Source organism: Chelonus insularis, unplaced genomic scaffold (genome assembly GCF_013357705.1).
Source record: "Chelonus insularis isolate UGA/USDA-ARS -01 unplaced genomic scaffold, ASM1335770v1 contig_272_pilon, whole genome shotgun sequence".
In the NCBI taxonomy this organism is placed as follows: domain Eukaryota; kingdom Metazoa; phylum Arthropoda; class Insecta; order Hymenoptera; family Braconidae; genus Chelonus; species Chelonus insularis.
In genome coordinates this window covers 12,844-145,459 of record NW_023276459.1, presented here as the reverse complement: position 1 = coordinate 145,459, position 132,616 = coordinate 12,844, and the positions used below count along the sequence as shown (strand labels likewise).

The window sequence follows — 132,616 nt, the reverse complement described above, 5'->3', positions numbered from 1 at the left end:
TTATATACTTGTGGACAAGGATACTTGTGTAGTGGTTGAGAAGTTTCCAACCCATATATATATATATATATATACACAGTACATAGATTACATACGCATAAATACAATAGTGATTCAACCTTATCGTTTTATTAAAAGTTCCAACTTCCATGATAGGCCATTATACTAGTGTTTTTTATTTCCTCTTTTTGCATATTATAGTAACGGCCATTTGACAATTCTCACGGACCGTTTCATGTCGTAATAAATATTTAAACAACTTTGGTCCGTAAACTTTCAATACTTAAATATCAATTCAAGAGGAATGGCGAGATATAAAAAATGATTAATTTCAAATGCGTCATTTGATTTACCAGCCAAATCGAATAGACTAATGGGAATTCCTCAAGTGTATTATGCAGGTACAGAATACAGTAGACACACTGAGAATGTGAGTTAACATACGTACATAGACAAATATTGTCCATGAATGTGTCGGCTCGTGAGTCATGTTCATATGAGTCAGACAATATCAAGTCTGTCCTTAGGTCGTTGAATGAAAGTCAGCCCGTAATGCATACCTGTGGTAGATTGTTGGCAGAATTCGATTCATCATTATATTTCCTGAAGAATTGCTGTCCAGTTCAACATGAGACTCATATAATATAATAGACCATGAGGACTAGATAGACTTTAGAAAAGAATGTCCTAAATAAAAAAATATCTAACTCGACACTTAGAGAATGAATTTTTTTTCACTGTCAATTTTTCTTAGAATTTTTTGGTCTATTTTCTATAGATTGAAAAAGTAAGTAAAGTCGGTCAACACCGACAAAAAAAATATTATGCTCTATTTTATTTTACAAAAGATTTTTTTATGTGCTCCAATATGGATATTCACGTAAAATGATGTATTCTTCAAAATATTTGTTTATGGCAGTGATAATAAATCGCTGACAGATGATTCTTGATTTCATCTGGATTTATTGGAAATCAATGGATAAATGAAAGTCATTGAATTCAATGAAAATAAAAATTCTTCATATATACAAAAGGATCTTGAGCTCAGAAATTTCATAAACTTTTATAGTCAAGAAGTATAATAAGTTAAAATCTTCATACTCAACCTTTTGTCAGCCACCGAAGTCTAGTAAATATTGAACTTTGACAAGTATTGGAACATGTTCAAAGGGTTAGTGAAGTCTATGCAACTTAATTTTTCTTAAATAAAGTCTTCAAAGAAGAAGGTTCAAGTGAAGCAGCTCGAAACAATTCGATTGTCTTTGTTAAAATGTTCTGCAATAAAGTTTTTCATTATAATAGTAAAGTTTCTCTACTTCTTAAGTTTAAGAAGTCTACAATGTGGAACAATATAAAGCTACTCAGCTTTAAATGATCCAGGTATGCAGAGAAATAAAAAATCTCTTAATTTTCAAGGAAAAGTTTTAATGTAATTAATTCCAAAATTACTGAAAAAAATTTAAATAATTTATTTTCTCAGCAAATTTATTCAATGAAAAATCCTTTTGCCAGAAATGAAATTATTCTAAACAGCAAAAAATTTTAAATTCTTCTGCAGATAATAAAGAATAAAAAGAAATAAATATAATAATATAGGAATAAATATGTTACTCATAGAGAATGATAAAAACAGGTTTATCTAAAATCCCACACAATACAATATCTCATGTGTTTTTGAATACAATTGAAAATTGCCTATAAATAATTAGAAATATTTACTCTGACATATAACATCGAATTAAAAACAATATAATCTGGAGTAGGATAAATCACATGATAAAGATGGGAATATGTATAATATATATCAGTGACAAATCGTGTGGGAGTTTTGATAAACTTTGGACTCTTATTTCACTTGTAGCGGCTCTTTTGATCCGCCGCTGAGCTGAGTTTCGGCTAAATTCTAAACACGCGACCTATAGTTCGCCATCCGCGACACCATAAACATGTCAGATTAGTATGTAAACAAATCGTATACATAATGCATGCCGTTGCTCGTCGTAATGCCGCCGAACTTCCAGAGCAAACGTATCTCCCTCGGGAGTAAATTCTATATCTCTTTCTCTTTGGCCTCTCTGTTTCATTCGCTTCACCACTCGAGTTTCCATTGGTGCGAGACACGGATACGGCATTATTATTCATATCAAGAACCCGCCGGCGCTGTATAAAAAGTCTGTGGAGATACATGCGGCTCCGCGGAACTCATCAGAAATTTCCCGTCGCGGACTTTAAGTAAATTCAATTTCTATGCCATTCGAGACCACATCCGTTCCAAATTTATCATTAAAATCTACCATTTGTGTCGGTTAAATATTTTATTGATAAAAAATAACCATTCGAGTCTTCATATAATTGATAATGCTGTAGAAACCCTTCATTTCACGTCGTATAATAAAATTGAAAAGTGGTAACGCTGGTACTGCACCGAGTTTAATACTCAGTGTTTTCAGCCAATGATACTTTAGCTTGTCAATTATGCTCATACGTGCTGTTTTCATTAATCTCACTGCATCTCTCGTCTTCCAAGTAACACAAGACAATTTATAGTAATTAATTTCAATTAATAAATAATAAATGATTCAAAATCAAATCTCCATACTGTTGACATCCTGGATTTTTATGAAAAAATTTAATTTCTTCATTTTTATCGTTATATTCTGACAGAAATTGCGGCAAGATTATGCAAAATAATTTCCTTTATTCAATAAAAAAGAATTTCAGAAAAAAAAATTAATCTCTTTTGTCCATCCTTAATCTATTGACCTCACAAGCATTTCCGTCGTGAATCCTTGAGATTATTGAAGAAAAAACAAAAGAATTCGTAAGTTCCTAGAGAAAGTATTCCTGCTTTCTCGTAGAAGGGTCGAAAGTCGAGAAAAGCCAGCTTCGTATGATCCAGGCGACCTTGGATGCTTTGAAAGACCATCAAAAAGTGAATTTTTCACATAAATATTATATTTTGGAAAAAATATTTACCCTCTAAACCGCAATATTCCATTATTTTTATTATTATATTATTATATTTAATATTTTTTTCTACACCATACATCAACGGGTTGTAAATTGAAGAAGCAATAAAGAGAGAATAATGATGAATAAAGCAATTGAAGATGAGTGAGACAGAGTTATTAGTTAACTAAAGCTGTGAGAAAAGGAAGGAAATAGAAACAGTAAGCAGGAGGTCGCGTGGGCTTCACACACCACGTTCGCATACACAAGTCACGAATCCAACATACTAATGAATCTTCGCTCTCTCTGTCTATCTGCATCAACGTCGTCCATGAGCCCTGGACTTCGTTACTGAATGCAAAAGGTGTAGCCCGCGCGTGGGTCATCGGACACCGCGCGAGTCTCCAGTGTATAATGTTCATACGACAGCCGACAGACTTGGATATGGTTAGGATATACACTCGGCTTCTTTATTTCTCTCCCTTTTGCCATCTTTCTTGTTCTTTTATCTTTTTTTTCTCCTTTTTCGTTACTTGACACAATCGTCAGTGCACACGTACTGTCTCTCCGAGTACATTCTGACGAATACGATAACACTTGGTGACGATGTCATTAAACTTTTCAAGGGAATATAATTTAAACTTTCTCACTTCTTGGAAATTGATTAATTATTCTTCTGTCATCATAGCACAAGCAACCATGTAATTGTGATCTGTAAATTATTCAACTTATTGAATTAAGTATTAATTACAGAGAACAAAAAAAGTTCACTTCGAATAATAATTTTTATTTGTATTTCTAATTAGAAAAAATTACTACACGCAAATGGATTTTTAAATTAAGAATTTCGCCTGACATTCATTATTTTTATATAATTCTTTTGCTCATGGTTAATTAGAAAAATCGCTGATGATGATTTTTTAATGATACGAATGAGTCTGCCGACGACTCATAAATACAAAAATGACATTAATATAATCTAGTTGACATCATCTTCTGAAACACAGAGCTGGCCTTCATTACAGGTATCCTTTATTTAAATTTATGATCATTTTATAATAATATAGGTACCAGTAGATTGATCATTATAAGATGTCGAATAAGATCATACATTCTTAAATTATTTTTACAACCGCATGCATAATGAATACCTATTAAACGATGACCACATTTTCCCAATATTATTTACATACCACCATTCAAGCATCAATTACATGATTAAAAGAAAAAAAAAAGACGAAGCATTTACACGAGCAAACACGGTGTGTATAAAGTTACTTTTTTAAGGATAATTTCATTTTAGACATTATTTGACGATATATCTCGTTGACGTAAAACATAAAGTATAGTCGATTAAGACAAGCAGAATTTTATTTAGGTGTCGGCTCCAGGCGCGAAGGTACTTCTAGGATAGAAGAAAAACTGCAAATTCGCGTGCACCACGAATATTTTATCCGTTTATACATCCGTGCCATGAGCAAGCGTTGCCTGGAATACAAGTAGACGAGTGCAAAAGAAAGAAAGACATGAAAAATAAGTAACGTAGACATTCAGAGGGTAGTCACCCTGAGCTTTGCTATTCTTTTTGGTCAAATCTCAACCATTACTATAGGTAGTCGTTCTATACATGTAGGTTTATGCAGCAGAATAAATATAAAAAATAATAAATTTATTACATCTGACATCGAATACGTTTGTCCCGTTTGTAAACATTCGACGAGAAAATAAGTGATTGCCTGTCCTTCCTTCTCTTTTGAATGTCTCAAGTTTCCACAGGTTCTCTGGAAGTTGCAGAAACGCGTGCGACTATTTTTCACATAGCACAGACGATTCTCAAAGATCATTTTTCACTTGGCACCGCAAAACCAAGTCACCCTCTGCAACTTTGTGGACCGGTGAATGGCCTGAGTTTTGCTTATTCTGCCATCTCTTTTTACTTTTAGCATTTCACCCACTTTTTATCTTTTACTTTCGCGAGGTATGTCAATGCACGATACTCTCCTATACAGAAACATCGGTTGTTTCTCCTTCTAGACAGATGTGTCACGAATGTCCATAAAAATATGACTCTTTCGATACTTCTTTTTTTAGCAAACTTTATAGAATTTCGGGTTTATTTATAATATTAGGCAGTAAATTTCGGAGTTACTTTCGTCTGGTGATTGAGTTTGGAGCACATATTGATTTTTATTGGAGTAAAAATGTTTTCTAGAGTTTCTATTCTAGAGGAGTGGAATTGTTAGCATAATTGACAGCTGAGTTATAATATTTGAAAAAATTGGATGAGATGAGGGTCTTAGAAAGTAGCTAGAGTAAATTCAAGAAAAATAAAAGTGAACGTAGCTTGATTTTTTTTATAAATTGTGATCAATATTGTATCGGCTATTTTTGTCGAAATTTAAACGGTAGTTAATTAGTAAATTTATTTTTAAATATTAGATAAAATTTAGTTCTAAAATTTCCAGTAGTTGGGATAAGATGAAAAGTCTATAAATTTTACGACAAAAAATTATCTACGATAATCTACAAACAGATAACAATTAGTTGAAACCAAGACCAGTGAGTCATAGTTTAATGAAGCTGCCCTTTATTTTTAATGTTTTGCTATTTTCTTATCAGTAAACCTGGCTCCAATCATTTGACCTGTATACATAATAAAAGATAAGCAAATAAGTAAATATTGAAATAAATTTTTCTTCTCAACTTATTCAGCTCCAATCTACCAATTAACTGAAGTAAGCCAACAAAATTATTTATTCCAAGAAATAAAAAAAAATTTGTCTTCATTTCAATGGAAATAATGCATTTTCTACTTCAGAAGAAACTTCAATTCTACTTTTTCATCACAAAAATTAAATATTTTTGCATAAAAGATAAGCAAGCAATTCCAGCACTGTTACAAAGAATCATCCAGTATTAAAAAAAAAAAATAATAATAATTCTAATAAAATCTCTTTGTATTGCGAAAAAATGAATAGGAAAAAATCTTCATTAAAATCTCGAGTATCCAATAAAAGTAATTTTTTCCGTGCAATTTATCTTTAGCATGAAATATATTTGACTACAAAGATGACAATTACACTAGGTCTACAAAAGTTTCCCAATGAGTCTTGTGGTTAACGGGGTATAATGTTTTTTTTTTCTCTCGCGGTCGTTGAATGACGCGATGCCACGCACGCAAAATGACAGTGCAGAAAAATAAAATGGTCTCGGAACGTTTACAGTCAAGAGGGCCACGGGGGTCTCTCATACACGAGAACAGCAGCACCCTTCCGTCAAACGTGACTTGCCTACCAAGAAGAACTCTCTGAAATCGTTCGCACGGCATGAGCATATAATTTTTTTCCTGCTTACGATTTATCGCGCGCGTAGGTTTTTAAACAATCGTCGTTGGATCCAAGGTATATAAACACATGCAAGATGCACGAATAAATACCATGGCAATATCTTACGAACGTATACATAATGTGACATAAACAAATTTGACGTGATCTCATTAACCACTATCACTATATAATATCATTAGCATATTTTCATTGTAGCAACTGATATCATCACTAACTGGAAATATATTCAAAGCCACCTTCATCTCGTGAGTATTCCTTACATTAATCAAAATGAGTATAATCGTGCTAGACTGGTGGAATGTAGTGTACAAATTTGCCGAGCGCATTCTTATTTTAAATTCCATAAGAATGAGTAAGGATCATCATCAGAGCTCAGAACACTCGTCATTCGTTTGATTCTCAGACCTTGCCGCACATTGCGAACACATCTAGGTGTCTTTATGATTGATTTTATCATCACGTCACTCTTTCATTATCATTAAGACATTCTTACTTCTTTGTTAGTTCATTTTGATTTTAATCGTATTATCTATTTCAGATACTGTGTATCCAGTCATCGTTTAGAAATTTTTACTGCTACTTTTTGTTTTGAAATCAGGGTACAGATAAGCGGAAAATTATAACTGTAACACATTTGTTAAAAATAGCTTAGCAAATATTGGTTTTTTTGTTCTGGCCTCTTTGGGAATGATAAATGCTTACTTAATTACTCATTCGAAATTATTTTTTTTTTCTCCACATAAAAATTAATTTTAGATAAAAAATATTCAAATGTACGTTACGTTAGGAAACGGTTTCAATAAAAATCTTTGCTGTATAGAATTTTATGGTAGTCTATAAGATTCTAGGAAATCGTCCAGGTGTGACACTTGAAAAAAACGTTGTTAAATCATCTCGATTGGTTCTCAGTCAATTTCTTAAGGGAATCAAAATTAAAGACTGAATTCTGTTCATGTTCCAGATAGTCTTTAGAAATATGTCGATACATGAGTGTTTGAATATAATAAATATTTTTCCTATGATAGTATCTCCAGCACGACTGGATGGATTTTGATTTGAAACCCTGATACATGTGCGCACGTATCGTAATATGTATTCAGGTCTTCAAGAAAATTCGGTAGATTTATACGAAATAAAAATTTGTTTCATTCAATGTATTCCATACTTAAAATATTTTCAGATAAAGCTTCCATTCTATGCATAACAATGTGACTTTTAATTAGTTACACTTGAAAACTACTTTTTTTACTGCTCACTTAAGAATTAGTGATTTTTTTTGTTTTGAAATAAAATAACTTTATCGAAATAAGAAAAAAAAAATTTGTTTCATTTATAAATAATGAAATCACCTCTATTATTATTTTTAATTACTATCAGTTTTATATTTGCAGCCAATCCCTTCTGTAAATTCCTTAGATAATCAATTAGTCACTTCTATTAATAAACTCCAATTATTTAAAAAATGAGATTGATAAAAAATTAATTAATCCATTAATTCAGAAAACTGCTATTGTATTTTTTTAAATTTAATACAAAAATCATGTTTCTCATTAATGATAGTAAATAAGAATTTAGTAATAAAATATAAATAATGAGGGCGTTCACCTTTCCATTACACTCAAGACAAGTAGTTCTATAAGTTCGACCCCCACGAGTCAGACGTCTAGTGCGATTATAAAAAAATAAATTTATTTTTATTAACAATAAACAAGTTTTTATTTGCATTTAAATACATTTTTGGAACATTTATGTTGACGTGTATACATTTGATGGGATCTTTTTGCAATGAAAATAAAAAATATTTTCAAAAGCTCCAAAGTAAATTTTCTGGTTTTGGTTGAGGTATAATCCAGTTTACGAGATATTGGACAAAGGTTGAGCGAACGCAGAGCGATTTTAGATGCAGGGAAATAATGATTCGTTTTACGTATGTATCGGAACGACCCATCTTCGTCCTTTACATACGATTTTGTCGAGGATGGCGAACCGAGCGTGCTCCCAGTGTGAATGCAGCGTGTTATACTCTTTCCATCTCTTACTTTTATTCTTCTCCTCGTACTTACTTACTTCTGTTACGTTCCAGGTTGTTGAATTGCACTCGCTTGACTCGGGTTTTCATTTTAATGGCCTTCTTCATTTTTTTTCCTTCCGCCAACCAGCGTTAAATTCCTAACGATGAATCACATCACGCGACGCGATATGCAAAAATGAAAATAGGTCGACAGTAGAGTAAATGATGTATAAAAACATATAAACACATATAAATGTTTATACACTTCATCTTTCACTATTTAGAGTCTATTATGAGTCACTTGATTGATAAGAAATAAAATATGTAAGCATTCAAAATCAAGGGAATTTGATTCCTAATAAAATTGATAATAAATTGTGATTGAACACGTTTATAAATTTTAAGATGCTTTTGGTATACTGAAGAAGAAGTAACAAGATTAATATCTAAAATAATTCAGCACTCATATTTCAATGGTAAATTCGTGATTTTGCATTAATTTTTATGATAGAAATTTTTTTCCCTTTATCACAATTCTTTTCATACCTATCTTCGCTTAGTATTATTCTGAATGGCGATCTCTATCACAGGCAAATAATAAAGAAACATTTAGAATACAATTAAAATTACACGATGTCTCGGTGTAATTCCATTCATAATGAAAAGCAAGGTGATGAGATGAATCTACATATTTTTTTTCACATTATATTTGATCCGAGTAAACAAAATGAGACTGGAGACTGCAAGATTATCATATTGTTGTGGTGAAAAATAAAATAAAAACAAATAAATGAATTTATGAAAATAAATGCTAGGATTACCATTATATTGTGTTGTTAACAACACAATTTTATATTTTTGACTTTCTATGGTTCCTCTCAACGTTCACTAGTGAATTTGGCCAATTTTTTACGTCCTCAGTATATTTTCAAGAGCTAGAAATTGCCATGAAGAAATGGGAATTGTTATGAGTTGAATGTGCCTTTCTCAATTAAAGAGACCCTCGAATTACTTGCGGAAGTCGTGAGACCTTTACTACTTCTCTCAATGTTACCAAGAAATTCATTGAATTAATATGCTCATGTAAAAACACAAGTACTTGACATTGTATCGGTAATTGCCATTTTTTTTAATTACATTGTTGTAAAAAACTCTTGAATACTCGTAGGACATTACATAATAACTAAGAGCAATTATTATTCACTTCTTGTTATGATGAATTTTTTTTTTATTAATCATTATTAAAACATAAAAGCTTGAATATCGATGGGAGTTTTTTATTTGTATTGGAAAATGGTTTGAAATATTCATATAGAATAGTAGTAAATATTTTAAAAACAATCCGAGAGTGCAGAAGTGTATCAAGTTGATCTATTGGTAAAACTTGTTTCAAGATAAAATTGAACGAGCATATTTGTGATGAATTCACAATATTTAAATTTTGATCCTGCTTAAAAAATAGCCACAAAGCCGATTGAATATTATGTTGGGCATTATTAAACCTAACGGTGCCTAAACTTATAGACCACACCTACGATCAGTTTGATGAACTAAACATATCCGCGTTCCCCAAATTAACATTTCAGATGAGCAATGTGGACGATGCATACTAAAATAATTACAGTTAATTTATGGATATTGCATGTGCAGTGCAACGAGATTTTTTTTTCGTTCGATTACGATCGGTCGTTTGTTTGAGGGAGGATTTCAAGAGAGATGAATAAAGTATACATGATGGTAGCATATCTATGTCGATCAGCAAAAATATCTCGATGCACCGCCGTGACCCCGTAAAAATTGTGCACACCGACGAGCGCAAGTTAAGTGTACCGTTTCACAGTAAATGCGCATTACATTTCCGGGGCTCTTGCTGTGCACGATCTGAAAACAGTGGAGGTGGTCCTACTCCATCACGAGGAGACTAATTTTCATGACATTCATCAATCCACTGGGACCAGGATGCATGAATATTTATGCTTATTTCATATTGTATAGCGAAAAGGGCCTCCTTCCTCAATTTGTTCGCATGGTATTCCACTTCCTGAGGTATCATAATTCACTAATTTCATCCAAAAATGCATGACATCCGCCCACGATACAATTGAAGAAATCTTTTGGCGCATCTGAGTAACGGTAACTTCTTGAATTCAGTCACGTTATTATAAAAGAATATTTTTTTTATATCTCTTGTATATAAATAATATTACTTCAAACCTTCTCATGCATTACAAATGTAAAATGAAGTGATAATTATACTTATTAACGAATTCGAAATGAGATTAAAATCATTATTCTACTCATATGCATGAAGAAAGTTGATTGTTTCTGTATTTTTCTGTGTACTCAAATTATCATGACTCAAAGATCTTTATAATAAACAACTATTCAAATTCACTCCAGCTTTATTAGATATTTAATTACATTATTTGCTTTTTTATTTAAATTCAAATAAAATTTGTATATTTTTATCATCGACGAGACATCTGTCAGGTAGTAACGAAATATAGTATTTTTTATTTATTCGTTACCGATCAATTTTTTTTTTGTTGATATTATCGACTGTTGTATACATTCTGATGTACCGACGGCAAATGCGACTGTTGTTAAAATAGAACTTTTTCGAAGCTTCGTCCATTGACTTACAGAGAGCGTATTTTTGTCAATCAATTGCTTCACGCAGCAACAATCAGATGATGTCTATTTTTTATCATGTTATCTCACAAATATTGATTTGTCTACATAGAAGTCACGTGGGAATATTTATTCATATCAATATACACAGCTGAATAAAAATTTTTATATGGTCTCATGATTAGTAAGAAAGATATATTCAATTTCATCAGTTATTACTGCTTAATAAAATAGTATAATTTAGGTTCATTATTTTGTAGTGTAAATGTTTTTATTGTATTAATAATCCATAATAACAGTACCTACCAAATTTGATGTTTTGTTGATTTATAATCTTAATTAATAATAATAATAATGATGTTCATGATTACATCAGTTACCTAGCAATAATCAATTAATTGTGATAAACAATAAACTAATACAATTATTCGATACATTTACAAAATAAATCATTTGATTATTCTATAATCTAATTCTTGAATTAATTACACGATTTGTACTAAAGAGGAGAATATTCTGCAATAATTGTTATACCATGTTAATTTATAAAAGCATGCCATCTTCAAGGTAAACATCTATGTTTCATTATGTATTAAATATTTAATGTAAGCTTTTCAATAATACAGCATTTTCCGATCTATTTAGGTAAAGTTTCCACTGATAATTCATTGCAAAATGAAAATAAACGTCAATCCAACAATTAAATTTAACTCAATAGTCATGAGAATCTCCATGTACGTAAATTTGGAAGTTTTCTTTTTATTTCCATTTTTAGCATGGTGAGTTTTTTGAAAGCAACAGCTATATGTCTCTTGTAGCCGTGATCGTCTAGTGGTTAGGACCCTACGTTGTGGCCGTAGTAACCCAGGTTCGAATCCTGGTCACGGCAATGTTGTAAACATTGTCACGGTAGAGACTTTTTTTTTATCTTTTACCCTCATAGTTTTATCCCCTCAACAAATTTGTATTTTTTTTTTATCATAATTCAGATAAAATATCTCAATTTGATCTAGTGCCAGAAATTTTTATTTTGGAACATAATTCTAATTGGACTCCTATAAGAATGTATACCAGCATAGGATTCGATAAATACTGGTACTGGAGGTATGAGAAGTATATTAACATGATTGTTGATAAATTGTATCATACAATTATTAAAAGGAAATATTTTCAATTAAAATGAAGTTAAAAATATATTATTGATATTTTGTAGCATGACGTCAATAACTCAATAGTTTATGATAGTCAAAGAATTTTATCTCTTCCGTCATGCTCCAACTCCCATAAGTAATTACAGCGTAACCGATTCTTAAAAATTCTCTTTGTTAGATAAAAAAAATATCAAAAAAAGATTTTTAACTCAATAAACTGATCCAGATCACCAATTTTAATTTCAATCTAGGAACTTACTCTAATAATTACTGATATTTTTAAAAACTAATCCAAATTAAAATTATCTGATGATTTAATCTGATGGTTATTAAATTGTATTTATATCAATCGTTCTTGTAATATATTATAAGAACAATATTTTGAAGTTATTAATAATTTATTAATTCAAATTAAATTTAAATTTTTTCAGATAAATATTTATTTCGTACAAATGATTCATCAGCAACGAGGTTTCTTCAATCCATCATTTTATTTTGACCTACAAAGACCAGGAATGAATGTTTAGTGTTGTCGGACATGAATTTATACCGTACTTATTCTCCACCGTACACATTCATTTACTCTACACTCTCCGGCGTCATTGAATCATGATTCCCAGTGGGCGAGGACTCCAATACGCGTAAAACTGAACGGCCTACTCTCCTCCTGGATGTCGTCACGGTTTCTCCAACCATATATGGCAACCACTGCATCCGCAGGACTCGTTTGCTGGTCCCAAATTTCGCGATCAATTGAAAGTAATATAAAAACAGCATGAACGTACCCGTAATGTATTTAAGTATTTAAAAAAACACGTTCATTTTAGTAACAAATTATCTTTCATCAATTTAAAGAGAAAATTATCAAGAGAAATGAGAATGTTAATGATAAATAATAGTCTAATTGTCGTCGTGAGTCTTTTATCATGATTAGTAGCTGTCTGGAAGTCTCATTGTAGATTTTAAAGTCTTAGTACATACATAAACTTCATGTTTCGCCATGCGTGGGTTTCTGTGGAGCAAAAAAAACACAGTTGGTGCGAGTCTGACTTCATCGCCGTAAATGGTACTCACTGAGAATGTCTGACGTCATTTCAATGACAGTAAACCATGTAGTTATATATTTATTAGTAATAATAGTATTTATTTTCACCAAAAGAAATGAATTATTGTAGTATTTTATATTTTTCAAGGTTAAAATGTCCGTAGGGCATTCACTTCTTAGGTTGTTGGCCTGAGTCTTCATGAAGCGTATCAAAGTGCTGGTTTAACTGTAAAGATGCGTTAAGGAACGTGCTAAGAATCCTCTAGAAATTGGAATATTCAAACAATTTTTACAAGTTAAGCAAATTATGAATAGTAAATAATATATTTAATAAATAAAGTATTATTCTAAATAAGAATTCTTTATGAAGAATATATTTTCACTGAGATAAAAGGTTCGTTGGACGCAAATTATGCACACGCCTTTTTACTATTTTTAGATACTGTCTCGACGCAGCGGAAATAAGAAGGATATTCGTTTATTTCATTTTCTAAAGGTATTCTAGGTGTTATAAGGATTCTAAATTTGTGTGATATATGTTAAATAAAATTCAATTATATCTTTTTATTAAATAAAACCTCTAGTTATTAATAGAACGGGAATGTGGTATTATTTGTTTTTTATCTTTTCAATAAATTAAGAAATTCAGCAGAAATGTTCGTGCTTAATTCAATTTGTCAATTTTAAAAGCGTGATGTGAGCACTTAAATCAAACAGCAGTTTTTACTAATAAGAATGAGATCGATAGAAGAAAGGAAAGTGGGGAAACCGAGGCTATAAAGTATTGCCATCATGTCTGGCTACATCAGAACGCTGAGAACGTTTCGAGGAGCTTCATTGCCTGCTTCATCTTAACGTAATCTTTTGCTTTTTTGAGGAATTCAATTTTCCATTAAGAATTTACATTTTGTACCTGTGATTAAAAAACGATAATCTATTCAAGATGGTAAGTTTTATAAATTAATTCTTTAAATTAATAAAACCCTTCTACTTTTTGTTTGAAATAAGTACTTTTTTAATTATCGTACCATAAATCTGTGATGGTAATAACTGCACTGTTTATGACTTTAATATATCTTTCAACTATAAATCTTTCATTTTGTCCTCATTTTTACTCATTTTTATAGATCAGAAACTGTAATAAAATTTTATTTCTAGCGTGAATGTATCTCAGTCCACGTTGGTCAAGCTGGAGTCCAGATTGGTAATGCTTGCTGGGAACTCTATTGTTTAGAACATGGAATCCAACCTGATGGCCAAATGCCATCAGATAAATTGCTAGGAGGTGGAGACGACAGTTTCAACACCTTTTTTAGTGAAACTGGAGCAGGGAAACATGTTCCAAGAGCTGTATTTGTTGACTTGGAACCAACCGTCGTGGGTAAGTTTAACTTTAGCCGGCAGTATATAACGCCATAAATGAATTTGGTGATGAAAAAACATTTGATAAAATAAATTTAATGCTACAGTTTTCATTATTATATGTATTTTTACACTGATAACTTTATTATTTTATGTACTAGATAAACAAGTCTTGAAAGAATGTTTTAAGTTCTCTACTAAAATTTTTATTTTTTAAACTGAGATTTAACTTGACTCACTATATGGTTAACTGAGCGTAATAAATTTCAAGGTTACAATGGATGTAAAAACTATATTAAATTTTTTTGAAATGCAAATAGTATTGTTGAAAAGACAATACCGTGCACAAAAGAATCATTAATATTTATTTTCCAAATGTTTATTATTAAATTTTAACTAAATAAATGAACATTAGTTAATTCTTAATTTTTATTTAGATGAAGTCCGTACTGGAACTTACCGGCAACTATTTCATCCTGAACAACTAATCACTGGCAAAGAGGACGCTGCGAATAATTATGCTCGAGGTCATTACACAATTGGAAAAGAAATAGTTGACCTAGTACTCGATCGAATTCGTAAACTTGCTGACCAATGTACTGGACTTCAAGGATTTTTAATCTTTCACTCCTTCGGAGGAGGCACTGGCTCTGGATTTACTTCTCTTCTTATGGAACGACTTTCTGTCGACTATGGAAAGAAATCTAAATTAGAATTCGCTATTTATCCAGCTCCTCAAGTATCAACTGCCGTTGTTGAACCTTACAACTCAATTCTAACAACACATACAACTCTGGAGCATTCAGATTGTGCTTTTATGGTGGACAATGAAGCTATTTATGACATCTGCCGTAGAAATTTAGATATAGAACGTCCAACATACACTAATCTAAACAGACTAATTGGCCAAATTGTATCTTCAATCACGGCATCTCTACGTTTTGACGGAGCATTAAATGTTGATCTTACTGAGTTCCAAACTAACTTGGTACCCTATCCACGTATTCATTTCCCTCTGGTCACTTACGCTCCAGTCATATCTGCTGAAAAGGCTTATCATGAGCAGCTTTCAGTAGCAGAGATTACAAATGCTTGCTTTGAGCCAGCTAATCAGATGGTCAAATGCGATCCACGTCGGGGAAAGTACATGGCTTGTTGTATGTTATACAGAGGAGACGTTGTACCTAAAGATGTCAATGCAGCTATTGCTACTATTAAGACTAAACGTACAATCCAATTTGTTGACTGGTGTCCAACTGGATTCAAAGTCGGAATCAATTATCAACCACCAACTGTTGTTCCTGGAGGTGATCTTGCTAAAGTTCAACGTGCAGTTTGCATGTTATCCAATACCACTGCCATTGCTGAAGCTTGGGCTCGTCTTGATCATAAATTCGATCTTATGTATGCCAAACGTGCCTTTGTTCATTGGTATGTAGGTGAGGGTATGGAAGAAGGAGAGTTTTCTGAAGCTCGAGAGGATCTTGCTGCTCTTGAAAAGGATTATGAAGAAGTTGGAACTGATTCAGTTGAAGGAGAAGACCAAGGTGCTGAAGAATATTAAAGAAAAAAAAGAATCTGAGAAATGTTATTGATTTTTGATATTTTTTGATTGATACTTTTTCTATATTGAAATACTTCTCAGAATTTGAATAAAAAAATTTCAATACTCGTGTATAATGCATTTATTAACCCTTGAAATATTAGAAATCATTGATATTTAATAATTTTGTTTTTATATTGAAATTAAAAAGTTTTCGTTAATTTTATAAAAGACATACTTTCTCTTTGTTGGCTGAAGTTTTTATACACTTTGGTATTTGTGAGGTAGTAAATTTCCTTTATTTATTCCTCTGACTTTCCTTGCTAATTTAAGGTGAAATTTTATTCTTCGTGGAAAAACAAGGTGTAGGAAGAATAACAAAGAACATTTACTGTACATTTAAATTTTTAAATATCTATCCACTTTTACTTAAAGGTTGGTATATTCAGCTATCAATTTTAGCTATTGATAAGAGCCCCCTCGAGACTATGCGATAAACTTGGTGTAAGTGTCATGCTGAATATCATCAAAATTTGTACAGAAGTTTTTGAGTAAGGTGTGTGATAAGGATTAAGGAAGCGATAAATTTCAAACTTTCAAGAATAAAGATATTACTTTTTTACATGTTTTGCTCCTAAGGCATAATCATTGGAGAAAATCATTTTCATATTCTAAAGTTAATTGTCTGCCTAACCCATAGCAATTTATTTCATGAAAAAATTACATACAATGAAAGAATAATTGTTTGGCTTAAGGTGATCGCAGACCCAAGAAGTCACGTTTTTCTGAATAAGATATATTGAATGAATAAAAATGATAATAGCCAATATTTCATAATTACACTTACGTTTGGGAGAAGGAAGAGCAAGTGCAACAATTATATAAATAATTGTCAATATAATCATTAATTTACAAACTGATATGTAACTTTTGTAAACGTGTCTTCACTTTTAACTTTTTACTCAATGTAAAAACAACAATAAACTTTGCTTACCTGCTCTCTTTTGTTTATAAATTAAAACTTTATAGACAAATATTTAAATTATTCATGAGTCAAGTGTAGTCTTCAATTAAGGGACTATTATCTATGAACTACTTTAACATACATGGAGAAAAATAATTAACTTAATTACTGTTATTGGGTAGTACGACAGATATTCAGAAGTAACCAATTACTATGTAACGAAATTGATGCAATGTTATAACATTAATATTTTTTTATTTGTTACATCAATCCAAATATTTATTTTATATTAACATTATATGGGTTAAAGACAGAAAAGAGTTACTAAAAGAGGGCTTTTTTTATGAATAAAATTTCAGTTTTTCTTAATGAAAAATATAACAATTTCGAATGATATAAATTAATAACTAAATTCTTACTAACTACTTTTATCTAATTATAAATATTAATAACACTTAAATAGTGTACTTACTCTTGTTGATTAGGATAGCAAATGCATGAGTTACTCAAATAACTGCTACCACGAAAAATAATATTATTTTGGAGGATGACATTTTAAGAATAAATTTAGGTAAATTTTATCAACTTAAATTCATTTATACAACTTTTGAGATCAATAGAGATAAAGTTAATGTACTTTTTATGATTCGTTATACATCAAATTTGGTCTCGCATTGTTATTATATATCATTAAATAACTATTATTATCATTGGACTTCAATACAGTTTAACGCAATAATAACTATGCTATTATGCATTACATCCAGCTACGCATTATATTTACTCTAGTTTGACTTAGATGATACTCAAATACTTACTTTTGTAGATTAATTGAAACAAATGCATGATGCTGAAATAACTTTAATCATAACAATTGGTTGATTGATCAATAAGTAGAACAAAATAGAAATCATTTAAATTCATGCATTTTTTTTTATTTCAGAACGTTCGTATGTCTTTATTAATTACTATCAAAATTAAATATATGTGTTTATATATGCATATTATTTTGAAGATTTTTTAAAATATCAATCATAATAGGTACTATAATTAGCAGAGAGATATACTTCATGTAGTAGATATTTTTCAATTAAAGGCTTCAGTAAGTTAGAAGATAATTTATGTAGATGGTATTGCTATATACACACTTTAATAACGGAAACAAACATTACAATGACAATAATAATAAGAATAATAATAATAATATTATTATAAATATAATATGCAATAATAGAATTATCAATCGTAATGTAAACACTAGAAATTTTGTTCCTTCTTTCTCACATTTTGTTTTACTTTTTTATTGTGTTTAAATTTTTATTTTTTTCATTTAGAAAGAATCGTATATTTCGTTTTCTTTTATTTATCTTTCCATTTGTTAGTATTTATCAAGAATTATTATTATTGGCGATTGCATATTTGTGGCTTCGCGTTTCTACCATATGATGTACTCTATTTTCCGAGATAATCTTCTAATGAAGAAATAAGAAATGATTTTTATGGTAGTCACGTGATATTTTTAGCTTTCTTCTTTTTGCAATCACACAAATTATGTGAAGAGAGGAAGAAATGCGAGCCACGAGAGAGTTCATTGAACATTCACTGGCTGTTTTTATTTTTTCATTAGTTATTAATCATTATACTTTTTTTTCTTTACCTTACAATAATAAATATTATATAGTGCAATATCTAAAAAAATTTGTCTTTTTATGCATCTTACACATTCAAATACACTGTACTCGAAATTTACAATATTATTGCCCTTACAAACATTAAATCACTATCGAGCGGTAGTAATCCGTGATTTTTTTAATCTAAGTGTTTTATTTAGTTATTCCATCTCTCTCGTAAATCTCCGTCAGCGTTATTCTCATTCTTTATTAATTATTATTTCACTTAATTGCGTTATTTAGTCATTCTTGCGAATAAGTTAACACTAAGAGAACGTATGAATGCATATTATCAGAAAAAATGTACTTGTGAATCTCTTAATCATATTTTTTTTTCATTATCTTGATCCCGTTTAGAAGTCGGGTAAATAGCCCGCGTGTTTGTTAAATGTAATTAATATTTGTTAAAATAATTTTCTGAGATTATTATTCACTCCACGATCTTGGCGATAATTAAAAAAATGATTAATTAATTTCTACATTTTTTACCTCACATAAATGATGAATTAATAGTGATTATATATACAATTATTTGAATAAATATTCTACAAAAAAACATTATAGGTAAAGTTTATTGGTAGATTAGTCACATTAAAAAAAAGTAAGAATATAATTAATTGCCAGCAGTTCTAATATCATTATTTGAAGCTCGATAAACCTACAAATTATTTATTAAGTTATTTATCCCATTCATTTCATAGTTCTTTTTTTATATCAAGATTAAAAATTTGTTTTTATGTTCTTGACTCACAACATCTACAATAATTTTCACTTTTAAATATTATCGAGCACAACACGATTGAACGAATCACTAAATTATTCTGTTGAAACAAAAAGCAATAAAAAAAAATTCATAAATAATCTCATGATAAATGTGGGTTATTAAAATAAGATTATAAATATAGTAAATAAACAAATATTTATAATGAAAAAGAAGACGATATTTCTGTTGTCCTCACTATTTATTCTTCAATAGAGAAGAATGTTGAGCAAATAATAATTGAAGAAAAAAGCACTGGAAATGTTTGCATTTCAAGTTATATTGAAAGGTAAATTTTCTGAAAGTGCTTATTTTCTCATGGCAACTAATTAACAACATATTATCTAAAGTGAAGATACAATCAATTATAAATAGACAACAATTGTAATATTTGCTCTTAAAAGAAACTTTTCCTCTCTCCTTTTCTATGTTATCTTTATCTTGTCTGTCTTAGTATTATTATTAATTGCACATCGGCGCAAATACAAAATATATCATGATTTTATAATAATGATTCGTTCGAGGATGTTGGACCCCGAGTATTTTTTAGAAGTTGTTCTTGTAACTTTTTGTATTATTTTTTCCTTACGCATTATTCATTATTATTCTTCTTTCCTACCTTTATTTAAGTTCATTTCATTCTACATTTATCACAATTTATTTTTTATGTTTTTTGTTTTAGATAATTTATTATTACAAATTTTTTTTATTAATTTCATTCATTTTTTTTTTGCTTTCATAAAGATGGCTAATGCATGAATTAGATTAGAAGACAGTTTTTAGTGGGTTTAGATTTTCTGATTTAAAGTACTGGAAATTCAAGGGAACACAGAAAATATGCTAGATAAATATTTGCTGTTCTTTTGGTTGTTTAAATTGAATTATTATAGTCGCAGTAGCATTTCTCGTGGTAATTACAGTCAACAGATGACCGAAGAAATCACTAGTAGATTTCTATAAGAATAATTAAATAAACATATTTTTCTCCATGATTGAAAAGAAAATATTGTCTATCATAAAAAAATTCTAACAATTTGTCAAAATAGTTGGATATGTAAACGTATCTTTTTTCATCATTATTTAAATTTATACGAACATTTATATTAATTAATTAAAACAGAATAAAAAAAATTTAATTAAAAAAAGCTTAGATATGTTCACGACAATTACATGTAGATTTAATGAACTTTGTATTGTATATTTTTCTAAATAACATAAGCACTCTTTCACGCCAGCCGAATAATCACGTTTACATTTTATTTGTAAGCCTTTTCTATCAACAATATAATCATGATTTTATAAAGCTGTGTACTTATTTTCTTGATTAATTATTGTTATACTTGTTATACATATTTATCATTAAACTTTTCATTATTACTCATTATAAATTATCTGCTTAATTATTATAGTAATGATAATTATTATATGATAATCATACCTATGCTTATACCTGCAAAAAATTCTCACTTTTTAATCTTCCGTACAATTTTTTTTTCATGCGCCTACCACCCTCTTTAATTCTTTCTTTCGAAGTTTTATGTTATTTAATATTACATAAGTCATTCACTCATACATCCATTTAATGTATAATTTTTTCATTTGTCCACGATTAATACATGGCTTTTACTCGCTTTGTTTTTACATAAATATTGCGTTTACGAGACAATTTTACAAAAAATCTTTTACCCTGAAATAATGTACTTTTTTTTAGCCATACAACACGGCGATATATTTGGAATTTAAACGCGGTACGTGACAATACTAAACTCAATTCAAACTTTATTTATTTCTATTACAGAGCATTTTATTTATAATAAGTCACTAGAATCATTTTTTCCATTTATTCTTCTTATAATTATTATTATTATTATTACGAAGAGAAAATGTTCAAAGTAAATTCGATAACTTTTTTTCTACAACTGAACTTTGAGTTCAGTAGCAAGTTTTCTTATTTTTATTCTTTTTTCAAGATTTACTTTATTCTTTTTTTTAAGATTATTTTTTTTCTTCTCATATCAATGTAAAATATGATTTTTATTCACTTTTTTTTACATTAACGCATAAGTTTATGACCCTGTTTTATAAAGGCTTCATAACGTAAGTGCTTTGGCCAAAGGAGAGAAATATAAGAAAGAATAGCATAAAAGAAAGAAAGAGTACGAGAGATGCAGAAGAATAATAATCCATTTGCAGTAATTTTTATTCAATTAAAAATTTTTCTATCTTGAATCAAAGTGTCAAATAGATAAAAGTTATTAAAAAATTTGATGATTGAAACAAACAATAAATTTTAATCAGTTCGAAAACTATTGAAGATTAATCCATGAATAATCCGCTTTAGGTCTTTGAATCGAGTGCTTCGTTATCACAAACTCACAGGAGAACTTTTGCTTATAGTCTGATGAGTGTATAGAAACTCAGATAGATTGTGTTATCTTTGCTTACCAGCGATTATACAAGACAATAGAAAGGTGACTACTTCATGCAATGGACAATAATAGAGATGGGCTGTTTTAAAACAACTTTTCAAATCGATCAAGTTAGTAGAACAAAGTCAAAGGAATATTTCTACAATAGACAAAGACCAATTCGTTATGTTGATAAATCAAATATTATTGTTTAATATTTTTTTTCATTAACATAATAAAATGTATAAAAAAGCTGTAAAAAAACATTGAACTTGAATTGAAGAAATGAATTAAAAGTAGAATACCCTTTAGAATTATTATTACGGCTGCATTCGATTAATTTCCAAAGTTTGCATGAATTTTATTCAAACACTGTTTCAATTGGAGGAAACAAGACTTTGGCACGTCGCTTGGCACATTTTTTTGAGCCCGCGGTTAACACTGCTTTATTATTATTTTTTATCCATCTCATTTCTTTAATCCATTACTCATTTTCCTCTTAGTATGCTCGATTTTTTATTATTCTTCTCTTTGACATACCAGATCCATGTTAATATTTTAATACCCTCCTAAAGCAGTAATTCCATGAAAAAGAAAAATGATATAATGCTGGTATACAGCGTAAAATTTATTATTTTTTAATCTCACTGTTACTTTAATGGTATACTTTAATTGTCTTTTCTTTCAAGTTTTAATTATTTTTTCGCTTTACTCCAGGTCACAATAGATCGCACGACACTACCCGATATTCTGTGAAAACTAGTTATTTTTCAGTAGATTGCCATCCATTAGAAAGAAAATTGAAACACTGACAACGTCGAAAAATGACAATTAATTTCACAAAGTCGTTTAATTCAGTCGTTATGAAATTATTTAACAATAATTAAAATTTACAACACTTTATTTTTTTAAAATTATTCAACTTTTCTAACAATTAGAACAGCTAATAAATTGTTTATAAATTAAAATCACGAAACCCTGACACTATCCAATAAAAAATGAGACCCTGTCCTATTTATTCGTGCCTAATTTATCTTAAATTTTTCTCATCATTCCACGCTTTTTTTTTAGTAACTCATTACATTACAAAAAAAATTTAAATATGACATTTTTTTTTCGGCACCTCTCGAATATTTGCGATTAAGTACTATCACCGTGGCACACGCGAAGCGTAGAATACATTATTATTATGTATTGTTTGTATATTTTTAAAATTATTGTTACTTGTTATTATAATTATTAATTTGTTTAGATTGTTTTTTTATTAATTATAGTTGATAATGATAACATACGACTTAGCATGGCTAATTTAAAACGAGACACGATCGACGACGCGTGGGATTAAATAACTATTTTAATTATTTTATTTTCATTTTGCTTCATTACAGTCGGTAAGAATATAATAGCGATTCTCAGTGATGGGAAAAGTTGTTATATTATATTGGTATGTAAATCTTGTCATATGTTTAACCAGATATGCTTTTAAGATACAATTTTCATTGGCTATTGAATTTTAATCTTTTGTCTATTTTTCTTTTATTAAATTTAACAAAAAAATCCATTGGATTTTCAGCGACAATGCCCTTTATTATTTTCATCAAATTACGTACAATAAATACGTAAAAAAAGTTGTGGATGAATTTATTTATTCAAAGATTAATTGAATCAATAGCCAATATTACAGAGTCATATAATTTTAAATTATTTAGATTTTATTAAATAAGTAATTCGGAATTACCATTTATGCACTCTACCTTTTAAAAGCCTTGCATGTTTAGTTTCATTCACAGTTTCAAAATTCGCCCTTAACTACTTACTAAAGAACCAATTCTAATCACAGCAATATTTATTGTTGATATACACACTCATGTAGCGTCTCTCACTAATTAGTTATTTTTTGTTATTTTTTTTCTTTTTTAAATAATTATCTCGCTGCATTTACCCATTTTATATCGGTAGAGGCTGATATTACATTTTCAATCGCATTTATAATTTTTGAATTTACATTAGTACAATTAAGAAAGAATATACGCGCTTTGAAATCCTATGAAAATATAGAAGAGTTAAAAAAAGATATTTTATCTTTGTATTTTTTCAAGAAGACGATAGTAGTTAACAGGAGAACAAAAAATTTTGGAAGAAAATGAATCTTTATGATGAAATACTCGCCTCAGTGATTGATTTGAATATTGAAATTTTATTCCATTCATTAGCATGAATTTAATTCAAGAGATTCTTATCATAACAATATGTTAATTAACAACAATTGAATGAAAAATAACTAATTAAATAAATAAATAATAAATAAATAAACAATTGATAATTTGCATCAATTTAAATTCATTATAATAAATTACTTATATGACACATTATTATATTTTTTTTCCCCTCCCCCCTCATTTCTTATATTTTGTAGAAAAATATAAATAACGAAAACAATATTACAACAAATATTTACAACAACACGAATAATTATCATTATATACAATCGCTCTCTTTTTCTCGCTCTTTGGTCTTTTGTAATAAGAAATAACAATAATTAAAAATTTTCCTTTTGAAGGCCTAAAAAATCACAGAATTTTTTAATTGATTTTAAAATACGTAATCAATTTTTCTTTTTTTCACTGAGACGAGTATTTTATTCAAAATCGAAGAAATTTTAGTAAGGAAGCTCTGATAATACTTTCTGATTATTTGTATCATTTTTTCTGTAATTTTCTAAAATTATTATATTTACTTTTTTTTTTACCTTGGCACGTTATTGTAAGTAATCGAGCATAATTTTTTTGTATTTATAAAGGATATGTATTTCTAGGATGTCTGCACGCTTGAAAGCTAATCGCTCGGATATGGATACGCGTAAACACTATAAAAATGAATCACTAAATTGCTTATCTTTATCAAGAATATCAGTCGCGTTTAAATACATAATAATTATATATTGATATCGTGATCAATATCACTTTAATTTAAAAAACACATTTATTTATAAGAAAATAATTATTAAAAAGTCAAAAAAAAAATTTTTTTTTAAATCACGGAGGGGGGATTTAATAATTTTATAATCAATAAATGACGTTTTCTAATCGGATAGAACCGCACTTTGAACTCTTATTTTCCATATAGCGCTATCTTTACTAATTAATTTTATTTCTTTATCGTATAATAAATATATAATTCATATGTATATATAATATATATAATATATTATTATTTTATATTCCATGTAATAATTTATTTGTTTTATCAACAAATGCGTCGCACTTTACGTTAACTTTGGATTATAGCTGATTAAAAAAAAAAATTATCGATTAATTTGCATAATTATTATTATCATTATCAGTGCTACAATATATCATTATTATTTTTATAATCCTTCTCATTTTTTAACTAAAAGTGCACGTCAAGTACAACGCGTTGTTCTCCGGTAATTCACGAGTTTTTATAGTGACTAAATACATTTTTTTTATGAGTCATAATCTCGTTTTATACCAGAGAAACGTCTCGGCATTTTACTTATCTCTTTTTTTCTCTAACATTTCTATTTTTTTCGCTTTTATTATCCACCCCTCCTTCCGCTATTATTTACGTTGAATAAATAATTTTGTATCCAGTTCGCATGCAAAAGCTACGCTGCTACATTTAATTACCACCACAGTAATTGATTAATCAATTACTTTGCCATCTTATTAATATTATTATACGCTTTCTCTCCTACTTCCTTATACTTTTTACCGAGTCTATTACTTTTTACATGGTTTATAATTTATCCGAGACGTGTGAACTAGAGTCATAGAGAGAAAAAAATCAAGATGGAAAGGTAAGTCGAAGTAAAAGCGTCATTACGCCGAGAATAGTTCTATTACTTTCAAGAACTCTCGGTCAACCCTGTCTGTCCGAATTGTTTGTTCTTCTTGACACTTATTCATACCCATCCTTATCTTCACTTATTTAACTCTCATTTCGTTCACTCGTCTCACCCAATCTTTCAATCGCAGACAATGTAGAAAATACCAACGTCTAAGTATTTTCATTCATTAATTATATTATAATTATAATAATAATTATTCTTTCACCTCATTTTACTATCCCATTTTTTTAATATAAAAATGAAAACTAACGTATCTTTGGCTTGTTCCCTTTACCAATCGGCAGCAGCTTCAGCTGCGATGTCCATAAATTGTTTTTTTTTACATTTAATTTAATAATTAAGTTTTTTTTTTATATATGTACGCGTTACCTCTTAATTTCTTCTGTTTTTTCCTGTACAATTTCGGTGCCCAGGTCCGTGTTATTTTTGTTTGTCGTTCAGCCTTCATGAGAAGTGAACGACATGTGTATCCAATAAACGTGTGTACAATAAAGTGTTGATTTGTTTGTGTAGCGTTAATGTCTTTTCTGAAGACTGTCGATTAAGCACATTGGTTAAACAGAGATTTAAAACCCATCTCGAAAATGTTACTGACAGCTTCTTTATCTTCTATTTTTTCGGCTTCTACACGTTGTGAAGATTTTCGTATATCGATAGTTCTTTACGTCTCTCCTCCAATCCATATCATCCCACGTTTCTTTCCGCCTGAAGTTAAATTAAATCTCTGATTTTAGTGAATCGGAGACTTGACGATATGATTCGGAGCAATGTAGTGATACGCGGGAATTGGCATTCCTGAAGTCTCTATCGATATCCTGAAACAAAATTTATTTTATTATCAGTTCTGATTGCAAGCCAGTCAGTTTTACACAAAGAAAAAAATTCTACCAGTCGCGAGAAGGTTCATTCCTCTGTGAAAAAATACTAAATATATTTCATTATATAAAATTAATATAAAAAAATATTTCAAAGCCAAATTTTAAAAATTTTCTTATCTAATTAATTCTTCTTTTAAATAAAATAAATTGATATAAGAAAACAAAATTTAGATTGTAGCTTAATATCTTTTCTACATTATTTTATTTTTAAAAATATATTATTTTTCCATGAGGATTAAATATTGTATCACAAAATTTTTTATAAATATTTATCGTTAATAAAATATTACATTGACATTAATTTGTTGTAATGTACATCGACTCTACAGTTGTTCAAAGTTGTAACTTATTGAACATGATTGCAGGTAATAAACAATAGGAAATTTGAAGGAAAAAGAAAAGGTCTGTAGAGTCGATACTGGTAGACATATACAAGACAATATATTACATAAATGAAGAGTAGTTATAGGAAAATAATTTATACAAATATTTTGATAGATAATATTGAAGTAAACAAAAAGGTTGAAGTAAAAAACGGTTAAAAGGGACAAGTAGATTAAGAGGACTACGGAGGAGTGGATGGTGCTTACCGAAAATGGGCAGGAGCCTGGGTCATAGTTGGTTGAATGGATACATCCTTTCTATATCTCTCTTATAAAATTTCTTTTTTCTCTCTCTCGCTCACTTTTAAAAAATTCTCCACCAAGTTTTGTGATTCAAAAACGTACTATCGTATTTTTTACATCCTTACAGCCGTGTTAAATGAACTATAATTATGAAGAAAAAAATATAAAACGAAGGGTAATGCTCTGGAAAATAAAAAAATTTAACCAAACGTTCGCTCAATGTGAAATATCCACGCTCACAATGAATTTCAATAAGATAAATTAAAGTAAGAAAAAAATATAAATTAAAAAATAACATGTATACAAATTAAAAAAATTTTTAACGAATATGTCAAGGTAGACCAAAGTAACAGAGTATGAAACCTTAATGAGTTTCTTTTATTTTGTATTAAACACGCCTAGATTTATTCAACAAAGTGATACAAGTTAGCCAAGTGTTTGATAAGCACACAATGTGTACCATCTTTTTCACCTATTTTATTTTTATGTTATTTTAAAGAAGTAAATTCTTGTTTATTTAAGACTTAGTTCTAAAAAAAAGACTGATGAATATTTTATCAGAATAATCATTACTTCAATCTACTGAATTCATCTTTAAGTAAAATTCTATTAAATATATTTGTTTATTTTTCCTTGTCATTTGTCATTTTCAATTAACTTCATTTTATAAATCGATCTAAAAAATTTGATAAATAAACGTTTTTATTTTAACGGTGTTTGCTTTCTTTAATGAATCAGAACATCCATAAACTAAGGTTGAGCACGCAATTAATTATCGATTAGAGTTCGAGAGATTTTCCTCATATACAGTTTACATTACAAACTGAAAATTTTTTAAAATATTTTTCATAAAAATAATTTTGATCAAATAAACATTTTTTAAATCAAAAACAAAATTCTCTCTTACCCTTATTTACCTAAAATCTGTGCTTTATTATGAAAAACGGTGTAGTTTGAAATTTTTCTTAAATGTGTCAAATGTTTGCATAAAAAAATGCATATATCCAGGCTCTATTTTTTTTAATTATGACACTATACATACTTTATATATAAGCTTAGATGTATATCAACTTAAATCTTAATTAATATAACACTCACCAACGTCACATAAGTAAAGGCGTCTCTGTTGTGTAATGATATAAGCTCGCCAATTTCCACTTCCGGTGGCGGACTTTTCGCGAGTTTAATCTTGAGCATTTAACTCTATTAGAATTTAAACCACATATTCACATGTTTCATTTTGTGGTTTTATTTTTTTTTATACATTATAATTCAGTTCAAACTAGATTATTAAGATAAACATGATTACAATACACTTTACTTCTGTATGAATAAATTATTCAATTGGTATACGATTCATCAAAAAATTATCGAAAAAATCCGCCACCTTTTGCGATTTATTATGTGTTTTAGCATTATTTTATATTCGATTAATTATTAATTACATGACTGTTTATTGAAAATACACGATCCAAAATTAGTTAATTTATTCTCACTTCATTTCTTTGTTATCTGTTTCTATGTTCTTCAAGTTTCTCTCACTTTTTCACTCGCGACTTATGACAAAAAAATGATTTTTCTCGTATCCTTATGCGATTTAATCCAAAGCAAAGACGTACAATAGTTAACAAAAATTCTTCGCGATTTATGATGCCTCTATATATCTAGATACAGACTTGTTTTCTCACTACTGTCGTATTTTATAGAGATAATAACAATTATTGAATTTTCTTTTTCTTGTGTACGTAGGTAAATATTACAATATAATCCATAGTAATGATAATAAGAATATGTAAAAAAACATTTCTCCTCTTACGATCTCGCGCTCTGAGCTTCTCTATTATCCAGAATTATAACAAAAAAAGATATAAAAAAATGTACTATAACATATAGTACTACAAAGCTTCTCAAGTCGTCGTATAAAGTCAAAAAACGAACATAATTTATAAAGAAATAATACAAAACATCACTAGATTTAAGCTAGTTCACACGATACAGTCCCATACTAATCCACCAACAGTATCCATCATAATTATATCAGAAACATTCGCAAAAATCTATAAAAATGATTTACATTTTTATATATATAAAAAAAAAGATCTAGAAGAAACTCAGAGTACGTTTCATTCTGATTTTGTTTGTCTCTTAAGATCTAAGTCTGCAATGATTCTATCATCATTGTTATGAAATTATTATTATCATCATTTATCATCATCATCATTCTTATCATCATCATCACCTCAAATCCCTCACAAAAGCGTGCGTCTCAAACAACAATCGCACTCGCTCAATAAGGGTTGTACTTGGTCCTCTCCGATTTGAATTTCCCGCTCTCAGTAGGTCCAGGAGTTCCAGGACTTCGTAGACGAGGTGTGAAGGTCTTGTGAGAACGATGCACACCAGTTGTCTGGACAGGTAGAGTTGCAGCAGCTGCACCAGCAGCGCCGCCGAGTAATTCCGTCAACCCACCAAGGGCAGTCAAGCTAGATAGGGCGTTGAGGGCTCCTGGCTTGCTTAGCAGCTGAGCCAAGGGGATTGCGCTGGCCAAGGGAGAGGCAGTGGTAGTAGTGGTAGAAGGGGAAGCACTGGCCCCGGATGCCCCGGGAGTGGTGCCGCTGCCAGGGGTTTGGGTATTTTGGGCCTCTAGGTTAGCTTTCTGCAGTTCGACACTGGGGAAAAGACACAAATGTAAAAAGGTGAGGGTGGGAACATATTTTTGCGTTTCATTTCTTATACGTCGAGATTGAAAATAATGAAATGAGAACGGGTAATGAATTATATAATTAAGAGACAAAAAATTAAAGAAATTATATAAGAATATTATGGAAGAGTGCTTTTGTAAACTCGACTGTCAGAGTATACTTGATTTTGTCTTGGTTCAAGCAAAACGATATCCGTAATTTAATTAAAATTTTTTTTCGTTTTTTTCGGAAATACAGTTCAGGAAGTAATACTGTGAAGGTCGAGACTACAAAGTGTGAGTAATCCACAGCGCAATAAGACCAGGCTGTTGATAGTAATTGGAGGCCTCTTAGTGCGCGATGGCGTTAAAAAAGGAAATGCCTCGCCGATTGCATTGAGCTAAGCGAAGACACAGTGTGTACTCAACTATAATTAATTAATACGCAGATGTGTATATTTAATGTTAAGTAAAATGATTATTCATCTATAAAGAAGCATTAAAAGTAACAACTGTGTCCTCGTTAAACTCTAAATGATGATTAAAATTTAAAATAATTATCACGCAAAATGTGCACTCTGCTAACATGAATGATTTATTAGCGGTTGATATTAATAGTTTTTGTTAATTAATTGTCAATTAATTATTTTTATAATTTATTTGCATAAAGCAGAGTGCAAATCATGCGACTAAAGTGCAATTGTTTAATTAAATTTTAAAAAATTATGAATATGTAAATACGATATAAATAACATGAAAAATTTTGGCGAGACAAATTTATCAAGGATTAATGATAAACTGTGTAATTTTTTTTTTTCTACGGATTGGTCATTCCGTAAAATTATTTTGCAGTGGTTTAATGTCAGTGACAATCTGGAATAAAATATATTTAATAGATTATAAAAATGTATGAAAAAAAAAAAAAATTGAGAAATAAAATAACTGAAAAAAACCAAAGCAATGAAGAACTGCCAGAATAAAAAAATATTCAAAAACGTATATGAACTTTGATATTCATGAACACAATTTTTTTTGCTTTAAATTACGATGAGGTTAAAATGTGGCCAATAAATCAAATGCTGTGCAAAATCTTGTTAATTAATGCTTGAAGCGTTGATTAATACACAATTTTTATCCTCTTGAATTTTTTTTAATCCTTTGTGAGTCGCGAAACTGGAAAATTTGTGAGTCAATCAGTTGCGTCATGAGAAGCTGTTTTAATATAAAAATTATAAAAAAAAAAAAAGTTTTGCGATGCAAGAAAATGAACCCGAGGAAATTAGTTTAATCAATGTCAAAATATTTTTATTATGTCAATTTAGTTAACTAAAATAACGCGACATGACTGCAGCTGATCGGTATTCAACAATAGAAGATAAACATAACACAGTAAAGCGTTAAATAAAAAAAAAAAAATATCAACAAAAGTTCGTATAATATTACAAAAGCATTAAAAGCCTCTTGGACGGGAAACACCTTTGAGGATAAAGGAGTCTCTGTAAAAAAAATCAAAGTCCGTATTTTATAACTAAAGGAAACAGGATTTTGTAATACATCATCGCTAGTTGGTAAAAAAGAATAGTTATTACAATCTCATTTCTTTAAAATAGAATTTCTTTTACGGCTAAAACAATAAGGAGAGCCAGCGGCAATGGGAACAAATATTGAGAAAGAACGGAGTTGATTTTCTGCAGGATCTCAAGGTACTGGACCTGGAAAACAGGACCTGGAAACAAAGGATTATGAATTTCGTATTCATCCTCTTCTTTCTCTCCTTGGAGCACCATTGAAGTGGACATGACGAGACCCATCTTTTCGTTTACATTTGCAGCTGGATCTTTTTCTTATGCCATCAAAAAAAGAGGAAAAAATTTCTTCCTTCCTCTTTTGAATCCTACCCTTATGTCTAAGTTCTCACCTGCTCAATTCTCCTCTTTACATCGTGTACGTCACAATGATTGAGTAAAATGGATTTTTTTATTCAGAATGTTAAATTTAAATATTTTTTATCCTCAACATTTACCTTGTAAACTTTTGAATAATATCGATATTTAACATCTTTTATGTTACTGGTGAATTTTTTAAAAATAAATTTCGTGTATTAATGCAATAAAAAAGTACAATAGAACATTGTGAATACTTAAATTGCATCAATGCTATTATTCAAAAAGGTTTTGAATTTGATTTTTATTGATATTTGGATGTCAAAAGTAGTCATACTAAAGAACGTTATGAAATGAAACTTATTATATTAGGAATGTTATTGGGTTTGGATTTTATCATTCCATTTTATAAAACTGCAAATATGGAAATTTTATGTGTGATAAAATCTTTATGCATTGTGTGATTTTGGTGTATAAAAATATTTTCAAGATTTTCTCGAACGTTTCTCATGGTTTTGAAAAGCTTTAGATATGGTTATATGAGATGTGATAGTAGAAGTGGCGACTCTAGTATAGTAGAGATCAGAGAGTAACCTAGAAACACGATTTCAAGTACTCTCAACTGGATATTAGATGCTCCAGAATCATGGAATCCAGATTTCTGTAGATCTCTTGACTTCTTGGTTGGATGTCTTGAGGACTCAGATAATGATTCATTGGATAGGATGCTTTTACCATTGACCAATTCTTATCTTTCACAAAATGCAAATTGTTTGATGGAGCTAAAGTAAATGTAATCCATCTCAACTCTAATCATCATGACGTGACACGAAACTTCCATCAAGAACTTGATTTTCTGTTTCGTCTTTTACTTTACGTGTTATTCTTAACAAGCTTGAATTATTCGACACTGATATATTTAAATTAACTTGTAAATAAACAAAATGTTGAGACTAATTAAGACGAATCAGATATTTCCAAGTGTTTGCAAATTTTTGTACGCTTTTTAATTTGTTTTTTTCATCTTTTTTTTTCATAGAAGTAAAATCGTATCTTGGTACTTATACGTCTACATCCCACCATATTGCTTCACAGAACACGTTTGCCTCAGTCGCCGAGTATGAATGCACAATGAGAAATGATAAGAGGAGTTACAGATAAAAATATATATGCATATACATCTATTATATATACGAAGTGAAATTCAACCATGAAAATTCCTTGATATGACATTAATATAAACTTTTTATACTCGTTTTTGTTTGTCAAGTATCACATGCAAATTTCCTCTGATATTTTTTTTCTAAACAATTCAAAAGTCAAAATACTATATACATTTACATCTTAGTCAAATAACTTTGACAGTTTATCACGATTGACTGCATCAACACGTTTTCTTTTACAGTACATGAGCAAGAAGTTTGTGCTTTTGAGGGTGCATAATATATAATTCTCCATGTTCAACCCTCTTTGATATGTAATATATATGTTTAATGCTTAAATGAAAATTCTAACACTGAAACTTGTACACCTGTGGATCGAATAAAAAAACAATCAGTTATCGTCTAACAACTGATGCAATATTTTCATTTATATTTACGTTGGTATTTTGTAAGTTTTAATTTAAAAAATAACTACAAAAATGTTGATAATAATCAGAATGTAAACTAATTCAATAATCTATTACTGGAAAGTATATGAAAACATAAAAAAATTGTTATATGCACGAAAAATATTTGTTTTTAATTAACATTCTCACTCTATTGCCATAAGAGTGAAATTACAAATGGAATAATTAAGATTCTGGAAAGCAGACTTTGAAGGTTTAGCTTTTGAAAATATTTCAGCAATAATTTTCTTTGTTTTACATCAAGTAAAATCAACATAATTTGTACGTATGATATTTGCCCTAAAATGAATAATTTGGATCCTACTGTAACTTCAAAAGAGCAAATGTAAATGTATATAGTAAATTAACATAAAACATAATCATGTAAAACATCAAAGAGTTGCAAAAATGCCAACTATTTTCTATAAATAGTGCATTTTATTGGCGTTATTAACTGAGAGGAAATCTGCAGAATAATTTATTCCCTTTCATAGGGCTTTAGTTAATTATCTATCGAGCCGATCCCTTCCATTAAACTCACCTCATATTGATGAGATACTGCGCGAGTGCAACTGAATCTGGATTTCCAGTGATTGTGATCGTCCGATCTGTAGCTCCACCCTCTCTCTCCTCACAGTTACTGATCCTGATCATCGCTCCAGAGATTTGACGAATTTCAGCGATTTTCGTTCCCCCTTTGCCGATTATGCAGCCGATCAATTCATTTGGCACAGTCATTTCATGTGTCTGATTATTAGCTGCTGGCTGTTGTCTGTTAGTGTGATTCGTACGCAGCTGACTTCCGGCCAAAGCTGCCAGAGCTGAAAGTTTGTACATAACTTATATTAAGTATTGTGCGTAAGTATGTAGTCGATGCCAATTTTGTTACTTACCAGCCGGATTTAATCCTCCAGTATTAGCAGGAGCTGCTAGCCCTCCCAAACCAAGGGCTGCAAGACCAGCCAGTGGATTACTTCCAAGTTTTCCCATCTGAAACAGCGACGAGTAAACCTACTTTTAAAATAAATTTAAGTGTCTTTTACTTCCTGTTTCTAAACTCATTAATTGGGAATGGAGAACAACTGGCAAAACATCAATGCGGAGAACAAATTCTTTTCATTTCTTTATCAATATTCTTATTTCTTTTATTACGAAAAATTGCTCTTTTGTATTCGTCTAATAGAAAGCTTGGATATATTTTGTATCGATTGTCAATAGAATGCAAACTATCTAGTTGAATTATTTAAAATATTCATAAATTAAATAAATTAATATGAAGGTAGTAAATCATGATTTTAGTTTGTGACTTATTCTGGAGAATATTTAGAGAAGAATTTAATTTGATTGAAATTATTTTTAAATGTTTACCAACTAATAATTGACATACGTCAGCAAATATTTAACGTTGCTTAAGAGTTTCAAAATAAACATGCAATTATTCATTATTAGTGAACGTCAATTTGTTAAAAAAAAATTAGACTGAATTGATTGGTTATACAGACGCGTTCAACATTTTATTCAATTTAAATCAACTTTTTTACTGAAAATAAATTCTTCTCTCACTGTCACAATCAAATTAGCGGAAAATTGGATACTATATACATATCAAGATAGAGAGATCATGATTTTTTCAAATAACAAAAGTTGAATTTTTTCTTGTTTCTATCAGAGTTGAATTTATTTTTTTCCTTTATTTTATTTCAATATAAACGTTTTTTCCTTCCTTTTTTTTATTCGAAGACTTTTAAGACGTGCGAAAAAAGATCACGAACGATAGAAACCGACGCCGAGATTTCATTCAAGCTATTCCCTCCGGTACGACTTTCCTCTTTTATCTCTACTTTGGTTTTTAAATATTTGTAAAGGAGGAAAAAATGTTTTTCTCTTTTGACTTGAGAACGCGACGGAATGATATAAAATGACAAAATGAAAGATTAAAGAGGCGTGGAATTTTGATCTACTGCTAGATATTTCATTTCCAAACGAAGAATATACATTTTTTTTTTATTTATCTTTTGAATATTAAAGTTCAACTTAAAATAAAAAGAAATGAATATATCAAAATGTAGTAAAACCCCGGAGAAAATTAACTAGAATAATAACAATAACAACAAATAAATATTTCTCCGAATGATTTGCCATATTTCTCACTCATCTCTGTGCGAAAACTCTAGTCTAATTTTACCAACAATACATTAACGATCTAATTTGTGTACATTTCTCACTGTCCACTGTATATAATAAACTTATTTTTACATATAAAATATCTTCTTATTGTTAAAATAAAAAAAAAAACATGAACATTTTAAGGGCAGCCCACCCTCGCGCAAACTCTTGCTAAAAAACTTTTTTATTATTTTTATCAAAAAATTTTCTTTTGTCAAGTGCTGAATAAGCCATGCTGTTTATTTCATCTAACGAGAGCCACTAAAGAGTAGTAATGCCCAAGTGTCACTGCGAAAAGGAATGATACGATACAGAAAATAAAAGTTGAAATAAAAGAAGTAGTACTCGAAAAACTTGAGAGAATAAATTTTTCATTAAAGAAAATTCAACTTTAAAGTTGATGTCACAAGTGTCTTAGAGTATTTTAATATCTAATAATTGGATTATGAAGGAAGTTTTATTTTGTTAGAAATCAAAGTTTTTCCGGCGAAATAAAAATCGAAGAAAATAAATAAAAGATTTAAGCGATTTCGAAGCGGTTTTTACATTGAGAGACAATTTTCAATTAAACTAATTACTTTTTTCAAAAAATTTTTTCATTAACTTGGCGTAGTCTCTTCTAATCAATCACATCTTTTTTGACAATTTTTTCTCTCAATGTAAAAAAAAAAAAGGTGATAGAAACTAAAAGATCCTAATATTTTTTCATTCTCATGCATCCTTGGACAGTTTACAATTCCAGAATCAGTTGATAATTTTCATCTACCATCAGCAATAGAAATTTCTTTCGAGAATAGAACAAGATTATAGTTGATTTGTTGAGTATCCTACAATTTTTCTACCACTGTCACATGCATTCTTTGTTAAAAAAATTATAGAAAATTTTCAATAAAAAATAAAAATGAACAAAAATAATTGTATAAATAGGCGCATTTGTTGACAATAAAACTTGAAGAATAATATAAAAAGAATTCAATTCACAATTCCATTGCGCTTCACAAGTCAAATTCAGACTGTAAATAGGACGAAAAACCAAGAGAGTATATTTACCCCTGCGTCATTGGACGTCTGGGTCGTACAAAAAGCGTCGCTAATTAGCAAATAACTATTCAACGTTACTCGTGAGCCGATAGCGACGTAATTATATTTGGCCACGAACTCATCCAATCTCCCGGGCAATTTTATGTGCACACGAAAGTGCAATTGAACTTTCGCGAACGGAAGAAATAATGAATGATTAAAAAGAAAAAAATTAAATTGTATTTTTTATTTATTTTTTGTTTTTCACCATAACGACACATCGAGATAAATTGAATTTTGTCGGAATAAAAGAAACAATAAAATAAAGACAATCAAAAGTAATCAAATCATGCACTTGAACATTTATTCCAAGCAAAACACTTGCAGAAAAGAAATAACATTCAAGAAGCCATTTAGTATCCATGCTAAAATGAAAATAAAATTAATCTTCAAAAGATTCTTGTAGAACTGGATTCTTCATCGTTTGACTTTAAAAAAAATGATAAATTTAATCATTTTTACATTAAAAAAATTTTACAATCCAAGTTCACAAGTACGTTTGAAGATAAAAGGATGTTAAAGCCTTTCAAAGTCCTCTTTAAAAAAAATTTGAAATAATTTTTAAAAAAGAGAACTTATTAAGCTTTGAAAAATTCAAGCGGCAAGCCAGGAGTATTAGCGTCTGTCTGCAGTTTTGCAAGGCACATGGAAAGTAATAATAGTGGGTGTAGGTGAAATAGTATGTACGTTCTGACAGGAAGAAAAATGGATTAAATGGTTATATTTATCTAGGAACATTCAGGTACACGCCGGGAATATGTTCTACTGAATGGACACGGTGGCAGGAGTCATGGAAATTCAAGTGTCAAGCAAAACCCGCCTCGTGACATTTTATCATTTCAAAGTATAAGTAGTTATCCAACTCTGCATTGATAAGACGTTGATTAAATGCATACGACAAAGAAGTCATCAATTACAATACCTTTCCATTGCTTCCTTTAACTTATTCAACTCCATTTGCAAATAAAACTGTTCATTTTTTTATTACATTGCTCTTTGTTGAAGCTCATATTAATTCACATTAGTTAGGATTTAGACACGAAAAAAAGATTAATGAAAAATTTGAATGTAATGAACTACTAATGGCAAAAAAAATAAGAGTTTTTAATTAAAGACTTGATAAAATTTTAGACATAATTAAAAATATCTACCAGCTTGGAAAAATGTATTTTAGATTCGACATATTTTATTTTTGTAGAATAATTAAAAAATATGTATACCTCGTCACTTGAGTCAATTTTTCTGTTCAATGAATATATCCCAAATTTTTTAATTGCATAGTTGGTTATCGAAACATGAATTTACTTTTTGTTAATTGACTTGGACTATGAATAAACCAGTAACAGTAGAACTGAGTAAAAATCAGTGTGTATCCGAATAATTATAGTTTATAGAATAACACAGATCTACCAAGTTTCGATTATCCATTTCATTTTTTACAGATTAATTATCATTCCAAGTATGTTTTCAAGTGATGTGTGTGTGTGTGGATATGAATTAATTGAATAAATCCGTTCATCATTTGTTGAAAAACATTTTCCCATCATTATCATTATTCTCCTTTCCCTTAAATATGACTGATCTAATGTAAGGGTAAATCTAAAAAATAGAACATCAGTGAATTTGTGCTGAGCTTCAACGTGAAGTAAAAAATTGGCTTGATTCCACCACCGTGCCGGGTGAATTAGCAAAGGTGAGTCTGGTAGTCGTGTCATAAGCGGGAGTTCTTACCAGGGAGTATCAGTCTTCGGTGACTAAGATCTAAGTGGAGCTTAGTCAATGTCTCATGTGGATGAGTTGGAGAACGGAACACTGGGTTGAAAGTGGGGCTGGGGTTGAGTAAGGGGTGACGGGGGTTGGATTGGATCACGAAAAACAAAAGACTTACGGCGTCTGCCACGAGTGCGGGCGGGAGGGCTGCCTGCAAGTGTCCACTCTTCAGCAGGGGGTCGGCGAGGCCTGCCACGCTGGCGTGTAAGGAGCTCGGGTGTAGCGGATGATGGGGTCCGGTGAGGTGGGCCGGGAGTAGCGGATGACCGTGTGAAGCAAAAGGTGAGGAAGGGTGGGCAGCCGCGAATGGCGATGCGGTAAGAGTTTGGGTGTTCAGCGAGGGTTGGGCAGGCCCGGCAGCGGATGCCGGCAATGGCAATACTGTACTTACGTCCGAGTGGGCGGGCACCGCGTAATTACCCTGGATGGTGTAAGCTTGGCCACCAGCCAGGATCACTGGCCCACCAACTTGGGGTTTAGGGCGATAAGGGATCGTGGCACCTTTGGGAGGGGACTGAAACAGACAAAAAACAAACAGTCGCGCGTATTCGTGCGCATTATTAGTGCTATATTTTTTACGTCACTCTAATGTGACGTCTTTACTTAAATACTTCATTGTTTAGATATCATCTATCTCAAAGATCTGTTGATCTTGTGCCAACTACGAGGATAAATTGAGTTGTTTTTCTAACAAGTATAAAAACTAAAGTTTTGACATTTATTTTCATCATATTCATTTACTAAATATAATACTTATTCAATAGTATATTTTTGCTGTTTATTACTATATTTATAAAACTTTTTCATAAATTTAAACTTTACAAAAGCATTTATTTTATTTTTATTATATAAAAGGTTTAAATTATTAAATTTTGAAAACCTTTTAATCTACCCTTGTATGAAATTTATTATGTCAGTGAATCATAATTATCAACTCCTATTTTGATCAACGGACCTTTGACCTTTTACCATAATCTTCCATGAGGATTGAATAGTGTTATCACTCATAATAGACTATGATAAAATTATAAAATTATTTCCATATGAAGAATTCTGTTATCGACATTTTTATTTTTTCTTCAATTATTTTAGTTAATCAAAAGCTCTTTGAATTTTCATTCAATATCTCTCTAACAAAAAAAATTTAATTAACAGTATTACTTTATCTCATAAAAACTACTTTAAATGATATAAATATACAAATAATAAATTTAAATCGTGAAACAACAATAATCAACCATCTGTTTATTTAAATAAAGGTCAGAGAGATTGAAGAAAACGTCATGAATTGGTTGCTAAGATACTGCTGATAACAAATTCTTCACCTTACGTATATTTATCCAACGTTTCTTGAGATGTAGATCACAAATTGAACGAAAAAAAATTCGTCGAAACGTCATGCTACGTATGAATCTTATTACCTATTCCTTATTCTCATCTCACCTCTAGCATGACACAGCAGATATGATATATGCACTGAGTAATAGACTCGCTGGTGCCAGAGATAGTGACTGTACGTTCTGTCGAGCTTGGCAACATCTCTGAAGCAACTTGAATCAGTGCACCGGTAACTTCTCTAATTTCTTTGATCTTAGATCCGCCCTTGCCAATTAGTGATCCGCACTGAGACGCAGGTACGATGAGTCTCAGAGTGATTGGAGTCCTAGGAGTTCCACCGCCACCACCTGCACCTCCGCTCTGAACATCGTGAAATTGCGAGCACCATTCCTCGAATTTCTTGCATATCAAAGTAAAAGCTTTGAAGATAGAATTAGTTGGTCCAGTTACAGTTACAATTCGCTCTGGACAAGAACCATCCGATATGTTTATCTTTGCTCCAGACTAAAATAAAAAATTAGTTCATTAATAGTAAATTTATTATTTGTTATAATTAAAGTTGTGATTTATTTAAAATGTTTTTCATTACTTACTTCTTCACGGAACCTCGTGACAATCTCGCCTTTCTTCCCAATAATACTTCCTACTTCCTGAAAAATGAAAAATTAAATTAATATCTTTGAAAGAATGTTTTTTAATTTAAAATTATAAAACGTTGATATTTTGTGTATGTGTAATTATTGAAGTCAAAAGTCACATCAACGAACATGTTACAAAGAGAACAAAAAGTCATATTCAGTTTGTAGTATTGAGAGTTGAATTTGTGAAAATATGGAAGTTATTTTAAAAATCAATTTTGCACTTCGATCAATAGAAGTTTTAGTTATCAGTTTATAAATTAAATGTAAAAATAATATCTGACAATTTGAAAGCTTTGAATATTTGAAATTATTTAAAACCAATACAGTTCAAATAAAAATATTTTTTTGTGTTATTTCCAATTGCAAAAAGAAAAATAATAATTGAAATTTTCAATTAAAAATACGTTCCAAATTGAAATTGATATTAAACAATTGTACAAAAAGGATTGTAACAATTATAAAGTGAGGAATCTGATCTATAATGAAAATAACAAAAATTTGTTCAAAGCCAGGTCATTGTAGTTAAGCTTTGACCCCAGCAATTCATGTCAGCTTAAGTTTTTAAGTAAAACAAACTATAAAAGAAGATGCAAATAGAGAATGAGAAAAGAGAGTTAAGAAGCATCAAGTATGTGCTCTACCTCTAAACTTAGAAAGCACCTAGACCACGTGGGCACCGCGCAAATACCAACGTCTTCTCATTTTCTAACATTAAAGTGTCGCATGGAGTAAAAGAACATGCATATGGCGTTCACTCAGCATCTTGAAAATCAGATCAAGGTCTTACAAGCGACTAAGTCTCATTTTATAATGGTTATTTCACTGAAATTTAAAATCTTGTCGAGACGACAGTGAGAATTATCCATTCAATTGATAGTTTGATGCTAATTCCACAATTTCTGATAGGAATATCAAGGTAAATCCACTTGACTATCAATGCAAATTGCCTCTTCAATTACTAATAGCAATGCTTAGCAGACTTGATCTCCAATTAGATTCACAATAATGAAAATAGACTTCTTTTCATACCAAATCGACTTTTCTCTTCTTACCGTAATGCTATGATGATAGAAAAATTTTCAGGAAATAATATAGAACGTTCAAATGAAAAAAAGCTTTTTATTGAATACAATGGTCTATGAATATTATCACCAAAATATTCCATTCCTGATGCAATTACTCGACCGTTTGATGTTAAATGGATTTATGAAAACGTTCATTCACCTCGTAAAGTGCTCGAGCATTTTGCAGTGAATTTAACAACAGTGAGATCGTAAATCATCTGGATATAAGTCAAAGCTCCTTGGAGTGGAATAATAAGAGTTTAATTCAAATTTGTTTTAAGAAAATTGTTTACAAAATATTTACATCATTGAATGCGGTTATTAATTGATTAAAGACAGAGTTAAATTATTTTATATTAAAATGTAAGATAATTATGAGAGACTTTCTACTCTACTCCAAGTTTTTCTCAAGCGTTACTTTTTAAGATGTAAATCAATAAGATTAAAAAGATTACAAAGTTTTTTTACCAGATTTAAATGAATGAATGTTAAATTTACTTTAAATAGAATGATTTTCTAAAGTATTTCGATTTACTGTAATTGTAATTTAGTAGTTTAGAAAAGTACTACATCTTACAAAAAAACGAAAGGTAATTTTCTGCTAAAGATATTGGTTACTAAAAATATCTAGAATATCGACATTTGCAATGTAAAATGGAGACAGTGTACTTTAGGAAGAATTTAAAATTTTATGAGAGTCAAGAGTCCATTCCAAGGACTAAACTTGACTCACGTTACTATCCTATTCTCAGGATTGTCTGAACGAAGGAAAAGCCATGACGATTTAGAGAACGAATATAGCTGGAACATGAAGAAGATTTGGAGTGGGAAGGCTTGGAAAGGTGCCAATTATTGGAGTAACTGCATCTCTGCTTCTGAGAAATTCACATGTGACGAGAGGAGGATAAAAAAGTAAAGAATGGAAATACAAAAATAAAATGTGATTACTAATGTAGAAACAAGGAAATTAATTGTTTATTTCAAGTATTCATTTTATTGACTCATTGGTTTTTTTTCCAACGTGTCTGATATCCCAAGTAATTAACGGATATATCTCCTTGGAAATGTAAGGATGAAATTTCTTGCTTGGCTTGTGCTCTTGGCAACAATCCAGTCAACTGGAATCTACTAGACTTCTCATAGACATTTTTCCTTTTTTGATTCTTAAAGATATACTGAATCAGAACAAAGACTGAACAGAAGTAACTACGAGAATAGAGGAAATAAAACGATATCGATGGAATTCATGAAAGTGCAGAAGATACTTTGCATATTGATGTCTCTTCAAGGTAATCGATAGACTTGGAATCGTTCAAGATTGTAAGCAATTGTCAGGTTGAATTGTAGCTCTCAAGTGAATATCAACCTGCTCCTTTGCATAGAAATCTTCAAATTCCAGTAAATTTACAACATACTGAAGAGACAGACAGATTGATCTACAAGTAGACGATTCCTCTAATTTAGTTTCTTCAAGTATCACCGAAAATTAATGCACTTCATGCCCGATAAAATCGTCTGCCAGTTGGCAACCAGTAAACACCTCAACGAGATCATACTCAGGTCGCTAAGAAGATTTAATGATAGCTGGATATCTCTCATTTTCTCAAACTCATAACGTCACACCAGTTGTCCCGAGATGGAAGAACGAGTAGTCGCTAGTTATATGAGTGCAGGGGACATTCCAACTTTTTTCTCATTACTCTTCATGCTTCTACGTCATTCCAACTTGGATGAAGCATCTGCAAGTTGCTCAGCAAAAAAATAAAATTACTCCATTTGTGGTTTTATTAAGTTTCAAATTAGTTAGAAACCTGAAATCACTCTAAATTCGATCATCATTCAGCCATACTGATTTGTTAATGAAATACATGGTTTTATATTTTTAAATTGGAAGCTCTTCATTTCCAATGTTGCCAAAAGATGTTCAGACGATGATACTTGATGTAATACAATAGAATTGTAGGTTCTCCAAGTCAGTCTAGTGAAGATCTGGCTGTAAGACTTGGCAATACTCCAGTCTACTGCCAAGCACAGAGAAACCAAGAGCTGATGGCAAAAAATTGGGGCTTGTGCATCAGCCGGAAAAATGCCACGAAGCAGACTATTAATCGGGCCATCGATTATTCACAAAATATGTAGGAAAATGCAGAAAGAAAAAAATATACGAGCAGAAAAGAAGAAGCTAAAGTTTAGGAACTCCAATATGAGTTGTAGGCTAAATTTTTGCTCATCTGGGTTGTTTTAGAACAAAGGACAAAGTATTAAATGATCCAGGTCAGTAATAAACTAGTTCTTTCAACTTCCTTTGTAGTCATTTCACGTAAAAAGATCACAAATGAGCTTGTTAGTAATACTTTTATCACTCTATCTAATCCTATTTTTAATTTCATTTTTTCTTATAATTGTTATCACATTAAGTATTATTAATGTCATAATAATATCACGTTACCATCATAGTGGTATTGAATTTTGAATAATTGAATTTATTTAGTTATCGTCTAGGTCAATGATAAATTAATATGTTTTCAAAACATCAAAATTATATTAGTGTGATGTAAATGATCAATTATTGAAAGTTTCTAATATTTAATTTAAACTTTTTAATTAATTCAATTATTTAAAGGACTAGAAATGATGTTAGTGTATTTGACGTAAATGAATTCGAAAAATAATACCAGAGATGGTGACAGAGAAAAATAGGTAAAGGGTCAAATATGGACTGTTGCAAACAGTTTTTCAACAATCAGTTTGTTTAGAAACAAAAGAAAAAAGCACAAAATGATCTAGGTCAGTGATAACATGTTTCTCTATTTCTTGTCGTAGCTTGTAAGCGTCAAAAGATATTTATAAAAATGATTCCTTTGTTTCCGAGTGTACTGAAAAGGTGTCAATTAACGTGAAAGGAGGTAATGAATTGAAGGATTAAATTGCAACTTTAAAAAAAACCTGGCAACCCTTTCTATCATATTCAAAACTCGAAAACATTTAAAAAGAATTAAAATACTGCTCTCGAGACGGTTAAGGATGCATTTAGCTTTTTGTTAAGAAGTAAATAATGCTATTAACCATCTGGGAATAAGCTAGAAAATAAAAAATTAAATAAAAAAGCAGAGAACAGTATGTATATTTTAACTAACGTATTCTTCTGAGCTCAATTACGTAAGGATGATGGGATAAGTGTTGAAAAACAGAAGAAAAAATACTATAATGCCTGGGAGACATAAAGTTTCAAATAAGAATAAAAACGTAAAAATGTTGAGAGTAATGAAAGAAGTGAGGGGAGAGGAAACCTTTGATTCCCCACCGTGGTCGTTGGTGCGAAAAAACGAGGGTGTAATGGGATTTGACGTGGAAGCTCTTCGAGTTTCGCTTGCTTCTCGCATCATCGTGAGAAAGGGGCAAAGAGGAAAGGAAAAAGGAAACCCTTAGCTGGAGAGAACGGCTGTCTCGTCTCTTCTACAAAAGAATGTGATGTATATGGATACACTTGTGTATGAGGAAGACAAGTGGTAGATTTATGACGCGCGAAGGATCGTTCAGATATGCAGAAACGTGCAATAATTTTCGTGTCGCACTTTAGCACGCCTCACAGGCTCGATGGTGCGACGTGTCTCTCTTGGAGTATGTGAGAGCGTGTTCTATCATCGTAATGTAAAGACAAGGTGAGAGTCACAGTCAAGTGAGGGATGAAGTACATTAAGTGCATAGCAAAATACTGAAAAAAATCGATACTGGATAAGAAAAAATTGATTCTTTTATATTACTAAAATTAGTTCACTGCATTTGGAGGCTGATAGATATCTTTGGCGTTAAAAAAATACATTTTTAGCTTATCTTCTTTGCTCTACTGAAGATCATGTAGATAGAAAATAATGTATTTAGAGTGAATAAAAAATAGATTTTTATGGGGCTTAAGTAATTAAAATTGAAAAAGAAAAAAATAGATTCATTGGTGAGAATATTAATTTAAAAATGGGATGAAATTAAATTGAAAGAAAAATGTCTGTTATGTCCAGTTTTTGGTAGTACTTGTGATGTATAAATATTTTATCAAAGCTCAGAGTAAATTGTAAGTTTTGATGCAATTTCCCAAATAAACTATCATATTGGAATTTCAATAGTTTTCGTAAAATAGATATATATTAATTTTTTTCATATTAACTAAGCTATATAGATATTTTTATAAAAGCTTGCTTCTCTAAAGAAACTCCATTATCAGTTCAGTTGAAAAAAAAACAATGTAAATATTAAAATATATAGGAAATCCTGGTTTTATTTACGCTGAATTTTTATTAGTTCTGAATTATTAAAATGTAAATATGAAATTTTAATACTTTTATATCTTTTTCTATAAATATAAAGAAATGGATTTAAATGTCAGTCAAAAAAGATTTTAAGTATTTGGTCTAAAATATTTTTTCATTTTTTTTTAGAACAATCTCTGAGTAACAAAAAATATTCTTTTCATCCCCATTGTAACCCTTAATGAAACTAACTAAGGCTTTTTCAAGTGTCTGTATTGTTACATGTCTTTGATCATGGCAATTAAATTGAGAGACTTCATTTAGTAGATGGATATATCAAAGACTAAAGGTCCATTTGTGAGACAAAGACCATCCATAAGACTTCTCACGATCTTCGATAAAAAATCCGTAACCTGATTTTCATTTAATTAAGTAAAGTAAACTGAATGTATAAAATAATTCTATCAATTAAATTAGATACTTACTTTGCCTTGCATAATCAAGCGAATAGTTAGTGTGACCGATGGGTCGTCGTTCAACACAGGTTTGTTGTCCATATTGTCCATACTTGGTATTCCCGGTTTAGTAGAAACTTCACGACTTTGATTGCGCGGTTTAGCACCAGGGGAAAAGGGACTGGAGGAGGACAAGGATAGGGGTGAGGTAAGGCGTGTGATTTTGGTTGGGGGGGTCTCGGGGGATGTGCTTCTTAATCGGTCCCAGGTAGGTTCAGTCTTCGCACTGCAATATAAAAATGATTTATTAATAACAAGTGATCGTTAATGTCATTTAAGTTTTAAATTTGCTTTTAGTAAATCTAATAAGCTATTTTTTAATTATCATTAATTATTCTTGCTTTGTGATATTGATGCAAATAAATCTCATGAATTTAAAAAAAATTCATTTAAATTTCTTTTCATTAGAGCGATCTTGCAACTTTGTTGAAATAATCCGGCAGATAGAAACGAAAAACTTCTCTCTGTATTGAAAAATCTGTTTCTTTCAAGTTGCAATAAATGTTATGAGATACTTTTGATAGTTTAATTCGAGTTTATAATTAAATTTTCCTTAGTGTACAAATGAACTTTGAGTTTACGATTTACACTTTCAAATTCTCCAGTTTATTTATTGAGTTTTTACTCGTAGAACGCGACTATTAAATCAGAAAATAAAACAAGTTCACTGCAAGACAGGTCTCAAGAGAAAGAGAACAGCGATAAGGAAAGAAATAATTCAAACATAAAGGTAAGAATGATCTAAGTTCAACATTGATTATTATTGAATGTGGGCGAACCTGACCAACAATTTTCAGTCCACAAAATAATACTATCTTTTACTTACTGATACAGTTATACTATTAAATCAAATAATTGAATATCCATTTAATTGTCTCAGTTTATAAACAATTACTACAATTTTAGTTAACCTTGTAATTTCAACGGTGCTTTGAAAACTAATGAATAATATTTAGCGAACAATGTAGACTTTAGACACCTATTTCTGCAATGTCCCAAGAATAAAATTGAGGAGAAAAATCCGAAGAAATAAAGAGGAAACAGACAAGTTCGACCCGGTCATTCCGTTACAATCCACGAACTCTTTTTATTATTTTTTTTGCATCATTCTCTCTCTTTTTCTTTTATTACTGTCGTTTTGTAGCCATGCATGCGAATACAATCTCAACCAGACTTCGATTACACTAATAAAATTCATGGTGATGGAATTGAAATCAAAGGATTTGATTAAGTGCGCATAATTGATGTTGAATTTATTTTATTCAAATAAAGAGACTTCTATCAAATGTAAAGTAATAAATTTCATTGATTTTAAAATTCCATTCGCAAGCAATAAAAATTTATGATAGAAGGAATGATAAATAATTAGCAATTATTTTTAATAAAATAAATATTGTTGTTATTTATATTCCTTCCTCATATTGTAAGTTTGTAAGATCAGAAATTTATGTACTTTGTAGAAGAGCTATCAAAAAGCATAAATAAGTTCTACCTTGTAATTTATGTCTTATGTCTCTTTGAATAAATATTATTAGAAAGCATACTTCCCTGTATTTGCAGGTGAATTATTTTATTAAGGAAAAGTTCAAATAATTATATTTTTCAAAGAAAATATTTAAATTTATGAGCACTTACATATAATTTTACGCAGATTAAGCTTATAAAATGTAGAGAAAGAAGAAAAATAAAAAATAATAGCCGGTTAAATTTTAAAGGCAAATTTTAATGATTAGTTTAGAAAATTAAAAAATATAAAATCTACAAATGAATAACGGTAAATACTAGTATCCGTCGAGCTTGAAGAAATCGAGAGAACATTCTACTTGGTAACTAACTCGTTGCGGTACTAGATGAAAAAAAAATGTGCAGTCTGCGTGTTTGCAAGCAGAAAAAGAAAGAAAAACACACGAGTTGTTTCGGTAGTTACTCTTGAATTTAATCTGAAACTTCAGAAGAAAACTATAGAAAAAAGAATAAAAAAAAACAGTAAGGAAGAATCTCGTTAGAAAAATAAAAAGTTTGCAAGGATCAACGACCGAATCATGTAATTTCCAGTGTTGAATTAACGACCTGGCAAAATCACATGGGTGGGGATTATCTATGCCTGCTTTCAATAACACGAACGTGAACAACGTAATAGGACAAAATTATATTCTACTTAATTGTTAAATTCTATCCATTTAATTTTTGGAGGTTTATTGACTTTAAACTATCAAAAAACATAATAAGCTTGGATAGTAGTAATAAAAAAAAAAAACAAATAAACAACATTCACCTGTTATGTAAATAATCAAAGAAAATGAGTAACTCACAATGTTATTTTTTGCTTTTAATTAATTTTTTCTAGTTTTTAATATAGAAATTTCACTAGACAAATTGACAACTATTTTAATCAATTTCCCAAATAAATTTTTACTTAGTTAAAGTAAATAGCAAATAATGGGTCTGACAATAAAATAATTTTTCACTGACCAGATTGTTCAAGAGCAAATAATATTCGACGATAAAAAACGTGTATTATACTCTTTCCATGCTGATAAAGTTATAGTTTGTAAGGATAACATTGATAACAAGTAGAAAAAACCATAATACTCGTGTACTACGATTTGTAGCATGGCAGTGAACAATTAATGAAAATGAGATACCACAATGAAGTGAATTTCTCTACAAGTGTGTGTTGGTTTTGATCACAAACGATATATTATTGAAATACAGTCAACACATGATAAAATTAATGATAAATTTATTCGATGGGCGTTTACGCCGATGCAGTATAAATGCTCGGTGGTTAAAGTGGGAGAGATGGCGGTTGAAGGGCCAAGAGCAGCCAACAATCGACCAGGAAACTCAACACGATGTAAAAATTGTACGTATGAGAGTACAAGTCATGCTGTTAGATCACTCACGCAACGACAGTATAGTTTCTTGATCATATGTGTCGTGATATGAAAACTACGAATTAGATAAAGTTTTCTATAGTTTCAAGTCATTGACAAAGGGATAGAATTTTGAACATGGAAGAACGCCGGCTGCGTGTAAACGCCGCAATGGCGGTTGCACGAAGTTTGCCAATGATAATGGCTCTGCTAATAAATAGCACACTTAATATTCTGCAATAATTATTTTATTATCACTATTACCTATATACACTGTTCGATGATCACTCGTATCACGGCACGCCTCATTGACACTCCTAACACACTATTTTTTACTCCTTGTCCTCAAGATTCTCCTACACTCCACGTTTTACTTTTATCACCGAGATTTTGTGTCGTGCTGAGCGGGATTTCGTGGAGAAAGGGAAGAAAAAAGCCAAAGATTGTCCACGACACACTACACTATACTCGCAGAACACGAGAAAAACTGCGACAACGAGCTGCGATCTACACTGACGCTCTTCTCAACTCTACTTCCCACTTTGCAACACTAGTGTTCATCCGTCTTGCTCTACACCTCGAAACATGCTGTTGTTCTCTCCTGCTTCTATTGCGCGCGATGATGCGCAGTTTACTGAGGAGGGAGAATATCACACTTGGCGGCTACCAGACGGCAGCACTTTCTATTGAGTGTTGATTGGCTCAAAACTTTATTTTCCTATTGGTTCGAAAACTAATACTAAAGCCCGCAAATTTTTAAAAGTTTTTTAATTTATTTTGATGAGTGAAAAATTCTTTTTTTCCGTCGGAAAACTTTCTTTTGAATGAAATAAAATAATTTAACGACGAATTCGACATATTGTTAATTTATGTGAATTATTTAATATTAATATTATTAATTATACAAACAATCAATTCATTTTAATATAATGAGTTATTGATACATTTTCACATTTTTATTACTATTGAATAAAAATTAAATAAATCAATAAAACGAGGTGATCCATTTTGCAATTGATGACATATTGTTAAAAGTTATTAAATCAATAAAAAATTGCAAATATTTTACTTTCCTCGTTTGATAATTAATTATAAAAAAATATCAGTAGTATGATAATTTTTTAAAGTAAATAAATTATTATGAGAATGTGAAAAAAAATCGAATGATATTAATTAGAAATTGAAAAGTATAACTATTTATGCAAATAATAGTACTGATCATATCGTTAATGTTCTGAGAATAATTGTGTTAGAAATGAATACTCTTGATTGTTTTGTCCGCATTTGATACGTGCTAAGCTCTGTGATCTAAGTATCAAAGGAATAGAACGGAGTGAAGTATCACATATTTGTGTGTTACTAACGAGAAATTGATTGTAATAATAATTGCAAATTAATTGAAACTGTTTTCAAGTAAATTATTATCACTGTTGTACATTTGACCAGTTGTGTAAATACGTATTGTAATCACTGAGACACACAACTGGAATATGTATCGTAGTATATCTTGTTTTACTTTGCAGCATGTACGTCGCAGTCATGCTCAAGCGAGGCGTCGCCAACTCAATCACCTCGTTATTAAACTCGTTTTATCATGCCTCAACTTTCACTCTACTCCACTATGAACATAATGTAATATGATACTTCTTCTTTTATAGTCAAAGTTCCAAATACTTCATACATGCTGTGGTTTCCCATTATATATCGATTCATTATCTCCTCTATGTTATTCATTCCCTATCAAATCGTACATTAATTTCGATGGAATAGTCTGAGAATCGATTCATCAAAGTGAATGCATTAAAAAATTATCTTAACTTTTTAATGCAATATCACATTTTTTTGATTGAGTAAATTCTGTTTTTTGTGTGTGATGAACGAATATTCTGGGTGAGTTGTTTGAGTTTAAACTGAACATCAAAGGCTGATAGATAATATTATGTAGGTCATTAGGCATTTATAAATTTATCTAAAATAATTTAAAAGACGATTTGCAATTTTAGAAAATCATTTCGAATAGAACTTTAAAATCAAAAAAAATTCTCTATAAGAAAATTTAATTTTTTTTTCAATTTTTAATCTCAACTTCGGATTTATCAAGTAATTTTTTTTCCAAAAATACTTTAATCTTCTTTAATAATGCAGAATTAAAATACTTTTTATTGAAATTAATTTAATATTCCTTTTTTATAAACTTATAAGCTGAACTAATTCTTTATAATAATTCAAAAAATCTTCGCTCCTATTTTCATCACAATAATGGATCCACAAAAAATGAATTAACAACGAATTCTTAGTTGACCTATAAATTACATAAATAATAATCAGACTCAAAGTAAGAAGACAATACAACATTTTGAAAAGAAGGAACATTCTAAATGATAAAAAACTTTTTCAGTTACTGAAATCCTTTGTGAAAAAGTGCTGGCTTTATTCGGAAGCAGAATTTTGCCGTGGCTTGTAAAATGTACGCGTACCGGCTGAAATTATCTGGAAGCTTCATTGGAAAGGGGAGAGGATTATATCGGGGTACACGCATTGCCCGAGGCTTTTGCACAGAACGTGAACACGCGTCTTCATCATGTACATATGTACATCGACCTCGTCTATTACACAAAATATGACGTTGAAGGAACCACCAGTTGGAAATCGATAAGCCGATATATGACTATACCAATATCATGGGATATTCACAGTTCCCTTCATCCATTTCTCTACCTCTCTTACTCTCTCACACTACCCTTCTCATTCTTTTCTCTCGTACATCCAAGCTTTATCTCTATCATAGCTTTTCAAGTGTATCCTGCAAACGTTTATTTCAAAGTTGCCATCTAAATGAACAAGCCTATAACGTGTGTGCTCTTATAACTTGTCTATTCTCACATTATTTATCATTATTTAATTATCTCTTTTTAATTAATTGTATTAATCATCGTCTGCTTTGTTGAAAATAATTAATTATTATTTCAACGTTATTTTATATACATATGCATCAGAATAAATTATTATAATCATTATCTATAATAATGACAAGCTTACCCAATTATGCGATAGAAAATGAACTATTAAGGCTGCATCAACGAGTCATCTATCGTGAAAATATCCAGCTATTTTGGTTTTTTCTTTTTAGAAAAGTAGTAAAGGGTCAGCATGTATTGATGGTTTTAGTAGAAAAAAGTTCTGTTGGCTTCAAGAGACCAAATTCTATTTGAAAAAGCTTTCACATAAAAGACAGGTTGATTTATTCTATTTTGTGATGATAAGGTAAAATACGTGATTTTTGTAAAAAAATTAATATCAGAGGGACAATTACAAATCAGTGGACACTTAAAAAGGTAATGAATCCAATGGAATTCAATTCCAGAGTTGAATTTCAATTAAATCAACACCACTGATCGATAGGATTTCCGTTTCATGAAAATTACATTGTGATCCTTACGTATTTGAATATTTTCTCATGTTAAGAGTACAAACTGTTTTATTATTCACTTGTTTTTTTTTAATGTTTTAAATGATTATTTAATGATTTTGTTTAAATATTCTGATAGGAAATAAATATTCCAATACTCGTTTAAATAATAAATAATTTTTATTTTTTAATGAAGCTAATTTTTTTTGTCGTTACATTACCAAGAATTAATTTTCCATCAGAAAAATACATGCAATTATTTTAACATATAACTCTCTCGCAATATTTTTCATTTAAAAAAATTACAAAAATAGAGTAAAATGGTTTTATTCTAACAGTGTGTAAATGAAGTATTTATTTTTATGTAGAATATAAGAAAAAAAAATGTAACAAATAAATTTTTACTTCAATTTATTTTAAACAACTAACGAAAAAAAAAAAATTTCCAAACTCAAACAATGAATATTGATAAATTCATAGCTTATTTTATTAAATTTTTAAAAAATTCTACTAAATATTTTATTAACTCTTAAAGTCTTGGAATATACGAGATTCTCAAGTTATGTATGATACCCATTTGTCTGTCTTCAGCTTACATTCATTCTTCCTTTATATGCACTTTAAAAAAAAACGAAAAAAGCGTCTATAAAATATCAATATATAGCCCATATGTTTCTGCAAGTGAATATAAATCTTCTGCTTGCAGAGGCAATGGAAATCGAAATGTAATTATCTAGCCATTATAACCACAGATCAGTGCTCTGATGACATTAAAAACTATTTAATCTTGAATGAAAACATTTTGATGCTTATTTTCAAATTACATCAACCAATGTATAGAGAACTTTTGAAAAATGAATTGGCATACATTATATCATCAGAGAGAATATCAGATGAGGTTTCCCTCTCTCTCTCTTTCTCTTTTTGCGAAATTTAATTATCATTTTAGGCGACGCAGAAAGCAATTATCGGAAATTCAGTTTGCGATGGTCAGCGGAACCACTTGAGTGCAGGACCAGGTTCGTATGAGAGGCAAGTGAGAAGGAGAGGGTTACCCACTTCAACTATTATATAGTATAGTTGGTATACTGTTTAGAATATCTTGGGTCCAGTCGAGTGCTTCTAGCTAGTAGTGGAGTTCTGATGGGAGTCAATCAGAAGTCGTCGAGGTCACATCTGCATGAGACAGCGGAGGGCGTGGGCAAAGAGGGCGTAACAACATCCAATATCGGTCACAGGAATTTCATGAAACGAACTCAATTTTCCTATGTAACCAAGTATTCGTCAAATGCCTTACAGTAAATTGCTTTCGCGATTGTTTTACGCCATGTCTTTTAATTCTTCCACGGCATTTATCCTGCTGAGAAATTAAAATTTTAATGGGAAAGTATTATATTTAAATTATTTACCTATATACCTAGTTATTCTTCGTTTATTCATTATAGTTTCTGGTGTTAGAGTGGGAGAGTAGGGATTTCCGTGGCAAAATTCTGTGCCGTGTGTTTTCGTCCGTGTGGCAGACAGCGTGAAATTGAATCTGCTGTACACGTCGGCTGAGGTATGTATATGTACTAGTGTGAGAGAGAACGAGAAATGCAAGCGAGAATCCTGTACTTCCGTCGCCTCATATCGTTTCTCTTAACAAAATGTTCAATTAATATCATTTCCAAGTCATAATTAAACTACATAAATTTACAGTAGCTATTTTATTTTTCATGTTTCCTACAAACTGGAATGTTTTCAAAATGTACTTAATTTTTTTTATGATGTAAAATATTTTTAATCAACGCTTTAATGTTGGCTAAATATTTTTATGTCGTTCATTGCTTGTAGTAAAACTGAGGATCATAAAAAAAGTTTCATTTATGACAACAAAGTATATAGAGATTACCGAAAGGCTTGCTTTTTTCTTCGTAGACGTTGAGCTTTTGCATATTACTACGGTTTTTCTACGGCAAGATGTACTTTTTATATTTCATGGATTTCATTATAACTATATAGTTCCAATCTAACTCACACTGTGCCCTCATGCACATTAATTGTCGTAATATTTCGTCTACGGAAATAAAATTAAAACTTGGCATTTACTGAAGGCAAGAAAAAACAAACTACACAAAAATACATGCCTTTTTTTTATCATATATACCTGTCTATATGTATTTTTATATAAATATACGTAAGAACTCAACATAAATTTCAGAATACATAACTCAAGTACCCGTAGAAGCAGGAGAGAAACATGTCGAATGAATGCGAGGTAGAGATTTAAAAGCTAAATTCCAGTCGAGTGGTCGTAAGTATAGTCCAGGCATTTTATACTTTATCGAAAATTTCCACAGCTACCAAGCTGGTTTGATAAACGACTCCCCTTCATCTACTGACTATTCCTATCTTCGAATACCTAAGATTGTCAAATATTCTGCTTTGAATCGATACCAATATTCTCTCGTCTCGTGAATCAAATTTCCTTGAAAATGCTATCATTGGTGACGTTTGCGTTTACAATGTAATCTAAATTATTTTTGCTACTCTGAAAATATTAGTGGTTAATGTTATTTACCGTAGAAAAAGTCTCGAGATTCAATAAAATTTTTAAATATTTTTTTATTCCATTATTGATGTTTGGTAAGTAAATTTATTGGTTAAATTTAGAAATTTCAAGAATTTTACATCGATCGTTAAGAATTATATTGGATTGCAAAAAAATTTGATTTTATGGTAAATAGATTATCTTTGTTCGAGTATAAAACGTTGATTATTCAATTGAATAACTTTGTATTTGAGTTAACTGGACTTTCAGTTATATTAAATTAAGGCGATGGCAAATAAATAACTGATTTAGTTCGATTGATACAAATGTATTAATCCGTTTTAAAATGTTGATTTGTTAACAAGTATAGAATAATTATTTGTTGAAAAGGTAATTAAACAATTATTCACAAAAATTAGCTTGAATTAAATCTAACAATTAAGTTAGTGATTTATTCATATTTATGGCATTTTAATAACTTAATTATTAGTTCGAAAAAAAAATAATTTTTCCTTCTTTTAAAAATTCAGCATTAATGACTTCACTAAGACATAACTTTTAGCATAAAGCTCTTCTTATGTGTATTATCCAAAGTATATACTAATGCTTATTAAGTTTTTATAAAAAGGGGTGATTTCAATGTCCATTTAACATATTAAACGTGAAATATATTAAAAATTTCAAGGAAATACTTTTGTATAAAAAATTAGAGGTAAGAAATTTTTTTTTAGTTAAAATTATCATAAATTCAAATTAAAAAACTTCTTTGACAATGATGAATGTTTGTTTCAAATAAAATACTTTACAGGAAATAAGAGTGCGATAACTTTGGTAAATATATCTGTACGTGCGCTTCAATTAAACTTTGTTAATAAAACCTTCTATTTATTCAGATCAAAAAAATTATTACTCTTCTTTTTAATTTTAGATCATGATTATCATCATCAAGAAGTACAGAAAATGCGATAAAATGTACCGCTTACTAGTGATTTAATGAAAGGAAAAAACAATGTATCGCTGGAAAATTGATATCGAAATATTTATCTTCTGAAACATTGACTGTTATCGCAGTTAAAATCACAGTCATTGTATGACGTATTTAATCACATGTTGCTTGCAACAGGAATTGAACCTGGTTGGGTCGCTGCCTACCTGTGGAGCAATAATCTGGCTGTGGTAATAAATTTGACGTCCACTCAAATCTCAATGATTTGACTTCAAAGGTAGCAACCCTTCGGTCAAGCTCTGGAATGAAGCTTTGAGTAAACGATCGTTTGACCAACGACTTCAAAGGATATTTGGATAATTAAGCTAAGAACAAACTGTAATATGTTATATGTAATACGTTTATGTAAAATATGCCATGTAATTTTCATCTATTTATTCATATGTGTATACACAAATAAAAGTCATTGCCTAAAGCTTAACTTTCGTTCATTTAAAGGTTGTATTATTATTCCAGGCTTTCTTTTGTTCATATTCTTCTAGTTTGCTTGTTTTTTTTTAAATAAACTCAAGATCTAAGATATGCTTTTTTGTCTTTTATTTGTATTTTTTTCTTCACAAGAGAAATATTTTTCATTAAAAAAAAAAATAAGAATTTATTCATTTTTTTCTGGAATTTCATTTCGTAAAATATTAAATCATTTCTACATTAAATATAACATAAATATTTCTGAAGTAATCGCCTTAGAGATTGTATTTAAAAATGAAATCTTTACAGACTTCTTTTGTAATGGATGATAACGAAGGCCTGAAATTTAATGAGGAAGTTGAATGAAGAAAATTAATATTCTTGCATCATTTAGATTTAGCATAGAGTAATAAAATTAATGTCCTTTGAAGCTGTATATTCAGTAAATGATTGGATAAGTGACATTGCAATCTAGATGTCTCCTAGTTAGAAATGGAAATCACACGTCGAATTAATCTGACGCATTACTGTTAAGTAATTAACGTGACAAACGTTATACGGGTATATTTTTCTTGCTGCTATATATCTAATGGATAAGCTGAAATTAGAGAGTCTGGATAATGTATGTTGTGAAACTCATGATAGTTACTAAAATTAATCGACAAAGCTAACGATGTAATTATTAAACGTAGAAGTATACTTGGCATCGCATTTTTCATGAGCATTGCTCTGTGCCGAACATGCCACTGACTAATAAATCCTTGGGATCATCAAGATTAATTTAAACAAAGTATTTAAAAAATTACGTTTCATAATTTTTTATTTTTTCTAACATTTAATTTCAGAAAAAAAAATATATGAGATGAAAACTTGTTGATTAATTAGAAAACTCAAAAAATAGTGTAAGTTGTATTTTTTTAAAACATAAAACTTCTAAGTGAACTTTAATCCATTAATAAAATAGGCAAACAACTTGAGTATATCAGTCAATATTTTTCACAAGCTAAAAGTTTTCTACAGCTAATAAAAACTGCTTAATTTTCTTTATGTCTGGATCAAGTTAATTAACTCATTAACGCCCACAAACAACTCTGAACAAACGAAAAAAAATGTTCAACCACATGAATGCTTTTAGAGTTGAAAAAAAACATTATTCGTCTCAAGACATCATTAATACTCACATTATTTAATCTTTTCAATAATTCATCAACTATTAAAGTAGAAATTTGAAAAATAGTGCGTTTTAATGGAAACTAATGAAAAGCTGTAGGAAATGAATTACCCTAACTTGTTACTCCACTGAAAGAAAAAATAATTTTCATGATAAATATTTCGAAGAAAAGTATTTAAGCGAGTTAATAATGAGACAATGTTGTTTAAGTCTGCAATATCAGTAGCAAAATGAGTTGACGAGGGTGAGAAAATTTACATGAACACAAGCTTGTCTGTTCTCGCATCAGAGATTGCATACATACCAACACGCACGAACATAAACACTAAGAGCGTAAAGGTAAGCTTGACTCAGCCGGTGCCCTGTATCGCACCCGATGGTAATTAAAGTGAAGTTAATGCTGTTGTCAAGTACGCTTGGATGATAGTAATTAGCATTGGCGTATCGTCATGCCTATAGGGAAAAGTGACTTATCTCATGAACGGTGATAACACACGAACCCTTTATTCCTCTTTTACCTGTATATCTACACGAGCTACATTCTCTACTCACAACTCTATTGAAATACTTGCAACCATCCACAACTAAGTTCACTCGACAATTTATATATTCTACTACATTTTCATTGCAAATGTCACCAATTTAAATGCACTTCCATGTCGAACTTTATTTAGACTTCCACTTCTGCCTTCTCATCTACTTGGTGCATCAACTCATGCCTCAATTCCCTAGTGGATTCACTTGGAAAAATAATCATCAGAAATTGCAATCAAACATTAGATCATTAAATTTATTCATCATGTTGTGACATACACATATAAATACATTTGATATATTTTCATTCTTTTATTACTTTAGTATTGAACGGAGTTTGCAAATTATACATTTAAAGCATTAAATTTCTCTTTAGTGGTATATACTTTTATTCAGTTTTTTTAATAAAAAGTTTCTCCCAGAGTATTGATAGAAAAAAAACCTACTTGGCAGGTTCAAGAATAAATTAAACAAGATGTCAACTGTCTGACCCTCGAAAGCCAGACCTAGAACTTTCTGCCTTGAATGTTTTTTATATCATTCTAGATAACACGAAATCCGGTTCTCCAATATGTGTTAGGGTGACTTAGATCTGAATAGATGTGATACAAAATCTATTGAACTACTTTTGGGGTATTGAAAATAATATAATAGTTTTTTATTTCAAGATTTTTTCTAGCAGCTTAACAGAAGCCTTAGAGATTTTTATTTCAATTGGTGTGCAAATAAAATGTAGTAAATTATTTTTCAAAGTCTCACTTCAATAATACCTCTTCATTCCAAAAACTTTCTCATTTTATTTATTAAATAAACAAAATTTATTTAATATAAACTTAAAACAATTCGTAATTAAACAGTAGCCAAATTGTTTTTAACTTTAGTGAGAACCATCTAATTGAAATTAATTACATTAATATATTGGTTAATTATAGGCTTGTGTTTTAGGAAAATCACAATGTAAAATAATTCGTCTGGTTAATAATTCGATCGCAAACATTATTAAATCTGGTGATACAAATCGAATTGGACTTAGCAGGAGAGAGTGAGAGGGAAGTAGGTGAGAGCAAGAGTAATAATGCAGCGGAAATGTCGGGACGCGGTTATATTCCATTATAAACGCAATCATATAATCCGATGATGTTCAATATATAATACATCATGTCAAATTCTCTCTTCCCGCATCGTATTATCCCAATAAACCTATGAGTCTCTCACTATACTCTTAAACCCATTGTAAATAACGTAATATTACAGAATGTTATATCCGGAAATAGAAAATCTGTTTATATTTTGCTCGATGCGAAATCCAAACGATTTGATTCCATCGGTAAATGAATTAGCTGTGATGTTACTGCTGCTTTTACTATTTTACGTTTTATTTTTATTTACACTGAGATGAATACTGTTATCCTCTTAACTTTGATTAGTAAACTTGGTAATCAATTCATGGAAAACTCAAGTTTTTGGCTCCTGATTAAGAATAGAAACAATTTGATCATTTAAACTTTTGTTCAATTACATTATTTTTATTTTATTTTTCAGTCTGCAAATTGAGAATAAAATTCAATCGGCTAAATTCCTTTCTACTCACTGCTTCCTCTATACATTTAATTAAAAAATTGAATTCCCCAATGTAAAGCATATCATTTTCATTGCTATTATTGTTATTATTCATGGTAATTATTTCTTAAAATCAAAGTTTAAATTTGTTCATACAATGTGTAATAAAATGATAAGATAAAGTGTAGCTTTATATAACATGTCATTACTTTAAATGTACATTGCTAAATAGTATTTGGCATTTTCATAAGAAATTTTCAGGCATCAACCCACTAAGCTTTTTCCTAAAGCACTAATACATATGTTGCGATTCCGTTGAGAGTAATCCCTGTCTCGCCTTTTCTTCCTCTTTCTTCCCTACTCACTTCTATCTCTTCGCTACTACCCTCGAACTCGAGTTATTAAATTCTGCTTCGCTTCTTCCCTACGGTAAGACGAGTACGAATGTACTTTTGATTGAAAATGTCATGATTAAGAGTGATCTAAAACAATCATGATAATAATTATTCATTTTTTGATAAAAAAACAAAAAATAAAATACTTAATACTTCTGTAAAGTAATTAAATTCTTTTAATTAACGTTCGTTGTCCACCGGCTAAAGTTCAATAGAGTTTATTACAAAGAGAAAACAACTGAAAAGTATTTCCGAGTTTTTTTCTATTCACTTATTGCTGTAAATATCAAGACACAATGTACAGATTTGTGGTGATGTATACAAGTAGTACAATTCCAGTCCATGAAATCTTGAAGAGATCCCTAGAGGATTTCTCTTCTGACTTGAAAGACACTTAAAGATAGAGAAAGTAAAATAACGATAAAAAAGAAAAAAAAATCAGCGAAAACTCCATATGAATACTACACCATCTGGATGACATGCCTGACTATACTAGGATCATTTCTACTTGCTGGCGACACAGTCCGATATCCGGGGGATAATCCTAGAGCTTCCGAGAATAAAAAAATTCGGGAAATGAAACTGGTCGTGGTAATAAGCCCATAGAAGATTCGGGAGGATTGGGGAAACACTTGGAAGGGGTTGCGGAAGCTTCAACCGAGGGAAGTAGCTTGCGAATCTGGGGATGAGTTAACCGAGGCGATAGCGAATGAAAACGAACAGGAGACTACATTAGAGGAAAAAAATGAAGGAATTTAAATATTGATTTGTAAAGAGAAAAAAAGGGGTTGATATATGTGCTGGATGCACTAGAGAGTTTACAACAGAAACAAAAATACATTTTGCGAATAAATATTTCGTAGCTTGACATGATAAAAAAAAGTCTGACTAACTTTTCGGGGAAAAAATTGATGAATTAACTTTTAAAAAGCCGTTACATCATGACAGATTGACAGATTTGTTATAAATTCTAGTGTGACTGGAGATATCAACTAAATATGTTCAATATTGGTGGAAGTGTATTCAATGGAAAATTGAATAAAGATTTATATGCATAATAGTGCATTTTGGTGTAGGAAATTCGAGATGCTGGTGAAAAGTTGTCGTATGAAAATGAAAATTTTTACTCTTTGTGACGTCACGGAATATCATTTACCTGGTGAAAATGTTGAAAAGTATCAAAGGAATAAAATGAGTGCTGAAAACTCAAGTTACATTAAAGAATATTAAAATATCAAAATTGAATTTTCCCCTGAGTACCGCAAAGACATTGCAGTTATTAATAGTGTTCACGCGGTTTATGCAGTTACATTTTATAATTTTTGTACTTCATTTATGCTAACAATTAATGCTTCAGACAAAGGACAAGATCAAATAAGATGCAGACACCAAGCAAACTCAAAGAAACATCACAGCGTAATTATTCAAATTAAATAGTTAATTGTTTTACCTCTAGACGAACAGAAAAAATGTGATATAATTGAAAGAAGACAATGGCAAAGCTAAGAGACTCGATAAAACTTATCGAATCGCAAATTGCAGCAGTAACGAAGTCGTTCCTGTCTAGATTAACCCCCCACGAGGTTCTCTTTTACCCCATCTCGAGTACCAGGTGTTCAGTAAATTTATTTTCTTCATCCCCATCGATTAATTTCCACCCTTTCCTATTGATTTTACACGATTTCTTTCTTTTTATTCATAACTCATATTTTTTGTTCAAAAATTCACAAACGAGGGCGCAATACAGCCGACTAAATGTTTTCTCTTATCATCCATTCTTTTAATTACTTCGATATGATTTAAAATAAAAATTTCCCTCACAAAAACGTACATTAATTCATATTAAATCATTATTTTCCTCCGTCATGATGAGAAAAGAATTTATTATATCAAAATTTTTCAATGACTAGTTTATTTTACAGTAATTCATTGAATTTTTCTGTCACTAATGTAAATAGTGGAATACATTTTTTTTTAGTATTTCAAATACTTTTTATAGAATTGAGTATAAGTTTTCAATTGGAGAGAAATGATTGATCCATGGGACTGGTTAAATGTTTTAAAAAAGACGAACATAAAGTTAAATTCAATTCGTCAATGGGTATCAGTTGTGAAGAACCACCAAGCAGAAACTACTGCGGTTTCAATGTTTATGCAGTGAACGAAAAACGCTTTTCACTCAGTTAAAAATCGATAAAATGCCTTAAGTGTTTTATAAATAATTTTCTTTAATGGGATACTCAGCCATGAGGATATTTTTTTATAAAATTTTCAATTGTAGATTACATGATTACCTTTACATAATTTTTGCACCAATATAAATTAAAAAAAAAAAAACTTGAAAGAAAATAATTATTTATAAACTCTCCATCATTTTCAGTAATTAATTAGCTAAAAACATCAATCAAAGAGAATATTGTGAGGTTTCACTATTAAATGAATTTTTCTAATAAGAGATAGTTCAAAATATGTGCATTGAATAAATCCATTGTATCCTCCAAGTACCTTTAGGGCACCCCCTATTCCAATTAAAACATCAACATTATTACTTTTCCATGCTCATGGATTTGGTAAAAGGAATTTTGTACAATTTTCATTCTAAAGCTTCACTAATTGACAACTCCCAACTAATTGACAATAGAAATAAACATTTTCAAACTCTCACGCATTAGTAATCAATTTTGATTTCGACCGATTAGAGGTATAAATTAAATCATTCTAGTAAGTAAATGTTTATAAAGAAGAATAAAAAACATTAGCAGTCTTTTTACTTAGGTGTTTTATTTTTATTGGTGAAAAGAACTATTTATATTGTTTAACTTGTGAATTATATCTACCCAATTTATAGATTTTATCAGTCACGAACTTCAGAACAGCCTCAGGAGTCGTACCATTCATGGCTGGGTTTTTTAAAATTCTATAAAAGTTTCTTAAGATAAAGATAAATAATCCAAATAGAATTTTTTGTTTAAACATAGAAGATACTTTATTATCTCATGTATCATTAAGATAATAAAAAAAAATTCTCTATCGTCGTCTAAGCATTTTCACTCAATTTGTCTTTTTTTATACTACCATTTCCCGGTATAGAAGCAAAGAAAAATATAGCAGAAAAAATTTTTCTTGCTTGCAATGAGATTTTAATAATAAAATGACAAATATCCATAGCCATGGGGGTTATAAATCTGATGGTGGTGGTCTGAATGCCTATCGCATTGTGAATAGAGGAGTGCAAAAATAAAAAGAAAAAAAGCAGAGTTAGAAGGGTAAAGGAAGACCCATTCAACTGCGCGACTCTATTCAACATTGAGCCGACACGCGAGGCTCTGAGGAAAGTCGTGAGACATTTTTTTGGATGGAAGATAACCTCGAAAAAAAAATTGCAGAATAGGTAGAAGAGGCAAGAGAGGAAGGCCTTGTATACTAGAAGTGGAGAGTGCATGCTCACAGGGGCTTTTATTTTTTCACTTCCACTCGTGCACGTCGCGTCAACTCGAGGAGGCGACAAACCCCTTCTCTCTTTACTCTCCTCTATTCTAGTTAGATTCTCTTTCTAATGGGGTGGTTTTCAGACTACGAACTACCTAAAAATGCATAGCCACGGAGCATTACAAACGATTTTTCTTCATGAATTTTTACACTTGGGAAAAATTCACTTAGATGAAAAAAAAATTTATTCTCATGTCTACTCTTGTAGACTTAATGATTTTTAAGAACAATGAAATCCCTAACAGCAATGGAGAATAATTTTTCAATGAAAAAAAAGGTTTTTTAGTTGAAAAAAAATTTTTTTTTCAAAAAAGTAATTAATTAAATGACGAGGTGATGAGTTGTTAATCAACAGATATCGTAATCAATTGTCACTCGAATGCGTGGTACACTTTAATAATACCATAATGCTTGAATGAGGACGTTATTTCAACGTTGAGCCATACTCTTGCCATTGTCCTAATGCAGCAGCACTCGGCACATTATTGAGAGACGTGTGGCTGCGACATTCGAGATTAAACTCACGAGACCGACGAGTCACAATCAACAACGAGGACTCGAACACGAGAACACTAATACGAGTGAGAGAATGAGGTCTCGGACAATCACGTATTCATTATATATAGATTTTTCATGACAACGTACGGATAATGTCAAGTGAAAGTTACAGTTTTTCGAGTTATATATCCAGTCGAAAAGCCATTTTCATTCCACTTGCTCGAGTTTTCTTCCTTTGTTTAACACCCACCTACTTTCCGCATCAGGAACTGAGTAGAGTCGAGCTTTCTGGAAAATTTCCAGTTCAATGAAAAATCCGGAAGCTCAAACTGATGATGCCACCGCCTAGGGCATCACTGCGGATTTCAAACAGAGTTGAGGATGAAATTGAATCTAAATGCGTTCTCAACTGTTTTTAATTTTATTCCCAACGACTTTTCCCTCAAAATCTCATGAAAGTAAGCCATTTTCCAAAATCTTTTTTCTCAAGCAGAAAATTGAATCATTTTTACCAGTTAAGAAATGTGCATATTCTAACAACTATAATAATAAAAAGTGAATAAAATAAAAAAAAATATTTTTTACTTAATAAATACAGACATCGATGCCTGCGGCTTTGTTCGTGAGATTTCAAACTAATAAAATCATTCAAACTTGATCCCTGCCAAACTAGCAAGTGCATGCTACTGAGGTGTCTAGCTGTTTCTCAGCTTTTGCTGGATGGATTGAGATGAAACAAAGTGCAAGTTACCTCTAGAAGTCACTGTCTCAATGCTACAAAATTTCATCATGAACAGATAAGCTGTTTTTGCGTCAACTTGTCTCAAACAGATGAATAGTCTAAACTCCTAACTATGGATTTTATCTTCAAACTATCAACTTTCTCTTTATTTTTCAAACTCATTGCGAGAGAATTTACTTGAGACTTACTTTAAATAAATCGACAATAATTAATACATGTTAAAAACAGATTAACATTTAAGATTGTAGTACTTTGATTTAACTGAAAATTTTAATACCAATTTCAGTCTTTTGTGAAAGCTCATGTCTTGATTACGACTATTTTATCAGTGATTCATTCAACGTTGCATTTACATTTTAGAGGTAGCAAGCAACGTCAAAAATAATCCTCACTAAGTGCAGTACTTCAAGAAATTAGGTTGAAAGCTTCGAAAGCTCGCGGGCACGCGTCTCAATTTAACAAAGAATTTTTTTTTTTTTTCATTTATCTTTATTCATTCTTTTTCAAACAAGTTTTTTCCTCTTCCATTCTCACTCATGATGAGAAAACATCCAAAAAAACTTATTTATCAATGTTTTTTACTTGCGTCAATAGTTGTTTTTTTATTCTGTGAATAAAACAGTCAAGAAATAGAATAACAATCAAGACAATGTCGGAGTATCAAGCACAATTGTCTGACAAATTCGGTCTTAAGTCACTCGAGGGCTTTTCCTATTTTCTCCCTTTCCTATAACCATGAGAACTCGAGATTTTCAACACTCAAATGTCATCCGTGACATGTTACTATGAAGTTGAGATTAATTCACTTGAGAATATCTCGTCATTTGCCCTAAGAATCCAGTAGTAGACGAAATTCTTCTTAACTTATTATACATTTCTACTAAGCATGCTGCGCACATCATTGGACCTTATCTATGTACTTATGCGACTCAGCTGTGTGTCATGTAGAACACGTGAGTGGCCTCGAAACTTCGCAGCTTCAGTTTTCATTAGTGGATTCTGTAGAACCCTCCATCTCTGAAACTTCTGTTTAACTTTGCTTCAAGAACTTGTTCTATCTCTTGTATTTCATCTTTCTCATATTGTAATAAACCGTTCATTTTATTACATTGTATTGCATTTTATTTCTGACAAGACTATTATTTTATAAAATAATCAAGTCACTTAATTTACTATTGATACAAAAGAAAATATTTATCAACCTCTTAAAATGTAATATGTAATTTATAATATTTATTGCAAAACTTGAAAATGAACGAAAAGAAAAATATTTAATTTTGATCAAACTCTCCACGACCCCGAAAAATTTCTCGCAAAAAGATAATAAATAATGTAGCTAACATGACGACTGAGTTTGAAAAAGTTGGGAGAAAATAAACATAGACTCGATGAAAAACTTTTTGAATTATTATCCAGATAATAATAATTTTAAAAGAATAATAACGCAATAAGATTGGGGGTAAATATCGAATTTGTTCAGAATATAAAGTAAACAAGAGAAGAATACTTGAAAACTCTTACATTAATTCCCATAGTTTCCACATCATTTAAATTGCCAATTCTTTCAATAAATTTCATGTGATTCCAGTTTCCTGTCCCACATACAAAATAATAAACCATAAAGGAACCAATCCATTTTTCATCAGTTTTCACATTTTTATTCAATATAAAACAGAACGATAGAGTTTTTATTAAAATAAAGTGAAATATTGAATTTCTATACATTTAGAGAGCTATAAATAACGAGGAAAAATTGTGAGAATGTTTTTAAAAGTAAGTAAGTAATTGGATTACGTAAGAACAGCAATTGAGTTGAAGGAGATGTGTTAATTAATTGAATTGAATCGCCATAAATTTACGGTTTAGAGGATGGAAAATGGAAAACACATGGCCGTGGCATTGTATGATATCTGTAGCGTTTAATCGGACTGATTGATGTGTGTCAGGTGAAACATACGCACCATTACGTGACGAGCAATTTCTAGCTGCGTTGACTGGCCGTTACGGTTATATTCCATCTACTATACTGCACTATTGTAGCCATTTCCCACCCCCCTCTTTATCTATCATTCACTCGCCCTTACTCTTGAAATCGGATTCCAGTGACACGGCAATCCAATGCCGCAAATTGAAACCGTCGGGATATTTCCCATCTAAAATTCATTTACCAAGGGCTTCTCGATCTTTCATTTTATCAGCCATAATCTTTTCAACTATTTTGTCCTCCACTTCAAATAAAAAAGCTCAGACTGATCTTGGTTAATGAAAAAATTTTTTTTTGGGTATTAAGGATGTAATAATGTAATAATATCAATATTTATTGCTCGAAATATTTTTTTTTTCTTCAATTAATTAAACAGAATAGAAAAAATTTTTTAAATTTATTTTTAATTAAATTTTCTCTGCAAAAATTTTCTAATTGAATTAATTTTATTTTTTCGTTGAATTTTTATCAATTGAGAAATATTTTCTATATGTCAGTTTGTGTGTAAAATTTTAATAATTAATGGTTAATTTAATATTTTAATTAAAATAAATTAAATATTTATTGAACTGACTTATTCACCATCGAAAAAAAAATTTATTTTTTACCAACAATTTCGATCAATGTAAACTTTTCTTTTATCGCGAGGAAATTTACTTTCATGCCCTATTTTTTTCCTCTATACTTAAAAACTAAATTTACACTTTTTTCTCCCATCTACTACCTCCATTCTTTTGCTCCATTTCTCGTCCATTTATACATAATTATTTATCGGCACACAATCATTATTAATACACACATTATTATTAATACACACTTTTTAAATTGTCGTCTCTTACATGTGCAATTTTTCTCTTCTACATCCTCATAAAAGAACTAATTTTCTTGAACAATAATGATTCATCTTGAAGAAAAATTCAAACTTAAAAGAGTAGTCACAGTAAATTTTCCGTCAGCCCCGAAAATAAAAATAAATATAAATAAGTAAAGTATCGTAAAAGTTGAATCTTAACACACTTTAAATCCTTTCCAGCTTTTCCAGAATACAAGAGAATGTCGGAGTATAAAGAACAAAATATTCTAAAAAGCTCTAGCTCTTTTCAAAAATGACATTTACATAACAGCATGTTATAAAAGGGCATTAAAGATTGAAAAAATAACAGAAATGGGTTGGTGATCATACACATACGAGAAATATTTGAGAAAAATCAGTTTTGCAGTTTAGTGTTTACATGCTGGGCAACTATTTGTAGAGTAACGTCCAAAGGTTGTTAAGTCCAAGAAGACATCCAAGAGTACAAGGGAAAGGAAAAGGGAGAGAAGTAAGGGGTAAGTAAAATGGAGGAAAATTCCAGAGAGCAAGTCCACAGGGTGTTTTAGACCTCTAAGTAAGTCTCAACCCAACGACTTAGAAGGCACTTTACTCTGTAGCTTGCAGTTTACTTCCTCTTTACCTTTGCCACCCTCACATCACCCTCTGACCTGGTCACATTTAGGTAAGATGCGTACCTGTTTTCGGTTTCTCTTAGAAGCTTTCCATTCTCTTCTTGAATAAAATTCATTCTTAGTAAGTTAAAAAGAAAAATTTATAGAACTGATAAAATAATAATTTCAATTCTGGGAGAGAACTATACAACTTTGATGAGAAATTATGGACTTGTCAAATACCGTCACGAATATAAAATCCCCTATTCCTTCGTTTAACTAAGTACAATACTAGCATCGCCCCCTCAGTTTGTCGTTGCTTGGCATTGTTCTTTGGACGGGTATTCAATGTCGGAGGTTAATTAGTCCACGCTCCAGTTAGTGAAAATTCAATTGCGACCATTTCCCCTTACTAGCTTACGTTTACTGTTTATACTAGTGAAAACTACCCCTTTGCTTATACTAAACATTCCCATGTATATTTATCCATCATCAATTATTGACAACTCTGCATTTTATCATGATCTGTATGATATAAAAATACTTCGATGGTCATTTTTAACGTTTATTTTCAAATAACAAATATTTTTTTCTGAATTTTAAACTAAACAAAAATAATTGTTATTAAACTAAAATTATTTACGATGAGTAAATTCTATTTTTTAATGAAAAACAATCACTAGCAGTCAAATAAAAAAAAAACATCATCCAATGTAAATCAAGAACATTTTTTTGTAATAAAAAAAAGTTTCAACGATTTTTCGAAAATTTTCGGAGCTGTCATTCGAGATTTTATTTTATTTTCTGAGTGAAATGAGGAAAAAGACATAAATTTGAGTGATGACAGCTCGAAAATTACGACATTTGAGGACAGTCTGACAGGGAAATTATCATCTGTCATATGTCAGCTGTTTTCAGTCACATTAAAACATTTAAATGATCTTATTAACCACAATGTATTCTAAAACAAAAAATATACACATATGTATACATAAACAAGTATATATTGTTTTTAAAAATAAACAAATAGTGATAAAATGACAATAAAAAATATTTAAACTTTAGTATTCTGAATGAAAATATCTCCAACAGAGTTTCTGATCTGCTTATCGATCCCCAAGAAATTTATAAACGTTTTATAAAAGCTGCATCGATGATGACAGGAAATATAATAAGCTGTCTGCTGGATAAACTGAAGTCTATAAAATAAAAGACATCACGACATCGGCAAATTTTCATTTGCAGTGCATCTCTCCTCTTGAAAACTATCTCAATTATGTTCATATATACACTTACACACATGCTAACTCATATGTATTTATAATATAGAAAATAATTACCGAAAATGTAAGCTTATTCAAGCCACCGAAAACCCAATAATTAATGATAATGTTACAGAATTCTTTGCGAGAAATTTTCAATGAGTTATTATTTCAACCCAACTTGTATGGTATAATACTCTTGATTCGTAAAATGAAAATTTCAAATTGAATGTACCTATTTGAAAATATCAGGGATTAATTCAAATTTGTAAAAGAGATAAAATCACTTGTAATTTCCGAAATATCTCCATTTATCATCAGCACTAAAAATCAATGTGTTGTTTCTATCATATATACACCTCGAATTGCGAATCAATATGGAGATTCGTACGTATTCGCATTTCATAATGGGATAGGTGTACATCCGTAGGGATGGAAATGTATGAAATGGCAGAGAGAAAGAGAAAGCTACAGAAAATTCTGACAGTATGGAGTGAGAAAATTGGAGTGACGGGTATGGATTTCGTAGAGATGAGAGTGAGACTATCTATACCCTATCTGCGAGCTCGATCACACGATATTTCCGATTTTAGATTCTCTACGTCTGTTTCCTCGTGGCTTTCTCGCGTATCTATATTTCTGTTTGCGTCACTCTCTTCGATTTCACAATCAAATTTGATCTCCGTATACTCAATCAAATTTCAAGTTGAACTAATGCATATACATACATTATTCATCGTATTTTGAATATATCCCCATCGTATTCAACAATATATTTTCAATGCTCATAATTAAAACCTCATAACGTATAAATATACGAAAACTCATTTTTGATACACTATTTTGATCTCAATTAACCAAAATTGGCATTTTATTTTTTTAGTAGTAACTTCATTTATTTTCTGGTAATTAGTTATTAATCCATGCATACTTTAATTCAATCTGTTAGGCAATTTGCGATACTATGAATAAAAGTTGATTGTCTATAAAATGATATTTATCAATCATTATTTTGTTAGTCAATAATTTTATAATAACTTTGTGAATATCCATAACTATTTAAATAGTTATTTAAATTTAATTAAGAATAAAATAAATCTTTTTTTTACTCTTTTCAAATTGTTGGACTTATTTTGCAGACAATAATATTATGAAAACATATTTCTTCAGTCGAGTAATAAAAAAATTAGATCAATTAATGAGCTGTAATAATTATTTATCAATTAATTTTGCGTCACTGTTGCTTGTACATTATGTCAGTAATTTTTTTTTAGATTTCATCGTTACGTAAGGTATTGGTATCATCATAACAAGCTCTCAAGGAAAAACAGGAAAAAAATATTCTAGTTTATTACTAGTTTATTGGATATTTATTACACTAGTAATCTTTATTATCCAATAAATGTAATACATTGTGATTTTTTCTTATTTTTTACTTAGACTTTCTGAAATAAATTTGTTTATTACAAAACTGTTGAACTTAACACCACTCCCCAAGTGGCCAAGTGGATTTTATTTCACCAGAATACATCTCAATCAATAAACAAACATTCCTATTGGTCACAAAAGAACTAATAAGAACCGTTATTGTCTTCTAGCTTTTTTGAACGGATTTAACGCTCAACTCAAAGCACACAGGGATCATGGTGACAAATAAAAAATCGTATGAATAGATTGAATAGTTCATTGTATAAATTTCAATAGACTTTTGGAAATGAAAAAGTCCGTTCTACTCACGTGAACCATGATATTAGTGAACAATTAACAGGATTTAATCCACAATGTAGAGATACAGTGCAGCCTACTTTTCTCTTATCTATCAGGATGCAGGCGAGATATTTAATAAAATATCTTGGAGTGTTCATCAATGTAGTCTGAAATTTTCTGGATAACTACGAATACCTTGTATGTAACTGACAATAAGTTGATGAGATACACGGTATATAGAAGAACAATTGAGAAGCAAATCCCTTTAGACTCGAACATTATTCATCATACGTCTTGCGTTGTGGAATGCACATAGTGCCATGGGAGAGAATGAGCTGGGGTCAGACTAGGAATTGCTATTGTGCATATGATAATGACAAGATTATTCGTTGAACAAATAGCACTGATAATAGAGTTGACGAATAATTCGTAGTAATTAACAACTGTTTTTCCATAATCAGTCAGCGTGAAATTGATTTCAAAGTTTTTGGAGTTTGTTTTATTGGAATAAAACTCTATTTGAGGATGAATATGAGGTTGAATTCGATTTAACATTAGATTGCTAACTTTTTTGGCTGCTTTGGAGTCAAGTCCAGCATTAAATATATTTTTTCGATTCGATGATAAATCTTACATTTGAAAAAAAAATTTTTGAGGACAATTTTCCAATAAATAATAAATTTTGTTGATTCATTTTTAAATAATATTTTAATCGGGCTTCCATTATATTAATTGTTTATTAAATAATTCTTTTTTTAATATCGATTTTTGTAGGATGTCGCATGTAATAAAAGAAATATGGTTATTTGAGATTGTTTTCCATTATTTCTAAATTTATTTGACAGATATATTTTGCATGAAACCATACAAATAAAATTGAAAAGCCCAATTAAAGATATCGAAAACGAAACGGAGTATTTTTTAGAATGCTTATTTAGCGGAAAACATTTATAGCTTGGTAATAAAGCCACAACATAGTTGAGAGAAATGGTTCATTAAAATTTCATAGATTGCTAGACGAGTCGTTTTGTGGTACTTGATGTGGAGTATATTTTCATAGCAATTAATTTAATTTAATTTAATATTTCATGTAAGAAGTTCCATGTTATAAAGTCAAAGTTTATGATCACGATGACATATAAAATTGATTAAACTGAAGCTATCAAAGCTTAATAAATTATCAAAGTAAATATTTTGTAGATTAAGCAGAGGTTTAGGGATACTTATCGCATGCTCTTAAAAGAAAATTCAAAAAATATCACATGGTTTCAAGTATAATGCAAATTACTATGAGAGCATTAACTTTTTAAGATAAAACACGTAGAATGATGTATGTAAATGCCATGAAAACAAATTTAAAAAGAATGGAAAGATCGAACATTTCAATATAAAAGCTTTCGAATAACCATAAGCTCATGAAAGAGCATACAGCAAGTGGATTCCCACCAACGTGAAAACTTTCCATTGAAATTCTCAATGCCGCATATTAATGCTTTTGCATAAACCTTCAACGAGGTTGCTAACCACCTTGCAATGCTCCTTCTTCGCTTAGGGGTAACTCTCATCTTTGCAGAATCTCCTAAAACTACCATCAAGTACTCTTCAAGCTAAGTCTTCATCGTATAACCACGTCATTTTGGAATTCGCAAATTCTCCTTGATTACAGTCGATCTGCATTACCAATTAAATTCCTAAACTCATCATCATCTTACTCATACTTGGAATTCCATTATTTTTATTATTTCCATGTATATCAGGAATTATTAGAGGAGAAGGTAAGATTATGGGTCATTTTTTGTTTTTATTCAATTACATTTTACTTGGTTTAATTATCATCAATCGACATTTTTCAAAGTTCCTGTTTATTACCAAGAAGTTATTTTTTAATGGAAGACGCACCATGCTCGCATAATAAACGAATGGACCATATTTAAGACTGGACCATAATTCTACCTTCTCCTCTATGGTTTACTTTTCCATTCATCCATTTGTTGATGAAGTGATGTAACTGGAGTTGAGTTTCAGTAGCTGGATGTATTTGTCAGACATTATTAGAGGAAAATTATTTATCAATATTTGTTGTAATTTATATTGATGTTGAGATCAACATTCTGACGAAATGAATAATTAAATTGGATATTTTTCTTTCTATTCAATGCAGATAAAATTTTTATAAATCATTTTTATACTTAAAAATGTCTATAATCTTGATTTTTCTAACATCGTAGACTCGACTTCTTGAGTTATATCTTTATGAATATGAATAATAAATTTTCATAAATAAAAAATTCGAAGAACTGTCGAAGAATAACTTCTAGTTGATATGAAGTAAATATGAATGTTTTTTTCAATGTTTGTGAAAAGTTTGAAGTATCAAAAAAGAAAACTATTGTAAAATCTCGATAGAAAATACTTTTTATTATTCAAAACTTTATAAATAAAATAAAATAATGGATGTGATTATGTGTTTAAATAATTAATTGAATAAAAATCCTTTATCTAGAAGATAAAAGTAGTGGATTGCAATATTTCTGTGTATTTGAGAATATTAAATGTAGATACTGTTTAATTAATAACAATTATAATAATGAAAATTATGATGATTATTTCTTAAGTAGATTTTCCAATTGAATTATTTCCAGATTGAATTATGTTTTAGTGTATTGACATAAAAATAATAGATTAAATCAATAGTAAGATATGATTATTATCAACAAATAATCAGTTTCCATTTAATTCAATTATTATGTTTAAATATTGATTTAATTTATAAGAGCAAAACATTCTCTCTTATTATATAACAAATATCAAATTTTTTTTTCAGTGTTTAAAAGCTTTGAAATCGTTTTTTTTTCACCTTCGATATTTTTATCAATCTACTTTAACAAGTGAGAAAGGTTGAGTCGAGGCCAAAAATGAAGGGCTGGAAAAATGTCGTAGAGCAGAAACATTTTGAGGACAAATTGATGTAGGTATTCACTTTTTGGATAAATGATGAAGAAAATCAAATTTTCCAAAAGCTTTTCCCTCGTGAAACCTAATTTGCGTTGCACTTCTCACACAAAAGATAAAACATAGTGACGCTAAGTAATTAATTTAATTATTAACATTACGTTATGTACTTTAAAGAAGTAAAAGTCAAATATAAAAAATGAAAAAAATAAAAAAATAAAAAAGCATGGAAAAATTGAATAAAATAACTTACTATATTTTTTTTTCTCTTCGAACAAACGGCAGACATATTCAACTGTGGGCCATTTGTAAATCGACTCTGGAATTTTTTACTTTATCCATTTTTATACGAACAGATGTCGGAGTACTTATAGTGGTAGCAACACCTAAAGCCTCCAAAGGACGAAGATCGATTTTTTCCAGCACACCGAGTCCTACAAATTTTGTACGCTCGAGATAATATTCTCGCCGGTGGCAAGCCGTAGATTTTCCATAAATTTTATCCGAACGGATATCTCTCACTTCCCATATCTCTAGTTCACGTTTTCAACTATTGACACTTTGGATTTTTTAACTAATTCTCGACTTTTATTAAAGAACTGGAACTATTTTTTTGAAATGGACATTTTTTTTTAATTGCAAAAAAAAATTTCAAGAGTTGTTTTTTGGCTTTCAAAAACAATCATAGATTTAAATAAAACATATGAGATTATTAAAATATTGCATTTCGAGTTATTATATATTTAATCGGTTTACAGTTGATAATAGAGTGCGGAAAATTCTATATTATAACAAAAAGAATTTTATTTTAATAGATTATTATTCAAAAGATAATTTTAAATATTTCATTTTATTATTTATATAAATATAAAAGTAGAATACTGGCTGTGAAAATCCCTCCCAAAAGCTACAATTGTTCAATAATAGTACATACAATTTATTCCTTATCAACTAATCTGGCACCACAAATTAACAAAACATTTTTCTCTAATGTTAAATAATATTTTCCTCTTTAAATATGATACAACAAAAAAAAAACGAAAGATTTAATCAAAATAAATTAAATAGAAAAATAAATTAATCATGAAAATATTACACAATTTCATCACTGAATTCTAGCTTTCGAGTTTATTTTCTCAATATATGCCACGAGAAATTTCTAGGAATGAATCCGGTAGTCATATTTATAGCGCATAATTTAATAAACATTAAAGTCATCCAGCGAAATGAAATATTGATAAATTAAATTATAAAGACACTAGATACTCTTCAGTGGAATGAAATATCTCACCTGGAAAATGAATATTCACAAAAGTGACCGTAATAATTATACCTATCACTTTTTCATGCTTCACCGAATCTTGATATGAGTGAATTTCCGATATTTTTATTTCTAACTTGATGGTAAAATTGTCAAAGTTGGTTAGCGTTGGATTTCGACTTTTGAATCCTGAAAGCAGAACCAACCCACTACGAGTATAGCGCGGGAGAAAGTTGACTCAACAAGATCGTGGTTTTGTTACAACCGCGTTGTGAGTACAGCCATGCTCGCCACTGTGACACATCGCAAATGGCATTAATTAGAGTGTTTAGGAAACCTCGTTACAGAGTGATTCGTTATAGCAACTTTGTTGTGGCATTCGCGTTTCCGAAAACACCTACGGATTTAGAATTAAATGACATCCAACTAACACAATTATATAAAACCATTTCTTCTCTTGCTACAATCAAAAAAGGTAACTACAATGATATTAGAGAAATTTTGGCTAAAATTTGCATATTGTACATCCCTTTGTAATTTTATTGTACATCAGAACATACATATCAAGAAATACACCATCACACTAGGGTAGAATAATGTTTTTTTAATTTCATTCATTAACATAGCCTTAAATAATTGTTTGAATTGAAGTAGAAATGACTAAAGTTTTTGAACTTTTTTATTGTCAATTTATGATGAGAGAATTACTAAATAGCTATCGTATGCTGTTTTCAAATGCTCAGAGTAAACTCGGTGGTAGATGAAGGAATAACAATAATTGAGAAGTAAATAGGAAGACCTACCCAAAGAGAAGTTTGTAGTAATAACAAATATGCAATTACTACAGCAGTCAAAATTCATTGTGTGTTATTTCATAGTTATCCATGCAAAAATAAATAGACTTATTTTTTTACCAATAATTAGTTTATCATGAGTTTTCTAAAACTTAGGAGAATTAATTAACTACTAGTTTGATTTATGACGAGATCTTAATTGGTTGACATCTCGACCATTGTTGAAACCGTTTGGAGTGATTGTGGTTAACTCGAGGACAATTCAAACATAGTTCTAGGATTTCCAGTAACCAAACCCATGTAGACTGACGTCAGATTTGGATATTTTGTCCAAAGTTGGTCATTTTCGTATGTTTCTACGTAAGATTATCATCAGAAAATTTAACGTAAGCAAGTGAATGGCAACCTGATGGTTGGTTACTAGGAATAGCTTTGTAATTGCTATAAAATATTCCAACATTGATGGTTGAGATGCCAACCAATAACAATCTGATCATCAACCAACAGTTAATCAATCACAAGTTTGAAAAGACTTATGGCAAACTAATTATTGATCAGTAAATGATAATTTATGTGTAAACGGTAATATAACTGATTGTTAATAATAAAATTCTTAAATAAGAAACTAAAAGGAATAATTATTTCGTATTTTGTAACAACGTTTAGTTCAAATAAAGAGTGGGGTGTGTAATAAATTATTGATAGTGATAGAAAATGGTTTTTTTTGTGTGAGTAAAAAATTGCTGGTCTTCATCCAGCTAACACAGTAAACTATTGTGGTTTCAATCGATTGAGTATTTGGTCATTTACTCTGACTTGTTTTTCTATTGGTACTAGTTCGTAAATAAAAGAGTAACATTGGTAACAAAAGAAATTAGCTGGACATACTGAACATCACTTTTGGTAAGTATTGATTTTTTGATGAGTCAACCAACAAATAAAGTTCCACTTTACTCATTACAAACTTAACAAGAACAATTTTTAAAAAATTATTATCTTTATTTTTACGACTATGTAATGTACGTTTCACTTCACAACAGCCAAGATTTTATCTAAAATAGCGAGAATAATTTTTCTTAACTCACCTTCCTAGAAAGTTCTGTGACAGTTGTCTCTTTTATTGCTGTCGATTATAACAACGAGTTCCATTTAAAAAATTCCTACATAATTTTTGCCAATAATTCTAAGGCTTGTAAGTTTCTTGAAATAGTCTACAGATGCGGTAGAAGTAACATTAAATGTAAAAATGACTGGTAGAAATATGTAAAAAATTTAAAGTGATGTATTAGAATGGTTTTAGATTGATATCTGTAAGATATTTTGGCATGAAAATAGAAAAATAGACGAATGATTTGTTCAGAAAGTTGAAGTTAAGATTCTGCCAGAAATCTTTAAAGTTTCTTCTATCAAGTCTCTTCAAGCACACTAGACTAGATAGAAATCAATCTCTCAAGGGAGTCTATAGCTTTTCCCTCGTATTTTTATCCTGAAGTTTTGACATCAAGGATATGTCTAATTCAATTCATTTGAGAGAAAAAATGCCTGGTAGATGTTATTTTCTTCTGCATCTGACACACAAGAGGACTTTTATTTCAAAAAATCAACCTACTTTTGATTATGTAGAGAATAAATATTATTTATTTGTCATCGATATAATTAAATATTATATTTATATATATCTTTTTTTTCTTTTTTTTTTGGGTAAGAGTTCAATTATAAAAGTTATGAAGATAAAATTGGATTTTTATGAGAATTGTTTCTATAGGTTGGGCAAAAAAGTAAAAATAGGCAGGTTTGATTTACGATTGAATGGAATAGTTTCCAAGTGTACCACTCGATTGCACTTTTACTGAGCATATGTTTTATATTACCCCGTAAATTTTCATTACTCGATTTTCCTCTCTAGATCTGACTGTCGTCTATAGAGAACTTACTGAAACATAGAACATATCCGCTTCTATAAATTTTTTTTACACCTATTTTTAACTTCTAATAAAATTTGCAATCACTAAAATTACTCTGTTGATTTTTATGACTAATGAATATCAAATTGTCAATGAATATGAAACAAAGTGGTCAGTTAAAGTCAAATATAATTTTAATCTTCAAGTGACCTTATTGTATTCACTTTTTTATGAATTAAATCAATTATTTTTAAATTTGAGCATCAAGTTGACAGAAAATAAAATATTTATTTAGAATTATCTGAAAATCATAGACTCATGAGTGAAGATTGAAAAAGTTATTTTCTTAATTTAAAAGGATGATTATATAGCAAAAATGTAAAAAAGGTGGAAAACATTACGGAACAAGTAGAATAAAAGGTCTCTGAAATATGAAACCAACTGTTTCGAGAAAGTCTAGGTTCACTCTCAACGATTTGTATGCACATATTTTGCTACAAGATGTCACGAATAACAAACTGTTATCGTAGAATAGCATTATCATTTATTTCAACCGTTTGTGGATATTTTTTTTCAACCGATATTTCAAATTGAGTAAAAAAATTGAATTTAATGTGACAAAAATACGATAAAAATATTTGCAAAGTATCGTAAGAATTTCCGCTACGTGTTAGTGGATGAGCTGCAGAAGAGACGCGTTTTCGATTTCCTTAGGGAACCGGTCTAGATGCTGCTGTCTCTTGTGCTCGTTCTCGACATATATACACTTCGTAGCGGAAGTGTCGGAATGGAAAAGGGAGAAGGAGAGAACGAAAGAACCACGTTGGGCGTTTATCCGAACACAGGCGGCACTAAATTGACTGTCGCTCTTCGAAAAAGGGAAAGAAAACGGAAGAGAAGCCTGACATGCTAGCGAAATGCTCAATTTATTTTTCCATGAACCCACAAAAATTTCATTTCACCTGTCTGTGTTTAACAATAAAAAAAACATGACTAAATTGTTACACGGCATCGAAATTTTTATTGGAAGTCCAATGCATCTTATTTCTGATGATTGAGTTTTTCACCTTTACTAGTGCAATCATTTAAATAATTTTTAAATTGATGTTGAAAAGTTTTTCAGAATAAATAAAAAATCTCATTTACTTCTTCATAAGACTTTTAATTAATTTTCAAGAATTTTTACGAAAGTTTTATTTCATTTTTATGAAAAATACCACCTCACAGTATATTCAAGAATAAAAAGCCTCATAAAGCTTATATTTAAGCGCCCTCTTCTCATTCATCGTAACAAAATGATGATTGTTGAGGAAGGAAACTTTGGCATCAATTATAAAGTGAAGTACTCGAGAATGGAGAACCTCAAATACTTAATAAAGATCAATTAAATAGAATTACTAATTACTAAGAAAGGAAGAGAAAATATAAATAAATGGTCATGTCAAGAGTAGTAAGTGCTACGTTTGGTCAGACTATTTGGATCCATATTTAATGAGTCATTCCAAAGTAACATAAGTTACAGTAAACGTATAGTTCCAGACCAAGCATTCCCTTGTTGTTTTATACAAAATTGCCTTACATAATACTTGTTCTACCAAGAGTGTAGTTCTATGACTTTAGTTATCAAAGTTTCTCCAGGTTATTTTAGAAATGTATCTATTACAGGGAAGCCCAAGCTTGAAAGTTAAACAGGATCTGTTGATTTTTCAAGATACATGGCTTCTAATCGAGATTCACCAACTTTTCCAAACTAATATTATCTTTTTCTATCAATCTTTGTTGATGTTTCATGAATTTTCAGACAACATGAGGATAATAGGCAGCATAAGTATCTAGGCGGAATTGGAGAAGATTTGAATTAGGAACACCAATATGGCATCATCCAATTACAAGAAACCTTAATAGTGTCACGTGGATTTCAGGTATCGTTAGAATAATCAAAAATATATCATTTTGTGATCTCACTACTTGACACTTAATCTTACTTACTTGGGTGAAGTAAAAAACGATGACTTAATGTTCTTATAAAGTTAGAGAATAAAATAACCTAGGAATGAGTTTAGAGAAATCCACAGTTTAAAAACAGCTTTACTCTAATGAATGAATGCTATCTTAAATTATCATAAAGTTTTCTTGGACTTTACCTCATTTTTTGGTTCGAAGGTTCTACACCACAATTACGTTCATTTTCGTAATGAGTCGTAATAGCAGTGTTCATTTACTTACAAAAAGAGGAATACCATAAAAGTGCCATCTTTTGTTACTGATTCATTAGAATAAGTGTTGAAAGAAAAAAATGTAACTCAAACAAAAAATTAGTGTCAATAGTTTTATGGATTTTTATTGATTATTTTTAATAACAATAAAATAGAAAAAGCTACTATGATTTTATAGAAATATTTAGTATTTATCCGAAACAAATATCATATCAATGTACAACTTTATATCAAGTTTTTATTACTTTTCCACAAAATATTTCAATTGAGGTTACAACTCGATTTAATTTTCGTGGCATCAAGCCACAAAAATAGTTGAAAAAAGTAAATAAAAGCAAAACTCTTCGATGTATTTCTGATAAACTTCTTTTTTTTTTTTAATTATTTCAAACTTTGATATTTGTTAGATGGTATGTATCCGTCTGTATATAAATTTTATCACGTTCTCGAAAGTCTATGCATATTAATATCATCAGTTTACAAACTTTTATTTTATATTTTCATATATATCTAAAAAAAACATTATTTTTCTCGTATTTTAGCATCCGGTGAGTCCAAATAAATTAACATCAAAAAATTTCCCATCACGTTCGTCATTTTTTTTTTCTTTTGATATACCCTATGTGATTTTTTTAATGGAAATCTACTGGATATTTTTAATATCACTAAAAACAAATAGCGGTATTTCTTTTTATTGAATTTTCAAAAGTTTAAAATATTTAAATGAAAGCACTTACGGAAGATTGATTTCCGTTGAGAAATATTTTGTTAATAAAATACAATAGTAAACTTCAGACTCTAGATCTAGGTTTAGAGTAACTATTGTTGAGAATCTACCCTTTAAACCGATGAGTAGGAAACCTTGTAAACTAGTGTAGTTATATAAATAGTACTCTACTACCTCGCACTGAGAATACAAAGGATCCGGATGTACTTTTTTAATAAATACTTTTGTTTTGAACTCACGCAAAGAGTTAGTTTTTTTTAAAATAGAACTTCAGTTGTTTTTACGAACAATAGATTTATTTTTTTAACTCAATAAAATGAAGCTAACGAAATTTATAGATAAAACAATAAAGTGTATTTTTCAACGATCCAACTAACTCCAATTGACAAAAATATCATTTAATGCTTGTTAATTTTATTTTAACAAAGTTTAATTTTTAGTTGAATCAATTAAATTGTTTAAGAACTATTTTGAGAATAGAAAAAATATTTTTAATCGAAAAAATTATTGTAAAAAAAATTTATCTTTTGCTTTACATACATGGCAAGAAGAATTAAGTAAAAATGACTCTGCAATATAAAACAATTTGAGTACTGGGTTAAATGTTACTATCCACGATAGTAAAGTTTGCCCTAAAAGTTTGCTACAAAACAAATGAAAAAATTTTACCATCTTGTGGTGTAAATTTAACTCTGTTTGTGCCAAGTACCCTGGTTACCCTGAATTGCAGAGTGATTTTTACTCAATTCTTCTTTCCTTATATTTAAAATGAAAAATTCCAATTTTTGATTCGACAAAAGCATAAAATGATGTATGATATGTATAATTTAATATCTAATCTTAACAGTTAGCTGAACATGGAAAACACAGAATATTGGAAAGCGAAGATTTAATCTCACAACGAGATTGCTAGAAAGACCAGGGGTCAAAGGCACATATAAACGAATAAGGCACGAATAAAGGGGTAATACAGTTAGAGAGATTGGTACGCATAATCAAAGTTGCTTTCCCATATTCAACCAATCACATTATACGCCTGAGGGGTGAAAGCTTGGACGTTTGAGCAGTTTATAGAACATTTCATTCGTCGGACCAACCAGGTGTAATTGAAAGACGGTAATTGAATTTGACGACTCGACACGTCGCAGTGACTCGTTTCTGATTTTCCGTTGATTATTCCGTTCATCCCTCGTTGCTTAATTGACCGGAAAAAATGTTATATTTTTTCCCAGGAAACTTTGAAAAAACTAGTAGTCTAGACAAACAATCTAATAAAACCAAGATCAATCAATACATTATATAGGCAAGAATTATTTATTTTTTCCAACTGATATATTTTATTTTCCCTTTAATTTTTTTTCTTTCGTTTCTACAATCAAATTTATTGTTCAAAAGTTACCTCTCGAATTTCCATATTTCATTTTTCCTCACCCAACTACCGAAGAAACTACTTGGTTTCAGTTACACCGATCACTGCCTCGTGCATCTTTAAACCAAGTTCTACTGTCAGATCAATGATAGGAGAATTTATTATTTATCTATAGAAAGCGCATGTCTCGTTGTTCAAAGAATATTCTTTGGTTAAAAGACTTGAGACTGTTATTACTCTACTAAATTATGCAGGACAAAATTCTTGACTTGGTATTTAATATTAAAGTTAATTACCACGAAAGTCTCGAGAAGCATAAAATGGAAAAATAGTCTATCACTAATCAAGATATCATTTTACAATGTAAATGAAGTAATGAAAACATTCAAGTAATAGGGTAATCAAATAGAGTCTACTCATTCATAATAGAATAACACTGTAGACTTAAGCATTTCAAAATTAATTCCAACATAACTGATGAAGCTATTAGACATAAGAGGCTTTTTTATGTCAACATATCTATCACATATAATATCCAAAGTTCAATAGACCTTTAAATTGTCGGAACTGGTGATAGTTGAAAGGAAGAAAAGCCTACAACTCAGCAGGTGGCTCGTTTTCCCGATTTATGTTGAGTTTAGGAGCAACCTTAACCATTCCCAGTAAGTATAACGTCCTCCGGTCGACCTGAGTGACCCTGGGGAATTTGTCGTAAAGGCTTTTCGACGGAATGAGTTTCCACAACTCCTGTCACATCCTCACACCCTCGGAAAACGTTTATGTACCCCATTAAACGTGTCAGTTTGTTTGCAACCACAACAGCTTGTAATTATCTGGTTTAATCTTCTACTAGAATACTAGCCTATTCATTAGTAGGCACTGCAGTGGACAATTTCAGATAAAATTCATTGGAATGAATGAACCATTTGTATTGCTTTGATAAAATATTAAACAGGTCTTCAGACTGATAGGAAACAATATATTCTTACTAGAATTTTAGAAATATCTATTGGAAGCTCTAGAAGTTTTTTGCTTTTACATTAATTCGTTTCAATATTCAAAATGTTTTACTAGTTCATTCAAAAAAGAATTGAAATTAGAAATAATTTATCAATGAATTTGTTGTGAGCTTTCAAGTAAAATTAATAGGATAGGTAATTTTTTGAAATGTTTAAGTATATGTTTGTTTGAAAAATAAGTCAAAATGATTAACTCATCTAATTAAGAATTGTTTAATGAGTTGAGAGTTTCAGCAGTGATTAAAATAGTATTCACAAGCAATGTCTGTACAAGTGAGATTCATTTTACAAAATAATTAGTATGTCAAAAAGTTTAATGTAAGCTCTTTACAAGTATATCTATTGAACAAAAGCACACAGTTGAGATAATAAAGAAGCATCCAAATTACTCATTACGTAAGTTGCTGCATTGCCTTTAGCTTCATAATTTTAACGATATTAAGAATTTTAATATTAATGTAAAAAATTGAAAAGTTAAATTAATTGTAAACAATGGATAATTAATTATTGCTTGAATAAAGAAAACGAGATAACACGTGTTATAAATGATGTGAAGATGAATTAAAATTAGCAACCTGTTCAAAGTGAGCATTCATTAAAACATGCTATTTTAAATTAAAACTAAACAAATATTGAAAGTTCAGTTGGTTATGAGCTGAACCAAAGTACGCATGGTAATTAAAAATTAAATTAAATTGAATTTACAATTTCATCAATATAGATAATCCATCTGTTATTAGAAATATCTTTCTTTTATTTCAATTTCGTTTGTATCTTTTTCAGTATAATTTTTCATCAAACACAATTTAATTAATATGAATGGAAGAAAGATAATTAAAACATTGTAACTTTGTAGATACCACATTATTTTCCACCTATGATATTAAAATATGTTATATAAAATATTAACAAACGTTAAAGGAACTCATTTTTTCATAGAAAATTGAGTGTCAGTAACATTCATGAAAAAACATTAACTTTAATTATGATGAATGTTAGATTTTCCATAAAATAATTACATTTAAAAAAAAACCGCGACCTCTGATAGATTCAATTCTATTTATGGATTCATAAAATATCGTAATTATTGATTTATTCCTATTTTAAAATTCATAACAATTATTCTTTATTCAATTATTGATTTTTGCAATTAGAATGGAAAATTTCGAGTATTTTTAGTTTTTAATATGAAAGAATAGTCGTCATAATTTTATCATCTAAATGTAATCAAGTGTCAGTAAGAGAAATTCTTCTTCATAAAAAATTTCATTTAGTGTCTCAAATCAAAGTAAAAAAGTTCAAAATCTAATATAAAATTTTCTTCCTCCTCATAAGAAAGAAATTTAATATTGTAAACAAGTATAGTCATCTTACAACTCATGTTGCTTAAAGGATTTATCAAGATTTCAGAGCTTTGTAAGCTAGATAGTTCTGTTACTAAAATTACAATGACTTGAATTTAAATAATTCATTTGATACCTGAGTCACTACTAAGTAATTATTTAAGTATTTTATAAGACAATACTCTGGATATTACTGTAACGAGATAAGATATTTGTCAGTTGATAAATTACAAGGATATTTCAACTGACTAATGTCAAACTATTTCCACTAATTTAAGTATTAAAAATTCACGAAACTTGTACAAGTCTATGCACTTAGGTTGTTATTTCTACCGACAAGTAGATCAAGTCACCAGAGAATTTTAAATACGTAACAAAAACATGTTAGAACATTTATCCTATTTTGTAGCTTAATGTTCGTTTTAAGATCAAGCACTAGATGAGAACTAATTCTTAGAAAAACCGCAGGAACATTGGAAGGAAACTAGAGGATAAAATAAATGGACTTTGCTCTCTTCTTGAGAATCCATCACTGTTCCAAACGCTATTTCACAGAACTAAATTGACTACGTGAACGTAATTTATATCTCAGAGAACCGAGAAATACATCCAAGCAATTTAGAGTAAAGGACTGCTATTTATTTATTAAAAGATGAATACAAATTTGTCTCTAAACATTGTTGATTATTTCTCGAAATACTGTGAAGGTGGTTTGTGGTAGTTTTGAGCTTTTATTAAAATGAACGATACATAATAATTTAAAAAGACTTACTGGGAAAATATATTTCGCGAGTGGGTAAGCAGGTAAACGTTGGGCCAAAGTTTTAGGTTGATCGTGGAAGGTGAGTTACAGGAAATAGAAGTTATTTCATGAGTATGCTATGGACCCTCAGGTATACTTTAGAGCTGCTTTCGCGCTTGGTGAGACACATTAATATTTATTTAAGGATATTCTCAGCATGCAAGGTGTGTTATTCATAAAGTTAAACACGAGTTATTCAGATACATCGAGAATAAAATTGAGTTATTATCCCACACTATTTTTTCAATTATTCATCATTCTATATTAAATTCAAAGTTTTTTTTTTTTAATGTAACTTGGAATATGTTCCATCTAGTTTTTGATCATTTTCAAAAAGTAGAAAAACTTTAGACACATTTCCTTTTTTATCCTTGATTTCACGCTTGTATGAACACTAAAGCAAGGATTATGAGAAAAAAAGACTGGTCTTTAAAAAGAGTATTAAAAATACAGAAGTAAAAAAGAGTTCAGATTGGGTCAGGGTCATAGAAGTGAGAAAATTTTTTTTTTTCATTATTTTCAAAAGGTGTAGTCCATTAGCTAAAATTAACAGGAAATCATAAATTTTAGCTAAAGTTTAATTTCCCCTCTTAAACTTGCGAAAAGTTAGTTCAACACTCTTCTTTAATACTTCCCCCTGTTTAATTTGTTTTTAATTTTTCCTAACTTACAAGAAAACAAATGGGCATAATTATTCTGCGAAGATTGTATAGGCCAAAATAATTACAATAAAATTTCCTTCATTATTTTCACATCTTTGCAATTATTTTTTTTTTATCTCCTTTGCTAATATTCTTTTCTTCCTCACTACAAAATAATGAATTTAATTATAAAATGTTTGCTGAATGTTTTCAACGTGAAAAATAATGAAAATAAGATTTTATTTGGTGATGAAAAATATTTGGCATCGTTCCCAATTACCTCGTTGATTCCAAACTCACGACAGTAGTCGAAATCATGAAATAAGAATTGTTTTTGTGGTGTTCGTTGATGAGGGTAATTATAGTATGTCTCTTGAGTTGAGTTTGTATAGGAAAAAAATAATAGGGCGCGTTAGTGCTTAGAAGAAACGTGATTTATTGTCAGGAAATCGCTTCACATTCTCGATTACTCTGCAAACGATCTTTGATGACGTGTAAAGAACCCTTCCTCACGAATTAACCGTTTTTCTCACTTGAACGGATTGCAATGAATTTACTTAACAACTCTAAAGAGAATTGAGTGGTATACGTTTACCGGATAAAAAGTTAATAGAGTGATTAAGTTAATGTATTGGATAAGCTGATGATATAGAATACTATTGTATCTGAAGCATCAAAACCTAAGCTACCTCCCCGAAGAAATCAATTTTATTGTTCTTTCTTGTCATCAAAAAAAGTTTTTAAACAAAAGTTGTAATTTGGGACTTTAATCATAATTATATTATCTCATTAACAATAAAATTAAAAATATTTTATATGCTGGTTGATATGCAAATTTCTGCAACAGAATACTTCTAGCTGTCGTTTACAAAGTTTAGAGGATTAAACTGTTTACATGTAACCACTTGAAGTGGTCATGAAAGATCATAATATAGTTATGGCCTCAAACACACCCAAAATGAAAAAAAAGCTTAATTCAGACCTAAAGGTTAATTCAATGATATGTTTTAAAGATAATTTCTTTTTTTGTTTAAGTTTTTAGAAATATTTTTGGACTTAAATTGGGCGCATTATGGGCCTGGAAATTATTTTTAGGGCTTCCTTTGGCCTAGAACATGTTTTTGGGCTTCCTATGGGCTCATCCAACAATCGATTATTTTTACTCAGGAGATAATCGAATAAGAAACTCTGTCTTTAATATTTTTAACCTCTAGAAAGCTAGAAAAAAGTATGGGTTCTTAAACTTTACTTTGACTTTTCAAACAACTGATTTTAATTATTTAAAAGAGCGTAATAAAAGTTTTTCAATTCTCAATCAATTCTTAATGATTTCAATTAACAACAAAACTTTTTTTTAAGCGTGTAATCATCCTTTAAAAATTTCAGTGGAGCTGAAAAAGATAAAAAAAAACGTAACAAAAAGATGTCTTTTTTCCTACAGTCAAACTGGGAGCCCTAGACTTTTTCAAGAATAATGAGAAACCTCGCGAGCTGAAAGGAATGCTGATACAAGTGTAGAGAAGAAGAAATGAGGAAGTAAAGACGTGGCTCTACAAAGAACTCTTTAGTCGGTTTTCAAGAGCTTGTATTTCCGCTTTTTCGAATCCGGATACAGATCTTTCGGCGGAAGTCTTTCAACGAAAAAGAAACTAAATAGACCAGTATCGTGATGATGTTACACCGTCTCGACCTATCAAACATACTTGCCTTTTGAGTGCTTTAAAAATATTCAATTGTAATATAAAGTTTTATAGTCAACTAATAAAGGTTCCGTTAATAATAGAATATATCATGACTTGGAGAAAGAAATTCTCTAGTTTTCTGTGATAATTCAATACCCTTATTAGATGATGATAAGAAATATTTGTTGTAAAATTTGTCAAGAATTTATCAATTTGATAGAAAATTTATCTGGAATTTTGAGAATTTCCCTGATGACGATGGCATTAACGAAAAATTCACGAGTTAAAAATGCATAAAACTTTGGTAATAAAAAATATTTTATCACTGAATATTGCATGAGACTGCATATCATGACTATATGTATATGGCCTGAGGCACGCAATAAAAAATATTGAATATTTTTTTTTTATTAAAGCGCCATTAAACCAATACTGAAATATTGAATATAGTATGAACCTTTAGTTTTTTTAGTTTTTTTTAATGAAAATTTTCAAATGCTTCGACTGTCGGAATTAAAACGTGATTTGGTCATGCACAAAAATTTATAATACGCTTTAATATTAATTTAATCGATTACATTTACGAATAAATTGTATAAATTCAATAAGTAAATAAATTAATTAGTCCAGCCATATGTTAAATTGCTCAATATATATACGAGATTATTTAGATTCTAATAAATGCTCAATTTTCAATAAAATCTCATTAATTTTCGCAACATTTAACATCAAAGAAATATATTCCAATTAATACATAACATACTGCTATTAACATTATTTTTTTCATGTTAATAAATTAATAAGGAAGTATGTCTTATTTAAAGAATCAACAAATTATTTTTTAATTAATGTAATTAGCAGTCAATTTTCTTTTAAAAAACAACTCATTAGCCTTAACATAATTTTTTTTAACTTTCTAAAACTGTATATAAATTCATTTAAATTAATAAAGAAAAAAAAACTAATTTATTGAAATAAATAAATAAATTGTAACAAGTTTTGATGTCTTGCGGTATTAATATTAATACTGAAACTAAAATGGTTATTTTGGCCAAAAATATTACGACACGGAGTACTCAAAGTTAGTTAATTCCTCGAGAAGTGTAGCGATTAACTATAAATAACATGTCCTAACGTCTTGAGTATTCTTCTATCCAAATGGTTATATTCAGATAAATTTATCGTTGGCAAGTCTAGTATTGGCTAATTCTACGAGAGATATTTATTATCAGTGTAATGAATAGTAACCTCAGCAATAGGTACAAAGCCTCTAAAACGTTGTGGTTTTGACGCATGTAATTAATTACCAAAATGGTATGAACAGCAGTTATGAGTTATTAGAGAGAAGAGCGTTCATCAGATTTATTGATGATTGGCAATTTAATCGTAATGGTGAAAGCCTATGTTACACGAATATGATAGTTGTTACAGAAAAGAGTTGACAAAACAATGTATATCAAAAGACTACATGTGTTTATCAAAAAGGACGCAGTAAAATAGCGTACATTTAGGTAGACTATTCACACTTGGAAGTACGAAGCTTTTTCGTCTCTTTGGAGAATTGCTACACCAGCAGTTGGTGCAATCAAAAGCCGTCGTGAGACTGGTGATGTGTGTAAACATACACGTTTTCCTATTGATGCAAACAACAAATATATGTAGATACATATATATATATATATATATATACACATAGTGAGAGAATAAAAAAGGAGCAAAATTGGAAAGGCTTTTTATTCCACAACGTTGGATTTCCGTAACATCCGGAGAAAACGAATTGACAGATGAAATACATAAAAATGGATAGAAAACGACAAACAACTATGAAGTAAAAGAAATAATGTGTAGATAGTAAAATCAGTAGCAACATCTGTTGTTTCGTCTTTTGTGTTTCATCTGTGCTTCTTTGTCTCGTTGAGCTTTCACTTTATTCCTCAAAGTGCAAAGTTTCGTTGTTACAAATGCGTCTGTCAGAGTGTTATCGTCCGACGGAAAAAGTAAAGTTGAGAAAAATGTCGTGTACATTAAAAAACAAAAAAATAAGTCAAATAAATCGTTAAATAATTCAATTTTATGCTTCATCTTTCAATCTTAATAAAAGTTTATGGTTAATTTAAGTTTGATGACTATTTAAAATTATTTATATTTAAATTATAAATAAATAACGGCTTTGTGGTAAAATTTCAATTCAATCTCTGCGTGATTCAAAACACCTAGAGCCTCTTGAAGTTTGGGAAAGTTTGCGGTTAGAATAATCTATGCCTGAACTTGCAATGCATCGCAATAAGGCAAAAGATGAAGAGGGATGAAGTTTAGATACAACAAATTGAATCGTTTCACAAGTTCTCTTACGATGGACTCTCATGTTCTCCACTACTCTTTTGATAACATCTTATAATATCTCGCATAGTCTCGTTTCTGAGAGTTTTTCAAAGAGTAAAGAAACAATATTGTCGGATTTGAAGAAGTTATCTTCAAATATACATCAACTTTGCTCATCATAATGAGTAAATATACCAGCTAAAGCGTCCGGTATATTTTATCAAGTTTTTCTCATCTAAGATTGTCTGATGGAAACTAATTACTGAGTAACAATTAAAACCACGCAGCCATAATAATTGTGTTTTTGAGGCTGCTTCCATTCCTAAGTAAATAAAAAACAATCCTCATAACATCTATCATGGCTCTTCAGTAAATAACTTTTTTAAACGCGATAGCAAAAAAAATAAAAAATTAGTTTAAAATTATCGAGAGACTATTTTTAAATCTATTTTCAGCTTTCATAGCATTAAAGAGAAATTCTTTAACAATTATTTTCTGATAACTATGTGGTGAGTTACAATAAAACTTTACCTGTCCAAATACCAAGTCCATATGAAACTCACAAGTTTTTTTTTTCTCCCATCGGTCAGACTTTTAATTGATAAACACAACCACACTTCTACTCCAGCTCGATAGAATTTTTCATTACTTTGCGTGGAGAACAGAGAAAAAAAATTCTTCTGAACGATAAAAAAAGAAAGTATTTTTCCATCGAGCTTGACTAATTAACCAATCGAATTTTTTATAGATTTTATTATAAATCCATGACAGTATTAATCATTTTAATTATTTTTCATCCTCTCTTAGTAATAACTCTGTGTAGAGAATATCAGATCAGAGTCTTGGAAGAATGAGAAATTTATATAGACAAAAGCTACAGTCTTCATCCTCTTTCTATGCAACCGCGATTTTATTTGTCATAAATTTATATGAGATGTATTAGAGTCGAAGTAATACTGAAATACAGCCCATAAAAGTCACATGTACTTCATTTCGGAATTCCGAAGTATTTTAAATTTAATCTACAACCATTAAATGGCTTTTATTTAAATAATGAAATTGGAGCAGATTTTCTATAAAAAAAGGAAATTTTTATAAACAATTTTAGTCGAGTAGTGTGATGTTTCATGTGGATTTTTTTAACCACTATTTCATTAAAAAAAATGTTATTTAGAATAACTTTTTTTTGTTAGTTGTTTCAATGTACGGAATAATAGCTATATTCACTGGGATAAAAATAAAATCAGTTTTTTTTTATTCGTATCGAGGAAAAAATGTAATTAGCTTCAATACCTAAACGATTTGTTCAGCATCAGCGGTATTTATTTAAAAAAATTGACAAATAATTTTTTTGACTATTTGATTTACAAATAAAAAACAAAGTTAAATAAAAAAAAAAGTTTGAAATTTTTGTGACTTTTCGATGGTTAAATTTATGCTGAAGATGATCAAATTACAAAATAGAGTTTTTTTAATTGAAAAAAAAAATTCATTATATGCTTTTTATCTTAAATAGTGACAGAAATTTGAAGCTTTTTTTACGTCACATAGTATCAACAAATTTGATAAATCATTCAAATAATGAATAAAAAAAAATTAAAGTTAAATAAAAAAAAGATAATTTTTAAATTAAAAAATGAAACTTTTTATTTTCCATAACAAAGTTGATTCATCATTCCAAATAAATACTGTCAACTAAAAATACATTTGATTTCGAATGAAGAATAAGATAACGTATGTGTGTGCAATAAAGTTGTTTTTTCGAGGGGACTGTCTATTGAAAAATTTCCATTGACTTTTAGACGAATAAAATGAAGAACTCTATTTATCAATACCAATATTGATTCTGGAGTACAGCGGCATCGATTGCCTCCTACATGGAAACCTAACACCTCTTTGTCGACCTAGAGAATTTGAGGGATGCTAGGCATGGAGTGCCATTGAAGGTATGTCGGGAATAATTTTCGCAGTGGACGCATCGATTGGATACATATATACCCGCACATCTGTGAGTAAATGCTATAACAGATACATATGTATGTATGACTATGTATCAATGTGTGGCTTCAGTATGTAAAGGTAGTGGCTATCACGAATGAGTGAATGTTACCTCATCCCTGTGCTCTTTCTGTGCAACCCCTCATCGACATGACTCGCCTTGTAAAGTACATGGATATATATGTATTTAACCTGCATGCGCTCAATGATGACAAGCACACCGAGTGCTATTTTTCATTCTCCAATCAGGTTTAACTCGCAAACCCAGCCCGTCACAATGGCTGTCAATTATTTTGCGTTTTATAATAGCTGACCCAATACAATCCAATTGTATGTTATTGATGTCTTTTATTTATCAACTACTGGTGCCATGAGTAATGTTAAAAAATGGGCGAAAGTTAGTTGATTGATAATTCAATGATGCCGTAATCCTCACAATGTTTGAGTGATAATTGTCGAGCAATTTTGGAAGTTAGATGTAGACAGATTCCTCAACGATGTGGACACGCATAGAGGAAATCTTGGCGCGAGTATTCTATTTAAATCACCGCCAAGTTATTAACATCTTCCCAGACCTGTGCAACAGACCCTCGTCGTTGCACTTGCTTCAGTCTATGTCTCCAAATAATAATAGATACCAGAACGGCATTCACGACCCTGCACCGTGGACCTAAACCAGTTAAATTAGACTAAAAGTGTCAGTACACATCAGCTTTTGTTGGCTCAACCCTCATCAGAAGTTAATATAAAACCTTTAAACGAGTTGCTAGTTTGCATCAATATCAAAGAAAAGTTAAATATATGCACCTAGAGTTTTTAAACATATATTTTAAGCTGATTTTAACTAAAAATTAAAACAACCAAAAGTTTTAGGATCGTAAAGTAGACGACTGGAAATTGTTCTCTAAATACGTATGACCAAGAAGTTGGTAAAGTCCACATGAACTCCAGTTTTATTCCCACGCGGAGTGAAGTTTGGACTTCTAAAAGTCGAATATTTGTCTTTCATTCCTACTGAAAGTGGACTCTTGGGCTTATTTCGATCTCAAAGGAATTTTTTTTACACAAACAATTGAATATTTACTGAGAAAGAATAGTTTTTACTTCAAGTTTAAATATAGACATACTTATTATTTAATTGTTTTACTTGAATTTTCAAGATCTGATGCTAAATTCAATGTTGTAATAAAACAGAGTCAAACTGAAATGGACAAAAACAACACAAAAGAGTATTGTATTTTAAATACATCATTTTCGCATAGACAAAGCACAAGTACTAAAAAGGACAAACCGATTTTCTTTTCACTATTTTATAGCATCAGTACCCAAAATTGCTGGGTAAAGCTTTCGCATTGAATAGAGCTTTGTTCTAAAGAAAGCTAGCGGCTCGCATTCCATCCAATCGATCGTCGACTTCCGCACACGTGTGCCCATACCATTGAACCGTAATTCTAGTAGAAATTTGAGCTAGTGTGCATCATCATCATCATCAACTAGCCTTGAGTGTTAAATCAAATGTACCATGAGTAACATGACAGAAATAATTATGTGATAAATGAAAGAAAACTAGAATATAGACTTGCCGGTGAAGTAGTATCCAAAGCGTTGGTCGGTAGAAGAACTTGCACTGGTACTGGTTCCGGGTTGGCTTGACTAAGGAGTCGGTAGGACAGCCGTTGAGGTGACGGAAGCGGCCTTTTGGTGTCTAGGGCAGTTGTAAATTTTCCCGAATATATTTGGTTTGAGTTTGTAATAATTTATACTATTTTGGTGATAAAAAAGAGATAAGGTATAGGTTATCTGGACCTGGATTGGTTACGTGGTGCAGCGGGGCCGGGGGCTGACGCGACACTGAGCGTGCTCTGCCTACTGTTGGAAAATTTGCGCATCGGACGCGCGCATCCATCCCTCGTGATGCCAACGGCGAACGGACGACCAAAGAATGAAGAAGAAAAAGAGATGTATACTACCTTGGCAGATGCCCGTACTTGGATTATAGATCATACTCATTTTGTTGAGGGTTGTTTTGGTCAGAATAAAAAATAAAAAAAGGCCTTTTAATGAAGAGGATCATAGATTAAAAGTTTATTAGTATTGAATAAGAACGATTCACTTCTTCAAGTGGTACTTTTTATATTAACCACAGAACAGTTCATGGAAATGCTATAAATTTTATGATAATCATCTCTTGTAATTAATGAAAATCCTCAACAAATGTAGGATGCTTTTTTGCTCGTTTTATTGCCTTTTTTTATTGGCGAGTTTGAGGAATTTAATGATGAAATTGGTCGACAAAGAAGAAGATCCAGGGGACAAATAAAAATGGAAAGAAATAAGAATCCTGGCAACAGGTGATGTGAGAAAGGAAGAGACAGCAGCACGTAACACTCAACTCACCAAGCAGACGGATTCGACCTGAATGTCGATTGGATTCTTCCGAAACTTCTTCTTTTACACTCCTTCAAATCCTTCCCACATGTTTCTATTTCGACTTAGTAATTTTATCACGGCTGATCCATTGCGCAGTGATACACCATGCGAGTCCTCGGAAACCAAAATGTGCTTAGAATTTTTATATAATTTCCCAATAGACTGGGCACTCTTCTAAATACTAAAAAACTTCACATCCTACTTTTATCTCTTAATTTTGTCAACACAACTATCAAAATAAAGTCACTTAAATTGGAACACTTTTTCAAAACAGCTGATTTCCTCCATCTATTGTATGAAAAAAACAAAAAAGACCTTTTTTTACAAATCAATGATGATTGAAATTTTCGCAAAATAAATGGTTGGGAAATCACATAGCAAGTTTAATGTTTGATATTATTTAAGAAACTTGATTTAATATTTTAATACAAGTATGAAAACATGAATACTCAAGTAGAAGGTAATTATAAAGAGATAAATTGGGATAAAGTTTCTTTGATTGAGGCAGAGGAACCTTGACTGGACTGGAAACCAAATCATCATTGAGTCCCCAATCTAGTAAAGTTAAATTTAAAATTATATCAAGTTCAATTATTTGAGCATATGTGACTTAAAAAAATTATTCCAATTATTTCAAACAAGAGTAGTTAATACACCACTTGTAAACTTTTATCAACTAACTTGGAGCAGGAGAGCTGAATGGTTTTGGTGAAATAATAAATCATGCGTTTATTGATCATGTTGATAAGATTAAATTATCAATAGTTTTTCAGTATTCGATCCAATAACAGTATTTAGATAGCCTGCAAAAACAATCCAGAATGTGATTCTGATAGATTGATACTTGGCTGAGCAAATGATAGATTATCAGAGCATTAAAAAGGATGATAATCAATATAATATTCAAAACTGTTTTAAACCAAATAATTGATAAAAAAATAGTTTTTATCAACAATTATAAACCTTTAATTTAATGTTTTATTAAATTTGATTAAGAAACATAAATGTAAATATTTCCTTTCAGCTTTTTAGAAAATTCATAACAACTAGATTCGATGAACTATTCCAGCACATAACCTTGGCTCATATTTAAAAAAAAATTCAATATAAATCCTAGTCCCATGACGGTGCTATTAGACTTGGAGCAGATATTTTCATTTAAGTCACATAAGTCAAGGAAGCTTGTGAAGCCTTTACTGTTGAAGACTGTCTATGAGCACCAATATCATCAGTACTTCAGTTATAGGGAGTGCGTGCAATTGAATTCTGAAGATGTCGATGAGAGCCTGCACATCACAGAATATTGGTTGGTTGGTATATATGATCTCAGCTGATGTAGACATATAAGATAGGACAACTTAATGAGATATAACGTCGATGAGTGGCAGTTACAACGTAAAGAGCACAGGCAATATCACGTAGAGGTGGGTTGCCGAGAAAAGCTAAAGATGTAGCAGTAGGTAGATAGATGCACCCGAGAGTAGAGTAATGGAAGAGAGAAAAGCAACACCTGGAGGTTTCATCAGACAAGCAGGACCCGCAAGGACATGGAGAGTGTAATGTAAACTAATTAACAGTGAGTCTACGGCAATTAAGGCTGCCCGAGTGCTTCACTCTGACACTCCTCTAACAATCTATACCACGCTTGATAACAAGGTATTAGAATTATACCCACTACACTCTCTGTATTCTAGACTTTCCCTCTGACAGTGTTTTAACGTAATTAAAGTTTGAGTTTATGGAGTAAAAGCTATAATTTCCGTTTAATTCCTATTTTAATTTTTTCTCAAAAAAAAGCACTTCCTGTTTGTGATATTGCAATAATGATGATAAATTGCTATGTTACGTGCAATGTTTACGAAATGAGGGCATCATAGGAGATTCCTGGTGAATAAATTTGAGAGTAAAAATTTTAGAGTGAGGTAAGAAGCTTTTACAATGAAGAGAAAGACAAATGTTTGCCTAAAATATGGAAGAGCTGTCTCAGCAGGTCTAAGTTGTCTTTCATATTTTATTTTTCTTGAGTTTTTATTTATTTTTATGTTGTTTTTGTATTTTATTTTTTATTTCTTTTTTCGGTACTAAGTCGTTTAGCTAAAGTACCTAATAAAAAGTTCATTCCATTAACACGTAGACTTCATCTTATCTCTTCATCCAGACTACTACTCCCACAAGTGTTATATATATATATATATGTATATAAAACTAGAAAGACACAAAATCACAGTCTGTTCATGGATTATGTTATCAAATTAACTTACTCAACTTTTTATTTCAGTTCACTTATTTTTATTAAGGTTAATAGGTTCAGCAATTGTCGACACTGTTGGTTAATAGAAAATAAAATACCTAATGAAATTGAATAAAACCAACCAAGAATCATCTTATTAGCAAAGATTAAAAGTCCATCTTTTTTATTCTTTAACTTGAGAAAAATCCATTTCATCCTATTTTCATTTAATATCTTTAAAATATCCTACAAATGTAAAAGCATTCGCATGAATAAAATACATCACTAAAATTAAGAAGTCTAACTGGGATTATTGTAAACAAGGACATAAATCAACACTTAACTTTATGAAAAAATATTCTTCTGTTAGACAGTTAATATTTTCATTATTTATTGTTTTCCATACAGTTCTCATTGGAATATTTAAAAGATTAAAGTTTCCTTTATACTTTTAGTATAAATATCAACTTGTGCACGTAAAAAAGAATATACTACATGTAATTCTTGATGTATAACTAAATAACAATTGTTACAGTTCAGAAAATAAATATTTTACAAAGCCAACAAAATTTCAGTAAAATTTACGCTACTTTAAATTTTTCATTTCATATAAATACTATACTTACATATTTTTAACCAATAAAAAATTGCCATATTTCCTTGATGTACTTGGAAACAACTTGACTTATTTTGCTCGAAACCAGTTCACTTTAAGTTACCTTGGGATGCATTGAAAAAGAAGTTTGAATCGAAATTCGTTTAGTCGTTCTTGAAAGGTCATTGACGAAAAATATTCACTCATAAATAAAAATATATTTTTTTGCAATGTTTAATTTTAAAATGGATTACAAAAAAATCTATTCAATCTCTTTCAGTGTTATTATTGTTTTTCATAAAAATAAGAAGAGAAAGAAATTAAAAGATGGCATTCTGTGAGCCAGAGACAAAACAACAATCAAAGGAGCATTTTATTTATAATTAAAAACTTCTTACATAACACCTAATGTAGGTGGTATCGAGACTGAAGTATTATGGTGAAGAAATAGCGGATCGTTTGTCCTCATTTGTCAACACAACGTGCCGGCCCCCAAACGAATCGTTGGCAGCATTGAACGTGCTTTTGGTTGATCATTTGTCTCCATTTTCCAGTTGAACCACTAGAGGATGGGAAAGAATGAAAAAGAGGAAATGAGTGTGAACTCGAGGCCACAACTGTTCCAGCTGTTCCTACTTTAATGAACTTTTCACCAATTTTGGTGGAATAATCTCAGAGGAAAGAATTCCCAACGGTTTAAGCTACCACGAGACGATTGGATCCTGCGAATGCAGACTTTCCACAAAATTAACTACATCACGTGATTATGTTGAACTAAATCTGAACATCCTTGCAATATTATAACCACTTACTCGGAATGCAAGCAATGGATAAACCGAATTCAATTGAAGGATAGAAATATTGGTTGAGGATTTGCTACATCAAGATTTCTCCCCTGCTATACTGCGTCTAGATCCTTCTATCTACCGTCACAAGAGTGCACGCGCCCTCTTTGTGGATTCTCTGGTGATATCCGCTCGCTAAATAAATCTTTATTGCATGAGCCTGCCACTCGCTTGAACCTGGTGAATCCCACGAGCACGGAGGCAAACCGAATCCATCTCTCGAAAGTGATCCAATAATTTCCGAGACGTGATTCTCTTGATCCCACTGTCTACCACGCGAGTGCGTCATCTTGATTGAATGTCTCATCTCGCACTAAATTCCATTATACAAATCCTATCATTTGTACAACTAACTTTAATCTTTGGTATTTTTACTTACCGTTTTTTGATGAGCCAAAGAAAAGTGGCTCCTAAGAACAGGGTTAAAGAGACTTAAATTTATTTAGAATCAATCTCTTTCAGTGAGCTCATGCTTTCCTTGCTGAACAGAATTACCATCAAAGAAACTCAAAATGATCTAATGTTTTTACTGATTATATTATCTAGATTTATCATAAATACATTCAATGAGATTTTAAATATTTTATCTCAATTTTATTAATAATATTTTAAAATGAACATTGAAAAAAATAAATTGTAGGATCAAGTAAATATATGATTGCTGTAGGATCAAGTAAATAGTCTCTTGTACTAAATAAATAATTCATTCAATAGATTATTAAATATTTATTTTAATTAATTATTTACTTAACATAAGTGATTATTTACTTCATCCTACAACAATTAAATATTTACTTGATATGAGAATTTTTTTTTTCCAGTGAAATAATGTCTAGAAAATTATAATAACAAGTTAAAAGAATCATTTATTAATCATGTCATAACAATTAAAAGATCAAATGGAATACCTAGCCGGATCTAGCCTCAGTCATATACCAACATAAACAAATTAGTCGAGCGTTGCTATAAACAAAAACAGTCGATAGTCAAACGTACAGATTCAAATATTTTAATTCTGTTGTTATAAATATCAATGTTTCAAATCAGTATGACCCTTCAAAATCTTTGTTCATTTTTTCAACAGATACAACAAATATTACCTGTGTTATAGGTTTGAAAAATATGTTTGGAGTAAAATTGATATTAACAGAATGTTTGGTTCCAATTGCTCTTCAAAAGGGTCAGTAATAAACCTCAAATTTTAACAAAACAATTACAAGTATTTGTCTTAAACAAATATAAAATTCCATATTCAATTTCATCCAGCATCCAATCTATTATATGTACATTAAGAAGTCATCAATTTTCTATTGTGAAACTATGAAGTAACAGAGTGTTTAGATGTGATAATATATTTTCTAGGACGTTATAACAATTTATCTTGAACAGTTGAAACCAAGCATAGTTGTAATTAATATTGCTCTACATGTAAATAGAACTATGAATAAAAAAGTAGTCTGCACACATATAGGTTTATTTATATTGGTATCAACCAATTTCAAACACATAATATACCTGGGATGAATTAAATAGTTGGTCAATATTTGGAGCATGGTTAAATAATTGATACATTTACTCCATGTTTCACTGTGATATATTATCATTTATTTCCACTGCATTTGAGTAAAATATAAAAGAGACAAGTGACTATTTTACTTTAAAAAGTTACTGAGACTCAAATTTAATATTATGAAGTCAGTAGTAAGTTTCAACTATTCTAGAGAAGTTAAGTAAATAAAATAAGTTATGAAGACAATAACTGTAGTTTCATATTTAAATGATAAACTAAATTTATGAAATAATTGCAGTTTGTTACAATTTTTAATTAAACTGCACTTCAAAAAACATTTTATTGTAAAGTAATTTGAATTAATGGATAGCTTTTCAAATATTGAGGTTCAAATTATTCGTTTTAAATTTAAATATTAATCATGGCTCTATTAAAATTATTGAGTAAAGATGAGTGTTCATTGTTAATAGGTATAATTAATAATTTGTTTTAATTATCCCAATAGCATATTGAGCTCATGAATCCACATCCAAAGAAGATCTCAGACCATGTTTAGAAAGTGCTTAGCAGGCACTTGCGTTGAATTTATGAAGTGTTTATTAGATCACGTTCAGAGTACATTAAAATTCATGGATAAATAAAAATCTGCATATACCAAAATATGAACAATGACACATTGACAAACATTATTATATTTGGTAATTATTTATGAGTAAAATTTAACATTAATTATTATACTGATTTTTTAACTTTATATTTTAATTATAGTGAAATCATTGAATTTTCAAATAACGTAATTTTATTAAAAAATATCGTCAAAAGTATTGAAAAAATTCTAATACAAGACAAATATTTTCCAGCCATTAAAATAGCGGAGTATATTGGTTACAAGTTTTTAATGAAATGTAAACGAACTTAGCAAGAAATCATTCAATAATTCGAATAATAAATAATTCCATAATGATATGATGCAACATCAATATTTACTCAATATAATAAAAAATAAATATTCTCAACCAATTTAATTATGAAACACACCGGAAGTATTCATACAATAACTTCACACCTGCATAATGCATATATAAATATTCTCAACAGTGATTATAATAACTATTTATTTTTAGTTGAAAATAGCTTTTAAATATTTGAAAAATCTCGAGAAAAATATGATACACTTTTAGAGGGCTAATTTGAGGCTGAAATGAGGAAGCGAAAAACCGAGTAGTTTGACGAGATGAGACTGATAAGCGGAAGATAGAGCAGAAGAGAGACACTATAGTGATGGTAGTGGTTGTAGGATGGAAGAGAAGAGAAATGCAAGAGGGAGTGTGACAATAGCCTGCAGATTGGAGAGGCAGACGTACAGTCAGGCTGGTTGTACAGTCAAGAATATAAAAGCAAGAGAAACAGGAACGATCGTTGAAATCGCTAGCAGACTATAAGTTTATAATACACTGTTGGCGCTGTCTGACCATAGCCTGATATTACTACTCGTATAAATACAAATATCCTCATTCGGGACCCATCCTAGAGATTCTTATTTCCTTTTTCAAATCTTTATGTAAGTTTTAAACCATTAGTAAGAGATCTGGATGAATGTTTTATAAAATGAAATAAAAAAACGAGAAAAAAATAATTTTCTTCAATTGCAAACAGGAAGAGCTTTTTAGTAGCGATATTATTAAGTCTATCGGCAGTCAATTTAGTGAAGAGAAAGACATAGAAAACAACTTGGCGGGTAATTCTCGGTAAAGACGACAGCCAATTGGTTCGGCCATTACCTGACATTATATTTTAACGCTAGCAGGCAGAACGAAATGCTTCCGGTAATCATTTTGCTGTCGGGCATCTTTCGTTTTAGGCCAAGTTTCGTATAAGTCTGAGCAAGAGAAGAAAGAGAAGAGAAACCGGAGGTGGACAAGTGGATGCTGTGGGGGGATAGAGGGGGGCTGCTGAGAGAAGAGTTTGGTATATAGAAGATAGAAGGAATGAAGGGTAGAGAAAACTTGGAAACGCGAGTCTGGGCCGGAAGAAGTCCGTCTCAGTGTTCGGATGCCGTAGCTGTGGGGCGTAATATTGATCATGGAGTAAGCGGGGGTGTCTGCACTCCCCCTTATCCCTCTTGGAAGTCGCACGGTGGAGAGAAAGAGCCGGTAACTGAGAGAAAGAGGAGCAACCCATGGAGCTAGCAACCAGAGAGTGTTGCAACAGACCAACTGCATCTACGGGCTCTTTAGATATATACACTAACGCAGTAGATCTTAAGATTCTTTGCTAAAAAGTATTAAAACTATGGAAAGTAGTTTTGAGTTTTAAATAAATTTCACTGTTTATTTATCTTATTACGCTTATGCATGAGTTGTAATCGTTTGAAATATATATCATTTTTTTGTCTCATTTATAATTTCTGCATGAAAACATTCCCAAGTATCAGAAACAAAAGGAACTGCAATTCAGTCTAGACCAATCGAAAATACTTCGAAATATCTATTTACTTTTTTCTTTCATAATCATCATCATCATCATCATTATTTTCTACGTTTTTTTCTGACCTGACAGATTAAGCTTTTGGATGGAACGCGACACTTTAAGCCAGACGAGGCTTTTCTATGGTTTCAATTCACTACCGTATAGCACTAGTATGTACATACACATCACCCCCTCCATAAAATATGCTACGAAAAAATTTTTTTTTCACATATCCCCCTTTTTTAATGTCGGAGCTTTGAAAGCAGGGTGTGCAGGGTACTGTCTAAAGAGTTTTTTAAAAGCTTTCAAAATTTTTTTCGCGAAAATATTCAAAAACCGTCAACCAACCAGAAATGATCTCTCTTCCTTCTGTAAACACTAGAAGTAAAAAATAATTTAGGTTTATACAGATATTTTATTCACGCACATTTTTTAACATCGAAAATCGAATCAGCTCAAATAAAATATTGCAGAGTAATATAATATTAAAAGAAAAAAATGATAGAGGGAGGTAGAAGGTTGGTCGATAGTGCAGGAGAGGGTGTTGAGTGGGTTGAAATCGAGAGAAGAGAAAAAAAATAGAGATTGCAAGAGAAAAAGAAAGAGAAAGAAAACGTCGAGACCTCTCCAATTACCGCGCGGCTCTCCTCCTCTGGCGACTGACGTCAGCGTTTCATTAATTTTAATTGAATATCCTTAATTTTCATGGGATTCCATTGCTGCGCGGCCGGCCGCGAAGAGTGCGGCAGCTACGAAAGGAACGAGACATCAAGAGTAATGTGTATGTATGTACACTACAAACAAATTTCTATACACTTAACAAATACGTATTTATCTCTTATCTACATGAGTAACGTTCTCGAAAAAATTAAGTCTTTTAATTTTAATTGAGATTTTAATGAAAATTCTCATTAAAAAAACTTTTTGTTTATTTTATAAAAACACCCCGTAATCATAATATTGCTATAATAAATGGCTAATTATATTTAAGTGATTACCATGATAAAAATTGCTTAACTTAAATGTCTGAGAAACTAGGTAAAAAATCTCGTAAATCCAAGATAAAACAATTTTATCCATAAAACAAATGTTGGTATATCTAAACGTTCACGTAGAGAAGAACTTCATCTTCAACCCCTCTATGAAAAAATAAAGCTTTAACCCATTTGTTTTATAAACAAATGTTCAAAGTTGACAAAGTTATGACATTTATACTTGAAAAAAAATAGCTGTTGTAAAAAAGCATCAATTTTATGCTGAAATAAAATTTTATTGAATGAAAAAAAACAAAAATAAATTATTTTCTTTTTTTAATTCTCTTTTAAAACCATAAACCCATGAGTAATCTCATAAAATAAAATATTAAATAAGGATCACTCTTCCTGAACAAATTTTGATAAAAAGGGATTTTTAATTGAATTATTTAAGAAATTAAAATTCAAGCTTATCTTAAAAGGAAAGAAGAAGGAAAAAAAATCAATAAAAATCTATAATTTGTTTTTTCCTTCCACCAAAAAAATACATTACTTCCGTTGTGGTATTTCGAATGTCATCAGTATTCCGAAGACAAGCCAATAGCTGCGATTATCCTGTTTGGAAATCCCCCCTTTTCGTCTTCGAGTATCTACCGAGCAGTTTAATGTAATGGGACACGACCATTAACTCTCCGATATACATCTCAACTGGTTTGTATGCATCATCCATTCAAGAACAGCATGATCCTCTCCCTCCCATTCCTTTACCACCCTTTCCAATAACTTGACTTGATACTAAATTCCCAAGAGCTTTTGCATTTGAAACTCGATAGCAATATATCTTTTCTATTTTTGTTTTTATATTTTTATTTACTCATGTAAACAATTTAACGAGTATTTAACATTTAATTACATTTACTTGACGTTTCATCAACTTTATTTATAAAGATCTTTAAAAGATAATGGAGACAATAAGAAACAGAAGTCAGTCAAATCTGATGAATCAATGAATTTCGTGAAACAAATGGTATAAGATAATGTCAACAGCGTGCAAATAGAAATTGAATGGGAAGGAGAAACCACGATATGGCGTATAACAGTGTAGAATATTGCGTGGTGTACACGTCAACCTTCCTAGTAAACAACATGGATAGATCGACGGCTATGTTATGCCTTAATAAGGCTTTCATAAAGTTAAACACAGACCAATCTACAAAATGAACATGGAGCAAATACGAATAGACTGCTCATACTCTCATGTTGTACTTCATGTGGATGTGCTGAATGTATGCTCCTAACGAGAATAGTATTATGTAGCTTATTAGATTTTAATTAATAATGTGATTAATAATTATATAAATAAATACCGCAGAATTAAAAATAAAATTGATAAAGAAAAAATTTTATTGAAAATCGTTCTAAATGTTTATATCAACGTGAAGATTTTTTTATAGTTTTTACAACTGATCAATAAACAGAGCTTCCATACCGAAGTATTTTGGATAAAAATAACTCTACAACAAAGTAACTTTACTGGAAAACTTACAAAGTAAAAATATCTTTGAAGATAAAAATTTGTTTTTTTTTTCAAAAAAATTATTTATTAAAAAATTTTTCGTTTCAAGGATAATTTGATAAGTCCTTATAATGACATGGACGAAGGAAATATGCTAAAATTCTTAGCAGATATGATGAAGAGCACAGCATTGTTTTTTATTTTTTGCTGATAATTGAGATAACTTTTTGCATTCACGATGCACCAAATTAATTATTATGTAAAGTAGTCTTTGACATCGCATTCAAAAATTCTTGAAAATTTTTAATATAATTACAGCTTAAATTTCATTATTATTGATTGAAATTTTTTTTCTTTGTTTTTTATTTATTATTATCATGATTATCGACGTAGTTATTTTCATACTGTGTAGCACATAAAAACGTTAATCGATATTACATAAGAAGTTAATGAACAATGATGTTTTGTTTATTTCTACCAGTTATAGGAATAAGAATCATTAAATGCACCACTCTATTCTCGGGTAAGAATAAAATATTTACTTTGTTGCCAAGTGTTATCTATGCGTAGAGAACTGCATTGAAATATTTATTATTTCCACCTCTAGTTTTTTAACATTATAGTCTAATTTATAAATGGCTGCAAATAACACACCCTCTCAATTTTTATTTTAAAATATAATTTTTTACATTTTTATAAATAACATTGTAAAATACAATTTTATTTTTAAACTTTTCTATCAAAATTATTCCTTCGAAATTTTTTAATTAATTTTTATTGTTATTTATCTCCAATGGATAAACATATGGAGAATATATACATGAACCCATAAATTATTGCCCACATAAATACGAGCATAAAATGGTTGAATTTTTTTATAAGTTGTATCGTATCTGAAAATTTATTTTTTCCACACAAGTTATATCTATCCGGAATTTTTTTATATTGCATGATTTATTTTTCTATCAAATTTTTATACCTTAAAATAATATATTAAAATTGAATTAAAAATGCATTCAAAATTTAAATGAAACGAAAAAAACGAAATTATAATTATTTTTTATCAATTTCGCTGATTATTTTTATGATTAATAAAACTGCAAAGAAAAAAATCGTATAATTGTTATCAAAAGAAAATAACGAGAGGATATAAAATCAAACAACCGCACTTGGTTATAGTGGCATGACGAAGCCGTCGAAACTTTCCAACTTCATCGAGACACATCATTTTAGTCTTTAGCCGTGGGCTTTTTTTGCCAATCCCTTCTTTTACTGTTTGAAACTACCGGGTTGAAAGGGAAGAACATAGCCAGACACGTCTGTACTCTCTACTCACCCTAAAAGAATTCCCCTTTCTCTATTTCTTTTTCTCACATTTCTCCCCCACGTTTTCTTCTCTTTCAAGTGCTCAACAAAATTTGAAGCTCTTTTACTTCGCACCGTCTAAGTCTTACTACTGCAATATTTTGTCTGTTCTTCACAATGTTCAACTTAGAGAAAGCTTAATGAAATGGGATTGCTTGTTAAAATGATATGAATGACATTGAGTTATATTAATTAGTGAATTTATGAATAAATATTTCGGAAGCTTAAAAACAAAACGACTTTATTCTTATAAAATATATTCTCATTCCGAGGGAGAATTTTTTTTATTTATTATCTAATAAAAGCGTATTTATTATTACTGAGCTAAAAATAAGCCAATTCCGTTTGTAAATGTCATGGAAGAAGTATTACTTTATTTCTATATAGCTTGTAGTGGTATCGTGACTGGTGCCAACAATACCTAGCTACGGAAGCAACGACAAATGTCATGCGTCGAAATTGGTTGTAAGTCAAGTAGATACTGACTCGTGTAGACAGCCAACACTTTATGTGGAGAATAATCGAATAATCGCGAAAAAGGTATATAAAAGGTAGATGAAACAATCGTCCAACAGTGTGAAATTACTGTTTTCACTATACATCAACAAATGACATACTATATTTACACCTTTTCTACAAATTTTTTTAATAAAAAAAATAAAAATTCACATCTACCAATGTTATATTACAAGTTTCTCAAATATTCGACTTTTGATCAAAAGTTTATGCATCAGAAATATTTTTAAAAAATATTCTTTGAATCTCGAGACAAAGAAAGGAGTAAAATAGAAAATAAAAACGGAGAAATATGAAATTTTATGAAAAATAAATTCAATTATTTCCTTTTTCAATAAGGAATTTTTTACACTTTAAAAGGTTTCCTAGTGTTAAAAAAATGATATAAAAATAAACAAACAATGGATGATGATCTTCTGTCGATTCATGAGAGAATGTAACAACACAATAGACGTAGCGAATCTCACGTTCAGTCCAGTGAGCGCATTCGAAGTGACAGAATATAAGATAGAAAGTTGTTGTTCTATTGTATCAGAAGAGAGTGAAAAGGATGCAATGTTGTTGGTTTATCCATTGAGAAAATGATGTCATGTTCTAACATACTCACTTGAATACTATGTCAAAACTTATAGATACACACAAATGTATCTTTCACTCTAGACCCTTTTTCTTCGGCTTTTACTTCCCATTCGTACAACTTTGCCACACTCTATTCAATTACACTAGGGATTCGGAGCTGAGATTGTACTACTCGAAAACTTGGAAAAATTTCGTATTGACTGCTTGTACAAATTTCATTTTTGTTCATGAAATATTTTTATATCGTCTTGATTATATAAAAATACTCTAAATTAATTAGCAATATAGTTGCTCATAAGTACTAGTGCTTTCGAGCACTTTAAATTTGCTGACTTTTTAAAAATAATAATTTTCGGTACCAATAGTACGGATCAGTGGTTGAAATAATTTTTAGCAGTGAAAGAAATAAATGTATTTTAACATTAAATTATTAACTTGATATATTTTCGTTTGTAAATCATGCAGTAATTCATTTACGTATAATAACATGTAGAGCAATTTTCACCGAAACATACCATCAGGGAAATGTACTACTTCTCACTCTAGCAATATTGAACGCTAGGTAGCATTGATGGAGTTGTTACTAACGTCATTTTAACAATATTTAACATGCTTTCATTGAAGAGTAAAAGCGATGATGTTTATATATATATATAATGAATTTAATCTTAGATTCACTCAAATTCTTTTATGAAATTATGTTGTGTCGAAAACTAAATTGCTATTCGGTCTATTTTACGTGTTCGCATTTATGCACGACCGTTTTTGTCGTTGAAAATAGGTCAGAGTTCACAAGTTATTATCAAAAATTATTTTATTATCTATACTTTTAACAATAGTTGATCAAAGTGATGCGTCTAAAAAATTGATAATTGAATATTTATTTAATTAACGTGAAAAAACTAGTTAAAATCGAATTTTATGGGTTGAATTTCTGGCTTTAATTAAACATGAAGGTATTTTAGTTGAAATAAATATTCAATGTTACGTAAAATAACGCTCTCTAGATACTGCACTTTTACATTTTAATTAATTATCGACGAATTTGAAATTCATTCTGATAAATTGTTTATAAACTGAGCTCCAAAATAAAATAATGATGCAAAAAACTTAATAATGTAATACGTATCAGCTAAATATATTACAAAGTCTTTTCTATTCTGTTTTTTATTTAAATTTTAGTGTAACAACCTAAGAGAAAATATAAATAAACATTATTTATCGATAAGCAGATAAATAAAGTGAATGAAAAAGAGTAGAGTTATATCACACATTTGTCAAAGTATTTCGAATTGATGATAAAATTCAATCAAGTGGAACGAGTTAATTAAGTTAATTGATATTTTAGGATAAACATTAATGAAGAGTCAATAATGTGATATTTAAAATTTCTAATATATTAAAATTCAATTTATATGAAAATGTAGTTTATTGCTTTTAGTTGTGGCTTTCTCAAAGACTGCAATAGAGTCGCTGCCCTTGCAATTCTACCTTTGAACTCGCTAGATAGTCCATATCATGAAAAAATCAACACTTGTGTCGGGAGATACGTGAGTGAGGGAGAGTTTTTCGATTCTCGTGTAAACTCTGGTGCTGTAGAAACTCTCGAGACTAAAGCTTGAATGCATGAATAGAAGGATGTTGAATACTAAACCATGTCTATTAATAACAGTGTCCCTTGTGTTACTTTCTATATATTTTTTCTTCTTCTTTTTTTTAAGGAAAAAAAATTTCACAAAAAACAAAGGTCAAAAGTTAGATAATTGATGAAGTAAAAAGAATAGAAACCTCAATGAAAAATAAAGTTACACTCGAGTTTGATGAGAAAAGTAAAATATTCATGTGAGATCTGTCATAGAAATTTACATGTGACGATTACTTTATATTGGTTTTATTTTATGGCAATATAGAGAAGTGTATAAATGAAGCGAATAATAACATCTAGAGTGATGAAAGCGTTGTGAAATATGCATACATAAGTAGTTTATCTCAATAACGAATTTTCATTTAGAAACAGAGAGATTGTCACGGATAAAGTAAATCCTGAAAATTTACATCATGCATCAAACGGAATATAAATTTTAAGTAAAAACGTACATTTTTAATAAACACAAAATAATTTGTGGTTTTAAATTATACAGAATATTTTTCTTGAATCAACACGAGAAATAAAAAACAAAATGTTTAGAAATGATGTTTCAATAAAAGAGACTTAACTAAAAAATAAATATTAAAAACCATGTGTAAATGCTACGAAAATGAAATAAAAAAAAAAATTTTCAAGTAAAAATATTTACCTCAGAATTGCAAAAACAAAAAAAATATTAGAGTTACAAAGAGATTTTAATAGAAGTGAAATATTAAAAAATAAACGTGATTGATATTAAGATAAAATAATATTAAAAGTTATGACAAGTCACGGTAAAAAAGCGATAAACGTTATTAACTAATAATATAAGTAATAAAACTGCAGTAAAAAATAGTTTGGGGTTTTATGATCGAGCGAAAAAGCTAAAAAAGTAGTACATTATTAATACGAAACATTTGATAACAAAAATCGTAATACGGAAAAGAAAGACATTAAAAATCCTGAAAGATATCTTAAAAAGGTAAGCATAATAAATAGAAATTGGTGGTAGTATCTTGAACTTGGAAGTGCATAAAATATAAGAAATAAAATTATTTATAGCGTGAACAGGGTACTTAAGTAAAGTATCCAAGGAAGAAAGAGAGTAGTGACAATCTATCGAGTACTTAGAGAAGAAGAGTCAGTAGCATAGAGGGAGAGGAATAAAGGGGTAGAGTGAGGTAGAAAGGAGGTTGAGAAACGCGAAAAGAGGGAGGGAGACATGACGCGTGACATCACGTGGAGTATTGATCGCAGGCACAGCATCCACGCAAGCCATCCCAGCAACTTCCCTACCTACCCCAAGCATCAAGCAACCCCTTTTCAACCCGCACAACGTTTCTACTACCTATCGTCAAGCTTCTATACGTTCTCGATCCCTCTGTCCCTTTATCTTGACGCCGTGTTCACTTCTGTTACGCTCTGTTTCACTTTCGTCCCTGACTATCCTTTTTCATCCCTTCTGCTTACACCTCCTTCTCGCTTCCGCTCTGTCTATGCCTTTCTATCTATATTTTTCTCCCTTCTCACCTGTCCAACGGTTAGCCACAACCCTGTCAACTATCCAGCGGGATGTATTCCAGCCGGTTAATTATCAAACGTACAGGAAAAGCCTTGGTGGTGAATAGTACGCCAGTCGATGAAGCCACCGTTCAACAAAAGGATGAGAGACAGCATAAATGAAATGAAGTGGATTGGATTTGTTCAAAGATACATAGTAGCTGATAACAATTTACGTTATATTATTATATTATCGACAGTGCTTTAGTCGATTATGTTTGTTTTTTTTTTTTATTATTATTTTTGGTTAAAAAAAGAATTGGGTATTGATTTTAAAAGACGAATAAGTTACTAGAGATGCTGATCAACGATTTGAATAGATGAATAAAGAGGAGAAGGAGAAAAAAAAAGTAGAAAACTGACACGAGAAACTCTCTCACAGTTTCGATAGATAATTGGGCTGTAGAAGTCCTTCAAAATTCAACTTAGCTTGATTCAACCCAACAAACTTTGGATTCTCTTCTTTTTCTTATTTCCTTTCTTTACATTTTTCTCATTGGAGTTGTTTTTTTTCTATTTTTATTTTGCTTTCTTGCTCATTTCAGGGATGGTGAATTTTTTTATCTGAATAAAACTGTTGTCAAAGCCAACGATTAAAGATCCATGGAGGTTGAAAATAGTAAATACCATTCTTGGCGTCACTTACAACGACCTATTTATTTTCAGAGACTAAAAGAATGAGTATAAGAAATAGAGAGATGGCGAAAAGAAGATGGGGAATGATGAGAAGGCAAAAGATTCTATCCAGAGAGACAACTCCGCCAATTCTTTCGACTCTATAAACGGGCAACGAATGAGAGAAAGACGAGTTGAAAGGCTAGAGTAAGAAAAAAAAATAAAAAGGAAATGGAAGTGGTGGGTCGAGCACTTGCGGTCCGAACGAATTGCTTTACGCTTCCACTTGGTGGATATCTTTAGATGAAAAGTCATGCTAGAAACTCTTCTAAAAGACCTTGAGAGTAGTTTGAGATTGATAATAAAAAAAATATCAAATTTAATTTTATCTACTAAACTCCATTTTTACGTCGAAATTTTTCAGATCAATCATTGTATTGTAGAGTCCTTTATTATTGCGAGACGGGATTAATAATTAAATATTCCGACCTAAATTTTCAACGTTTCGGAGAAGGTAGAAAATTAATGAACAAGATTGATGATGTTAAAAATTACATGAATGATACTGAGTTAAGTTCAAAAAGGTCAACAAGTCGAGACCACCACTTCTTTCTCATTCTTTATTCCTTTTTCTTACTGCTAATCGATATGATTTCTATTTTCATACTTTTTTCAACTCCAATGGCATATGAGCTGACGAAAGTATTTTGCACTTTTTAGCAAATACTACTTTTTTTTTATTCAAGTAATGCAAGTAGAAATATACAGTTTTTCAGTAATGGGTAAAAAGATAATTTAATAAAAAAATATCAAAGTGTAAAAAGCATTGTTTACAAGTGATATTGTAATAGTTTCTATTATTTAAAATAATCAACAGATGTAAATAGTCATACAAGTGTAATCCATCACAGTCCGAAGCTTTTATAGCATTAATACTCCAATTTTTTTATATTCATGTTACCATTCGATCATTCAAACGTGTTTGGAAAATTGATACAAGGTTATTTCTTTTGTTTTCCAACATTTTTCCATATCATTTTTCGAGTTTATTTGCATTTGTAAAATCTGACTATTCTGCAAAATCCTCAATTGAAATTCCCTCATGAATGCTTCAATAAATTTTCTTTAACTACGGAGTTTTTTTTTGTGTATTAACCATAAAAAAAGCTCACATAACATCTCAAAAAGTCGGGAAAAAAAAATCAAAAATTGAAGTAAAAAAGATACTTGGAAGCATAAAAGTGTGCATTTCAAAAATGAATGAAAAAAAATTGAGAAAGAAATATAGAAAAAAATGTAAGAGATGAAAAAGAAAAAACTTACCCCCGCAGGCCAAAACTCCTCTTTGCCAGCTCCAGCTTGATGACACTCGACGTACGAGCGTCACGAAAAACGTGAGGGTCTACAGTCACTGTTTTCTTTGCTTCTGGGATTCAGCTTCTGCTTACTTCTTTTTTCTCCTTCAAAAAACAAATTCTTGTATATATGTTTTCTTGTTGTTTAAAGCATACAATCCAATCTTATTTAATACAGTCTTCACTTCACAAGTTCACTAAATAAGATGACGTAAGTAAATAAACTGCAAGGGGAGGAGAAAATAAATTTTTAAAATGAATCAGAGACAATAGGGAACAGGAGAATTAACAGAGCACAAGAATCGAAGTACAGACTGATCACGTATGAGACAGTGTCATCGATGATAATCTAAGTTTAGAGTACAGTTTAAGAAGCCCAAGGGTCAGAGGAGAGATGAAGATGGACACACGATAGTCACAGTCGAAGCAATGACAAATACAATACACGCTACTAGTGTCTTTGGTTCCTTCGCATTTTCATCACTTTTCCTCTTACTCTCGTCTCCTCTGGTACGAAAACACGACGTCTCCAAGAAGGGTGGTACATGCCACATTATTTCAATCCTCGTGCCAAAGAATGGCAACCAATGGGCGCAGTCTCACCAATCAAGATTACGATAGTGAGCCAACCAACACAAACTCAAGATTCTAATAGCTCTCAACTATGCATTTAAATGCTTTGTAAGATTCCCTACCAATGAGTCTTCATCGCACTCATTTTTGGAATTTACTCATGTGATTTTGATAGAATTGAATATTAGCTTTATTATTTGTTCCCTTTTATTTTTTGTTATTTGTGCTTTGTTAGTTTGATGAAACTTTTAGTTTATTAAAATTGTAGAATCGTGAGAATATAGAAAGAAATATTGATTATAAAATCAATTAAAATCCAGTACGCACGAATTTTTTTTAGCGATAAAATTGTAACAAAGACTTATTATCGTCATTGATCAAGTTTGCTCAACAGAGTTTTAATAAGCTGCTGAATCAATGTTTTTTGGAGTGAAAAAAAATTCACATGGATTTAATTTTAAAAAATTTATCAATAAATGTTTTTAAATTGAAAATCAGCAGAATTCCTTTACTATTAATTATTGGAAAAATAAAGGAAAAAGTATGTCATGAAAAATCTATTAACTCTTTTTTATGGTGATTGGCTGAGAATAATGAAAATTTAATTCTTTCAAGCTAGAAAAAAAGTTAAAATAATGCCTTCCAATAATAATCAACTTTTAATGCTTCAATTCTAGAAGAATTATTTTTTAAATGAATTCATTATTGAAACGATACCAAGTAAATTGATTATAAAGTTATTTTGAAGAAATTGTAATCAATTCTGTACATTCTTTTGAATAGAAAAAAATCAATATTATTTGATTGTTAATTGAATAATTCAAGTTGCACTAATTGAAGTACAACTTCATAAATGCTTTAAGTCTGTCCATGGAATCGTTGATGGATTTTTTAATTCACATTCGCTGAAAAAAAACCTCATTAAAAAAATCTAACAATTTTTTCAAAAATGAATGACAAAGGAAAAAAATCCTCTAATTATACTCATCCTCATTCTAAACTCATTAGAACATAATTATTTTTACATGGCCTTTTAAAACTTATAATTAATAACATCTAATGTTATGACGTTTTATTGAAAAAAAAATGTTTTTATATGAATAATGTAAAAAATAAAATTTGCTAATAAAATTAAAAGAGAAAATTGATACTCTTCAACCAATAAATAAATTACAATAATTCATTTATTTGTTGTATTGTAATATTTATAATTATTATTATTATTCTCATTTTGATAACGAATGTAATAGATTTTATTTAATATTAAATAACAATCTGATATTTGCATAAAAATTTTTTTTATTAGTATACAATGATGCTGTGTTTGATATAAATTATTACACAATGTAGCAGAAAATGTATCACAGCGTGAAAGAAGAATGTAAAAACAAGAATGAGAGAGAAAAAATTAATACGTTTTCACTGTAGTACTTTTAAGTACTCAAATCATGTTACAGTTATTTTCTTAGCGAGCAAATTTTTGTTGTAATTTAATTGGAAGCATCGAATGTGTAGTAGGCAATTATATGGTAGTATAACGATTTAACAAGCATCGGGGATTCCTGAGAGAGATATAATAGAAAGAGGAGTTAAAAGTTGAACGAGAAGTGCTTGTTTTGCTTGTTTTACTTTTCTATCTTTTACAAAAACTAACGTGAGTTCATCAATTGGAATTAAAAAAGAAATTTCAAAAATAATTTAATCGAAAAGGAAGTAAGACAAAATAAAAAGTAAATAAATACATTATAGTCTTCAATCTTGAATCTTTTCATTAGATATAATAATCCAATCTACTTTCTTTTCTTCAATAAATGACTTCTTAAAATTCTTTTCTCTCTTGATAAACCTTTCGTGAACTCCAATATTTTTTAAAGCTGAAATCCTATTAGATGCAATTTTATACTGAGCTCCGACAATAAAAAAATCTCTTTACCCTTTAAAATCATTGGAGTGATCCAATCAATATTTACGTCACGATAAAACCCATGTAAATGTCAAGAGGATTTTTTTTTGATGATTAAAAAAAGTCATTAACGATTCAACCTTGTACATCAGTGAGAAGTTTATGCAAGAATAACTTCTGTGCTGCACAACGAGGCAGATAATTGATTGAATCGTTCAATAGCTGGATTTCAAGCATCAGAAGCAGAGAAGGAGTGTAGGAAGGAGGAGCATTTGCTACACTATCAAGCATACTGCAGTAATAAAGTCTGAACACTTTCATATACTTGCATAAATGCTCCATAAGCTACACTGATGCAAACTGCGTTTATACATTAATCTTGTCCTATATCACAACAGGTACACGATAGTAACGGCTGCTATTAGTATATATGATGGTTTCTTTGCGTAGCTTTATGAAGACTATGTAATAACCACAAGAGAAGCAAAGTGAGGGAACACCTGGGGCGTTTATCGACGGTGCTTGCAGCTAACTCTTAAAGAACTTTAACTTCCTAACTGTGTCATCAGTTAATCTCTTAGTGTTCGAACAATTTATGGAGCATAAATGTTTGAGTTCAAATATCATTTTAGCAAAATGAAAAATTTCAATATTATACTTATTTTTCTTCTAAATAGTTTAACTAATTGATGAAGTTGTGATCATTTTATGGATGTTTGTTGGTCTTTTCAGCACATCAATATTGCATTGTGCCCTAAAATACTGCCATTTTTAAGGTATTCCTGACATGCTGGAATTGAAAGGCCTTTTATATGATAAAATACTTTCATGACACTGGAAAAAGAAATTAATTAAAACGAGACATTTTTTTGGCAGGCACAGAAGAGATTATTTCTTTTAATTTTATTGTACCAACGAGTACTTTTAATACTTGATATACTTTATTCATTTCTTTTTTCTTTTTTGAAATCAAATATAGTAATTAGCAGAATTGAGAAGTATTTTTACATGATAATTAGTAAGAGAGTAATTAACTTTCTTTTATTCTTAACTATAAAAATAAGGTTACAAATTTCTCATATTAATTATAGGAAGAATTTTTGGAGTAAGTTTTAATAATATTTAATGTAGAAAATATTTTAGAAATTAGTAACATTAATTATTTCAAATATTCTTGACGAGTTAACAATAATTACTACTTTTACTATAATTATTCAGCATAAAATAATTCTATCTAAGAGCATACAATTAACTTGTCTTTAAGTTTGAAGCCTTTATCAATATTTTATACAGAATAAAACATTGTCTATCTCCAGTTATCAATTATTTTCATTCTCTGCTTAACAAGAATTTTATACAGTGAGAGCGTGAATTACTAATGAATATGAAGCAGTCATTTTTGTATTAAAATATATTGCTTGAACAGAGATAAATCCAATAACGAGTAGAAAAAAGTGGGGTAATTACGGACGAGGAATAATTCTACATACAACTGTTTCAATATGTTAGAGAAAATGTAGTATCATATCCACATGGAGAAATAATAGAAAGGAAAAAAAACAAGGAAATAAAAAAAAAGAACCTAGAATGTACTGAATAATTAAAAATAAAGAATATAAATTTTTATAATAAAATTATGCACATTGGTGCAATAATGTCTACATTGTATTTCACAAATGTCAGAAAAAACGTTTGGAAAATTAAATGCAGAGATTTAGCGGCATTAAAGAGAAAAACGATCTTTTAAAAATGAATGAGTCATTTAAACTTCCTTTAGATTCTCATGATTTGTACCAATGAAGTGGTAATGTATTTTCCTGATCCTAATAGAAGTACAATCTGGCGTTTATTCTCTCAAATGGTTAGCATTAACCGTGTGTTAAATGTATAGAAAGATTTTTTACTACACGAAAAAGCTCTTTTCAAGGCTTTCCTTCGAAAGGTAAACATCAAAAATGTTGAAAAAATTGTTAAGTTAAATTGTTTACTGACATAATGTTGTACGTGATAACGTGTCATCTGACATTCGAATAATACATAAAATGTAAATGGCGTGATTCCAAGTCACCTGTCCAAAATTCTCTAGAGATTGCTCCAACGTAAGATAGAGGACTTGACAAAGAAAAAATTCTCTGCTAGTATTATCTAACTTCACTAAAGTTTCGTTTTTTTCTTTTCATTTTACTTTTTTTATTTAAAACTGTAATTGATTTAAATAGATTCAAGTGACTTAAAGATAGATGAGAAAGGTCTGAACACAACTAGACAATTCTACTTTCTTGAAGAAAAAAAAATAAATACTTTTCTAATGAAATGAATTTTTCTAATTAAATTAATATCATTAATTCAAAAAAAAGAATCCACTATTTGCCTAAAAGATTTTTTATAAAATATTATTTAACGGATGTTTGTAAAATAAAAGACTTTCTCCAGTTGAGAATTCGATTAAATTAAAATATTAACTCAAGTTATATTACTCAAATGACTTTATTCCCTTTAATAAAAGTCCAAAAGATACGTAATGTTGTTCATACCAAAGAAATTACGATAATCCAACGGAAGTTAAGAACATAATGTCAAAGCACAAATGTTAAGTCTCTTATCCCAATGTGTGGACTTACGAAAACGGATTTGCCCATCTGTCAAGACTGTCCCATTAGAGAGACACGTGGTGGCTCTTAACCTAAGGCCACAGTAAAATATATGCTAGGTAGAGAGTAACAACAGACAATCCTCTCATACTCCTAACTCACGTGCTCCCTTTCAAATCAGCGAGACGAGAGTTAGTACTCCGAAAACCCACGGGTATATGGCCAGAAACAATTACTCAACTACTCTGAACCCTACTAGCAAGGACGATTGGTCAACGAACTGAGTAAATAGTGTAGGTACATAAGAGCCAGTCCAAATACTTCATTCCAGACATGCTGGGGAAACAAAAACAAAAAGAAATGATACAAATATTGGAAAAAATGAAAAACTAGTCATTTAAAGTGGATTCTCTATATCTTATTCTAGTGACTAAATGCTGTTGCCAGGAATTTACTGACTTGAATCACGATTGATAGCTTGTAGGAGTTTAGATACAGCAGTTGATCGGTTCGTTAGTCTTGAGGTGAGGGAATTGCATTCCCAGAACGTAGACATTGCTAATTGACGTCACCTCATCCGGGTTGATATCCTGCTATATCTGTATCTATAGTATAGATTTCTTGTTTCCATCTCACTCACAACCAAAGGATACCAATAGTATCTTCCTTTTCCCAGAGGTAATCCTCGTCAAAGTGCGTCTGATCCATTATCTTATTGACTATTCTCGAGACTCTCTTGTCTCTCATCTTTACCAACATTCCTAAAGCCAAGTCAAGAAGAACACCATCTCAATTTTAAACTTTGATATGATCCTGTCTTTTTGCTTTGATGTTTCTCTTCGTTTTCGATTCCTTTCTGATATGATGCATAAAAATATTGAAAGATATAGGGGTGATGGTACACAGTTGAAGATGAACTAAGTTTCCTTTGAGTAATTGCAATAATGAATAAGAATGTAGGTAAAACTTGAAATGTCTCAATGGATAAAGAGATATTTTTCAGTCAGACTGTGTATTATACTGTCTAAAGAATTATTTTTTATGTCACTTTTCAGCGACTTTCTGTCATTCACTCTAAGATCCTTTCTTATTTTCCTTACATTTTTTAACCTTCACAACGCTTAATGTTCTCACCCGTGTCATATTGAATGATTTGAGAGAGTGCACTATGCTTTATCGGTGGAAAAGCTTTTCCATCTGACACGGAAACTACCCAGGCAGCTCTCAAGTTACTGTCCCAAGTAATATCCGAAGACGTACGAGAATTCTGTAGAAATTCAACCGTTAAATGTCCTCACTTTATCTCCTTATTAATTTGAAAAGTCTTACTACAAGTGAAGTCGTATTGAATGAGGAAACTCTTGCTCTTTTCTAACAGTAAATTGAATATTCAGTGTTTTATAAAAGCTTAATGAGATGCTATATAAGAATTATACAAATTAAGATGAAAAAATATACGTTTCCCCTCTTAATCATTATATTAACTTTAATGTACATTTTTATTAATCCTTTTAAGATCTTTAGCATCTCCTTTTCTTTGTAAACAACCAGTAAACCATGTATTTTATTAATATGATTTTTTTTCAACATCTTGAAAATGTTTTAGCTAATTTAGTTGGAAGACTTTCCCCAAAGAGCCGTAGGCTATTCTTGAAACCTATAAGTTTTGAAGTAAATTGGAAAAATTAGTTTTTGATAAGATTATCGAATTACTGAAATACTTCGAAAATGGTTAAACAGGTTTAGCTGAGGATATAATTAATTAGTTTCATTCTTAATCAAGAAGTATCGTGAGAGAGATTTCAATTTAACCCCAGTCAGTTCAATGATTATCGAAATACCAATAAAAAATTCTACTCACGTTTCTATATCCATTTAGAGTGAAATTCCCTTTTGGAACTGTATAAAAATCATTTTAGAAGTCTCGAAAAATATTTATTATTATAAGAAAAATCAATTCTGGATTTTCAGTGTCATTAGGTACGATAAAGTCTCCTCTCTCTTTTTTTAAGCAATTTTTTGAAAAATGGTTGCGAGCAAGAAAAAGAAAAATGAAGCATTGTCATCACTTTAAAAGTCGACGTTTCGTTTTATGATTGATGGTTTTTCCTAAAAAAAATCTCAGAAAAAATTTTAATAAATTTGTTTCCACTTGGTCTACAACTTCATAAATGTTATTAAACAATCCAAGTATTACTGAGCAAACATTTCATTCTTTCCGAAATCTTTCAAACTAGATCTCGATAAAATCAATCAATTTATTTAGAAAAGTTAGAAAAACATTGAAGGGAAGTAATAGAACTAGACCTTCAAGGGTGAAATATGTTACATCTTGTTTATAATCAATCTATAAAGATATAGTATCTGTAGAGATGCTATTAAATAAATAAAAAGATTATAAAATAGACCACAAAATCGATAATGTTAAAAAATGGATGAAATTAAATAATTAAACACATACAATGAATATCTGTGGGTAGAAAAAAAAAAGAAAACTCATAATTCAGTATTTCACCAAACTCACTAAAAGTCATTTTATTTTGGGCAAATTGTGTTAAATGATTGAAAAAGTGATATTTTGTTTTCACAAACTTCATTTTTTACTTAAAATAAAACTGATGAGCAAGAAAGAGCAAAGCAAATTGAAATGAATAGACAAGATTGAGTGGAACTCAATAGGAACAGTTCAATCTGAAGACAGTTAACCTCAGAGCAATATACAGAACGTGACTGTTTTTTAGGAATTTAAAAAAACTTAAAAAGGAAAAAGTGGCAAGAAAAGAGCTAGGCAAAAACAAAAAAAAAACACTAAAGGATTCAGACGGAAAAAGAGATATTGAAGAAACTGCAAGGGCAGCTGAGTAAAACGCTATGGGATAAGCACGAAACGAAAACCGACGTGTGTGACGAGACTCAAACCAGAAAGGTACGATGGAATAGTGTAGAATAGTATTTATAGTATGGATTGTGTCTGGTTGGCAGTGAGCCATGATTGTAGGGACCACCGAGACTTGTTGGAGAGAAAAGTAAAACCTGTGAACTATGGAAAAGTATTCTGGAACTTTTGGTTATAGGTTTACTAAACAAATGGCTTTGTTTACTAAAGTAAAAGCTACTTTCAAACAACTAACCCAACTATAACCAGTAGTTAATTTATCTTTTTAAAATGTCAACTTATAACTGATAAATACACCAGCTTCTGATGTTGGTTCGTACATATTCAAGTGTTTACTCACTAAATTTCTTCGCAATCACTGAAATTGTTTGACATGTTCGTATGTGAAAATCATTTTCTTCCATTTTTTCCCTCCTTTGTCTAGAGTAAATAGATCAACAGATAGTTCACTAAAAGCAGGACAAATAGATTTTTTTACTTAAATAGAATTTCAACAATTAAAAAAAAAAATTTTGTTTGATAAAATCCGTTGAAAAGTAATTTAATTTTCTTGAAAAAAAGAACCATTTCGGAAATTAATTTGCTAGTGAGAGTTTTTTTTCTTTGTAATAAATGATCATAAAGTATAAAAAAACAATCTATAATGTTCAACAGCTATAATTTTTATTAGCCATTTTAAAAAAGAGAAATTCATATAACTCAGATCGCAATAGAACAATGGTTTTCTCCTTCTCTCTATCCCTTCTTCACTTTAGTATATCAAAAATAACTCTTGAAGTGCTTGCACCTATTCTTTCTTCTTCCCTTTGGCTACTAAGAGTGAGCGAGTGAACAAATAAAGACAAAAAGACTCTGAGACATTGTTGAGAAGTCGATGCACTTTCTGAAAGTTATAGAAAAAGAAATCTCAGATGGTCAAATTGGAGTAGTAATTTTTTTTCTTCGCAGTAGAAGTCCTAAACGATTAGTGCTGACAGTTTTTTTTTTCAAACACGTTTGGTATCTTTGAAAATATTTAAAGTCTATAGTAGATACGAGTGAAATTCTTAGTCTTTATCTTAGAATTCTGAGATTCGCAGACAGTTGCAGTTGGAAATAGAGGTCGACGTCGAGTTCCCTTGAGGGTTAAGAGAACTAAACTGTTGAATTATCCAGTAGTGTCTAGTGAAAGATAAAGTGTCAAGTAAAATAATTAAAAAGTTAATGTGTTGAGTAATTATAAAATCAATAAAGTTAATTAAAAAATAATTTCTATCGACAAATAATGAGATAGGGGGGTGGAAAAATGCGAAATATATTTAAAAAATGTCATTTTTAGTAGTTATTGGATGGAAAAAAATGTAAAAAAATTTCAATAGATAATGAAAAAGGAGACAGATCAACTGTCTATGAGAATCAGAATCATTTGAAAATAATCCTGGAATCGAGAAAATTGGTTTGGACGAGCACAAGCTATTACCTCACAGAATTTCAATTAATCGAGGTCCATAAACATTGTCACGTCGTGGCATCGCGCGCGCACGCTTGAATGGAAATCGATTATCGATGGACCGTATGCCAAGCCGTGTACTCATCTCATCTCTCATCCTTACTCTGTAGTCTTCTATCGACCAGCGAACATTCGAGTGAACAATGACCCGACCCCATTCTACCGATTCACAATCGAACATCGACTGACCATTGAAATAATAATGCAATGGCTATTGATACTACAAAACATTTTCAACCTGACACAAACAGGAAAACCAGTGGTTTCCGAATCAACTTTTGGAGAGCAACAGCAAGCACTGACTCTTCCATACTTGACTATCAGTTATTATAACAGGCTATTATGTCTTTGTAAATAACCACAAGGATATTGTGGTTTACACTACACTGATGACATGTCATAATACATTCGAATGCTCAAACGTCTGTCCACATTTTGATCAGTCGACCAGAAAAATGCTCAACCCAATAAAGCATCATTTCCAAAAATAGACCAAAATACTAAATCAGATACTGATGCTTAATTGCCTTAGATCTTCACTAAACACTTCAATAGATCTAGACATGTTTTTAACTCATTCAACTATTTTTATGAATATTAATAAATAATTTATTCATGCATGACTGTGAACAAGCTTGTTATCTCTGAAAAACCACCGAGGTAATGAATAATTATTAATAACTAAACTATATGTTGATAACAACTGTATTTAATGATAACAATGAGAGGATGGTGTGTTAATATCAAGCAAAAAGTCAAATTTGTAATCTTTTCAATGAACTGTGTTTTCAACAACTTCATTTATTGTTTGACGACAGTTGAAAACGAAAGACTGTTCTATTATAAATCTTTTTCACATGGAAGTCGAATAAATAAAAAAGAAGTCAATAAAAGCACAAACTCAAAGCACACATATATTTGTACGAGGTCACAGCATGTCAATTTATACATATATACATATTTTGTCAGGCGACTTTGACACTTCAAAGCGTGGTTGGATACGTGTTCAAGCTACTGCACGAATTCCCTCTGCTTGTTTCTCGCCTTGCCCCGTGTTAAGCCTCAGCTATAACGTTCCCCATCAAGCGAAAGCCACCTTTGAACACATGAATGCTTGTCTACCAGCGCAAAGGATTATTTTTAGTTTAATTTGTCGCTCGAATAAAATCATAAAGAAACATATTGAGATAAAAATTTCTAAACTTAAGCGCAAAATAATAGTGAAAGACTATCATCATTATTTCAAAGTGATATATTCATTAACAATGAAAATATTTCAGTTATTTCATCTACAATATGGAAATGTTAACATGATTTGATGTGCCTGATTGCCTATTAGACAGGGAAATCGGATCTCTGCTTAATGATACCCATGTAACCGCGTGTCCCATCATTGCTTGACACCAGTCGCACGTGTTCTCATCCTTCAATACGCGTGTTAGCTACCATAATGAAGGTCAAACTCTATTCAATGAAGCATTTCAGAAGCGATAACCAGATGCACGTCCTGTGGTTTCCTCTATCTAATTAATTTCCTATCGCTTTATTAATTCATTCACTCGTTGATCTACGAATTATCATGTTTCTCAATTAAAAGTAGTAGCTATTTTTTCCCCCATTTTAGTTGTGGCAAGATGTCAGATTAAAGAAAATGTAATAAAAATAATTATATAACAAGCTCGGACAGAATTTATTAAATTCCTCTAGACTCATGTTGTTTCGTGAGAAAAATTTTTTTTTTCTTTCAGCATATTTAATAAGATGAAAATAAAACTGTTAAAACGTCAGTTACTTATTTTTTATGCGTATTTCATGCGAGAAAATATGTATAATAAATATATATGGCCTTAAATACTATATTAATGAGATTAAAAAATTGTAATATTACTTTGAATGACTAATAAGCAAAAAAAAAGTAAGCTTTTTAAGAAAAAGCACAGTTTTATTGAGTTCACATTATTAACATACTTTGTTTAACTTGAACATATAAATTTTACATACTTTGTAAGAAAATAAAATTAAAAAAGGATAAAATTACATAAAAATTAAATTTAAAAATAAAAAATAGAGTAATTGAAATTTCTTGTTTTATTTTTATATTTTTCTATTATTGTATGTTAATCTTCAATGTTCTTTAAAAATTATAATTTTCATTTGTAAAAGCAAATAAAAACAATGAAATCATATTTTATTGTAAGAAAGAACGAATAATAGACAGAATAGTTCATAATATATTTTGCAATATTGATTACATTAAACAAAACCAAGAAAGTTGAAAAATTATTAAACCTATGAAATACTAAATAAACAGTAATTGTATGTGTGAAGGCAAATAAAATTAAATAGAACACAATGAAATTTAGTTGAAGAAAATTCAATAAGGAAGATAATCAAACAAAATTGTAATCAATACAATAAAATTTCTTACACTGAAAAAAATATCCTTCTAACTCCAACGCATAAATAATTCATTTTTTTTAAAAGTATATTGATAAATATAATCGAATTCTTAATATTTTTCTGTAAACTTCTCTATAAACTTTGTAATAGAATTTGCATTATAGGATTTAAGGGATTTGACAAGCTTATATATAAAATATCGATTATGAATAATAAATAAAAGTAAGATATCTTACTGTATTAATAAAATAATTCAAATAATTATAAAATATAGAATAAAATTGAATCAATCATAATATAATTATTGACTTCTCCATATCTATATTTAATTCCAACCATCGTCCTGAATTTCAATTCTGTGTTTTAAACATGAATATCCACTTCATTGGGATCCTGTCAAGTTGAAATCAATAAACTGATTATTCCTGACAAGCTATTACGCGGTATTCAATTGATACTTCAATGAAGAAAGAAAGAGAAAGAGAAAAGGTGTTGACGTAAATATCTACATACGCTAGAAAAACGGATTTCCGCTCCAGTTATAGACTACTTTTTTCTTCTTACCACGATCAAAGCATAAAATCTAGATTAATATTTAAAATAATATTTTTTACTTCAAATATTTATATACTGTTATTTTTTGCATACTGGAATTACTGAATTATTGTGTAGTTTATTGCTGATGATGTATCGTACGTGATATACGTTTCAAGAATTCATTTCGTACGATGGCATACAACTTGGCTGAGTCAGTCATTGATCCCAACGTGTAATCATGATGATATATAGCCAGCTGGCTCGAACGTGTCTCATTGGGGTAGGCTAATACGAGACTCTGGCGATCAGGAACACAGAAATCTTGAATTAAGTCACGCACTGATTCTCGTTAAGATCATAGATCATTGATACGCATGATATGATATTCCATTATGTCGTCAAATTTAGAATATTTTTAATCAAAATGTTCTCTTGAATAGCCTTCTACCATTTTAATTGCTTCATTCAAGAATACATTTAAACGGAAAAGTCATTTTATCTAGCTCGAATTTTTGGAAAAAGCTCTGGGAAAAGAAATAAAAAAAATTTATTCCACCTTTTTAACGATAAACTGCCACAGTTTGTATACAAACACGCAGATTTCACGCATCACAAATTATTCAACTACTATGTCCACATAATTGCCAACTAATGGGTCCAATTTCGTACGTGATAGTCATAGAAAGCACCCAAAAACGATAATAACGTTGGCCACCAGTGGTTCATCTTTATCAGGAGGCTAAAATGCTGAAGAGATATTACGAATGTTCCAACTAAAACATGACCTCAAATTATATGAACAGTTTGCAAACTTCCATACTGTAATTTCGAAATTCCTATATGCTCTGAGCAAATAATAACCGCAGCGATAGCATTTAATAAAGATATTAATCGTTTATTCTAACAAATAAATAATTATATCACCAATCCAGACCTCACGTCTATTTGAAGCACCAGAGAAATATCCTTTAACAGCCGTGATCGTCTAGTGGTTAGGACCCTACGTTGTGGCCGTAGTAACCCAGGTTCGAATCCTGGTCACGGCAATGTGTAAACATTGTCACGGTAAAGGGAATTTTTTTTTAGCTTTTGCAATAAAAATAGGAAATAAAAAAATTATTTTATTTACTATTTTAGTTTTTTAGAATTTAAATCATATTTTTCTTTGAATTATAACGATATTTATTGTTACAATTGCGACTTGTTATTTATATTAGTGGGTCATTTATCGTATAGCTTGGATATACTTTCCTTTCACTGTTGAGTCTGGCTTCAACTTACTTTTTCCGGGATCAAATACAATTACTCAGAACTGAGTTACAAAATGTCATACAAAACAGTTGCCATTAGTAAATACAATCACAATTGAAATGCCTATCAGCAAATTTAATTTTATAATGTCCGAAACTCAGCACATATAAATTGAATGATCATAGACTAGAATTTAGTTTGATTTGACGTTCGAGTTGGCTTTCATTTCAATTAATTATGTGTGCTACGACCATCAAAATAATTCTCTTGTCATTCATTCTATATCAAGTTTCCGGTAATCAACCTGATAAAGATATTAATGATGATATTTGTAAAAATTTATGTAAAAGTTGTGGAGGTGTAGCATCTTACGTTGATGATAAATGCGAGTGTTATATTGATAATGAAAATCAGAAGAGTAAGTGTTCTAATACCAATTTTTCAAACGTATCATCAAGTTATTGATTTTTACGTTGATGAATCAACTAATATTTAGCTTTTGAGCCAATAAATTCATCTTTACAGACTGATTTTTCAACAAGATTAATAGCAATCATGAAACACATTTATCTATCATTTTAGCAGTTTCTGAAATATTTTTCATACCTACTAGTTTAACAATTTATTTAATTTACCTATCAGACGCTGAATGTGTGGGTCGCATAAAGAGACAAGCTGAAGACCTTCATCTAGACTTTGTTAACTGTAAGCCAGCAACGCTTGAACGTCTTCCTCCATGTAATAGTCGTCACAATTATGGACGCCTTAAAGCAAGTGAGTCACTTGAACCATCCATTACCAATATTTGATAATAATATCTACTATCAAATAAAATATTTATTGCTTAAAAAATATTTCTAGGTGACATTGATCTCATAACTCAATACTTTATGAATGGAGGTCCATCGAATGGTTTTCCGATTATCCGATCTCGTTGTGACAATTCTGGACAGCAATTTCAGTCGACAACTCCAGTGGAACAATTGCTAAACGACTTTACTAATGAACCGTTAGATTACTACGATTTATCAACAGTATCAAATCAAATTGAAGATCCATATTATGAGCCAGAACAACCAAGAACTGTAAAACCTTGTACTCCATTATCCTATGTCAATCGTCCAACTTCGCCCACTGCACCTTTCTATCCTTATGTCTATAAATGCACTAAATGTACTTATCCAACACAACCATCATCTTCTTTACCAATTCATTCATCCTATGCAGCTGCTGCAGCTACATCTTCCATGTATTATCCATATAATCAACTCTACAGTGATCTTATAAGATCAAACTACTTACCTTCATCTCAAACTCCTTGTAATTCTTATCATCCTTCTATTCCTTATGTTCCTAAAAGTACTCCACCATTACCTGTGAAAAATAAACTTGTGAGTATTTTTTTTTTTTAATTCAAAAAATAACTACTCTATTTCAGCTTTAAATGTCTCTAAAGATTCAAATGATTGATATCAAGTCGTAAAATAATTTTTTATCAGTTAAAGTAAAATAAAATAGCTAAATCATATATTTTATAGCATAAATATATTATTTTTGTGATATAATGACTTTTTCAACAACCTAATGCGTAAAATTTATAGATTTTCTACCATAAAAGTTTTATTTACTATTTTTCAGATGGATGCGATTTATAAATCTATAGCAGAGCAAAATTATCGAAAATCTGTTACCAATTCTCAATCCTGGACGGATAAAATTAATTCTGTGTATCATAATTCTCTCCATGGTGGATCATCATCATCTGTAATCCCTCAATTTCCATACAATTATCTCCCTCCTGGATCTTATCCAATTGAGTCTTCTATACCTATCGATATGATACAACTTCAAACTTTTTTAGCCCAACAAAATTCGTTTCTAGAAAACTTAAATCAATATCTCCAAAGCTATCATGAAAAGTCAAGATTTCATATGCATCCTTCTTATATTGTTGGAGCAGTACATAATGATATGGGACACTCAACAACTACTGACAATACTAATAGCTGGAATATTGAGAGTTCTACCCCAGAAACGTACCGAACTGTAACGAAGACCAGTGATGTGCAAATTCAACAAGAAAATGTGAGTGAAGCAGTATCAAATGCTGAAATAAAAACAGTAAATATGGGAAATTCAGGACTAAGCAATGAAAGGTCGCATACAATGATACCAATTCGTCGTATAAGAAAAGAATCAGAGATAGAAAAATAAAAACTAAATACTATCAAAAAGAAAAAAAATTTCACTTAAATTAAACTTATTGATTAGTGATAAATTTTTTACGGTAAATGATAAATTTTTTAGTATGTGAGTAGTAACGTATATGAACAAGTATTTAAATAGAAAACTCATTGTTAATTAATGTATGTATGAATAATATAATTTGGATATTCTTATTAGTTTTAACTAATAAAGAATGACAATAGTAATTAAAGCATTAAATATTTTGTAAAATAATAAATCAAATGATATTTAAAAGCCAAAATGAGATCTACTTGTTTTTAGTACTTGATAATGATAAAAGATTTTCAATAAATACACTGACGTTTATAGTAATTTCTTAATATATATTTATATTTTTTCATCTATAGATTATATATTTGATATTTTTATTCACATAAAAAATATTTTTTTGAAAAGAAAAAGAATTTTCATTAAGTTGGAAAGAAATTATTGATCTACCTATAAAAAATTAAACTTATCTTTTGTGAATGTGCTTATTCTTCATCAAAAAAAAGAACGACATTTTTTTCCCAAACAAATAAATTTAAAACAAAACACTTCTCTCCAACCTAACAATGGCAATAGAATGAAAGTAGCAGATTATCAATAATTAATAATTAAATACATAGTCTTATTAATCATAATTATCTTCTTCCTTTTCCTTTGCCTTTTTTCGTCGAGGTAGTACTTTGTTGAGAAGACTGTTGTTCGTTGAAGTTTTGTTTACCCTGCCTTGTTTTGAGATTTGGAATAGTAGTTCCTAAATGCAAAAGCAGCGAATCTCTTGTGGGAAAATCAGGATGACACGGAGTTCCATCATCATTTTTTAATTGCACCCGAATTCGTCCACGAAAAAGTAATTCCTTACTGCGTTCTTTAGGATGAAGTTTATTTTCTACACCAACCTTCAAACCTGCTGCTATTAAAACGTCACGAATTTCTTGGTGAGTTGGATTCTCCACGCATTTTGATTTTATTAATTTTCGTCCTTGAGCACGTGTTCTCTTACTATTTAAATATATTGGATAAATGCAAACCCACCTAAAAAAAGAAACGATAATCAATCACTCCAAAATGGAACAATAATGTAAATGAAATAAATAGAGAGGTTATAGGATGTGAGTTAGGTTAGAAACATACGGATTCATTAAAACAGTATTTAAATTGATTGAAAACGAAGAACAACTTTTTCAAACAGTATACAGTGATAATTTGAGAACTTTTGTGAATAAATAAGCTTTGTTTATTACCTTTCTCTGTCAGAATGCTTTTTTGAATCACTCCAACCAGTTGCCATGACGTTTACCTTGGCGTTTACAACAATAAACTGAATACACTGACAACTACATATATAAATTTTGATGCAACAGTTGGTAAAATAGTTTGATAAATTTTTTTGAAACAAAATATGGGCATATCAATGGCATTCCACTCTTAATTACACAATTCTCTATAAATATTATCGTATTTTAGGTACTTGGCATGTAATCACAAAATGAATTTGCAAAAATATTGACGAATGGGCTCGTCCGGGATTTGAACCCGGGACCTCTCGCACCCGAAGCGAGAATCATACCCCTAGACCAACGAGCCTTTCAGTTCTAGCTGATCGTTTGGACAGTGAATAATCAAAGTAAGAGAGTGCGTTGAAGTTGTATAGATTTTACTCTTTAAGCTTGATCCAAGAATTTGAATTACAAAATTTACAAGTATCAATGTCTCAGCTATTGTACAATCCGCTCATTTGGCACATTTATTAATATTAGCCATTGAGAACTATTTAAACAGAGGGAGCGCGGGACAGCAATTGCCTTCGCAAGGACTGTCCACAACAAAAGACCCAGCGATCAAAATGAAAACAGCGGAGAAAATTCCGAGGGAGGACATTACGATGTACAAAACTAAAAAACTAATGGAAGACTTTAATATAAAATTTCATTTAACCACCTATAAAGGTGTATATGATAATACAAAAAAAACACGTGCCAAATGTTCATTAATGACGACACAGATAAGGGTGCGTTCACACTTCCCAAAAAATCAGTTAGAGAATCTAGTGTAGGCAGCGACGCTGCGGCAAGTACACTTGACTTCATTAATGTACGGAAGCCCAGTCGGCTCACTTTCTTGACGGAAAGTGGCGCCATATGGTGACCACTTTCAACATGCGTGCACGAGAATTTGTAGAAAATAGAGAGAACGATATGACCACTTGCAACAAATTACCATTATTTTCCCTCGCACACACACGTGTGTGAAGGAATTTCTTTATATGGTTTTTTTTGTGGACATGTATCTTTCGCCTAGATTCTGAAGTTTCTAAAAACCCCTCAACGAGTACTTTCGGACAATTGTTTTACGAGTTATAAAGGTCAAAAGTCAAACGGTCGATGATTTTTTTACCCTTCCGTTGACGTTTGACCTCTGTAACTCGTAAAAAACTTCTTTGGCAGTAATTGTTGAGGAGTATTTAGAAACTTTATAGTCCAATGAATGAATGGCTGAAATTACCATTTTGCGGTAAAAGAATGAAACCTACGCGAAAATGTGCGTAAGGGTCGTAGGAATATTAATGCAAAAAATCAGAATCCTGAATGCAAGGGAACCCCGGCAAAAAAAAATGCGAAAGAGTGCAAAAATGACTTTTTCCCTAATATCTCGAGAACGGCTGGAAATATGAAGAAAAGTTTGAGTAAAAGTTGTAGAGAATTAAATTCTCTACAAAAAAGTATTCATACATTTTTTACGTATCTCTTACCGTTTATTGATTATATGCCATTTAAGGGTCCGTGGAACGTAGAATTTTTTTAAAAACTATTTCATATTTAAAAAATTTTTTCTTTAAAAGAAAACACATCAGAGGGCTTCTTTATTACTCTGACAATATTTTCAAAGGTTAATGAGCTTTTCATTAATTAATATTAATTTGAACATTTCAAATTAATTTTTTTTATATTTAATCGAATTGAATTTTTATTAGGATATAAGCTAAAGATACATATTCATGAAAAATGTATAAAAAAAGTCCTTCTTCCTTGAAATCACCCAAATACTTAGCTAACTCCCTAAAAAAGTATGACTTTCGTTCTATTTTTGCGATTCTGAGGGTAAAGGAATTTTCGGAACGTTTTTCGTGGAGTTGTTTGATTAGCTCAGATTCTTTCCAAAACATTTTACCAAAAACAGCCCCACGGACTGTCAAAAATTGCGCGCCAAGTTCAAGCTATGAGGACAATAATCTTTCCAGTAAACACTGTTATATTGTAGTTATATATCATTGACATAGTTTTTGTTACATATTTTATTACAGTTATGTACCATAGAAGTAACATAGATGTTACTATTTCCGCCTTAATTATATAACATTTTTATAACTTTGTTATATTACAGTAATATTATTGTTACATAACATTTATTTAACATTGATATTGTTTAAATTGAAAAAAAAAAATTGTCAGCAATGTATTTTTATTGGATTTTATTGCTTTTGTTTACTCTTCTACTATTTTGTAAGTGTAATCTGATTTCTTTAGTGAAATGAATTTTTCCTATTTGGGGGATTCGAACCTACTACCGCCCGCTCGCATGCAACTTAAACCTACGTTTTTACCCACTAGGTTCTTCTGATACTTAATTTTCAAATTGAAAATAGAAATAGATCATAGAAACATAACATTAAATAACAAAAAATATATACTACTAGTATAACAGTGTTATATAACATGGATACAACATGCATGTAACGCTAATTATATTGCCATTAGATAACTACGTTATATAGCTACAACATGACATGGGTGTGACATCTGCAATATAAACTCGTTACTTTGACAATATATTACAGTTAAATACCATATATGTAACTTTTCGTTTTATAACTTGTTACATATTGTTACCTTTGTGTTATATTGCTGTTATATTCAGTGTTTACTGGGCTGTTAGGAGTTCTACACCTCCAGTAACTGATGGCTTTCACTACAATTTTTTATCCTCTTAGACTTAATAAGGGATATTATTCTTCTCCCAATCTCAGTAAAATCTTTGAAAAGTTAATCAAAGAAGGTTTGACCAACCATATTAACAAAAACGCAATAATTCCGGACAACCCGATAACATATGAAATAGCGTCTCATCTACATCACCGTGGCAAACTCGGCATTTTGTGTCCTCGAGTTGCTCGTGCATAACATCACGCCGATGGACGGGGGTGGAAAATACACCATCTTGGCAGGCCATAATGAACCCTTCGGTCTCAGAGAACAAGCCAGCTGACTTAAGGTATTGGAAAGTCAGCTGGTGTGACAAGTCCTGTGTTTCGAGATGACGGTAAAA

At 30.2% G+C, this 132,616-nt stretch overlaps 4 protein-coding genes, 1 long non-coding RNA gene and 3 other non-coding genes across 17 annotated transcripts; 5 read left to right on the top strand and 3 right to left on the bottom strand.

Moving 5' to 3' along the window:
* Nucleotides 1–11,755: 11,755 nt before the first annotated feature.
* TRNAH-GUG (transfer RNA histidin (anticodon GUG)) lies at nucleotides 11,756–11,827 on the top strand. Its single transcript has one exon. It is a non-coding gene; the product is annotated as a tRNA-His (tRNA).
* Nucleotides 11,828–13,918: 2,091 nt separating this feature from the next.
* LOC118065193 (tubulin alpha-1 chain-like) lies at nucleotides 13,919–16,171 on the top strand. The gene is made up of 3 exons (XM_035080345.1): nucleotides 13,919–14,080; nucleotides 14,293–14,515; nucleotides 14,934–16,171. Exons 1-3 carry the CDS (start codon nucleotides 14,078–14,080, stop codon nucleotides 16,058–16,060), a joined length of 1,353 nt encoding a protein of 450 aa, XP_034936236.1. The 5' UTR covers nucleotides 13,919–14,077; the 3' UTR covers nucleotides 16,061–16,171.
* A 9,224-nt stretch (nucleotides 16,172–25,395) lies between these two features.
* Nucleotides 25,396–112,832, bottom strand: mub (poly(rC)-binding protein mub). 9 transcript variants are annotated; one of them, XM_035080335.1, is made up of 9 exons: nucleotides 112,387–112,832; nucleotides 46,177–46,432; nucleotides 40,336–40,392; nucleotides 39,848–40,246; nucleotides 38,523–38,918; nucleotides 34,282–34,378; nucleotides 33,930–34,209; nucleotides 27,181–29,885; nucleotides 26,055–26,527 (listed from the first exon to the last, which is right to left on the bottom strand). In XM_035080335.1, the coding sequence occupies exons 2-8, from the start codon at nucleotides 46,255–46,257 to the stop codon at nucleotides 29,504–29,506; spliced, it is 1,692 nt and encodes a 563-aa protein (XP_034936226.1). In that variant the 5' UTR covers nucleotides 46,258–46,432; nucleotides 112,387–112,832; the 3' UTR covers nucleotides 26,055–26,527; nucleotides 27,181–29,503. The 9 variants fall into 9 exon arrangements, with proteins under 9 accessions (XP_034936233.1, XP_034936234.1, XP_034936226.1 ...); XM_035080341.1 differs by lacking the exon at nucleotides 112,387–112,832 and adding an exon at nucleotides 93,816–93,930; XM_035080334.1 differs by lacking the exon at nucleotides 112,387–112,832 and adding an exon at nucleotides 49,347–49,664.
* On the top strand, nucleotides 99,347–102,066 carry LOC118065194 (uncharacterized). Of its 2 annotated transcripts, XR_004690142.1 has the most exons (4): nucleotides 99,347–99,512; nucleotides 100,348–100,540; nucleotides 100,703–100,939; nucleotides 101,024–102,066. It is a non-coding gene; the product is annotated as an uncharacterized lncRNA (long non-coding RNA). The 2 variants fall into 2 exon arrangements; XR_004690141.1 differs by having other exon boundaries at nucleotides 100,703–102,066.
* A 12,949-nt stretch (nucleotides 112,833–125,781) lies between the features above and the next one.
* TRNAH-GUG (transfer RNA histidin (anticodon GUG)) lies at nucleotides 125,782–125,853 on the top strand. The gene has a single exon. It is a non-coding gene; the product is annotated as a tRNA-His (tRNA).
* Nucleotides 125,854–126,143: 290 nt separating this feature from the next.
* LOC118065192 (uncharacterized) lies at nucleotides 126,144–128,403 on the top strand. The gene is made up of 4 exons (XM_035080344.1): nucleotides 126,144–126,476; nucleotides 126,701–126,832; nucleotides 126,920–127,449; nucleotides 127,697–128,403. The coding sequence occupies exons 1-4, from the start codon at nucleotides 126,296–126,298 to the stop codon at nucleotides 128,270–128,272; spliced, it is 1,419 nt and encodes a 472-aa protein (XP_034936235.1). The 5' UTR covers nucleotides 126,144–126,295; the 3' UTR covers nucleotides 128,273–128,403.
* A 317-nt stretch (nucleotides 128,404–128,720) lies between these two features.
* On the bottom strand, nucleotides 128,721–129,834 carry Srp19 (signal recognition particle 19). The gene is made up of 2 exons (XM_035080333.1): nucleotides 129,535–129,834; nucleotides 128,721–129,325 (listed from the first exon to the last, which is right to left on the bottom strand). Exons 1-2 carry the CDS (start codon nucleotides 129,579–129,581, stop codon nucleotides 128,929–128,931), a joined length of 444 nt encoding a protein of 147 aa, XP_034936224.1. The 5' UTR covers nucleotides 129,582–129,834; the 3' UTR covers nucleotides 128,721–128,928.
* On the bottom strand, nucleotides 129,806–129,877 carry TRNAP-CGG (transfer RNA proline (anticodon CGG)). The gene has a single exon. It is a non-coding gene; the product is annotated as a tRNA-Pro (tRNA).
* Nucleotides 129,878–132,616: the final 2,739 nt, after the last annotated feature.

Coding starts and splice junctions, on each gene's coding strand:
- LOC118065193 (XM_035080345.1), top strand. Junction 14,516..14,933: donor CTTGGAACCAACCGTCGTGG/GTAAGTTTAACT, acceptor ATTTTTATTTAG/ATGAAGTCCGTACTGGAACT.
- mub (XM_035080335.1), bottom strand. CDS start 46,257: ATGGACAATATGGACAACAAACCTGTGTTGAACGACGACCCATCGGTC. Junction 38,919..39,847: donor TCTGCTGTGTCATGCTAGAG/GTGAGATGAGAA, acceptor TGTCTGTTTCAG/TCCCCTCCCAAAGGTGCCAC. Junction 34,210..34,281: donor TGGAGGATTAAATCCGGCTG/GTAAGTAACAAA, acceptor ACAAACTTTCAG/CTCTGGCAGCTTTGGCCGGA.
- LOC118065192 (XM_035080344.1), top strand. CDS start 126,296: ATGTGTGCTACGACCATCAAAATAATTCTCTTGTCATTCATTCTATAT. Junction 126,833..126,919: donor TTATGGACGCCTTAAAGCAA/GTGAGTCACTTG, acceptor AAATATTTCTAG/GTGACATTGATCTCATAACT. Junction 127,450..127,696: donor TACCTGTGAAAAATAAACTT/GTGAGTATTTTT, acceptor ACTATTTTTCAG/ATGGATGCGATTTATAAATC.
- Srp19 (XM_035080333.1), bottom strand. CDS start 129,581: ATGGCAACTGGTTGGAGTGATTCAAAAAAGCATTCTGACAGAGAAAG. Junction 129,326..129,534: donor AAGCATTCTGACAGAGAAAG/GTAATAAACAAA, acceptor TTCTTTTTTTAG/GTGGGTTTGCATTTATCCAA.